At 36.6% G+C, this 144,179-nt stretch overlaps 2 protein-coding genes and 1 pseudogene across 3 annotated transcripts; 1 reads left to right on the top strand and 2 right to left on the bottom strand.

The window, feature by feature from the left end:
* Positions 1-38,495: 38,495 nt before the first annotated feature.
* Positions 38,496-45,126, top strand: EMB1138 (DEAD box RNA helicase (RH3)). Its single transcript, XM_039023208.2, has 10 exons — positions 38,496-39,303; positions 39,890-40,026; positions 40,106-40,517; positions 41,161-41,259; positions 41,944-42,168; positions 42,756-43,133; positions 43,225-43,368; positions 43,475-43,570; positions 43,747-44,018; positions 44,698-45,126. The coding sequence occupies exons 1-10, from the start codon at positions 38,872-38,874 to the stop codon at positions 44,762-44,764; spliced, it is 2,262 nt and encodes a 753-aa protein (XP_038879136.1). The 5' UTR covers positions 38,496-38,871; the 3' UTR covers positions 44,765-45,126.
* A 20,942-nt stretch (positions 45,127-66,068) lies between these two features.
* Positions 66,069-68,651, bottom strand: LOC120072189 (oligopeptide transporter 6-like; annotated as a pseudogene).
* Positions 68,652-69,845: 1,194 nt separating this feature from the next.
* Positions 69,846-127,627, bottom strand: LOC120070744 (Enhancer of polycomb-like transcription factor protein). 2 transcript variants are annotated; one of them, XM_039022616.2, is made up of 12 exons: positions 127,088-127,627; positions 126,872-127,001; positions 126,666-126,768; positions 122,400-122,523; positions 113,205-113,270; positions 108,129-108,167; positions 95,390-95,470; positions 95,219-95,266; positions 70,968-71,018; positions 70,795-70,863; positions 70,449-70,685; positions 69,846-70,258 (listed from the first exon to the last, which is right to left on the bottom strand). In XM_039022616.2, the coding sequence occupies exons 1-12, from the start codon at positions 127,235-127,237 to the stop codon at positions 70,007-70,009; spliced, it is 1,350 nt and encodes a 449-aa protein (XP_038878544.1). In that variant the 5' UTR covers positions 127,238-127,627; the 3' UTR covers positions 69,846-70,006. The 2 variants fall into 2 exon arrangements, with proteins under 2 accessions (XP_038878544.1, XP_038878545.1); XM_039022617.2 differs by having other exon boundaries at positions 127,100-127,627.
* Positions 127,628-144,179: the final 16,552 nt, after the last annotated feature.

Below are 144,179 nucleotides of genomic sequence, written 5' to 3'. Positions count from 1 at the left end.
TTGGTGTTAATTTTAAATGTTTAAATTGACAAAAGGTATTTTGATTATATATGATATAATCAGTATGATTTATGAGATACATCTAGTGGAGGATTGATGTAAATGAGATTTACATTAAGTACCATGAAATAGAAAAAGAACTATGTTTTATATATTTCATGAGATGAAATATTAAAACTATAGGTTATAAATATAGTATGATAAATTGATTATCATTTATATGTATAATAATATTAATTATTGGATAATTATTTCTTTTTCTTTAATAACCAAATGAGTGGGTGGTTATTGGATTCATGGTAACTGTGAGTTTAAAAGAAAAATAGTTTTTCTAATTTTAGAATGATTGACAAACTGTTGAAGTTTTCATAAAAAGTTTTGGAGATTTCTCTCTTGCGCAAAAAGGGATCTCGCAGTAGTCGTCAAGTAAATACAGATTTACTAAATGATGGCTAGGGCTAGCTAAACGATCGTGCAATGACGAGCTAAACGATCATGCAGTATTTACTAAAGATTGCATTATTTTGCTAGACGATCGCTTGCCCAAAGTAAACGATCGTGTAGTGTCTGTAGGTGACAGACCGAGCTAAACAATGAGCTAAACGATCGCTTAGCTTTAGCTAAACGATTGGGATCGACCTATATGATAGGTCTCCGTCATCTTCTACTTGCCCAGTCAGGTACACGATCGTGTAGTAACATCTAAACGATCGTTTGGATTTTTCTATACGATCGTATAGTAAATGCTAAACGATCATTTAGCTCTTGGAGCGTTGGTAAGTGATAGAGCAAAGAGTTTTTTTTTATCATGTAGACGATCGCGGGGTGCTTAGAATACGATGGTTAAAGAAGCGATGCTTTGCCCGAGCTATTCAAGACCCGGTTCGCCTGTTTTAATCAAAGACTTCTTGTCTTTGTAATAGTTGGCTATATTTTTGTGTTAACAATTTTACTCGGTTCATCAACATTGGTTGTTTATACATGTGATGTATGGTACTTATATGCCAAAGTGTTGGTCATATAGTTAAAACCCACCTTAGGTTGTGCAATTACTTATATATCGTGTATTAAAAATGTGAAAATCGAGCATGAAGAAATTACTTGAAAGCATGCGCATGCATCGGGAGATATAAGAGTTATATTCTGCATGCAGTGAGCATTATCCTACATCATCCTTTTATTATAAGTGTTATAGTCTAAGGGTGAATGGAAGCATGTTTTGCTTGTTTCATTGTTGTTTTGTATCAGTGTTATATAAAAGAAGTAACAATGAATGGACAATGCATTGAGCATGACACTTAGGTTGTTTATAAGCGTTATGAATGCCTTGATGTGTTAGCTTCGCATTGTGGTGGTTGTTTTCATTTATAAGTGTTATAGAAGAAATTAGACCTAAAATCAATAATTCGGAGTTGCATGCGGACTTAGGGTGAACTTAAGTTTTTAAAAGGGTTTTAAAATTGGATTGAGATAGACCTAAGTTCAAATGATTCTAAAGAGTTAAGTAACCTATATTAATTTTTTAAAAATCGGTTAAATAGGATTAAATTGGTTGAATAAAAGATTAAATTTGTTGTAAACCTATCTATAAGGGACCTTTTGTCTAAGGCAGGTTCTGGCTAGGCTGGGGTTCTTAAGTTTACGGAAACGTAACACCCCTACCTGGGAACCTACCTGGAAAGGTTGAATTAGATAGATTTTCAACAAGCATGCGACGTTTTGGTCAAAGATTCCATTAAAGAGTTTAATGGATGATGCTCAAAAGTTGTTCCACTATCCAAGGTAAATGTTACTCTTGGGAAAACCTAAAAGTCACTTAGTTAAAATCCTTAGCCGTGTTTTTTCAAAGTAAGCTAAACCCTAGGTCATAAAATACTCAATGGGAGGAAGAGGCATATCAGATATGTCTATGATTCCACTCACATTTCTCCCTGTATGTTCATGCCGTGAGATTCATGATTGGCCTCGTGGTGCCCAAGATGCATTCCCTTTCGGATGGTGTTTGCATGAGTCAATATCAAGGTGGACGGAGAGAGTATTTATAGTAAGTGAGTAAATAGTGTATGTCAACACATCCTATGGTCTCTGTCATTAGTTAACACTGTGAGATCATTTTGTACTCCCTCATGCCGCCTTCGGAGCGTCCTCCTTCAGATGGGTTTTGTGCAGTTGGTCAATATCAAGGTGAACTCCAGAAATGGATAGGGTCGCTTTAGGTTTTGCCCCAATTGGATTTTTTCCCTTCGGATTGACCTTTTGGGATGGACCTCTAGGGGTTAAAATGGCAGGTCACACTTATGGGAGATTGTTAAGTAAGTTAATGATCTCTTGGTCAAATCAATAATGGCTAGTCATTATAGGAGCAAGAGTTATTCTGGTATTAATGACTGGTTGAGAATTTCTCAATTCAGGGGAGGGATAATTGACCTTCCTTCGGCGACTTTTGTCCTAAACCTTTGAAGCGTCATTGCGAAACTAGATGTCACACGGGTTCATGTTAGTTTTGCTAAAACCTTATTGGATGTTGTTTTGTTTTACAATGGGTATTTGCTTAAAACCTAATGTAGGTCAATGTGTTTTTCTTTTCAGCAACTCGTTAGTATTTACATTTAAATCTTTTAAAAATGACCGATTACTTACAGTGGAAAGAATCGTGTGAAACAAATTTCGTGCCAAATGACCTTGATCCCACTACTCTCCAAAAGAGGAGACAAGACAATAAATACAATTTATTGATCTTGAAGACATGTCTGGTAAAGAATGATGATTTTGCTTGGATCCTTGATTCAGGTTCTACCAATCATGTCAGTTCCTCTTACCAAGGATTCAGTTCTTGGCAAACGTTGCCATAGGGAGAGATGACTCTTCGACTCGGTACTGGTGAGGTTGTTTCAGTTGTTGCTGTAGGCAGACTGAAGTTATTTGTTGACAAGAAACGTTATCTGTTACTGGATAATGTTTTTGTAGTTCCTCATATTAAGAGGAACTTAATCTCGGTTTCTTGTCTCATTGAACAAGGCTATACCATCTCTTTTTCTGAGAATAAAGTGTTTATTTTCAAGAATAGAATGAATATTGGTTATGGTTCAATGGAAAATAACTTATATGTACTAAGGTCGTTAGTCATAAAAGCCTTGTTTAACACTGAAATGTTAAGTACGATAACAACAGCTAAAAAACCAAAGGTTTCTCCAAAGGAAAACGCCCATCTTTGGCATCTAAGGTTAAGTCACATCAACCTCAATAGGATTGAGAAGTTGGTGAAAAGTGGACTTCTAAAGAGTTTAGAAGAAAAATTCTTGCCGATATGTGAATCATGCCTCAAAGGCAAGATGACAAAATGACCTTTTACTGGAAAAGGTTACAGAGCCAAGGAAGCCTTGGAGCTTGTACATTCAGACCCCTGTGGTCCGATGAATGTTAGAGCTTGAGGTGGGTATGAATATTTCATCTCTTTCATAGATGATTATTTAAGGTTTGGGTATCTCTTCCTAATGCAACGCAAGTCTAAAGTCCTTGACAAGTTCAAGGAGTATAAGGCTGAAGTTGAAAACTTATTAGGTAAGAAGATAAAAACACTACGATCTGAGTGTGGTGGAGAGTATATGGACCTCCAATTCCAGAACTATATGATAGAACATGGGATTGTGTCCCAACTCTCGGCACCTGGTACACCTCAGCAGAATGGTGTATCAGAAAGGAGAAACAGAACCTTGTTGGACATGGTTTGGTCTATGATGAGTTATGCTCATCTTCCAGACTCATTTTGGGGTTATGCAGTGCAGACTGCATGATATATTCTGAACAATGTTCCCTCGAAAAGTGTTTCTGAAACACCTTTTGAGTTATGGAGAGGCCGTAAAGGTAGTTTACGCCACTTTAGGATTTGGGGCTGTCTGGCACATGTGCTAGTGACTAACCCAAAGAAGTTGGAACCGCGTTTGAAGGGTTGCCTCTTTGTAGGCTACCCCAAGGAAACAAGAGGATGATACTTCTATGATCCAAGTGAGAACAAAGTGTTTGTTTTCGCTAATGCTATCTTCTTGGAAGAATACCATATGAGGGGTCATAAGCCATGAAGTAAGCTCGTTTTACATGAGATCTTTAGTAAGACTGAGATTGCTGAGGGTTCAACAAGAGTTGTCGAACAGGCCACAGATCAACAAGAGTTGTTGAGGTCAGAACGTCTAGTTAACCAGCTCAAGAGTTGAACCTGCCTCGACGTAGTGGGAGGATTATGAACCCACCAGATCGCTACATGGGTTTGACTGAAGCCCAAAACATCATTACGAATGATGGGGTCGAGGATCTGTTGTCTTTTAAGAAAGCAATGGAGGATGTTGACAAAGATGAATGGGTTAAAGCCATGAACCAGAAAATGGAGTCTATGTACTTCAATAATGTCTGGGATCTTGTTGATCCACCTGATGGGGTAAGACCTAGTGGGTGTAAGTGAATCTTTAAGCAAAAGAGAGGTGTAGATGGAAAGGTGCAAACTTTTAAGGCTAGACTCGTGGCAAAGGGTTATACCCAGGTTGAGGGAGTTGACTATGAGGAAACTTTCTCATCTGTTGTCATGCAGAAATCTATCAGGATTCTCCTGTCCATAGCCACATTTTATGATTATGAAATATGGCAAATGGACGTCAAGATCGCCTTTCTTAATGGTAATCTTGAGAAGACCATCTATATGACTCAACCAGAAGGGTTCATAGTTCTAGATCAAGAGCAAAGAGTTTGCAAGCTTAATAGGTCCATTTATGGGCTGAAACAAGCATCTAGATCTTGGAATATCAGATTTGACACTGCTGTCAAGTTGTTTGGATTTGATCAGAACGTTGATGAGCCTTGTGTTTACAAGAAGATCATCAACAGCTCAGTAGCTTTCTTGGTACTGTATGTGGATGATATCCTACTCATTGGGAATGATGTAGAATATCTGACTGACATTAAGAGTTGGCTAGCTGCCCAGTTCTAAATGAAAGATTTGGGTGAGGCACAGTATGTTCTCGAGATCCAGATAATTCAGGATCGCAAGAACAAACGGTTAGCCCTGTCTCAGGCATCGTACATTGATTAAATGTTGATCAGGTACAAGATGTAGGATTCCAATAAGGGTTTGTTACCCTTCAGGCATGGAGTCGTTTTGTTTAAGGATCAATGTCCTAAGACACCTCAAGAAGTTAAGAAGATGAGACAGATTCCCTATGCTTCTGCTATAGGAAGCTTGATGTATGCAATGTTGTGTACTAGACCCGACATTTGCTATGCAGTAGGGATTATCAATCGGTATCAGTCCAATCCAGGATTTGATCACTGGACGGCGGTCAAGACGATCCTCAAGTATCTTTGGAGAACGAGGGACTACATGCTTGTGTATGGAGATAAGGATCTGATCCTTATAGGATACACGGACTCTGACTTTCAGATCGATAGAGATTCTCACAAATCGACATCTGGGCCAGTGTTTACTCTGAATGAAGGATTATAGTCTGGCAAAGCATCAAGCAAGGATACATCGCGAACTCCACTATGGAAGCCGAATATGTAGCGGCTTGTGAAGCAGCTAAGAAGGCTGTTTTGCTGAGGAAATTCCTTTCAGATTTGGAAGTTGTTCCAAATATGGATTTTCCTATCACACTGTATTGTGATAACAACGGGGCTGTGGCAAATTCGAAGAAGCCTCGGAATCATCGTTGGGGTAAGCACATAGAACAAAAATATCACCTGATCAGGGAGATTATGCATCGAGGTGATGTGATAGTCACAAAGATCGCATCAGAGTATAATGTTGCTGATCCCTTTACAAAGGCCCTCACGGCTAAAGTGTTCGAGGGTCACCTGAAGAGTCTGGGTCTACGGGACATGCGGCATCTTGTCTAGGGCAAGTGGAAGATGATACTGGAGTATGCCTTAGTTTATTGTATATTGTACATTTTTATATTGTATTGTACATTAGTCTCTCGAGTCATTAGGACAAGTGGGAGATTGTTGGGATTAGTGTCCTAATTCATCCTAATTCTCTCGGAGTCTCGTTGTTTTGTAAAGATACACATTGTCTAATGAATAAAATAAATGTTATTTAATTCTGGCATTTACTCATATCCAATAAACAAAGCTCTTTGGTTATCTTATGTGAACTTAAGCATGTATATGTGTTATACAAGTAGATCATGCCTTAAGTGATAACCTAAATAGGTCTGTAGTATAAGGATTAAGGTGGGATACCTGATCCTGGAGACACTATGGATACGGCTCGTTTTGTAGAGGTTTGCAAGTGTTGTAAACTACTACATATGGTAGATCCTAACCTTTCATGTGGAGACGTACGAGCGGGTGTGTCCTATACAAAGAGTTTGTATAAGACTTGGACCACGAGATGACTAGACTATGTATATAGCACTGTTGATACTAGAGACTTGCATCTCACTTAAATGACCATAAGTGACACGACTTCAATCCTGAGTGTTTTGGAACTAATATGGGTGAGAGTGGGCAGATTGTCAACTCAACATGCCTACCTTTTTGAGGACTTATCTGATCTGGGAGCTGGGAACTTAATCCACAAGATGTAATTCACTCATTTCCTGAAGTAGGGATAAGTAGAGAGATTGCTCCCTTCAGGGCCGATTCCGGGGCTTGAACATAGTGGCGACAACTTCTCTTTGAAAGAGAAGAATCAGTCATAGTAGGATTATGACTTATGTTCATTAGAGGAATCAGTGGTACTTAAGGAGACAGATGTAACTACAAGGGCATAACGATTATTGGCCTAGTTGTACTTATGAGCGATCTGTGAAAGGTTGTCGCACTGCTGATTGGTTAAGATGGACACATAATATATCTGTGGTAGGAAGAGTTCAGTTGTCGGTATTTAGTGGAGTGCCTGGTAGTTAACGGATGGTGGATCCTGTGACTAAAGAGTTTAGTCAGTTATTCATGTATCATTGGAGCTTCGAGCTATAGGTCCATAAGGTCCCCTTGGTAGCTCAATGGATTCAGTTGAGGATCAATTCTTGGTGTTGATTTTAAATGTTTAAATTGACAAAAAGTATTTTGATTATATATGATATAATCGGTATGATTTATGAGATACATCTAGTAGAGGATTGATGTAAATAAGATTTACATTAAGTACCATGGAATAGAAAAAGAACTATGTTTTATATGTTTCATGAGATGAAATATTAAAACTATAGGTTATAAATATAGTATGATAAGTTGGTTATCATTTATATTTATAATAATATTAATTATTGGATAATTAATTCTTTTTCTTTAATAAACAAATGAGTGGGTGGTTATTAGATTCATGGTAACCGTGAGTTTAAAAGGAAAATGGTTTTTCTAATTTTAGAATGATTGACAAACTATTGAAGTTTTCATAAAAAGTTTTGGAGATTTCTCTCTCGCGCAAAAAGGGATCTCACAGTAGATGTCAAGTAAATACGAATTTAATAAATGACGGCTAGGGCTAGCTAAATGATCGTGTAGTGGCGAGTTAAACGATTGTGTAGTATTTACTAAAGATCGCATAGTTTTGCTAGACGATCGCTTGCTCAAAGTAAACGATCGTGTAGTGTCTGAAGACGATAGACCGAGCTAAACAATAAGCTAAACGACCGCATAGCTTTTGCTATATGATCGCTTTGCTTTAGCTAAATGATTGGGATCGAACTATACGATAGGTCTCCGCCATCTTCCATTTGCCTAGTCGTGTACACGATCGGTGTTTCCTCTTTCGTCTGCCTCAATCCAAGTCTGAACAGAGCCCACCCTCTGGATTCTCACACCGAGAATACCAAGGTAGCCTTGTTGGTGGTGTCATACTTACCTCGACACCGTCAAGGTTTTGTGGAGGTCGTTCGTGTTGTTGTGGAGTTCGTGACTGAGGCGATTGTTGAGGACGAGTGCGAAGAGTTTATGCTGTGTTGCGGTCGTGTAGATCGAGCATTCGAGGTTGCTATTATTCGAGCATTCGTGAGCAAGGAGCGTGGAGACGAGGTGAGAAATGTTCGTAGAGTTCTTCCTTGGTCATTTGTTGTTCATGCTGTAATTTCTCTATTATTTGCATAACCGCTTGTTTGAAGTCGACTGTAAATATATTATTCATGATTGTGATTTGGAATAATCTTATTTCCATTGCTCATGGAAATCTCAGAATCTGATTTCCTTCACAAAGCTAGTAGAGCACTGAGCTTGAAATCGATAGAACGCTCAAGTCAAGGACTCAAGCCAAAATCTGATGGAATTCTTAGATTATGCACTAAGATCGAAGCCAATGAAATGCTGAGATAAAAAACAATAGAGCACTAAGCTTGAAACCGATGGAACACTTAAGTCAAGAACTTAAGCCAAATCCAACAAAATCCTCAGGTCATGCATTAAGATTGAAGCCAACGGAACATTGAGATCAAAACTGGTAGAGCATTGAGCTTGAAACCAATGGAACGCTCAAATCAAGGACTCAAGCCAAAATCCGATTGAATTCTCAAGTCATGCACTAAGATTGAAGCCAACAGAATGCTAAGATCAAAGCCAGTAGAGCACTGAGCTTGAAATCGATGGAACACTCAAGTCAAGGACTCAAACCAAATGCAACGGAATCCTTCTGTTACTGAGATCATAGCCGGTAGAACACTAAGCTTGAAGCTAACAGATTGCTTATGTCAAGGGCTTAAGCCAAAACCAATAAAATCCTCAGGTCGCAGACTGAGATCATGCTTGTAAAAAGAACATGAAAATCGAAGCCCCAAACTACCTCCCATTCTATTCATAGCTGTAAAAGAAAGAAGGAAAAAAAGGGCAAAAAACATAGGAAATGAAAATAAGAAAGAACAAGAAAAGAGAAAGAAAAGAAAGAAGAAAGACAAAAAGAATAAAAAAGAGGGGGGAAATGAGAAGAAGAAAAGAAAGAGGAGAATAGAGTAGGAGTGGAAGATGAGAGTGAGAAAGATGTATGTGGTGAGCCTTATTTATAGAGGTCAAGATGGATTCAAATTCCTAATTTAATTTGGATTTCTTACTAAAATCTTATCTCTTCAAAAGATTTGATAAACTTGAATCAAAATATCTTTTTTTAAAAAAAAAAATTGAATTTAAGATTCTTGGTGAGTTTGAAATGTCAGTCTTAAATCAAATGATAAAAAAAATCCAATTACATCAATTTTAAGTTTGGGCATATTCCAAATTTTATCTCAAATTTATCTCGAATTAAAATTTGGTCATATTCTAAATTTTATGTCAAATTCAAATCAAGTTTAGCTTTAACCCTCAATCTAAATCAATTGAGTGTAAAGTCTCAAATTTATCTCAAATTAAAATTTTGTTATATTCCAAATTTTATGCAAATTCTTGTCAAACTTATTTACTAAATTCATAGTTTGACTAACACATCAAAAAGTGTCAAACTCAAGAGCAAATAACTTGTATTTTGATTCCAACTTTATCTTTTTTTAGATTCATCCACCTATACATATGCATAAATCTCGAAAATGGGACATTTGTTGAATGAGAAATTTTGGACCAATCACAAATTTGCTTCATCATATCCCAATTTAATGATGAAGTTACAAATCATCAAATCCGGGACTAATTAAAAGTTGACATGTATCTCAAATTGAAACTAAAGACATAAATTGACAAATTTCGATGATGCCACTTGTTTTTATCATGACCACTGGATTGAATAAAATTAAAGTGATCCAGTTTGATATTATAATTTGGGCTAAAGTCTAATTGAACCCAAAATTAAGCTTAATTTGCCCCAAATACTAAATTAGGCTTAAATCTAATTAATTGGGCCCAAGAGTCAAGTCCATGGATCAGCCAAGCCCAAGCCCACCAAGCCCATTAGAGAACTCTATAAATAGAGGAGTTTTCTTCATTAGTAGGAGTAAAAAAATTTTAGGCTCCAGAGTGCCCAAAGAGAATTCTCTATAATTAGAAATCTCCTTGACTTCTAAAGCTGAACCACATCTGAAGACTGAAGTCCTTGGAGGTACAAGCATTCTTCCAAAACTCCAACTTCAAGAACATCCACATGCTCCACTTCCATACATCAAGCGTACGCGTTCAACCGAGAAAGAATAAGAGGATCAAGTACTAGAGATCGAACTACATCCGCATCAAATCTACATCAACACAAGTTTAACTCCACGAAATACGTTTCTTCAAAAGCCTTGTACGAACACTGATCCAAGATCATCAAGCCCAAAGGCCGATCATATAAGAAGATCAACAAGTCTAAAGGCAGATCATCCAAGAAGATCGATTAACTTAAATATTATAGTTTATTTTGAAAGCATCAAAGGATTATGTATTAGAGATTCTACTCGCTTTATTGAAATTAATACAATAACTAAGTTCAACTCCACGAAAAAAGTTTCTCTGAAAACCTTGTGCGCATAGCCTCGTAGTTAATGAATGTTGATTAATTAAATTAAAGAGTTTAATTAATTAATCTCGGATCATTGAATGTTGATTAATACAATTAATATAATATATTTAGATACATTATAATATAAAGTTTAATTTGAATGAGATTCAATTTTAAGCTATATAATATAAGAGTATTAATATGTTTGAATGAGATTCAAATGATAATAAATATGAATTAGATTCATATTAAAACTATAAGTTAAGAGAGAGAAGTGTATTTGAATATGATTCAAATAGATTTTTAATTAAATATAAGATAATTAATTAATTAATTAATCAATCAATTAGTTGATTTTAATTTAATTAATTTAGAGTTTAGGGTTTAGGATTTAGGGTTGATTGGTTTTTCTCTGGATTATGCATGAAAAAAAAAAAAAAATCTACTTTCTCTCAAACTCTAAGTTCTCTCTAAACTCATAGAGAAAATTCTCTACAACATAAACTCTCATATTCTCTTTCAACAAGGCTCCCATAAATTAATCCTTGCTAGAAAATATCAGGGAAGATCAAATAGAGGTGTCCAACATATAGAAAAGAAAACCTGGAGAAGACTGAAGAACAATTCTTAAAAGATAATGTGATGTTCTATATTTAATTCTATAAATTTTTTCTTCCAATTCAAATACAAAAACAGTAAACACTTCCACTACGGGACTCAATGCCTTTAGAAAGGTAATCTAATCAAAGAATCCTTTATTCTGAAGAGGAAAAAGCAGGAAAAGGAAACTAAGGGAAAACAACCTGAAGCTTCGATGGTAGAAGGTTCCTATGTGTATTTTGATGCTCTAGCCTCAACATAAGACAAGACCAATCATATCAATTCTATTGAGAAGTATGATTGGATTTTGGACTTCAGATGCACCTACCATATGACTTCTATTAGACCTTGATTGAACACTTACAAGGAGATTGATGGAAAAATGGTTTACATAGAAAATAACCAAGCTTGTAAAATTATTGGGACTCGTTCAGTCTCATTAAAGCTAAAGGATGGTACTATGAAGCTCCTAAGAAATGTTAGATATATACCACTTCTCAAAAGAAACCTAATTTCTATGGGAATGTTAGGTTTAGTTGGATGTGAATATAGAGACAAAAGAGAATCTTTTTAAGTGCTTAAAAACCTCTAAAGTTGTCTTGGTGGGTGAAAATGTCACTGATTCTTTTGTAGGTAGAGGAGTAGAGAGAATGAATGAAGCCTATACTGAAGGAATTGAATTCCTCGGAAACGCGTGAACACATGTGCCAATGATTTTTTTTGGAAAACTAAAAAACCGAGAAAATACATAGAACATGTATAAGATAAACAATAATTCTATAGTATGCTATTAGGGAAAGAGAAGAACTTACCCTTGAAGGTTTTCCTTTTGGAAAACCTCTCTACGTCATGAACCCTTCATACTATGAAATTCTCCCTCGAACTTGAAACTCCTTCCACAAACACGAACAAAGAACTTCTCTAGACACCACCATGAGGAGACCTCGCTATACTCTGGACAAGAATCTGGGATTGTGGGATCTTTTTGGAAGAGATGAGATTTATGAGAGTTTTTCAGAGAGAACCTTTCTATTCTATAACACGTTGAATCAAAATCATCATCACTTCCTCCATTTCCCCCTATATGGGAGATATCAATGAATGGGGAGTTATAACTCCCTTTCCTCCAAAATGTAGAATAATTCCCAAGGGAGTTATTCTAATTTTCTTTTATTTAAATTATATATTAAATTCAATTTAATATATAATTAAATAATAATTAAATATCATATATTAATTTAATTTGATTTGAATATGCTCTCACATAATAAAATTTTAATATGAATCTCATTCATATTAATTATAACCTATGGTTATAATATGAAACTCATTTATATTAATTATAATCTATAGTTTTATATGAATCTCATTCATATAATTAATATTTGAATCTTGTTCAAATATGTATATTTCTCATGGATAAGATTGGGTGTCTATACAATGATGCCTATACAATGTACACCTTAAATAGGTGTCCTCACACTTTCCTAAACTACCTAACTCCTGAAAAAAAATTGACCAAACATCCACATAACCTAGAAAACCTAAAGATATTTGAATGTGTTGGATATATACATCAAAACCAAGGGAAGCTTAAGTCTAGTGCTGTAAAATATATGTTTGTTGGTTGATGCACACAAGTGAACTTTGTCAAGTTATAGTAAGTTAAAATGATATAAGACGTCGATTATCATCCTTAGAGATCAAATTAACCATTAGTACTTATCTATTTAGAACCGTATCAATTTCATCTAAGAATAAAAATCAAGTTTAAGTGATTGGAATTGTAAAAGCAAAATAAATTTGACAAACAAAATGTAAATTTTAGAGTAAAAACGTTCTAGGGTGTTGTTTCATCACAAACTTCAATAGATAATACTTTGATTAATCATGGAATTTTGCATGAACAATATAATTAACTCTCGAAACTAAGATTCAAATTATTTTCTTTCAAAAACAATATTTTCTCATGCAATCTTAAATGATAACTAACATCTTGAAATCAAATTAAGATTCATGGCATTAAGTTTTTTCATGAACAATTTTTACTATTCCTCTAACTATTTGCATAAAGGTTTAATAGTAATCCAATGTTATACATCCGATTAAACATGCAACCTATCGAGTTGAACATTTAACTCAATAATCATTGAATGATAATCAATAGAATTTAAGAGTAATAACATTGAAAAGCATAAAATTCTACAATATCCATGAATTCACCTAGATAAATCCATAAATAAATCTATCAACGCCCTAAAACAAGAAAGTTTAACCACTCATAGTTCTCAAATACATATTAGCATACAAATTTGATAACATTAAGGTAAAGAGTAATAGCACCTCGAGATTTCAAACAATCTCAAAAAAATTCTCCACTCTCTCTAACTTTTTTAGGGTAAGAACTCACTTTTTTAAATCTAAAATTAGGTCTCAATATCGTCCCTTGAGTGTTGAAAATCATCCAAATATATAGAGGAGGCAAACTTGGAGCCTAAGATATTTCCAAAAATGCTGAATTTTACTTTAAAAAAAGTCCAGCATTAAGCAGTGTCATGCTATGCTCTAAGGCAACGTTGCAATGCTGGCCTAGCGTAGCGACGCCTAACTGAAGCATTGCAACACTCTCAAAACCTTTCTCTCGAGTCTTCAACGTAAAGGGAAGCGTAGCTACGCTATGCATTACGCTCCCATGCCTTTTGAATTTTGGCTTTTTTCATCTCTTCACTTCTCTCTCTTTCATCCATTACTCGATTTTGGCCTTTTTAAGCATATTTTGGTCCTTTTGTGTGCATTTCATTGGCTTTTCAGAAGGTGTGAAAGGTTCTAAAATGTGGCATTCTATTGAGAAAAGGTTTTTAATTAGTAGGGATGTTACTTTCATGGAGAAGGAAATGTTTACGCAAAAGGAATAAGTACAAGGTGAAACCTCAAAGAACCCTACCACTAGAATTGACGTGAAGAATCCTAAAAACGCACCTATAAATGAAAATCCTCAAAGTGATTCAGAAGAGGAAGAGCTAACAACAGGGGAACAAGTTGAAAACATAAATGCTTAACCTGATTTGAGTAGGGATAGACAAAGAAGAATGACTATTTTTCCAGCTAGGTATACAGAGACTAACTGTATGAACTTAGTATTCGATGCTATTGTGGTCCCAAATGGCCAAGAACCAACTACTTTTGAAGAAGCAGTAAGTTGCCTAAGACAAGGTGTTTGATTGAAGCTATGAGTGAGGAAATGGAATCATTAAACGTGAATAACACATGTGTTGGGATTGGTGTCCTAATTCTCCTGGAGTCTCGTAGTTTGTAAACTTTACACATTATTTGAATAAAATAAGAGTTATTTTATTTGGCATTTACTCATATCCAATAAACAATGCTCCATGGTTATTGTATATAAACTTAAACATGTATATGAGATATATAAGTGGTATCATGCCTTAAGTGATAACCTAAAAAGGTCAGTAGTATAAGGATTAAGGAGGGATACCTAATCCTGGTGACACTACGGATACGACCCACATTGTAAAGGTTTACAAGTATTGTGAACTACTACAGATAGTAGATCCTGACCATTCATGTGGAGACATGCGAGCGGGGTGTCCTATACAAAGAGTTTGTATAAGACCAGACCACGAGATGAATAGTCTCTTTATATCACGCCATTAATACTTGAGACTTACATCTAACCTAAACGACCATAGGTAACATGGCCTTAATCTTGAGTGTTTTGGGAACTTCTGCGTTTGAGAGCGGTTCTTTGATTAGTATGGGTGAGAGTGGCCAGATTACCAACTCAACAAGTTTATGTTTTTAAGGATTTGTCTAATTTGGGAGTTGGGAACTCAATTACACAAGATGGAATTTACTCTTTCTCCGAAGCAGGGGTAAGTAGATAGATTACTCCCTTAAGGGTTGATTCAGGGTCTTAAACATAGTGGCCACAACTTCTCTTTGGAAGAGATGACTCAGTCATAGTAAGACTATGACTTATATTCATTAGAGGGATCAGTGGTACTTAAGGAATTAGATGTAACTACAGGGCATAATTATAAATTGGCCCAGCTGTACTTACAAGCAATCTGTGAAGGGTTATCACACCGTTGATTGGTTGATATAGACACGAAATATATATTTTGTAAGGAGAGTGCAGCTGTCGGTCTTTAGTGGACTGCTCGACAGTTAACAGATGGTGGATCCCGTGACTAAAGAGTTTAGTCAATTATTCACATACTGTTGAAGCTTCAAGCTACAGGTCCATAAGGTCCCCTTGGTAGCTCAATGGATTCAAGTTGAGAATCAGTTATTGGGGTTGATTTGAAATGTTCAAATTGACAAGAGGAAATTCGATTATATAAGATATGATCGGTTTGATTTATGAGATACATCAAGTGGAGGATTAATGTAAATGAGATTTACATTTTAGTACCATAAAATAGAAAAAGAATTATTGTTTATATGTTTCATGAGATGAAATATTAAAACTATAAGTTATAAATATAATATGGTAAGTTGATTATATATATTTATAATAATATTAATTATCTGATAATTATATCTTTTTCTCTAATAACCAATTGAGTGGAAGGTTATTGGTGGTTTTATGGTAACCGTGGGATAAAAAGAAAAATATTTTTCTAAATTTAAGAGAGTTTCTTAATTCGAAAAAGAAATCACGGATTGCTCAAGTATAATTGTTTCAAAAAATGATAGCTGATAGAGAGACTAAACAATCGTGTAGTGTTACTATATGATAGTTCACTCAGCTAGTCGTAGCTAAACGATCGTAGGGCATTATCTAAGCGATAGGTTGCCTTCTTCTACATGATTGAGCATTCATCTATACGATAGACACTTCTCATCTCCCACTTGCTCAATCGTCTACACGACTGTTGTTCTTCCGGTCTCTTCCTCTAATCAAGTCCACACAGAGGGCACACTTTTGGATTCTTACACCGAGAATACCAAGGTAATCATTGTGGTGGTGTCCTCACTCAACGCGAATGAGTTCGAGGTTTTGGAGGCCGCTCGTTGGGTTCGTGATCTTGGAAATCGTTGAGTTCATGTTTGCTATTGTTCGTACTGTGTTGCGGTCATTGTGTTCGAGCGTTCATGTATTGTTGTCTTGGACACTTGGAGTTCGTGATCGAAGGAGTTTGAAGAATGAGTCTTCAAAGGTATGTATACTTTATCCCTTGATCTCATTGTAAAGTATATTGTAATTTTGTATTGTGCATGACTTGTTAGTTTCCGTTTCTTGGACTGTAAGTATTAGTGTTCAATTTCGAATAGAATTTAGAACGATCATTCCGCTGTTCATGGAAATCCTCATGTATGATTTCCTTCAACATGGACCATAGCTCCTCTACCTAAAGAATGCAAGCCAATAGCATCCAAATGGATCTACAAGCTAAAAGAGGGTGTAACTAATGAATAGATGCCTAGATAGAAGGCTAGACTAGTAGCTAAGGGCTTTACACAGAGCGAGGGCATTGATGATACAGAGATATTTTCCAATAGTTAAACATACTTTAATCAGATTATTACTATCAGTGGTTTCCCAAAACAACCTTGAATTGGGTCAATTAGATATCTAGATTGCCTTCCTTAATGGACATCTAGATGAGACAATCTATATGGTGCAACCTAAGGGCTTTAAGGCTAAAAGAAAAGAATATCTCTATTATCTCCTAAACAAGTCTATCTATGGAAATAAGCAGTCACTTAGGTGTTGGTACAGAAGATTCAATGACTACATTGAGAGAGAATTAGGTTTCAAAGGAGTTCCAATGATATATGTGCCTATGTGAGTCCAACCACCTATAAGAGCAAGGTATATCTACTTCTTTATGTTGATGATATGCTGCAAGTAGGGAATTTTAAAGCTAATTTAACACATGTCAAAGATCTCCTAAATAGAGAATTTGACATAAAGGATATAGGTCAGTCAAGAACGATCCTTGGGATTGAAATCACAAGAGATATAGAGACATTACTCTAAACATCAATCAAACAAACTACTGTCCTCAACTAATTCACCTTCAAAAACTAACTTGGAACACCTAAATCAGATGTCAACAATCCCTTACAGTCAAGTTATTGGCAACCTTATTTACCTAATGATATCAACTGAACCAAACCTCTCATACAGTACATGCTTTGTAAGTATATATTTGTCTAAACCAGGCAAAAGACACTGAGAGGCAATGAAATAGATTCTAAGGTATATATTTTTTTTTATTAAACTCCAATCATACGAGATTAATTGATTAAACTTTTTAATTAAGTTAGTCAACATTCATTAACTATAGGTCACTCCATTAAAGGCCCATAGCTATAATCTTCGCACTATAGGTATATTTTTGTGTCCACGGATATAACCAATCAACAGTAAGTCAACCCTTCATGAATCAGTCATAATTACAGGTGGATCAAATTACCATTTTACCCATGTAATTACATTTAACTCCTTGAGTCCCACCGATACTCTAATGAACAACCAGTTTATGGTCTTACTATAAACAAAACCCTCTCGGGCCAGTGAGAGAGAAGGGTCCATGTTCAAGACCTAGAGTCAGCACTTAAGGGAACAATTCATCTACTTACCGTAAAGACGGGAATGAATGAATTCCATCTTGTGTAGCTATGTTCCTAACTCTCTACTCAAACAAATCCCCAAAATGGTAAGCATATTGATTCGGTGAATCTGACCACTCTCATCCATACAGATCAAAAGACTACAGGACATAAAATAAACAACAATTATTTCAAATAACATATTAACTAAGAGACTTTATAACATACATCCCAACATATACAATGACAAAAACAGACCTAACAAATATTGGCCTTTCGCATAAAAAATTTATCCCACATTAGTGTTAAAAGTTTTCAAGCTTTATCTAAACAGAGCATACTTCCACAGGGCATAAGTGAAAATCTTAGCTTCTATGAGCATTATATGATGGGTAAAGCAACAAAGCACAACTTGGGCATAACACACCACTAAAGGAATTTTAGCTCAGACCTACGGGAGCCAGCCTCAACTCCAAGCCTAAGTGGCTCAAGGTATATCCTATCTCTAACTGATGATTTTTTAAGAAAGAGATGGATACACTTCTTTAAAACTAAAGATTGAGTATTTGAAAAATTCAAAGAATGGAAGCTAATAATAGAAAAGCAACCCTTTAACAAAATAAAATACCTAAGGATAGATGATGGGCTGAAATTTTGTGGTAAAGAATTTAACCAATATTGTAGAGAGAATGAGATAACTAGACATAGGAAAATAAGGTTCACACCTCAATAAAATCGGGTTGCTAAAAGGCTAAATAGAACAATCATGGAAAGGATAAGATGTCTACTCTCTGGTGTCATTCTCAATAAGAAATATTAAAATGAAGTTGCTGCCTATACAATGTACACCCTAAAAGTGGTCCAAACATCCACATAACCTAGAAAACCTAAAGGTATTTGAATATGTTGGATATATACATCAAAACCAAGGGAATTTTAAGTCTAGGGATGTCAAATGTATGTTTGTTGGTTGATGCACGCAAGTGAACATTGTCAAGTTATCTATTTAGAACCGTATCAGTTAACCATTAGTACTTATCTATTTAGAACCGTAATTCCAGCTAAGAATCAAAATCAAATTGAAGTGATTGGAATTGTGAAAGAAAAATAAATTTGACAAACAAATGTAAATTTCAGAGTAATAGGGTGTTGTTTCATCACATACTTCATTAGATAATACTTTGATTAATCATGGAATTTTGCATAAACAATATGCTTAACTCTCGAAACTAAGATTCAAATTATTTTCTTTCAAAACAATATTTTCTCATGCAATCTTAAATGATAACTAATATCTTGAAATCAAATTAAGATTTATGGCATTAAGTTTTGTCATGAACAACTTTTACTATTCCCCTAACTATTTGCATGAAAGGTTAATAACAATCCAATGTTATACATCCGATTAAACATGTAATCTATCAAATTGAACATTTAATCTAACAATCATTAAAGGGCAATCTATAGAATTTAAGAGTAATAACATTGAAAAGCATAAAATTCTACAATATCCCTGAACTCACCTAGATAAATCCATAAATAAATCTACCAACACCCTAAAACAAGAAAGTTTAGCCACTCATAGTTCTCAAATACATATTAGCATACAAATTTGATAGCATTAAGGTAAAGAGTAATAAAGAACCAGAAGAACGCTATTGTGATGCTTCTTCTTTGATGGAACTTGCCAATCTCATCTCGATTAGCACCTCGAGATTTCAAACGATCTCCAAAATAATTCTTTACTCTCTCTAACTTTTCTAGGGTAATAACTCACTCTTTTAGGTCTACAATTAGGTCTCAATATCGTCCCTTGAATGTAGAGAATCATCCAAATATATAGAGGAGGCAAACTTGGTGCCCAAGATCTTTCCAAAAATGCTGAATTTTTACTTTAGGAAAGTCTGGCATTAAGCAGCGTTATGCTATGCTCTAAGGCAACCCTGCAACGTCGGCCTAGCGTAGCGACGCCCATCTGAAGCACTGCAACGTTCTTCAAAACCTTTCTCTTGAGTCTTCAGCGTAAAGGGGCAGCGTAGCTATGCTATGCATTACACTCCCATTCCTTTTGAATTTTGGCCTTTTTCATCTCTTCGCTTCACTCTCTTTGATTCATTATCGGTTTTGACCTTTTTAAGCATATTTTGATCCTTTTTGGCTCATTTTGGATATAAATTCAATTCTTGATTATAACTTCTGAAAATCACTAGCAAACACATCAAATCTCATAAAATCACATTAAAAACCATCCTAAATCTAAGGAAAACAATGCACATTTTATGTGCATTTAATTGGCTTTTTAGAAGATGTGAAAGGTTCTAAAAGAAAGAAGTACAAGGTGAAACCTTCACAAGGATGTTACCTTTACAGAGAAGGAGATGTTTACGCAAAAGGAAGAAGTACAAAGTGAAACCTCAAAGAACCCTACCACTAGAATTGAGGTGAAGAACCCAAAAACACACCTATAAATGACAATCCTCGAAGTGTTTCAAAAGAGGAAGAGCTAACAACAGGGGAGTAAGTTGAAAATGTAAATACTCAACCTGATTTGAGCAGGTTGAGCAGGGATAGATAAAGAAGAGTGACTGTTTTTCCAACTAGGTATACAAAGACTAACTGCATGAACTTAGTATTAAATGCTATTGTGGTCCCAAATGACCAAGAACCAACAACTAACAACTTTTGAAGAGGTAATAAGTTGCCTAAGACAAGGTGTTGGATTGAAGATATGAGTGAGAAAATGGGATCATTAAATGTGAATGATACATGGACTCTAGCTCTTCTACCTAAAGAATGCAAGTTAATAGCTTCCAAATGGATCTACAAGCTAAAGAAGGGTGTAACTAATGAACAAATGCCTAGATATAAGGCTAGACTAATAGCTAAGGGCTTTACACACAGCGATGACATTGGTTATACAGAGATATTTTCTCCAATAATTAAACAGACTTTAATCAGATTAATACTATCAGTGGTTGCCCAAAACAATCTTGAATTGGGTCAACTAGATATCAAGATCATCTTCCTTTATAGACATCTAGATGAAACAATCTATATGGTGCAACCTAAGGGCTTTAAAGCTAAAGGAAAAGAAGATCTCTATGATCTCCTAAACAAGTCTATCTATGGAATTAAGCAGCCATTTAGGTGCTGGTACAGAAGATTCAATGACTACATTGAGAGAGAATTAGGTTTCAAAGGAGTTCCTATTATATATGTGCCTATGTGAGTACAACTACCTATAAGAACAAGGTATATCTACTTCTTTATGTTGATGATATGCTGCAAGCAGGAAATTCTAAAGCTGATTTAACATATGTCAAAGATCTCCTAAATAGAGAATTTAACATAAAGGATATGGATCAGTCAAGAACGATCCTTGGGATTGAAATCACAAAAGAGAGAGAGACATCTACTCTAAACATCAATCAAACAAGCTATTGTCGTCAACTAATTCACCTACAGAACTAACTTGGAACACCTAAATCAGATGTCAACAGTCCATTACAGTCAAGCTATTGGCGCCTTATGTACCAAATGATATCAACTAGACCAAATCTCTAATCCAGTACGAGCTTTGTAAGTATATTATATAAACCACGCAAAAGACACTGAGAGGCAATGAAATAGATTCTAAGGTATCTAATCTTGTCCAAAATACAAATATAACTTATCAGAGACACAAGAAACAAAATTAGAACTATATGATATGTTGACTTTGACTTTGCAGGGGACATAGGCAAAAGAAGGTCCCTATCTGGTTATGTATTCCTATATGGACCTAATCTACTCAGCTGGAAAGCAAATTTATAGTCAATAGTTGCATTATCTATGACAAAAGAAGAATACATCACATTATCAGAAGCTATCAAAGACGGATTGTGGCTCAAAGGCTTGATCAAGGACTTTGGCATAAATCAAATTGTAGTTAAAATCTATTGTGTCAATCAAAGTGTTATTCATCTTTCTAAGAACCCACAATACCACAGCAGAACAAAGCATATCAATGTAAAGTTTCATTTTGTCAGGGATAAAATTGAAAATGGAGAGGTGGAGGTACTCAAAGTTCATACCTCTAAAAATGCAGCTGACATGCTTACGAAACCTATTCCAAAGTTCAAGCTCCTTAGATTTTTTGAGCTAATCTGTTGAGGTTGATGTCCTAAATCTTGTGGATCATATAGTTTGTAATTATATTATATAAACAATTTATTTATTTAATAAAATCTGAGGTATTTTATTCAATATTTAGTAGCATTAACCCACAAAACCAATAAACAAACTTCCAAGGTTAACTTATATAGCTTAATCATGCATCTAGAGGCATATAGGTGGATTGTGTTTAAGTGATAACCTAAACGGTCTGTAGTAGATGGATAAAGTTGGGTATCTTATCTTGGTGACACTACGAATATGACCCGCTTTATAGATATTACAATTGTTGTAAAATTCTACAAATGATCTGATCTTGATCATTCATGTAGAGACATGTAAGCAAGTGTGTTCTATAGAAAAATGTTTGTATAAGATCGAACCATGAAATGAATAGTTTCATTATATAACACTGTTAATAGTAGAGACTTACATTTCACCAAGATGACCATAGGTGACATAACCTAAATCCTGAGTGAGTTGTGAACTCTTGCCTATGAAGGCGATTCTTTGATTTGCATGGGTGCGAGTGGCCAATTCGCTGACTCAATATACCTACCATTTTGGGGATTCGTTCGATCGGGGAGTTGAGAATACAATTACATAAGACAAAATTCACTCATTTCTTAATGTTGGGATAAGTAGATAAATTGCTCCCTTGAGGGCTGATTCTAAGCTTGAACAATGTAGCGCCACACTCTCTCTTAGCCCGAGAGAGGTTTGGTCATAGTTGGACTATGACTTATTGTTCATTAAAGAGTTAGATGTAACTATACAGGCAAAATGGTAATTTTGGCCCAGATATACTTACGAGCAATTTTTTTAGGGTCATCATATTGTTGACTAATTATATCCAATTGATACAAAAATATATCTGTAATGCAAAGAGTGCAGCTATCGGTCTTTAATGGAGCGACCGACAGTTAATGGAAGTTGGGTAATTTGATTGAAGAAGTTTAATTAATTATCCAAGTACCATTGGAGCTTCAATCTAGAAGTCCATCTGGTCCCCTTTGTAACTCAACTAGAATTATTAAAAACTAATTTTTGATTAATTTGAATGGTTCAAATTAATTGAGGGATTTATTATATATGATATAATTAATTTAAATTAGTTATATGTGATATAATTAATTTAAATTAGTTATATGTGATATAATTAATATAATTTATTTGATACATTATAATATAAAGTTTATTTGAGATGATATAAATATTTGAATATGATTCAAATATCAATTATATGAAGTTGATTCATATATTTAATATAAATTTGATTTATATTAAATTTCATATATTATTGAGAGAATTCTAATTATAAGTTATATTGTATTTGATATAATATAAAAATTATAGATTGTGTTATATTCGATATAACATATAATTTAACGTATAATATATGATAAGTTAGTTATCATATATGTTTATTAAATTTTATTTTATTTAATTTTAATTTTAAATTAAATGAGGGAATTATGGCCTATTTTCTCACAAAATTATGAGTGGGAAGTTGAATGGTCTGCATTCTCATGAAAGAATTCTCAACCCCTAAGGAGAGAATATAGAAGGTTCGTTTGTGGTGACGACCACATTGGGTGTTGTTATTTCTGTTTGTGTTTTAATGTGGGTTTGTGACCGATTGGAGAGGAATATCATGAAGAGTTGGTTCTTCAAGAAATTAGTCAACCAAACCCCTATTTCTCCTCTTCTCCTTTGTTAAGGATGCTCTAAATTTTGTTAGAATGTATAATTATTTCTCTAGTAATTTTAGTTCATTGTGAAAATTGGAAATTGGGACACGATCCTGCTTCCACTTCGGGCTTCACTGTCCCTTCATAATCAACTTCATTTTACCTGAAAAAGATGAAGACTGCATGCATTGAAATTCAAGGTGGAGATTTGAAGAAAATGACTCCTAACGACTACTTTTCTCTAACTAATTTTATTCTATAATAGATCTTCAATATATAAATAGTGATCTAAAATTAAAAAGAGAGGTGAGTGAAAATCTGTAAAAGAGAGAAACACTTAATTTCTTTCCGTCTTCAAAGAAAAAGAAATTCCTTCTCGTGAATGTAGGCCCTCTTTTGCCGAACCATGTATATCATCGTCGTCTTCATCTTCTTCTTCTCCTTCATCTACCTTTCATGCATGTATTGATCATTCTTTACCTTGCAAAATCGTTCTAAGAATTACACAGAGAGTTAGAGAGAGAGAAACCAGAGTTTAGAAAGAGAATGCTTTTTCATTACTGATTTCCAAAGCAAAAGAATTGAATTGAATTTGGAAAAGAAAAGTACCTTCCCACGTGTTTTCACTTATCTGCAATGTGCCTACTTCTCACCACATCTGCCACCTTACTCCTCTTTAAATTTGGATCAAGAATTTGGGCTCAAAGCTGCGATCTGCAAAATAGGCCCAACAATTACTTCTCTCTCTTGCTCGTCTACTATTGTTATCTTCTCATTTTATTTTTGGGCAAATTGGTTCAAGAGTGTTCATTTCTGGCCTTGGAAAATTCATTAAGTACATTCAGTTGTTTTGTCTATGCTTTTAGTTGAAATGCTTATGTTAAATATCTAATAATTAGCTCAAAAAAACACTGGCAGGGAAAACCTCCAAGGGTGACAAGATGAAAAAAAGGATGATCATTAGTTGTAGGTCAGCTAATAACTTTTTCTTTTATTAGCGGTAAGACTTTAAACCTATAATTGTTAAATAAAAAAGTTGTAGCACCAAAAAAAAAAAAAAAAAAAAAAAAAAACTTGGAAACCACAGAAAAGCTAATTGGAAGCACGATGTGAAAAAAAAAATCTAAATTAAAGTTTGGTGAAAATAAACCCGTATTTTCAATAAAAACATATTTAAAAAGTTTTCTCCATGCGTACAGTTTGGTCATTTTTTAAAGGGGATAGCATTGACTCCCTTTCCTATTTTTTAGGTAAATTGAAAATGAGATTATTCTATACCTCTAATCCCTAAATAAAGAAAATTATAGCATCAAAAAATAAACTAGAAACAACAAAATGGTTAATCGAAAGCACCATGTGAAGAAAAAAAGTTTAGTTACTGCCTACGTTTTTCGATTACATATTAAATTTTCGCACAAGCCATATGGTTTGGTCATTTTTGAAAGGGGATAGGAATAGCATTAACCCTTTTTCTTCGATTTTGACCAGGTTCCAATGACAATTTCTAATTAAAGAGTCATCTTCTCATTTTATTTATTTGACTAAATAGGCTCGAGATTGTTTTAGTGTCAAGGCTTCAAATATTTTAAACCCATAATCCTAGCACCCAAAAATAAACCAAAACCCTTAAACGTCTAATTTAAAGCTCAATGTGAAGGTCTACGTTTTTCGATTTTTCTAAGGTGGATTTTCAATTTTGATGACATGAACCCATGTTTTTAGTAAAAGCCACATTTTAAAGTTTTTCTCCCTGCCCATGGGTTTGGTCATTTTTTAAAATGGATAACGATGACTTTTTGGTTTAAGGTTTTATATATGTTCAGGAATTAAGGATGCCTAAAAATAATAAGCCTGAGAATAAGATTAATGGAAATGAATGATAGTTGTTTGGTTGTGCATGAAAATGTTATCAAAATTTTATGAAAATAATTTTTTTGGTATTTAATTTATAAAATTAATCATGAAAACTCTCTAAAATTTTAATTGATTTATTGATAAACAATAAATTCAATTCAAAGTTTTGAAAAAATTAATTATTTAACAATCAAATAATAATATTAATTAAATTTTAATTACAAGTATTTGTAAAATGAAAAATTTACAATTAGAGCTACTTGATTACATAATTTGATGGGATCGATTTGATGAATTTATATAATTATGATGTATTAATTAACAAAACAACCATTGAATTCTAATTAATCAATGATATACTAATTATAATTATAAAAAAAAATAATTCATATTATATTAATCATAATGATGAACTATAAATATAATTAATTAATAGATTAATTGAAAAATAAGAATAGGTATATATGTGTATATATAAACTAGTTTATTAAACTAAAATAAAATATATATATATATTAAATTGTTTTAATATATATATTTAAATTAATTATTTTATTAAATAGTAATAGTTAAATTCATACATAATAATTTTAAATTTAATATAATTTTATAAAATATAAATTTAATTTTCATATAATAAATAATTTAAATTAATTAATTTTAATAATATATAAGAATAAAAGAATAAATAAATGCATCAAAAGAGGAGAGAGTAAGAATGAAGAAAACCCACATTTTTGGATGAGTATCATTCATGGGTATCAATGCTGCATGGAAAAAGCATATTCCCATGCCTAAAGCTTTAAAACTTGTACCAAATAAGGAGGTAGGTATCCCTTGCCCATTTCCACTCTTATTCCCATTTTAATTCCCTCAATCCAAATACCCCTCAGAGTTTTCTTGTAATTCTATTTTTCTTGGATAAATTGGTTCGGAAATTTTCTAACCAGGCTTCCAAGGTTCAAATCCATATCCTAAAGCACCTAAAAATACATAAGAATCCCTAAAACGGCTAATTGAAAGTTGTAGAAAAGAACTAAGTTATGATCTTCATTTTTCAATTTAACTGTGGGGATTTAAAAGTTTTTTGTCAGTTTTGAAAGAGGATAACAATGACCATTTTTCTTCGATTTTAAAAGGGTGCCAATGACAATTTCTAAAGAGTTTCTCCTCAATATATTTTTATTTTTTTTGACAAATTGACCCAAAGATTTTTCTAGCGATTAGACTTCAAATGTTTACACTTGTAATCCCTAAATTTAAAAAAATGTAGCACCCCAAAATACAGAAGAACTCCAAAACGGCTAATTGAAAGCACAATGTGAAAACACACAAAAGTAAGTTACGATCTTCGTTTTTCAATGACTGAGGTGGTTTTTTTTTTTTTTTTTTTTTTTTTTTAATTTTGATGAAAACAAACCCTTTTGTTTTTTTAGTAGAACACACATTTACAAAGTTTTTCGGCTAGGCCACGGTTGTCATTTTTGAAATGGGATTGCACTAGCCCTTTTTCTTCTGTTTTGAACGGGTTCCAATGGCAATTTCTAAAGATTTTCGGTCTGATCATTTTATTTTTTGGGTAAAATGGTTTGAGATTGTTATTGTGACGAAACTTCAAATGTTTAAATGATCGGACATTCACCGAAGGTCAATAGATATTACTATTTAACACTCGTTTGCGATTATTCCCAGGAAAGTTGAAATCTCGCTGGTCTGGGCAGTTCAAAATCAAGACTATCTTTACTCACGGAGCAGTGGAACTAACAACTTTAGACGGGAACAACACGTTTAAAGTCAATGGTCAATGGATTAAGCCGTACTATGGAGGTGACTTCGAGCGACGATGTTTTCGGTAGCATTTGATGTTTTCGGTAATTCTCTTCAATTTAATTTTTCATGTCATGCTTAATCCTCTTAGTTTGTATACATTTGTAGTGTTGTTCTTTAATTTTTTTGAATGATTGGATGAAACATTAGACACCGCAAAGTATTTTTTATTTTCATTTTCGATGACATAAAAAGAAGAGAAATTAGTATGTAATGCGATGATGGGTACATTGTGAGTTAACAAGAGACACCTTGCGCCCATTGCACCCAAATACATTGCGTTGAGGGGTGTGTTGCACGCATATGTGTCCTTTGCCCGTTCTTAGCTAAATATACTATGTTGAGGTATCCTCCATAAATGTATTTAGTTAAGGGGTGTGTTGCGGGGGTGCATGCGTTGTTGCCCGTCCTCAGCAAAAATGTATTTGCGTTATTAGAAGCGGGGTGTCAAATTTTAGCATGCACCCATCTAAATCAAATTTAAAAAGTTAACGAAATTCTTTGATTCTTTGTATAGGCAGAAATTTTTGTATTGCGTTAATTTTTAATTCTTTGTATACTTTGTTAATATTCAATACAATTGAGTACATATTCACTCCTTTCTGCCTGTGCCTTTTTCTTTATCATCCTTTGTCAATATTTGCGATGCCATGATGTAATATATGTTTATACTTAGAAAAATTTCCCATACTTTGTAAATTCTAACCAACACTTAGTTAATTTTTAGTTTAGCAGTACTTTACTTTTTATCTTTCAAAGTTCTGCTCAAACCTTATTTTTGAAATTTTTATTCTAAGTGTTTGTCTAGTCTATCCAAACAACGCAATGAGAACCTTGTTTTTCTTTAAATTTGGGGGTGGGGAAGGTCTAAGCAGATAAGATCAAGAATATGAGATGATTAAGAAAATGCGTTCATTTTCCATCTCATAAATAAAAAAAATTAAATTAAAAAAAAAATTATGCCAAACTCCAATGTCAGCGCAAGGGAAAACCTAAAAAATGTTCCCAACCTGATAAAAGTTTAGTTGTGAAAGGAGCCTGCTCGTAGTTGGATGTTCGTATGACACCCGTAGGAGCAAGCCAAAACAAAGATGGGTTTCCAAGAACAACGAAATAAAAGAGGATAAGAGACAACTCCTCTAAATATCATGAATTAAAGTTGAAATTGGCACAACCGTAGTTGGATGTTCGCATGAAACCCGTGGGAGCAAACCAAAATGAAGAGTGTAACCATGACCAACAGTCTCTATTAAATAACGTAAAGTTTGACTACTGCATCTAGACATATCAAGTTGTTTTGACAAAGAAGAGATAAACATTCTATTTTCAAACTAGAAAAGCACCTTTGAGCAGAATTTTGTTATATAGAAGAATAAAGTAGGGCTTTGTTCAGAATTAGCAAGGATAGAAGGAAATTGCATTGTTAAGAAATGTGCCTGAGTGTAACATTCGGAGCAGCCGATCGACGCAAAAATATAAGAGAGGAATTTAGCATTATTGGATTAGTAGAAGATATGCTCGAGGACAAGCATATATCTAAATTTAGGGGTATGATAACTTGTAGAAATACAAGTTATTTATGCTGCCTTATCTAGATATTGCGGCCAAAAGAGAAGGAATATGCGTTGATTGTATGAAAATTAGCTCAAAAATACAATAATTATGAATTAACGCAATTACACCCACTAACATCGTCAAGATGGTAGAAAAGGATATTTTTACTCTGTTTTGTAGGAAACCAAGTCACCGCTTGCGATCAAGGCTCAATAAGAAACTGAACAACGCATCTCTGTTACATTGCGACCGTCAATCAACAATGAAGAGACGATTAACGCAATGACGAGATAATGGACAGTCGATCCTAAGCTGAATTTCAACCGCATGCGGTAATAAAAACAACATCGCATGCGAGCAACCGCTCGAAAGATGCAGATGAGCAATGCAAAGGCGGAGGATTGCAGCACGTGTACAACTAACCGTTGTGCAGATTTGACGGTCTAATTGCATAACAGAAGGAATATTTATTCCTCTATCTTCGGAATTTCCATAACAAGAAGTGGGGTCAGCCAAGAGTCAAAGCTTTTCACCTATAAATACCCCTATAGAATTCAGAGAACATATACTTGATACGGGTATAATTGATACGAGGGATAATTGCTGCTAAATTACTGATAGAGAGGCTGAGCTGAGTACTGATCGAAAGAAATCCGGGAAGAAAAGAGACAAGGCTGAGAGGTGAGTCTCAGGGCAATTCTGCCAGATCCCTGCCGCGAAGCTCTGTCCTTAGATCCTTACCACCGGTTGAGCAAGCCTGAGAGGGAAGCTCATCCTTCCCACGATCCATCCACACCGGCAAGCAAATCTTCATCCAGATCGGCGCTAAGATGTTGGTGCTCATTTGTATTTGTTTCTAACTCTATTTTCATCAAGTGTATTTCACCTTCTTAATCTCTTCATTCACAAATCATGTATCAGATGCTGAATAGAAGTATTGAATGTCTCGATCGATTTCATATCCCCTTTTCTGTCTATTTCCGTTCCCCCGTTTATCACTTTCTTCATAAAGTCTTCTTAATACCTTGGTAATTAATATGAATTAAACGAGTGACTTAATCTGTGATAAAGAGATAAATACGTTGAGCTAAAGCATGCTAGACGACATCTTCACCTGCGAGAGTAGAAGTGAAGATGTCATTCTGATATGTCGAGAGAAGGTTAGAAGAATGCGTTAACTAAAGCGAGAAGTACTTCCAGAGATGGAAGCAACCTTGCGTTCATTACGTTTGTCTCTGTTTCACCACAGATCTGTGGGAGCGCGACTGATCACCGAGAGGTGTATGCCAAGGGAAAAGCGGAACCGTACTTATCCCTTTAGCGTAATTAGGAAACTTGCGATGTTTGTATTAATTATCTTTTTTGTTTCTGCTTCATCTATAAGACTTGTCACCGCATTACAAGATCTTTGCATAATCTTCATAGCCAGCCTTGACCTCAGTATATTGTATCATGAAAACTGTATTTTGTATCATCTTAGCTTAGATTTACTTTAATGCAATTTATTTTATTATCACATCTTTACCGCTTTACTTTACTTTTCGCATGTTTATATTCTTGTACACAACAACTTTTATTAATTGAAAACCCCTGGTCGCATGTATCACAAGCATAACGTAATAACCTCAAACAGTCCCTGTGTTCGACCTCGAATCACACCGAGAAACTTGCAGTGAAATTATACTTGTTTTCAACGCAAGGAAACTTATGACAACGCACAACATACTACAAGAACATTGTTAATTAACGCATATCTGGAAGTAGTATCACATGGATTTGTACCTTGTATGCATCATTGTATAGTTAGTTTTTTTTTTCGTTACAAGTTTATGGTGCCGTTGTCGGGGAGCTAGTAATGGGGACATGGACTTGTAGCTTAGATCAATTTTTCCATTACACAAACGCTACATTCTTAGAGGAAGACCAAATAAGAAATCATCAACCTGGCAGTAAATTAATATTAAATGAGATGTCCAAAGAATCTACAGATACATCTGTTGGATTTTATGTCCTAAAACTCGTAGTTTGTAAATTAATAAATATATTCTATTTTATTTTTCGATAAAGTTGTTATTGAAATTGTAATCTTGAATCCAATAAACTAAGATCCTGAGGCTATTTAATGTAGTTTGAACTTTATGTAGTGACATAAAGGTGGATCAAATTCAAATATATAGTCAAAATGGTCTATAGTATATGAATAATGTTGGACGCCTTGTTTTGGGGTCACTATGGATGCGGCCCACTTTGTAGTTAGTACAAACGATGTGATCCTGAATCGTTCATATAGAGTTATGTGAGTGGGGGCATCCTATGTAAAGAGTTTACATAAGACTGAACCATGAAATAATCACTTTTTACGTTCTAAATGCCGTTTTATGTATAAAATTGACTATTTCGTTAATTGATGACTTAGGTAACTTAATCGTAATCTTGAGCTAACTATGAACTCCTGTTCACTTGGAATTATCCTTAGATCTGCATAGGTGAAGGCAGCTCATTATCGCTGGCTCAATAAGCCTCCCATTTTAGGGGTAAGATCAGGTGGATAGCTGGGAACATAGGGTGTAAGACGAAATTCACTCCTACCCATTATAGGGATAGTAGATAGATTGTTCCCTTTAGTACTGAATCCAGGTCTTGAACAAGGGGCCTCACCCTCTCCTTGGCCCGAAAGGGGTTCGGTTTATAGGTTAGACCTTAAACCAATTGTTCATTAGAGGATCAGTGGAACTTAAGGAACAAGATGTAGTCTTGGGGGTAAAACGGTTTTTATGACCCAGCCGAGATTACGAATAACCTGTGAAGGATTAGCTTACTAATCATGGTTATATCAAATGGACACAAATATATCTATAGTGAGGGGAGTGCAACTACGAGACTATAGTGGAATGACCCGTTAGTTAACGAATATTGATTAGCTCCATCTAAAGAGTTTAACCAGCTAATCTCGGATCGTTGGAGCCCATGATCTATAGGTCCATTAGGTTCTCCTACTAGCTCATATGGAATAAACTTAGAACGGTATGATAGAATAATTCGAATTGTTCGAATTAGGTGAAGAGAGAGAAACTGATAAGTATATGTGATATAGTGGTCGGTTTTTCAGTTTAGAGATACAACTTTAATATTTAAATGTTATTTAAATATCAATAATATGAATACATTCATATTCAGAAGCTCGGAAATAATGGAAATGGTCAAATATGTAAAAAGTCAAAGAATTGACTTTTGACTTTGAAAAGTTAAACTTTGACCGACCTTATATTCAAATGTGATTTGAATTTCGAGAAAATGAATGCAGATTTATGCTCGGAAGGTCAAAATTAGTCAACATGAAAAAAAAAATCATAAAAAGTCATAATGTTGACTTTTTGGTCAAAGTTTGACTTTAACAAAATGATTATTTTGCACTTTGACTAAAGTTAGTGGGAAAATCCAAACTTTTGTTGGATAATTCCACTAACAAAATAGTGGGCTAGGTGTTGGCTTATAATGGAGACATTAAGCCCACTTAGATAGTGAATTCTAGGTGTTGGTTTTTATAAAGTTGTTTTATGCAATTTTTTATGGTCATTTTCTATAAATATGAGCTTTTGAATTTGGATTAAAAACTTTTGACATTTTTTTTTGCCAATTTTAGTTTTCAAAATTGGGCTGGAAAAATAAAAACCCAAGCCCCAATTCATTCTTATTTTCCATCTCTTTTCTCTCTTTAGGTTTCTTCATCCACTGGGTCCCACAATCCGGTTCTGAGTCCAGAGGATAGTAGGTCAACTCTAATGGTGGTCTGGAAGAATTTGTGTCGAGATTCAGCAAGGAAAAGTGATTTTTAGGAGCTTTAAAGGTAATTTTCTAATTTACTATTTTTTCCTTCAATTGGATGTTTTTTTTCTTTAAATTAAAAGCAATTAAAGTGTAATTAAATCCTTATTCCACTGCGCATGTCTCGTATTCCGTCAACATCAAGAAAAGTTGTTGATCATGCTGGTTCTTCAACAAAAGTTATTGATGAAACTGGTCCATCATATCCTTTTCATGAATTGAGAATACCTCAATATAGTGGGAGGGTTGTTCAATAGTCTGATTAATACATGGGTTTAACAGAAACTTGGATCGTCATACCTGATGATGGTTTAGAGGATCCATGACCTTTAAATAGGCAATAGAAAATGTAGATAAAGTCCAATGGATAAAAGCCATGGACCTTGAAATGGAGTTTTTGTACTTCAATTCTATATGGGAACTTGTAGATCAACCAGATAGGGTAAAACCTATTGGTTGTAAGTGGATCTACAAGAGAAAATGAAACCAAGCTGGTAAGGTATAGACCTACAAAGCTAGATTAGTAGCAAAAAGTTTTACCCAAAGAGAGGGTGTAGACTATGGAGAAACATTTTCTCCTGTTTTCGTGATTAAGTCTATTAGAATATTTTTATCCATTGCCGCCTTTTATGATTATGAAATATGGTAATTGGATGTCAAGAAATCCTTTTTTAATGGTTATCTTGAAGAAAGTATTTATATGTCTCAACCAGAAGGGTTCATTGAACAGGGTTAAGAGCAAAAAGTTTGCAAGCTTAAAAGATCCATTTATGGGTTAAAAAAAGCATCGCGATCCTGGAATATAAGGTTTAACACTTTGATCAAATCTTATGACTTTGAACAGAATGTTGACAAACCTTGTGTTTACAAGAAAATAGTCAATAAAACTGTAGCTTTTCTGGAACTATATATTGATGATATCTTGCTCATTAGGAATGAAGTAGGATTCCTTGCTGATGTAAAGAGATGACTAGCATCACAATTTCAAATTAAAGATTTAGGAGATGCACAATATGTTCTTGGAATCCAAATAGTTCAGGATTGCAAGAACAAAATGCTAGCACTATCTTAAGCACCTTATATTGACAAGATGTTATCAAGATATAAAATGCAAAATTCCAAAATAGGTTTATTATCTTTTCGACATGGAGTTCATTTTTCTAAGGAACAGTATCTTAAGTGTTGGAACGTACCATCATGTAGCGGAAGTGACCAGGATCCATAAGCACTAATTCATTAATTTTGGCAGAAAGGAAAGTATGTTTCAACAGAAATAAATGGGTTTCGTGACATACCTTTGTAGAACTTCCTCAAAGCTTGAATTCCAGCTGCAAATCTCCTCAGAATCTTTTTGTAAACCACCCCAAGATCTTCCCTACTATTCTCTTGGTGCTCTAGATTGAGTTGTGGGACTCACAATAAGCCTGAATTAAGGGAATAGGAGACAAACTCACAGCAGCAACCCAGTAGAAGAATTCCTTTCTTCTCATGAATTTTTCAGAAAAATTTGATCGCCTGCATTGCCTCAAAATTACTCCAATCTCTTCAATATATTGCAGACAGTCATGTAAAGAGATTAGCTGCATGAGATGCAACTCATGCTTGGAGTAAATGAAGCTTGAAGATGGGGAATTGTTAATGAGCTACTTGAAGCAGTAATGGAAAATGCCAATTTTGTGATTTTTCCTTCTTTTTCAATTTTTCAAATATTGATTTCATAAATAAATTCTTTTAATAAAATTGAAAACATTATTAATTTTATAAAATTAATTTCATAAATTAATTTTATTAATAAAATTAATAAATACTTATTTAAACAATTTAAATAATTTTAATTAATTTAATATCAAATATTAAATTATTTTTTATACAATTCCATCTTCAAATATTTAAATCATATTTAAATATTATTTCTCTAATTTCATTTAATTCTAATTTAAACATTTCAAATTAACTTATCATGCTACTCTAGTGCTAATCCATTTACAAGCTAGTAGGGGGATCTCGCGGACCTACAGATCATGAGCTCCAACGATTCAAGATTAATCGGCTAAACTCATTAGACCGAACTAACCCCCATTCGTTAACTAATGAGCGATTCCACTAAAGCCCATAACTAAACTCCCCTCACTGTAGATATATTATGTCCACTCGATATAACCATGATTAGTAAGTTAACCCTTCACAGGTTCTTCGTAATAACGGCTGGGTCGAATCTCTGTTTTACCCCTAAAATTACCTTTTGTTCCTTAAGTTCCACTGATCCTCTAATGAACAATTGATTTGTGATCCAATCAACAAATTGAATCCCTTTCGGTTCAATAAGAGGGTGAGGCCTCTTGTTCAATACCCAAAATCAACACTTGAAAGGAACAACCTCTCTACTAACCTTAATCGGGTAGGAGTGAATTCTGTCTTGCACCCTATATCCCCAGCTATTCATCCGAACTTATCTCCAAAATGTGAGGCTTATTGAGTAGAGACATTTGGTCTACTCTCATCGTTTGTAGATCAAAGGATAATCCCGAACAAACAGGAGTCATAGTTAGATCAGGATTAAGGTCAAGTTACCTAGGTCATCGCTTTGAAATAGTCAGTATTAAATAGTAAATAACGTTATAAAGTAAGAGTAACTGGTTTCGTGGTCCGATCTTGTACAAAACTTGTTTGCACAGGACGTCCCCACTCCTCATGTCATAACATGCACAGATTATGATCACTTCGTATGTAGCACTTTACAACTCTTTGTAACAACTACAGAGTAGGCCGCATCCAATAGTATTACCAGAATAAGGCACCTAACCTTATTCATATACTATAGATCATTTCGACTATTTACTCGAACCTGATCCACTTGTATGTCTCCACATAAAGTTCAAGTACTCATGTAATAGTCAAGGGACTTTGGTTTATTGGATTTCTAAAAACAATATATTCAATAACAACTTATTGATTTTTCAGAATGAGTTATACTGTTTACAAACCACGAATTTTAGGTCATAAAACCCAACACTAAGATACCTCAAGAAGTTGATGATATAAAAAGAATTCCTTATGCATCAGCAGTCGAGAGCTTGATGTACATTATGTTATGCACATGCCCAGACATATGCTTTGTAGTCAGAATAGTTAGTAGGTTCCAGTCCAACCTTGGATATAGTCATTGGATGGCCATTAAGAACATCCTCAAGTATCTTGGGAGAACGAGAGACTATATGCTCGTGTATGGCTCCAAGGATTTGATCCTTACTAGATACATTAATTCTGATTTTCAGACCGATGTAGATTCTAGGAAATCTGCTTTGGGATCGGTATTCACTCTAAACAGAGGAACTGTAGTATGGAGAAGCATCAAACAAAGTTATATTGCTGACTCCACCATGGAAGTTGAATACATAGTTGCATGTGAAGCAACCAAAGAAGCAGTATAACTAAAAGTTCTTGACAGATTTGGAAGTGGTTCCAGATATGCATCTACTAATCACCCTATATTTTGATAATAGTAGAGCAGTTGTCAACTCAAAAGAACCAAGAAGCCATAAATGAGGAAAACACATCGAATGTAAGTACCATCTCGTTAGGGAGATAGTACATAGAGGAGACGTGATCGTCACGCAGATAGCCTCAGAACACAATTTAGCTTATCCATTTACTAAAGCCATCACGACTAAAGTGTTTGAGGGTCATCTAGTGAGACTAGGACTACGAGCTTCATAAAACTAAGACAAGTGGGAGAATTCATGGGTATATAGATGAGTATATAGGTGCTCTAGTTTATTGTATTTATTCTTTCATACTCAACATTGTATATTTGTATATATTTAAACACACTGGAGTTTAGTCCAAGTGGGAGTTTGTTGGAAGTGTCCTAAAACTCGCAGTTTGTAAATATTAAACATATTCTATTTACAATAAAGATATTATTGAGATTTCTTTTCAATAAAAGTGTTATTGAATTGCATTTATTCCTAAATCCAATAAACTAACCCATGACTATAACATGAATACTTAAACTTTATGTAGAGACATAAGAGAGAATCAAATTTTAGTATATAACCAAAAAGGTCTATAAGTATATGGATAGGGTTGGGTACCTTATCCTAGGAATACTATGGATGCGGCCCACTTTGTATATTGATATAACAATGTGATCCCAAAGTCATTCATGTGGAGACATGTGAGTGGGTGCATCTTATGCAAAAGATGTTTGCATAAGACCGGACCACGAAATAGTCACTTTTTCTTTATAATGTTTGTTTACTGTTAAAATTGACTATTTTAATTCGATGACCTAAGGTAACCCGATCTTAATCCTGAGCTAACTATGAACTCCTGTTTATTTGGGATTATTCTTTAATCTGCATAGGTGAGAGTGGTTCAACATCGTTACTTAATAATCCTCCCATTTTAGGGATAAGACCAGATAGATAACTGAAAACATAGTTTTATAAGATGAAATTCGCTCCTACCCGTCTCAGAGTCAATAGACATGTTGTTCCCTTAACTATTGGATTATGGTCTTGAACAAAGGGGCCTCACCCTCTCGTGGTTGAGAGGGATTTGGTTTATTAGTAGGAACATAAACCAATTGTTCATTGGAGGATCATTGGAGACTTAAGCAGCAAGATGTATAACAGGATAAAACGATAATTTTGACCTAGCTGTAAATACAAACGATTTGTGAAGGATCAACTTACTAATTATGGTTAAATCAAATGGATAGAAATATATCTACAGTGATGAGAGTACTATTGAGCTATAGTGGTATGTCTCGGTAGTTAACAAATAATGATTAATTCGGTTTAAAGAGTTTAGCCAATTAATCTCAAATCGTTGGAGCTCATGGTCTGTAGGTCCATTAGGTCCCTCTACTAGCTTATAAAAGGATTAAACATTAGAATAGTGTGTTGAGAGAATTTTGAATATTCAAACTCGGGTAGGGTTTGGATTATTATATTTGATATAATTGATGTGTAATTGCCGAATTAAACGTATTTTTTTAGAGTTGACAATATTTAAATATGATTTAAATATTTAATGAGGTATTATATTAATTTAATATTTGATACTAAAATAAATTAATTAAATTAGCTTAATTAAATTAATTTATTTTGAATTTATGAAATTCGAAATTATGAAATTGGTTAATTAAATTTTATAAAATTTATTTAATTAAAATTGAAATTGAAATTCAAGTTTTAAAATAAATTTTATATTTAAATTAACTCAAATTTTATGAATTAATAAATGAGATTTAATGGAAAGTGGGATAATCCTATATTTTCCATTAAATCCACCTCATGCCACTCAATTTATAATAGAAAATTGAGTGGCTTCATGTCTTTCAATCCTATTTGCATGAATTAGAGATGTATATTGAGGTTTTAGTTCAAATTTGGAGGGCATGCAACCTGAAATCTGAGATTAAGAAAACAAAAAAAATCTGATTTTTCTTCCCTTCTTCAAACTCTCAAATTTCATATTAAATTCCTCTCAATTTGGAGACCACACTTTTCTAAGGCTTGAGATTAGTAGAGAAGACCTTTGTAGTGGTCTAATGTAGAAATAGAAGACGAATTTTGTGGTGTTTTCAAGTAAGTCGAAGAAGTCGTCAAAGGTATAATTCTAAAATCCTAATATGTTGAGAACTAAGAATATGCATTGATATAGTTAGAGAGTTTAGATCCTTAATTGCTTCCACATGTCAGTTCTTAGATGAATGTCGGACAACCTTCCAAAGGAGAGACTCAAATATGCACATACTATTTGGTTTGATAATGACACCTTTTATGTCATTGCAATGTTTACTCAAATTATAGTATGATGAACTGGATTCAAGACCTATTCAATCTTATATGAAGTATATTTAAAGGTCTAAACCATTAAACCCATATGTTTATGGTTAATGAAGGCTCGGATAAATGCCACAATTCAATGTCCTAAGGAATTTACCCTATACCTAGAGTAAAAAGACAAGGTTGTTAGATATTTTATTTTATAGATATAAAGCTAATAAAGTCATGAAATCTGATGAACTAAAAAAGTCTAGGGTTTATGGAAAGGAAAACCATCCCTACTTGAAGCCCCAAAGGATTTTAGAAACGGAGGGGACGTGTAAAAAACCTTCCCATATAATCGAAATATCTAAACCTTCACGGCTTCACTATATATATATTCTTTAACAGAGGAGTTGGGGGTAACGTGGTTAAGGCAAACGCAAAACCATATAGTCCATACGTTCTATCCTTATCGCTGGCTGTGTAGTATTTGATAAAGCCCCTATAAACCCATCCTCTACTCCTCCAGTTCCTGATTCTTCTTCTTCCATTGGGACTTTGAGCTAGTGCAAGCTGGCCAAGAAAAGCCTCGCAACTTAGTTAGCCACTGAAGAGAAGCTGAAAACAAGAAATGGCTTCCCTTCTCGGAGTTACTGCAATTCATCATGCACCAAATCTTGATATGTACAGAAGGATGGGAACAACGGCGACGGCATCACCGACGCCCTCTCTTTCTTTTGCTGAAAAGTCCCATTTAATTGCCCTGAAAGCTCAAACTTGTTTCAGTGGTAGTAGCCGTCGCAACTTGTCCGGATTCACCTCTTCTTCTGCAATTGCAACTCCCAATTCCATCCTCAGCGAAGAGGCTTTTAGAAGTCTCGATGGCTTCTCTAAAGACTCCTTGGATGGTAATCTCGTTGACTCTGAATCTAATTCATCTCTTGCATTCTCTACTGCTCCTCCTGCTGACGATGATGAGCTCGCCATTTCCAAATTAAACTTGCCCCAACGTCTCACGGATGCTCTTCAGAAGCGTGGGATTACCCACCTCTTCCCCATTCAAGTACTATCCCACTCTCTGACTCCGCTTATTTATGGATTCGCCATACAGCTTTATTCCTCATTCCTGTGTCATTTTACAGTTAATTTGGTTATTCGATTTTTTTTTTCAATTACTTGGTAAATGCTATCTGCGAAAGGTGGGACACGGTTTCTTTCGTTAATCAGGCGCACTGCTTTAAGTTTGAAGTTGTGATTTTCTCCGTTCTCTTCCAATATTTTTGTTCGGTTTGTTGAGGCTATTACTTTAAATCCAATTATTGTCTGTTCGCTTAAGTTTAAATTTCAAAATGTTACAGATGTGGGAAATGCTAACATGTAAAATCCATTGTGTAGAAGTTTTGAGCATGATGCATACCCTTGCTTGTTTAAGAATTTTCCACAATTAAATGTAGTTTTCTTTTAGGATATAGATTCATTTTATTCTTGAGTTAATCTTCCAGGTTATTTTAATTATACAAGGAGAAGTAATTTGTTTTGAACCTCAACTATGTTTCGTTACAAGATATTTGTTGTTGACCAATTTGATTAGTCAAGTGGTGCGATTGTATCTCCAATTATTTATTTATTTTTTCATTTAAATAATGCAGAGAGCTGTTCTTGTCCCTGCATTAGAAGGTCGAGACCTCATTGCCCGTGCAAAGACTGGTACAGGGAAGACATTAGCCTTTGGGATACCAATTCTCAAAAAACTAACTGAAGATGATGAATTAAGAAGCTCGCGAAGGTACGGTTTTGTGATTTCCTTAAAACCTGGTACCAAGAGATTTGTCTCAAAACTACTAACTTTTCAGTATTCGTTACAGGCGGTCGCGTCTTCCTAGAGTTTTGGTATTAACTCCCACCAGGGAACTAGCCAAACAAGTGGAAAAAGAGATTAAAGAATCTGCACCTTATCTGAACACTGTTTGTGTTTATGGAGGAGTTTCATATATTACACAGCAAAATGCTCTTTCTCGTGGAGTTGATGTGGTAGTTGGAACACCTGGTCGAATAATAGACCTAATAAATGGTAACAGCCTCAATTTGGGGGAAGTGGAATATTTAGTATTAGATGAAGCAGATCAGATGCTTGCTGTTGGGTTTGAGGAGGATGTGGAAGTAATTTTAGAAAAGCTTCCATCTCAGCGACAAAGCATGCTTTTCTCTGCTACTATGCCAACGTGGGTTAAGAAACTTGCACGCAAATATTTGGAAAATCCATTGACCATTGATTTGGTAATATTTTACATTTTTGTAACATCTTAATTAATTACTTAGGATTGGTTTAACTTTTCAAGTGTTTAATTTTGAAAATAAGTCATTTTGGAAAAATGGAAGTATTTGGCAACTACTGCAAAGCTTTTGAAACAATTAAAACTTTATTTTAAACAGTTTTTATCCAAAAAAAAAAAAAAAAGTTTAAATGAAAATAACTTTTTTGAAAAATATTTTTTTCTCTAATCAATCCAAACATGTCCAGTCTTCTCATTTTTGACATTTGCATATTTTATTGTAATAAACCATTAAATTGTGGTGGAAAGATGCTTGCTCTTTGGATTATAGTGTACTGAAGAGATGAGCTAGATTATTTTGTATGTTCTCTTTTCCTTCCTTTTTTTTTCCACTTTCCAGTCTTCTCATTTTTGACATTTGGTTTGCATCTCCCGTGTGACAATGTTGTCATGACAAGCTAGTGTATGTGAAAAGGAAAAAAAAAAATACCAATTGTAATCTGGTTGCCTAATGCAAGTTTTAAGAAATGAGACTAATGCAAGTTTTAAGAAATGAGACTCACTTTGGCGTTAGAAATTGATTTAATTCTCCATATAAAGATCAATTCCTATTAAGTAAAGATAATCATCCTGTATCAAATGTGTAGGTTGGCGACCAAGATGAAAAGCTTGCTGAGGGGATCAAACTTCATGCCATATTAACTACCGCAACTTCAAAGCAAACCATTCTCAGAGATCTTGTAACGGTAAGGATTGAAGCATATCCCCCTTTCTTCGAACATTACAGACCAGTAATCTTGGGACTTATTCTTTTGTATGCTGTAACTGCAAAGCTTTTATTTGATGTCTTGTTATGTGGTTGGTTTGAACATATTAGATTATCACTAATTCTTAAAGTTAAAAATTTTGGTAAAAAATTAAGTTTGTTTATTGAAAAACTTGCTGTCATTGAGAAACGAAGGAAAAACTAATTTCTTTTAACTATAAATTCTTAATATTCACCTCGAACATGAATTTTAGCTTAAAATCAATTAATTCCCTTGTCATGGTTCGTTTTGATAAGGAACATTTATGCTTGTTCATGTATGTTTGTCTGTATATTCCTTTAATATTTAAAAAGTTGCATCTCACTTCATTCTAATGATACATTCGTGCTTTTTTTTTTTTTTTTTTAAACCTCTGGACTACCTGTTGAGTTTAAGCCTTGTGCCCTTAAAACACTGCTATTGGCACGTGAAAACATTCTTATTGATTTTAACCCTATTTCCTAACACAAATTGGACTTTACGATATAAAATTGAGCCCTTGAGAAATATCTTCCATGAAAAACTCTTTCATCCGTAATAGCATCCTTTCATTTTCATGTGAACCATAGTTATTTTAATGACTGATCCCCATAAAGAATGAGTCTGATAACATCATGATTTCAGGTTTACGCTAAAGGGGGCAAGACCATTGTTTTTACTCAGACAAAACGTGATGCTGATGAAGTCTCTTTGGCATTAGCTAATAGCATAACATCAGAAGCATTGCATGGAGATATATCACAGCATCAACGTGAAAGAACATTAAATGGCTTTCGGCAGGGGAAATTCACTGTGCTTGTTGCAACTGATGTAGCTTCACGAGGACTGGATATCCCAAATGTTGATTTGGTACTTTCATTTGGACTGTATTCTGATCAATGCCAATTTCTTTTGCTCTTGTTCAATGTGAAACTTATACACCAACCCCCATATGTTTTGCGTTTCTTTTGTAATCATCCGAGATTTCATTTGACCAAAAGTAGGGATAAGTTTCAGTTTCTACTCTTTCTTCTATGAAGCGCCTTTGGACTTCCGTCTCTTGAATTAAAGCTGATTTCTCAATAAATAAATAAATAAAAAAAAACAAAACAAAACTAGCCATTTTGAGGAACGCCAGCAGCAATTTTTCCAGGTGACCATGTCCGTTGGATGGATTTTTTTTTTTTTCCCTAAATGATGGTACAAACTTTTAGTTTCAATGCTTTTGTACCCTGTCCAAATTTTCAATCTGAGGCGTGCACTAATGATTTTGCCAATTAGAGAGTATTTGAGCATTCTTCAAACAATAGAGTCGGGCATTGGCATGTGAAGTATCTTATTTTTTAAAGTTTCATTCTCATACTCATTTTTCTTTCGCTTGTAAATTATACCTCTTTCCAAAATTTTCATTCTCTGTTTCAATTATTTAACTTGACTTCTCTCTATCTTCACGACAGGTTATCCACTATGAACTTCCTAATGATCCCGAGACTTTTGTACATCGCTCTGGCCGTACTGGACGTGCAGGAAAGGAGGGTACTGCCATTTTAATGTTTACAAATAGTCAAAGGAGAACAGTTAGATCACTTGAGCGTGATGTGGGGTGCAAATTTGAGTTTGCAAATCCACCTGCCATTGAGGAGGTTCTAGAATCATCAGCTGAGCAAGTGGTTGTTACTCTTCGTGGAGTTCATCCTGAATCTATTGAGTTTTTCACTCCAACTGCACGGAAATTAATTGATGAACAAGGACCAGGTGCTCTGGCGGCTGCTCTTGCACAATTAAGTGGGTTCTCCCATCCTCCTTCATCACGGTCACTTATTAACCACGAACAGGTATTAAGAGTTTTGTTTGTGAATTCTGTATAGTTAAAAGAATTCTCTCTTCCAAATGGTTGTCAATAAAGGTAAAACATATTTGTTGCAGGGATGGGTGACATTGCAGCTGACCAGGGATCCATCTTATTCACGTGGGTTTTTATCTGCTAGGTCTGTCACTGGATTTCTGTCTGACATTTATTCCCCAGCTGCAGACGAAGTTGGAAAAATACATCTAATTGCAGATGAAAGGGTGAAAATTTTTAGCATGCTGTACCTATTTCATGTCTTTTATTTTAAAATTTCGTTGGCATACAATTTTGTTTTATGAACTTAAATATTGATGTTGGTAATGCCAGATAAATGGAGCAGTATTTGATCTTCCAGAGGAAATAGCAAAAGAGTTGCTGAATAAGGAACTTCCAGAAGGAAATACTATTTTGAAGGTAACGAAGGTAAGTTTGTTCTTTCCTCTCACCATCTCAATTAAGTTTGTTCTTTTCTCTCATCATCACAAATGGGGCTTAGTTAATAATATTCTTATGGTTCCTCAAAAATAGTTTTCTTATCTTTTTGATGGATGGCCACTAACAGAAATGTTGGAACACGTTCTATACTTCACTTTTTGCAGTTACCTCCTCTGCAAGACGATGGCCCACCAAGTGACAACTATGGAAGATTTTCTGGCAGAGAAAGAAATAGCCGAAATAGCTCTAGGGATCGCAGAGGTTTTAGAACATCAAGGGGCTGGGGAAGCAGTCGAGACTCTGATGATGATGGTGATTTATTCAGTAGAAATCGCAGTTTTAGAACTAACAGCAGCAGGGGTCGGAATTTTAAAAGCTCAGGAGATGATTGGCTGATTGGAGGCAGACGATCAAGCAGGTCATCATCCGTGGATAGGTAATTTGTTGCTTAATATGATAGTGGCTATTGTGTATTTCCTTGCAACAGTGTTTTGGAAGTAAAACGATGGGTTTATAGCAAGACATTGAAGAGCATTAATCTTTAAAAATTCAGTACTTCCACAAGGAAAGAAGAATAATTTTTTGGGATGGGTGAGTTGACTAGGCAGTTGATTTCGTTTCCATTTTCTTTTTATCATTGCGGGTACTTAGGTTCTGGTTTCTTATTCTCTCCTCTCTTTTCTAGGGGGAGGGGAGGGGAGGGGATGTGTTTCCGGGAAAGAATTGTCAGTATTAAATTTGGGAAAAATATTCATATTCTTATGGTGTCGAATATTTTCCCGAAGGTGATTTGAAATTCTTTGGTGTTCATTGATGATAAGCGTCAACAATATCTGTAGAAATTAGAAATTTTGTTTTCAAGTTTTGAACTTGGAGGTGACCCTGTTCTTGCATATAATTTTGTCCTTCCACCTTTTCTTGCATTTCCACTTTAACTAATTCATTTAGGAGACTACAGCCTGTTTTGCTCACTAATTCATCTGTGAAGTTACTCTGTTTTCTTCTTCTTTGTCTTTTTTCTTCTTTCGAAATTTGTTCTCAAGGAAGAATATATTGGCATGCATATGCTCAATTCTATTCTAGATAACAGTGATGTAACTGAATATATATTGCAGATTTGGAGGCTCCTGTTTTAATTGCGGAAGGATGGGGCACAGGGCATCAGAATGCCCTGACAAGTGATAAGCAAGAAGACTAAATATACTTGATCAGCTTCTAGTTATTGTGGCGACTTACTTACCGGTAGGTTTTTGGGTTCAGCTATGTCGCATTATCTTACATTCAGTGGCTGGTATTTAGGTTTCGAAGATGCTGCTTGAAAGAGTTAAAGGAATGGCGCTCAGTCTCATGTTGCGTTACAAGATCACTTTTACAATGTTTGCAACATTCTCAGTCTGTTCTAATTTAAGTTTTGCGCAGTGAAGCATTCAAAATTGATTTGTCATGTTTTGAGTTATATGGATACCCTTTTTCGACCCCACATGTAGAATGTATATGTTCCAGAAGAATGAAGAAATGAAAACAGCATAGCATTCCGTTGGTAACTTGATTTTTACTATTTCGTTGGAACGGCCCAGGTTCTCTATGACATGGAATCTCTTTTGCTAATTTGAGGATCACTGATCTTCCCTTTACTGTGTAAGCGAAATTATATCTCATCTACGAAAAGGGTGAAGATTATCTTGTTAATTGTCAGCCCAACAACACCAACAAGAAGTAGATTTTCCCTTTAGCCTCATGTGGAGAACCTTGAATCTTTGTTAGAGTAGGGATCCTTTGAGTGAATTTAGTTATGAAAAAAGGGGTCAATACTTGAAATTTAAAAGGCAAATGAGGTTTTAATTTTTTTTTTTTTTGAAACTGCTATTATTTAACCAGAAAAAAAAATGGTCAAAGAAAATTGAATGTAAACCAAATAAATAAAGAATAATTTGTTAGGCTATTGGTAGGGGTGAGCAACAGAACTTTGAAAAGCGATCTGATTGATTAAGCGATCTGATTGATTGGAGAACAATCAATTGGTTTATGTTCTTGTGGATTCCTGTTCCGATCGAGGTGGAAAATCTATGCTTTAATAAGGGATGGAGGTCAAACTGAAGATTATAATTGGATCCCTATTTCGATCTCGGCTTCGAATAGTTTTCTCAACCCTAATCCTAAATAGTATATATATATATATATATTACATGTAGTTATTTATTTTTCAGAAATTAAATAGTTTTATATTTTTAAATAAGAAGCCAAAGTCCAAGCATAAGCCCAACAACACTTACCAAGAATCCAAGTCCAAATCCAAACCTTAATCTCATCCCTTTACCTTTTTTTTTTCCACCATTCATTTTTTGATTTTCACGTTCACCATCTCTAATCTCCCCTTCCAAACATGTCGTCATCACTGTTAGTCATAGATCTGTCGTCGAAGTTGTTGTCGCTGTCAAAATCCTCGTCACTTGACACTGAGTTACAGTGGCTGATTTTATATCTATTATTTTTTAGTTTTTCAACGAAGATGGGTCTTTGCAAGGACCCGTTTTCTCTTATGGGAAATCCCCACCCCCATTCCCACCAATTGCAGAAATAGGGTGAATACCCCCGTGGATACAAGGATAAGGAATCCTCGTTGCCAACCCTAGAAAAAACTAACCACCGACTAACTTTAGTAAATAATTGTATTATTAGTTAAAAGATAAAATGTGTCATTGTGTTTTCACTCTTCAGCACAATAAATTCGACTTAACATGCCATAAAAATGTGTGCCAATACCATGGACTCACATGGTTTTGAAAAAACCACCATTTATTTTAAATATGAAAAAGTATATTCATCTCTCTCCACACTTATTCCCAAGAATCTTAATTATTTTTTGGAAAATTGTCGGTTTTGACCCAAAAAGGTTTTTTTTTTTCTATTCAGAAGTAACCTCATTTTTAAAGTCTAAATTTTTTTTACCTCTTTTTAAACATTTTAGATTTTAAGTGGAGGGACCCACAATGTAAAGTTACAATTTTGCCCCTCAAATGAATTAAAAAAGACAAATCTTACTACAAAGACTTCATCTTCCCGGGGAAGGTAGAGTTTTCTACTACTTCTTCTCGTTGAGTTTTCAACCATTGTTGGACTCTCTTGTCGTAAAAATTCCACTACCTTTATAAAAAAGACCCATCTTTCGTGTGTTAGACGTCTTTCGTTTTCCCTTCTTCCAATTCGGATTTTGACAAAAGGTACACAATACCTTTTCCATTTTCTTTCTTTCTAAATGATTGATCAATTCTATTGTTTATAGGGGGAGTTTGTGCGATTTCTGGTAGGAATATAGTGAAAAACCCAAAACCATTTTTTTTATCAACGACATATTTGTCATTTCATTCTTTGAACTTTAACGAATTTAAAAGAACCTGTAAAATATGAGGGGTTAGGGGGCAAATGTTTTTCTGGGTTTGATTTCGCATTTTTTTAGGTTATTGAATTTCACAAGACAAATATCTCGTGAAGTTGTTGCAAATATTTGTTTCGTGAAGTATTCGCAATAGTGAGAACTTTGAAAAATGTTGTAAGTTCTCTGCCGTTTGTCTTGTAATGTTGTAAGTTTGTCTTGTAAAGTTACTTCAAGAGACAAAAAACTTAATTATGAACTCAACTTTACGAGACAAATGACAATTTATAGTCTCATAAAGTTGAGTTGATTTCTGTCTTTTGTCCCATGAAATAACTTCACAAGACATTTAGAACATTACAAGGCAAACAACAGAGAGCACAACTCAAGCTATTTTACGAACTTCATGAGATGTTGCGAATACACCCAAATAACTTTGGTGATGACTCTCCGATTTCTTTCTCGTGAAGTTTGTCCTTTTTAAGGATCTTTTCTTTCACTAGAGATTTTAACATTGTACCATTTGTAGTTCATCAGACTCATTAGACTCATCATTCAATTCGTCTAGTAATTCACATTCATAGTTTGAATTGTCTTCAACTATGTTCTCCTCTTGGTTCACGTTCTCCTTTCCTATACCATGCTAAAAAAACAACCCTTTTAATAGGTACAATTTCATCTTCTATCTCATTTTCCCCCCCATCATCTGCACAAACATTATCCTCCTTACCATACGTTGAGGATGGTGGATCATTATCCTCGAGATTGTATGGATAAACAAAGAAAATGTCATCAGATATGTTATATGGGGCAACATTATTATCTAAGGGGGTTAGTGATGTAGCATACCTGATGGATAATTTTGTTCGAAGGAAGGTTGTGTAGGATAATAAAGGGGTGGATGTTCTTGAGTTAAATTTTATGGAAAGCTTGGTTGGTATGAGCAACTGATGTTCTTTAAGTCACTGTTGCCATACATAGGTTTGGACTTTGTTGATAAATAGATAAATTCTTGATTATATGGGGCCTACATACATCCTCTCCATTTAAAAAGAACCTAAGTTCTTGATCATTTCGTATCAAATACATAGGAATCCTGGATTCAAAATTATATAGACATCTTATGGTGAGATCGTGGTTGCTTGGGTCAATCCTACTTAGATTATACAACTCCAACAAGATATCCTGAAAGCAAATGTTCCCTTTTACATCCAAACTAGAAGTCAAAACATGGTGTCGAAGCAAGGAAAAGTGAAATCCAAAAACAGAGACAGGCTCACTCACTTGCTTACATCAACATCAAAAGCTCAAACAGCCCAGCTGGAAATATCCTTTTTGGGGTAGAAAAGAGCTCACGCTGCTTCATCTCAAGGGCTGCAAGGGGATAGGACTGATAGGGCGTCCTTGGACTTCCAGGCGGTTTTTCTTTTGGGCAGCTGTTCACCGTTGCATCTATAGTATTTTTGCCCTGGTGGATCTCTCTTTCATTTAATAAAAGCCTAGAATCTTGGGTTACTAATTGGTGGAATACTGGCCGTTTGCATATTCTCGTTCATCCTCATTCCACATACCACTATATCAAACAAATATGCTAGGTATTATGCAAGTAAAGATAAAAATTACTAGCTGAAAGAACATGTATAAATAAACATTTTAAAAAAAATTTAGGAGAATGTTGACTTAAGTTGACCAAGTCAACTTTACGAGAGAGTTGTCCTGGTCCACTTTAGTTGACTTAGTCAACTTTATGAGAAAGTTGCCTTGGTCAAGTTTACGAGAAAGTTGCCTTGGCCAACTTTACGAGAAAGTTGACTTGGCCAACTTTACAAGACAACTCGATTAATTTAACTTCACGAGACAAAAGTTAAACAAAGGAGTTGTTGTTGTGAAGTTGAATCAACTCAACTTTCGCGTAAAATTGGACAAAGTCATCTTCACGAGAAAGACGACTTCACGAGACATCTGCTTTGAACTTTACGAGAAAAATCACAAAACATCAGCAATAACATTCCTATACGTTCAATCATGTTTCAGTACTTTACATTTTCCAATTTTCTCTCAACTTTTTCTCCTAAATGTAAGAATTCTCCTTTATAACGTAAATAAGTAAAAAATAAGTAAGAATTTCGTTGGTTACTAAAAATTTTCTTTAAAACGTAATTTTTTGGCTCCATTTTGTCAACTTTGTGAAAAAAAATTAAAAAACTACTTTTCAACATACTTGTCTTCTTTGGAACTCTAAAAAAAGAAAGAAATTGTTCCTTTGAACTTGGAACTCTCTAAAAAGATTGTTCCTATAAAGTTGGAACCCTTATGTAAAACATTTTTATATGGAAAATAAAATGTGAAACAGAAGATTGAAGTGTTATGTGAGTTAGACAAGTTCGATGATTTCATATTCAAAGTAATTGAATGGTCATTTATTGAGGAGAAAAATTATATTTTTACGTGATGAATCTCTCCACTTAAAATCTGAAAAATTGAAAAATAGGTTAAAAGAAAGTAGATTTTAAAAATTAGCTTAAAAACTTTTTAGGTTAAAACCCACCATTTCCCTTATTTTTTCTGATTTCACTCTCTTCATTTTATCTCTCATATGGTTCTTGTTCATCCACTCTTCTTCCCCTCCTTCATCGGCCACTGTCCATCACCGGCGTTGGCCACGGCTGTGTGTTCTTTTTTTTTTTTTTTCTTTCCTTCTTATCAATTTCTTTTCCTTTTCTATTATTTCTCTTTTCTCTTCTATCTTCTCCATTACGTTATGTTCTCCTTGATTTTTATTTCTTTTCTATTTTTAGTTTACCGGAGACAGAATAAAAAAAATCAATCAACCAACCGCATGAACGGTCGGCCGGCCTCACAAGCCTCCGAGAACAATTTGTCACCAATTGACCAAAAACAATATGTCGGTGATCAACGTTGGTTTAGGCTCAAAACTGACTCTGTCCAAACAATGATTACCACTAGATACATGCCAAAGGGGAAATCGTCGGTCAGACGGTGTTAGTTTTTGACTCAAATCAGCACCGAAAATCGATGTTCCGGTGTCATCAATTTTGGACAAAGATTGTGACACCGATCGGGCCGGTCGATTTTTTCGATTTGCATCTCCGATGAGTAGCTATAAAAAGGAAAATGGAGAAGCGATGGAAAGCTAAGAACAACAACAAAAAGTACAAAGAAAAATAGAAAACAAGAGGGTGGAAGAAAACTAGAAGAGATTGAAGGAAAAAAAAAAAAAAAGGAAAAGTGAGAAAAAAAGATGAAGGACAAGTACCGCAAATAAAAAAAGAGAAAAGTTTTATTACAGAAATGAGAGAATCTAAAAAAGGATAAATACAAAGAGAGAGAAAAATTTAAATATATAATGATTACTTATATATAGGTAATCATTACCTATAAAGTGAAACTATGGTGGTTTTAGAAAACCAACCCAAGGTTTCACATGTTCACATGCAAATACCTATGGGTGACATTTGAAAGTTTTTTTTTTTAAAAAAATATTGATCTTATGTAAATAAAGGGTATTTAGGCGATTTAAGCCTTTTTGGGCTTGCCATCCGACCGACTGGTCGATTTTACTAAGTGCAGAACCGACCTCCACTGAAAATATACATTAAACTGACTGACCGCCATCTGTTCAGCTGGTTTTGGTCAGTCAATTCAGTTTTTTTGTCTTTCTTGCTTACCCCTAGGTATTGTGTTGGTCTGACCACTCTTCACAAGTTCCAAATACTCAAGATTAACGTTGGAGAGATAAAGAAATGACTTAGAAATATTTTGCCAAATCCTCGATACTCGAAATTCGATTGCTTCCTACTCGATCTTCAATGAGAATTCCCTTTTTCGTCAGACGAGTCTTTGTTAAATCCTCGATGCAACTTGATGACAACAAAACTAATACTTGATCGTACTCGACGGTTCTTGAACAAAATTGAACGATACTTGGTGCGACTCGAAGGTGAAAACGATGTACTCAAAGCTACTCGATAGCGAAAAATTGATGTACGATTGACTCGATAATCTAATTACTCAATGAAATTTGAAAGTTAAATGAATGGCGCACGATTTGCAGTAAAGAAAAACTCGAATGAACAAGAAAGATAAGGGAAGAAGAAGGAGACACAGTGTTTACGTGGTTTGGCAAGATTGCCTACATCCATGGGAAGATCTGAATTCTTTTTACTGATGAAGATTGCTATAGATTTTTGTTGTTTACAGAAAACTAAGAAATCGATGATAACTCTGTGATTTGAAATTGAAATCAGTGGTATTTATAGAATATACCAGCTGATTGTTATACAAAGTTAGTTATAAACAAACAAAATCTGAAGTATTTGAGTCAAAGCTTCTTCAAATTCTCCACCTTGACTCCAATGCTTAGCAATCTTTTGATCTTTTTGATTCTGACATGTTTGTCTACCCTGTATCTGGAAACTCAAAACCAACCTGTTCTAAACATTTAAACAATTTAAGTTTTGAAATAGGTTTTGTTAACATATCAGCTGCATTGTCAAAAGTATCAACTTTTAAAATTTCTATCTCCCTTGTCTCAATTTTATCTCTAATCAAATGATATTTGATATCAATGTGCTTTGTTCTAGTGTGGAATTGTGGATTTTGGGAAAAATGGATAGCACTTTGGTTATCACAGTAGAGTTTCACTACTATTTGATCTAATCCAAAGTCTTTCAACAGTCCCTTGAGCCACAAAGCCTCTTTGATTGCTTCAGTTAAAGTCATATATTCAGCTTCTGTTGTAGGTAAGGCTACTATAGGTTGTAGTGATGCTTTCCAACTGATTAGATTAGGACAAAAAGGAAAAGGTAACCTATTAAGGACCTCTTTTTGTCCAAATCACCGGCATAGTCAGCATCCACATATCCATAAAGCTCTAGGTTAGTTCAGTCGACCTTTAATAGACTAACTTTAAGTTTTATGACGAAACTAGATACTTTAGGATCCATTTAGTAGTCTTCCAGTGTCTCTTATCAAGATTACACATATATCTACTAACTAAGCTAGCTGAATATGAAAGATCAGGTCTAGTAGAAATCATTAAATACATTAGGCTTCCAACTGCTTGACTATAAGGTATGACAACCATCTGTTTCTGATGTTCTTGGTCAGAATCCTGAGGAGAGTTTGTTGAGGAAAGCTTAAAGTGCTGAGCAATAGGTAAACTCACAGGTTTGGCATCATTCATGTTGAAAATTTTAAGGATCTTCTCACAATAAGAGGACTGATTGATGCTTAGAATAGACTCCTCTTTGTTCCTATGGAACTCTATTCCTAGAACATTACTTACCTCTCCTAAGTCCTTCATATCAAACTCTCTTCTTAAGAGGTTTTTTTAACATGGGTTAGATCTTCTTTGGACCTACCTACCAGCAATATGTCATCTACATATATGAGTAGGTAAACTTTGTCCTTGTAAGAACCTGTGTTTACATAAGAACCTGTGTTTACATATGTCAAATGAACTTCTTTTGAACCCAATGCTAGAAATATAGTCATTGAATCTCTTATACCATCATCTAAGTGATTGTTTTAACCCATATATAGACTTATTGAGTAAGCACAAAAAATTTGCTTTTCCTTTAACTTCAAATCCTTTAGGTTGCGTCATATAGATTGTCTCCTCTAGACGTCTATGAAGAAAGGCAGTTTTGACATCTAGTTGATACAATTCTAGATTATTTTGAGCAACTAAGGATAGAAGAAATCTTATGCAAGTCTGTTTTATAATAGGGGAGAAAATATCAAAATAGTCTATTCCTTCTCTTTGAGTGAACCCCTTTGCAACTGATCTAGCTTTATACCTAGGCTTTTGATCACAGGATACTCCTTTTTTAAGTTTGAAAATCCATTTAGATGCAATAGGTTTATAACCTTTTGGTAGAGGAACCAAGGACCAAGTGTCATTCACTTTTAGTGAATGCATATCCTTATTCATTGCTTCAATCCAATCCCTTGCATTAGTATAACTTGTTGCTTCCTCAAAGGTAGTTAGTTCTGTTGGATTTTATGTCCTAAAACTCGTAGTTTGTAAATTAATAAACATGTTATGTTTTATTGTTCGATAAAGTTGTTGTTGAAATTGTAATCTTGAATCCAATAAACTAAGGTCCTGGGGCTAATTAATGTAGTTTGAACTTTATGTAGTGACATAAAGATAGATCAAGTTCAAATATATAGCCAAAATGGTCTATAGTATATGAATAAGGTTGGACGCCTTATTCTGGGGACACTATGGATGTGGCCCACTTTGTAGTTAGTACAAACGATGTGATCTTGAATCGTTCATATAGAGATATGTGAGTGGGGGCATCCTATGTAAAGAGTTTACATAAGACTGAACCATGAAATAGTCGCTTTTTTTGTTCTAAATGCCGTTTTATGTATAAAATTGACTATTTCGTTAATTGATGACCTAGGTAACTTAATCTTAATCCTGAGCTAACTATGAACTCCTGTTCATTCGGAATTATCATTAGATCTGCATAGGTGAGGGCAACTCAATATCGCTGGCCCAATAAGCCTCCCATTTCAGGGGTAAGATTGGGTGGATAGTTGGGAACATAGGGTGTAAGACAGAATTCACTCCTACCTATTATAGGGATAGTAGATAGGTTGTTCCCTTTAATACTGAATCCAGGTCTTGAACAAAGGGCCCCATCCTCTCCTTGGCCCGAGAGAGATTCGGTTTATAGGTTGGACCTTAAACCAATTGTTCATTAGAGGATCAGTGGAACTTAAGGAATAAGATGTAGTCTTAGGGGTAAAACGGTTTTTATGACCCAGCCGAGATTACGAACAACCTATGAAGGATTAACTTACTAATAATGGTTATATCAAATGAGCACAAATATATCTATAGTGAGGGGAGTGCAACTACGGGACTTTAGTGGAATGACCCATTAGTTAACTAATGTTGATTAGCTCCGTCTAAAGAGTTTAGCTAGCTAATCTCGGATCGTTGGAGCCCATGATCTATAGGTCCATTAGGTTCCCCTACTAGTTCATATGGAATAAACTTAGAACAGTATGATAGAATAATTCGAATTGTTCGAATTATGTAGAGAGAGAGAAACCGACAAGTATATGTGATATAGTGGTCGGGTTTTTTAGCTTAGAGATACAGCTTTAATATTTAAATGTGATTTAAATATCAAGAATATGAAAATGTTCATATTCGGAAGCTCGGAAATGATGGAAATGGTCAAAGATGTAAAAAGTCAAAGAGTTGACTTTTGACTTTGAAAAATCAAACTTTGACCGACCTTATATTCAAATTTGATTTGAATTTCGAGAAAATGAATGCGGATTCATGCTCGGGAGGTCAAAATTAGTCAACACGGGAAAAATCATAAAAAGTCAAAATGTTGACTTTTTGGTCAAAGTTTGACTTTGACCAAATGACTATTTTGCCCTTTGACTATAGTTAGTGGGAAAATCCAAACTTTTGTTGGATAATTCCACTAACAAAATAGTGGGCTAGGTGTTGGCTTATAGTGGAGACATTAAGCCCACTAAGATAGTGGAATATAGGTGTTGGGTTTTTTATGCATTTAGTTCATGCAATTGTTGCATGGATTTTTCTATAAATTGGGCTTTCATTTTGAATGAAAAGAGTTTTTTCAATTTTAGAAATTGGTTTTCATATTTGGGCTGGAAAAATCAAAACTTTGAAAAAAAAGAGAAAAACCCAAACCCACCCAAATTCCATCTTATTTTCCATCTCTTTTGTCTCTCTCGGTTTTCTTCATCCACCGGGTCCCACAACTTGGTTCTGAGTCCAGAGGATAGTAGGTCAACTCTAGTGGTGGTCCGAAAGAGTTCGGGTCGAGATTCAACGAGGAAAAGCGATTTTCGGGAGCTTCAAAGGTAGTATCCTACACTTTTAATTCACTGTTTTTCCCTTCATGATGCATGCTTATTTCCTTTAACTTAAGAGCAATTAGAGTGTAATTAGATCCTAATTCTACTGCGTATATCTCGTGTTCTATCATGTGGTATCAGAGCATGCTAGAATTACTCTCAATTGCTTTTGATGGGTGTTTTTTTCCCTATCTATTCAAGTGTTGAATGAAATGGGGACTAAAGTGGATTTATTATGATTTTGGCATTTTTTCTCTTTAAATTTCTTATGGAAATTTGTCATTACTCATTTTTTTATGAGCATTAATGTGTGAAAAAGGGTCTGTAAATTTTTTGGAGTCATTAAAGTTGAATTTAAGCTGTAAATTCTTGATTCCGGGAAAAAGAACAGCAACAAATTGGAGAAAAATTGCATCACAGACCCGAATTCAGCCTCCAGACCCGAGAGAAGCTTCCAGACCCGACTCTCCAATCCAGATCCGACCCAGTTCGGGAAGCTCGCACGCCCCTGGCTTTGCACGCCTGCCCCACCCAGATCCGATCTGTTCGCCCGCTCCGCTTCGTACAGCCTCGCGCGCTCGTTCACCCGCCTGCCCGAGACCTGCTCCGCGACCCACGCACCCACACCTCCGTTGACCGTGCCAGCAGGAGTTGACCAGCCGGTCCAGACGGTCTGGACCGGTCCATTTGACCTGGTTGAGCCGGTTTGACCGGTTTAGCTTGGTTTTTGGTGTTTTCGGGACGATTCGAGTGTTTTCTGAGCGGTTCCTGATGGTTCAAAGTGTTTGAAGTCGGTTAAGAGAAGCTGGTTTCTGTTTTTTTGTAATAAATTAGTTATTTGTTTGTTTTAAATGTCAAAATCGGTCTACTTTAGTGTTGTTTACTTATTATGCATGTGATGTATAATGTTGTTTGATTATGTGTGCATATAGTATGCCACATAGTTTTAAAACCCCACCATAGGAAAAGCATGTGACATGCATTTGTTATATCTTATAAGTGTTATAAAATATATACTATGCATGCTTAGTTTTAATGTAAGTGTTATATTAAAGCATGTTTGATTGAAGGAAGCATGTTATAGATGAATCCTCTAGGGTTATAATTGTTATAAAATAACCTAGACTTCTTCAATTTATAACAAAGATAAGATGCATGCTCATTTAGGGTTAACCATCGAGCAATCCCAATTTTCATAGAAAATAGGTCGATTTCTTGTAAAACCGAAGTTACAAGAAAACTCACCCAACAAGATCTTGGCAAAAAGTCAGATAAGATGACTAAGGTTGAAGGTTTTTAAGTTGACGGTTCACGGAACACCTACTACCTAGAGATCGAGCCGACGTCTGAGTTAGGTTAAACCGGTTTTATAAGCATGCGTGAGCGGTGTGAGGTAATAAAATTTTTTTATCACCTAGACATCGTAGGTTAAAAATCCAGTATAAAAGATATACTTGGATAAATCATCTAGACTTAGGATATATTTCTTTACCTCCATGTGAGTCTTGTCTTGAGGGAAAAATGACTAAGAGATCTTTTACTGGAAAAGGTCTCAGAGCCACAATACCCTTAGAGCTCGTATATTCGGACCTCAGTGGACCAATGAATGTCAAAGCTCGAGGTGGGTATGAATATTTCATCAGTTTTATTGATGATTATTCAAGGTATGGTCATATTTACCTAATGCATCACAACTCTTTGCATCTAATATGCCTCAGCAGAACGGTGTATCTGAAAGAAGAAACAGAACCTTGTTGGACATGGTTCGCTCAATGATGAGCTTTGCTGAGTTACTGATTCCTTTTGAAGACATGCATTAGAGACTACTGTCTATATTTTGAATAACGTTCCCTCTAAAAGTGTTTCATAAACACCTTATGAGCTATGGAAAGGGCGTAAAGGCAGTTTACGTCACTTTAGGATTTGGAGATGCCCGACACACGTGTTGGTGCAAAATCCTAAAAAATGGGAATGCCATTCAAAACTATGCCTATTTGTAGGTTATCCAAAAGAAACAAAAGGTGGTCTATTTTATGATCCTCAAGAGAATAAGGTATTTGTATCGACAAATGCCACATTCTTAGAGGAAGACTACATAAGAAGTCATTAACTTCGCAGTAGACTAGTATTGAATGAAATTTCCAAAGACGCTACAGATAGAGCTAGTTCATCTACTAAAGTAGTAGATAAAACTAGTACATCTGGTCAGTCACATCCTTCTCAAGAGTTGAAAATGCCTCGACGTAGTGGGAGGGTTGTTCATCAGCCTAACCGTTACTTAGGTTTTATAGAAACACAAATCGTCATACCTGAGGACGACATAGAGGATCCATCGTCCTATGAACAAGCGATAAAAGATGTGGACTGTGATCAGTGGGTCAAAGCCATGGACCTCGAAATGGAGTCTATGTACTTCAATTCTATCTGAAAATTTGTAGATCAACCAAATGATGTAAAACCAATTGGTTGCAAGTGGATCTACAAGAGAAAACGAGACCAAGCCGGTAAAGTACAGACTTTTAAGGCTCGACTTATGGCAAAGGGTTAATACCCAGAGAGAGGGAGTGGACTATGAAGAAACTTTCTCTCCCGTTGCCATGCTTAACTCGATTAGAATACTCTTATCCATTGCCACCTTTTATGACTATGAAATTTGGCAGATGGATGTCAAGATAGCCTTTCTAAATGGCGATCTTGAGGAGAGTATCTATATGGCTCAACCAGAGGGGTTTATTGCACAAGGTCAAGAACAAAAGGTTTGTAAGCTTCAAAAATTCATTTATAGTTTGAAACAAGTTTCTAGATCTTGGAATATAAGATTTGATATTGCGATCAAATCTTATGGCTTTGAACAGAATATTCACGAGCCTTGTGTTTACAAGAAGATTGTCAATTCTATTATAACGTTCTTAGTTTTATATGTTGACGATATTCTACTCATTGAGAATGAAGTAGGTTACCTAACTGACATCAAGAAATGGCTAGCAACGCAGTTCCAAATGAAAGATTTAGGAAATGCGCAGTATGTTCTCGAGATTCAGATTATTCGGAATCGCAAGAACATAACACTAGCCATGTCTCAAGCAACTTATATAGTAAAATGTTGTCTAGGTATAAGATGCAGAATTCCAAAAGAGGTCTGTTACCTTACAGATATGGAATTCATTTGTCGAAGGATCTATGTCCTAAGACACCTCAAGAGGTTGAGGATATGAGATGCATTCCCTATGCTTCCGCAGTAGGGAGCCTGATGTATGCAATGTTATGTACTAGACCTGACATATGCTACGCAGTAGGGATAGTCAGTAGGTATCAGTCCAATCCTGGATATGATCATTGGACTGCCGTTAAAAATATCCTCAAGTATCTTAGGAGAACGAGGAACTACATGCTCGTGTATGGTACTAAGGATTTGATCCTTACTGGATACACTGATTTTCAAACCGATAAAGATGCTAGAAAGTCTACATCTAGATCAGTGTTCACACTTAACGGAGGAGCAGTAGTGTGGAGAAGTGTGAAGCAAAACTATATTGCGGACTCCACAATGGAAGCTGAATACGTAGCTGCTTGTGAAGCAGCAAAAGAAGCAGTATGGTTGAGGAAATTCTTGACAGATTTGGAAGTCGTTCCAAATATGCATCTACCTATCACCCTATATTGTGATAATAGTGGTGCAGTTGCAAATTCAAGAGAATCAAGAAGCCACAAGTGCGACAAGCATATTGAGTGCAAATACCATCTGATCCGAGAGATTGTACATCGTGGAGACGTTGTAGTGACCCAGATATCTTCTGAGCAAAACATTACTGATCCTTCTACAAAGGCCCTTACGGCTAAAGTGTTTGAAGGTCACCTACAGAGTCTACGTCTACGAATTTTGTAAACTAGGACAAGTGGGAGAACTTTTGGTTATATGCCCTAGTTTATCGTATTCATCTGTTTATTGTACTCAAATGTTTCTCACTTAAATTCAACATTGTGATACTCCACTAGGAGTTTTAGTCCAAGTGGGAGTTTGTTGGATTTTATGTCCTAAACTCGTAGTTTGTAAATTAATAAACATGTTCTGTTTTGTTTTTCGATAAAGTTGTTATTGAAATTGTAATCTTGAATCCAATAAACTAAGGTCCTGAGGCTATTTAATGTAGTTTGAACTTTATGTAGTGACAAAAAGATGGATCAAGTTCAAATATATAGCCAAAATGGTCTATAATATATGAATAAGATTGGGCACCTTATTCTAGGGACACTATGGATGCGACTCACTTTGTAGTTAGTACAAACGATGTGATCCTGAATCGTTCATATAGAGATATGTGAGTGGGGGCATCCTATGTAAAGAGTTTACATAAGACTGAACCATGAAATAGTCGCTTTTTATGTTCTAAATGCCGTTTTATGTATAAAATTGACTATTTCGTTAATTGATGACCTAGATAACTTAATCTTAATCCTGAGCTAACTATGAACTTCTGTTCACTTGGAATTATCCTTAGATCTGCATAGGTGAGGGCAGCTCAATATCGCTGGCCCAATAAGCCTCTCATTTCAGGGGTAAGATTGGGTGGATAGTTGGGGACATAGGGTGCAAGACGGAATTCACTCCTACCCATTATAGGGATAGTAGATAGGTTGTTTCCTTTAATACTGAATCCAGGTCTTGAACAAGGGGCCCCATCCTCTCCTTGGCTCGAGAGGAATTCGGTTTATAGGTTGGACCTTAAACCAATTGTTCATTAGAGGATCAGTGGAACTTAAGGAACAAGATGTAGTCTTGGGGGTAAAACGGTTTTTATGACCCAGCCGAGATTACGAACAACCTGTGAAGGATTAACTTACTAATCATGGTTATATCAAATGAACACAAATATATCTATAGTGAGGGGAGTGCAACTACGGAACTTTAGTGGAATAACCCATTAGTTAACTAATGTTGATTAGCTCCGTCTAAAGAGTTTAGCTAGCTAATCTCGGATCGTTGAATCCCATGATCTATAGGTTCATTAGGTTCCCCTACTAGCTCATATGGAATAAACTTAGAACAGTATGATAGAATAATTCGAATTATTCGAATTATGTAGAGAGAGAGAAACCGACAAGTATATGTGATATAGTGGTCGGGTTTTTCAGCTTAGAGATACAGCTTTAATATTTAAATGTGATTTAAATATCAAGAATATGAAAATGTTCATATTCGAAAGCTCGAAAATGATGGAAATGGTCAAAGATGTAAAAAGTCAAAGAGTTGACTTTTGACTTTGAAAAATCAAACTTTGACCGACCTTATATTCAAATTTGATTTGAATTTCGAGAAAATGAATGCGGATTCATGCTCGGGAGGTCAAAATTAGTCAACACGGGAAAAATCATAAAAAGTCAAAATGTTCACTTTTTGGTCAAAGTTTGACTTCGACCAAATGACTATTTTGCCCTTTGACTATAGTTAGTGGGAAAATCCAAACTTTTGTTGGATAATTCCACTAATAAAATAGTGGGCTAGGTGTTGGCTTATAGTGGAGGCATTAAGCTCACTAAGATAGTGGAATATAGGTGTTGGGTTTTTTATGCATTTAGTTCATGCAATTGTTGCATGGATTTTTCTATAAATTGGGCTTTCATTTTGAATGAAAAGAGTTTTTTCAATTTTAGAAATTGGTTTTCATATTTGGGCTGGAAAAATCAAAACTTTGAAAAAAAAGAGAAAAACCCAAACCCACCCAAATTCCATCTTATTTTCCATCTCTTTTGTCTCTCTCGGTTTTCTTCATCCACCGGGTCCCACAACTTGGTTCTGAGTCCAGAGGATATTAGGTCAACTCTAGTGGTGGTCCGAAAGAGTTCGGATCGAGATTCAACGAGGAAAAGCGGTTTTCGGGAGCTTTAAAGGTAGTATCCCTACACTTTTAATTCACTGTTTTTCCCTTCATGATGCATGTTTATTTCCTTTAACTTAAGAGCATTTAGAGTGTAATTAGATCCTAATTCCGCTGCGTATGTCTCGTGTTCTATCAAGTTCTTGGTTAGTAGGAGCTACCACAATATTTAAAACTGAAGGATCTCTTAACGAAGAATTCCATGAGCGCCGTCGGCTCTCTCCAATTTCACCGTGACCGAAATATACCAAATACATTCGAACACACAGTTATGCAAACAAATAGTAATTAACGGCATACTTTGAACAAAAAAAATAACAAGGGAGAGACTTCTTATACCAATTGAAGATGCTCTTCAAACTATGGAACTCAACACAGTGGAAAACCTCTACCCAATCAACCAATGCCCAGCAAATGCGTCGACTACAGCAGCACGAACAACCGCGAACACATGAACGCAGCGGGGATGACACCACAAGAAAGGAGCCTTAGGTATTCTCGGAGTGAGAACCCAAAGCGTAGTCTTTGGTGAGTTTAGTAGAGGTAGGAGGAAGAACTGATTGTGTAGGCGATAAGCAAGTGGGAGAAAATATGAAGCTATCACATAGCAAGATGCTTATCGCTTAGAAGAAACTACACAATCGTGTAGATTTTACTGAACGATCGTTTAGAAAAAAGTAGGCAATCGTTTAACTAACACGATACATTATAAAATTGTTTAGGAATTAGTGTGCGATCGTTTAGGCGCTAGATAGACGATCATTTAGGCGCGAGGTATGCGATCGTTTAAGTGCTGAGCAACTATCGCATAGGCTCTCAACTTTAAGCGATCGTTTAGGTTTCACAACAATGCAAATCTTCCAATATTTTTCTGAACTCTTCAAAATGAAACAAATTTCATTTTTATTCACCAGTTACAATAACCGACACTGTTTTCCCACTAACGCATGTTCGAGAGAGATTTTAGGTTAATTATCATATAATTAACCAATTAAATTTTTAATAAATATAATCATATTATATTTTTACCCTATAGTTTGATATCATATATCTACTATAGAAATTTCTCCTCTACTTGATATAAATCATATTTATATATAATTTCCTCCAAAATAATGTATCTCATACTTTAGCCAATTATATCATATATAATTAACCAGTCCAATTATATCATATATAATCGAACTTCCTTTTGTCAATTTGAACATTTCAAATTAACCCAAACACTGATTCTCGACTTTATCCAAGTTACCCAGGGGACCTAATGGACTTGTGGCTCGAAGCTCCAACGGTCTGTGAATAGTTGACTAATCTCTTTAGCCACGAGATCCACCATCCGTTAACTGTCAGTATTCCACTAAAGACCAACAACTAAACTTTTTTTACCACAGAAATATTTTTGTGCCCATCGGATATAACCAATCATGAGTATGATGACCTTTCACAGATGCTCGTAAGTACAGCTGGGCCAAAATACCGTTTTGCCCCTTGTAGTTACATCTCACTCTTTAAGTACCACTGATTCCTCTAATGAACAATACAACATAGTCCACTATGTGTGAACACCTCTCGGGCCAAGAGAAGATGTGTGGTGTCACATCATTCAAGCCCCGGAATCAACTCTTAAGGGAGCTATCTATCTACTTACCCCTGCCTCAGGGAAGGAGTGAATTCCATCTTGTGTAGCTGAGTTCCCAGCTCCTAAATCAGACGAATCCCCAAAATGGTAGGTTTGAATCGGCGACCTGGCCACTTGCACCCATACAAATCAAAGATCCGCCCTCAATGGCAAGAGTTCCCAACTCACTCAGGATTAAGGTCATGTTACCTATGGTCATCCTAGTGAAGTGAAGTCTCTGTCATGAACGGTATTATATAACGAGACGTTAACACTTCGTGGTCAGGTCTTATACAAACTCTTTGTATAGGACGCCTCTGCTCGCATGTCCCCAACACGAATGATTAGGATCAGACCATTTGTGACAAGTCACAACACTTGTGACCATTCCACAAAGCGGGTCGCATCCGTAGCATTACCAAGATAAGGTTTCCCTCCTATATCCATATACTACAGACTATTTTGGTTATCACTCAAGACATGATCCACTTGTATTTCACCACAGGGATTTTAAGTTTATTGGTTTGTGGTAAAGCAAATAAAATATGCAACTAAGAAAAATACAAGATGTGAAGAAAATATCATATATTATACAACACAAGAGTTCGTACAAACTGTTTACAAACTACAAGACACGAGACTTTAGGGCATCAACCTCAACAAAAACTCGATTCATATAATTCATTTCAGTATATCTAGCTGGAGGTATGATAGTTCTCCTTTATCTATCCCTAGTTAAGACATACTGGCTTAAATTAGGTTGCTCACATGTTGTCTCCTCATGTTCCCCTACATCTTCCTCAGTTTCTCCTATGTCATTAGGTTGGCTAGACTCATTTGGCTGCTCAGATAGTAACTCCACCTCAAATTCGATGTTACATGACTTTCCTTCATCCTCAACCTTTTTCTCCTTTTGCATAAACATCTTCTCTTCCCTAAAGGTGATGTCTTTGCTCACTATGAACTTTCTCTCAATCGGATGCCACATTTTAAACCCCGCGTCACCTTTTGTAAAGCCTAAAAACATACACTTGACTGATCTAGCCTTTAACTTTCCCTTATTTTGGTGCACAAACCCTACACATCCAAAGACCTTGAGGTTATCTAGATTAGAAGGATGATTAGTCCACTTTTCCTCAGGGGTAAGCAACTCTAAAGATGTGTGACGGCACCTATTCAAGGTATACACGATATAGGATGTAGCTTTTACCCAATAACTTTCCCCTAAGATAGCATCAGGGAGCAAATACCTAATCCTTTCCATTATGGTTCTATTTAACCTCTCAACAACCCCATTTTGTTGAGGTGTTACCTCGTTGTTTTATGCCTAGTTATACCATTCTCACTACAAAATTTATCAAAGTGTTCATTGCAAAACTCAAGCCCATTACCGGTTCAAAGTATTTTAACCTTTTAGATGTTTGATTTTCTATCATGGCTTTCCATTCTTTAAACTTCCCAAAAAAACTTGGTCCTTAGTTTTAAGAAAGTATATCCAGCTCTTCCTAGAAAAATCATCTATAAAGGCTAGAAAATACCTTGAGCCACTAAGGCTTAGTGTAGGAGATGGTCCCCATAGGTCAGAATGGACATAGTCCAATGCTCCTTTAGTGGCGTACTAAGATTTTGTGAAACTTTGTTTGGTTGCTTTGCCTAAAATACAGTGTTCACAAAAGGAAAGGTGCTCACTAATACCTTTGAACAGGATTCCTTGCTAGTCTTTTGTGCCACAAGTCATCCTTTGTTAAGTTTGCTGTTGAAGTTGTGTAGGCACTTGTCATCATCTCTACTCCTCTCACAATGTAAAGGTCATTGACTTTCTCACCAACCAAAACAACTTTGGAATCCTTGATCACCTCAAGAACTCCACCTTTTCCTCTGCATTCATACCCAATGGAGTCCAACATGCCTAGAGATATCAAGTTTCTCTTAAGCAAATGTACATGTCTAACATTTCTTATAAGCTTGATTGATCCATCCTTTAGCTTCAAGGATACTGAACCAACCCCTTTTATCTTGCAGGCTTTATTGTTTCCCATGTACACTGATTCTCCATCTATTTCCTTGTAAGTATTAAACCATGGTCTGAAAGATGTCACGTGATAGGTACATCTGGAGTCAAGTACCCAATCATGCTTCCCAAGAGGACTAATTTGGTTGGTGTGATTTTTGGTGGAGGCTAAGGCATCAGAGTATAAGTAGGAACCTTCAACCATTGATGCTTCTGGTTGTTTCCCTTTCTGATCCTTCTCTTTTTGGTTTTTCCTTTTCAGGCTATAGCAATCTCTCATCAGGTGACTTTCTTCTTGCAGTAATTGCATCTCAGCTTGGTCTTAGGTTTGTGCTCTTCACCTAACTGGTTTTTATTCCCCTTAGACTGGTTCTACTTGTTCTTCCTCTTGGAAAACAACCCCTCTACACTAGGCTACTCCTTCTTGAATGACTGAAGCTCTAAGTCTAGTTCTTAATGCTGAGATGATGGCATCAGTGGTAACTGATTCTCTGCCATATTTCAGAGCATTCTTCACCTCCTTATAGGCTTTAGGTAGAGATTTTAATAGTACAAAAACCTCATTCTCATCGCCAATTTTCTCACCAAGACTCTTGAACTCTGAGACTATCCTCTTGAACTCATCCAAATTATCTGAAAGAGGCTTGGAAGAATCCATCTTGAACATGAAGAATTTTTCCCTCAGATACATCTTGTTAGGGAGATCCTTGGTTGCAAAAAGACCTTCCAGCTTGACCCATATCTTGTAGGTTGTGTCTTGATTAATTACTTGTCTCAAAATACTATCACTGAGATCCAGAACCAGAGTCCCATATGTTGTAAACTCCATGTCTTCTCTTTCTTATGCTGATATGGTGGTTGGCAGTGTTGATGGGTCCAAAAGGGCCTTGTGTGCTCTCTGTTGTCCAAGAATGACTTTGATTTTGGTCTTTTGTAGACCAAAATCGCCCTTCCCATCAAACTTCTCAATCTCATACCTTGCAACAACAATTTCTGATCCGATCGAGTATTGAGTCTTGATTTCTTGAAAATATTGAAGCTCCAAGAAAGTTGATCTTGATGATCTTTAAACGCTCTGACACCACAAATTTTTGGGCTGACCATTCTTCACAAGTCCTAAATACTTAAGATCAACGTTGGAGAGATGAAGAAGTGGCTCAAAATTATTCTGCCAAATCCTCGATACCCGAAACTCGGTGCTCGACCGCTTCCTACTCGATCATCGATGAGAATTCCCTTCTTCGTCTGACGAGTCTCTGTTAAATCCTTGATGAACCTCGATGACAACAGAACTAATACTCGATCGTACTCGATGGTTCTTGAACGATACTCTATGTGACTGAAGGTGAAAACGATGTACTCGAAGCTACTCGATAGCGAAGAATCAATGCACGATTGACTCGATAATTTGATTACTCGATGCAATTTGAAAGTTAAATGAATGACGCACGATTTTCAGTAAAGAAATACTCAAATGAACAAGAAAGATAAGGGAAGAAGAAGGTGACACAGTGTTTACATGGTTTGGTAAGATTGCCTACGTTGACGGGAAGATCTGAATTCTTTTTACTGATGAAGATTGCGTACAGATTTTTGTTGTTTACAGAAAACTAAGAAAGTGATGATAACTCTGTGATTTGAATTTGAAATCAGTGGTATTTATAGAATATACCAGTTGACTGTTATACAAAGTTAATTATAAACAAACAAAATCTGAGGTATTTGAGTCAAAGCTTCTTCATATTGTTTTCCCACCATTCAATGCCCTTTGATCCCAATATTAGAAAGATGAGAATTGTGATGAAGGCAGCATCTAGGCCACCAGACAAGATGTAATTGTTGTACTTTCACCACCATGTCTTATATTTTGAAAAGGGGAAAAATCAAACCACGAAACTAGAGATGAGTTGACTGGTGAAGTTCACAGCATTGGTTGATGGCACCATCAATGTAGCACTTTATAGGACCGACATGTGGATGAGGCGAATCCAAGTTTGCTCAAAGAATATCTCATTTGCAATCCATATAAGCAAAGAGGCAATGGCTCCCCCAATAAAGAACTAAATCACAACTCCATATTCTTCAAGGTCTTCAAAGATTCTACGAGGCCCAACAAGCCCCCATATAGAAGCATCGAAGAAAACTCCATCCATCAGGCAAGTCCAAGGGCTATTTTTTGGCAAGAGGTTTGAATTGCACAAATCTTGAATCCATCTCATTAGCCACCAAGCAATTCCAATGTACACAAACACAACTAAGATTGTTCCTACAACCTGCAATAAAGTTTATTCGTTTTGAGCAACTTTACATTATATTTAATGTTGAGTATATCATTCTAAACCAAGGTTATAAAAAAATTCACTTGTGCCATGAACATTGTCTTGAGTGAAATCTTCACGTAGTGACCAAGTTTAAAGTCAGACACATGTTAGAGCCTGTGTCATGTTGATATATCCATAAACCTTGAAACACGTATTGGTGACTGAGCATTAAGGATATGCACAAACCAATATTGTATTTCGTAATAATGTTCAAATCAGGTGGCTGCAAGTAGAGATACATGAGATTTAATATGATGAGTAAAATTTCTAGGAAGTTTTGAAACCAAAGAGATGTTTGGATCGGTGTTCCATGGTTCACCTGGTTTGTGGTAGCAGCAATGATACTAATGGGAACTGTGAGAAAGTAGCTAATGAAACAAGCTAACAAGACACTCCACCTAGGCAATTGAAGCGAGACATTGTAATATTGACAAGAAAAAATGGAGAGACCAATGTTTAGCACAAGAATGATGATGAACCACTATGTTAGTACCTGTCAATAAGCCTGTATAAACTTTGTATGTATGTCAATTTTTCTCTTCCCACCAAAGGCACTCTGTTTTGGTTCCATAGTTTCCTACATATAAACATTAATCAATTAGACAAGATTCCACAATTCACTGCACTTTCTAGTTTGAAGTTTTGTCGAGAATTTTACTTGTCATTGAAGAGAAGGATATGCACAACTATATAAAGAAGTGTAGCAAATTTAATCCAAGACCATAGGTCAATGCAAAGAAGGTACTGAGATCTACAAAGCCATGGTAAGGAAATAATTAACAACGATAGGAGGTGGAACATCAAATGTTGACTTCTAAGCTAAGTTTTCAAATAGAGTTGAAGAGATGCAACCTTTGAAGTTTTAAGGTTATTCATTTATGTATATATTCAATACTAGATGTATCAATTTATTTCAATGCATTTACATTTATGAAGGTTCAATGTATGAACTTGAAGAGTTGTTGAACTTAGCAATTAGATGAAAGGTTGTGACCTTTCATAAGTGACCTTTCAATTCGCATAAATATTGTTGTACTTTTATAATTTAGAAGAGAGAATTAGATTTGGAATGAATATTCATTATAGAGTTTCAGTCTTAAGCTTTTATATTTTCTTTGTATTTTATGTTAGAAAGCATGTTGTAGAACTTTCAATCTAGTCTGATTAATTAGATTGTAGAGAATTCGGAATCTTGAAGTTAGGAACAAGTTCTTCTTTCTTTTTGATCTTTGATCAATCTTTCAAGCCAAACTATTTAGCCTTCTTCTGGTAGCTTATCAATTAGTTTATTGGGGTTAAACTTATTATTGCTGCAAAAAAATAGGGGAGTGAGTTCTCAAACATGATTGAGGTAATTCCATTTATCAGTAGTGCTATAAACACCTTGATCAAGATGAAAATTAGAATTAACTATGCTTGAAAATTTACTTCTAGCTAATCACCATAAAAAGGTTGCTCGGATATACGGGATGAAAACCTTTAGAGTGAGAGACGTCTAGAGAGGTAAATTGTGGAGATTCATTAAGATCTCTCTATATTACAATGAGAGGAAAGCAAACCTAAATTCAAGGATTAAAATGAGTCCAACGGGTTTTTACATATAAAATAAAAATATTATTAGAGGTTCAATCCCTTTTGAAAACTTATTTTCATCAATGTCAAAATAATTGAATATTTTCAAAGGGATTTAATATCAATTGGGACTATAATATCTCTAGAGGTAGTCAACTAATTTTTTTGCGCCTATTTGTTATGATTCTCTTTCCGTATTTACGAAGTTTCCTTAATGTTAGAAAAAGAATATACATTTATTAAATTACATTAACTAATTTAAATTTTCTTCCTAATATATATATATATATATATATTTAACGTCTCTATCATTTTTCTTGCGTGTGAAGAACGTTGCCAAGTATATATGATGGTCTTTCTTATTTGATTTGTCTATTATGTTTCATAGTTTATTTAGAGTATGTATGTGTCACCCATTGTTATCATGCATATACTATAATATATATTTTATTTAATATGTAGCACAAAGGTTGTAGTATGTATGTGATTCTAATGCCATGTTTATATGATGATTAGTCTTAATATGCAATTTTGGAAATGTACTATCTAATATTTGATATATTGTTTGCAGGGTTACCCAATAAATGCTATGCAATATCAAGTGATTGATGGATACCTTCTTAGTTCTTCTGGCAAATTCATAGTTATTTTTAAATATATCTTAGAATATTGTGTTAGGTGTTTGAAAATATTCTAACTAATTTATGAAATATCCTTGTTTAGGGTTGTCATTAAGTTACCTTTTAAAGTGAACTTGACATGTATCATATCAATTAATATCATACTAAACAAACATAATCAATATTACATAATTCACATTACATATAATGTCCCCGAATGTATAAGAGTATATATAATAAAATAGGAAGTTTAATTTAATCAAACATAATCAATATTGGACCTTGTTTTGTTTTTCTAGTTGACTAAATAATGAAAAAGTTAAATATAACATATACTCTAAACATCTAACATTCCTGCACGCGAACAAACGTAACAGTGACCTTGAACATGTTGATAAACTATGAAGATGAAGATGTGCTGTGGTTTGAGGGAACGAGAGAGAAATTAGAGTAATGTGAAGATAAAAGGAGAAAAATTGTGGGAAAAGAAACTGAATTAATGAAGTGAGAGAGTAAGTGATTTTTTTTTTAAAAAAAATCGAAATTTAGGGGAGAAAAAGATGTTGGGATGAGAGAAGAATTAGAAAGAGGGAGAAAAATGCATCATTAATAAGGAGAGAGAAAATGATATTGGAAAAATGGGAGAAAATAAAGGGGAAAGAGATTGATATTTGATATATATTGTTTGAGAAAGGAATTGTGAAGAGTTGAAAGGAGAGAGAGAGGAGATGATTAATTGAGAGTGAGAATTAAAGGTGAAGAGATTTGAAATTGAGAAAGGGATTAGGGAAACGTGAAGGAGAGAAGAGGGCTGATGGGAACCCACTCATATTGAGTTTTTTTTTTCCAACGAAGTATTGCCAACGTATAAATAAGAAATTGCATACCCAATTTTAGAGCATCAATTGTATCTTAAAAGTTGATGGTTCGATCTCTCACCTCTACACATTTGAGCTTATAATGAGAGGAAGAAGAAGAAATTGGGCAGCAGTTTTAGACACCTGCTACATGCAGACTGAGCTTGCTTTTACATTAATTCTCAAGTCAGGAAAAACAAGTCTCGTTTTGACGCCGTTATAACATACAATTTCTAGCGTTTGTACATCAAAAGAATCTGGGGGCAGTTATACAGATGATCTCAAATCAGACTTATCAATTATATGCTATATGCGCTTGTTTTGGTGGTGAATAGTACGAGTTACTGCAGTCAATAGCAGTCTGCAATAATGGATTCCATCTGTCAAATATTATTCTGCCACCCCGGCCAATTCTTCCCCGGAATTTATGAGAACCCATTGACACACTACTCCTTGTCGAAGAATCTGATGGTGGTACTATCGCTGCAGCTGTCAACTTCTCTGCAATCAGAGGTTTTGCAAACAACAAAACTGGCTCCAGTGGATCCTGCACAAATCCCCCAATCCTCTTTTAACGGTTAAAATAATATGGTTAAATGTTCTAAGAAAAATTATGATTTTAGAGGCAAGTCAATTCTCAATATATTAACCGGTAACAGGATTGCCAGAACAGTTATAGCACTTGGTGATATAGTACTAAAATGGATAGGGTAGGTTATAAGTCATCATAAAGGTACCATTTTGTGAAGCCATCCATGTGGCAACTGTTGTTGCCTGTACTCTTGCTTCACGCTTTCAGTTGGGAACATAATTGTGTTTGCCTCCACGAAAGATCCAGAAGTTCGTATTCGTGGGGGGCGACTGATTGCAATATCATCCAACTCCATAAATTCGTCCTCGCTTGAACCAAACTTACAAGAGAAGGGTAAGAACCTGGGAAGTGCTAAGCTCTCTTCCAGAAGTTCGGTTTCATGCTGATATCCAATAAGAAAACAAGCCCAATGTTGTAAGAAAATTTGAAGATATAGATAACTAGAGTGAGATCAAACAATTATCCCGGATATAAAAGACATACACACATACCTTATACTTCAAATGAACCCTCTGAAGGCCAACATCACTTTCCATCAGATCTCTCTTTTTCTCTTCCCTCTGCACAAAGATGCACGTCTTAAGCCAATGCAGTGTTTCAATGTCATGTAGCTTCAAAATAAATGCAAACGCACCTACGCTAATACATGAATACAATTAATCACCTTAATTAAAGCCTCCAATAAGGTTTTAGCTTGTTCCAGGTTGCGCCTAACCTGAAATTTGACAATCCCAAACATAGTAATGAAATTTAGACAATGTTAATCTATGTTAAAAGAAAATAGACATTTAAGATCAATATGATATATAGACAAATATATTTTACAACATATCTTACAAAGCTAAAGAGACCTATAGGACTTTATAATTGTTCACCAAAAGAGAGATATAATGAGAGAGTAATATTAAAAAACAAATACAATTTGAGCCCACATACTACTCATCTACCAAACCATAAGAACCCCAACAACTCCTGCAAGAATAATATCCTTACAAAAGTTGTGATAGAACATCCAAAATATCAATATAATTATATTTAACTCATCCACTTCAGCTTTTGGATTGGTCGGTGATTTAACAAATTCACACATAAATTAATAAATCAACATGATTTCTTTATGTTGATTTGTACTCTTAAATATTTGTTTAGTTGTAATTAACATTTGCTTATTATAGTAGGTTTTTTCCCTACTATGTTTAGGTCTTTCTTCTATTTAGGATAGACCTTTGTATTCTTGTAAAGAGTGAAAAATATGAATAAATTAAGAATATTCCAATATTACCAACAAGGTATCAGAGTAAACAAAATAAAACCCTAAAAAAAACCCTAACCCTAGTTGCAATTTCTACTGCCTACTTTCACCGCCATAGTGTGTGTCGACCACTGATTGTCAATTCCAAACTTGTTCAAAATCGTTCTTATTGAAAGATAAGAAGAAAATAGATAAGACAATGTTTACATGGAAAACCCTAATACAGGGAGAAAAAACCACGATAGAAAAGTTTTATTATTTAATGTCATACATACAAGAGATCCCAACCTCAGATATAAATAGAATGAGGGGAAACCCTAATTTAGTAGGCATAAAGTAAAAAACAAATATGCCCTTAGGGCTACAACACCATATTTGAACACTCCCCCTCAAGTTGGGGCGTAGATATCAGCAAGACCCAACTTGCTAACACAAGCTTCAAACGTCTATCTCGGTAATCCTTTGGTAAGAACATCTGCTTGTTGGACTGAAGGAACATAGGGAATACAAATAACCCCGTGGACTAACTTCTCTTTAATAAAGTGTCTGTCAATTTCAACGTGCTTGGTTCTATCATGTTGTACTAGATTGTTGGCAATACTGATGACAGCCTTATTATCATAATACAGTTTCATGGGACTCGGACTGTACTAGTGAAGAACTTTCAGTAACCATATTTCTTCACACACTCTCAGGCTCATAGCTCTATAGTCTGCCTCGACAAAACTTTTGGCAACTACACCCTGTTTATTACTCTGTCAGGTCACCAAATTTCCCCATACAAAGGTACAATATCCCGAGGTTGACTTTCTATCGGTCACTAATCCTGTCCAATCTGAGTCAGTATATGCTTCGATGCTCCATGTGTCATATTTTATGAAAACTAAGCCCTTGCCTAGGGTGGATTTCAGATATCTCAGAATTCGAGTCACTGCTTCCATGTGCTCCTCATACGAACTCTGCATGAACTGACTTACCACACTCACAGCATAGGAGATGTCAGGCCTAGTATGAGGCAGATAAATTAGTTTTCCTACAAGGCGTTAATAAGACCTCTCTTTATTTACAGGAACTCCTTCTGTAGTGTTTTTCAGTTTGCCATTGACCTCAATAGGAATGTCAACGGGTTTGCATCCAATCATTCTTGTTTCCTTTAACAAGTCTAGAGTATATTTCCGTTGAGACACAGATATTCTTGCTTTCGATCTTGCCACTTCCATCCCAAGAAAATACCTTAGACTACCAAGATCTTTGATCTCAAATTCGCCTGCCATCCTTTGTTTTAGCTTAACAATTTCTGTCGTATCATCTCTTGACAAAATGATATTAACGACATAAACCACCAAAACAGCAATCTTCCCTAAAAGTGATTTTTTGGTGAACAAGGTATGATCAGAATGCCCTTGAACAAACCCTTGAGATTTAACAAATATCGTGAACCTATCGAACCATGCTCTAGGAGACTGTTTCAACCCATATAAGGGCTTTCTGAGTTTGCAAACATGGTTCCCAAATTTAGCTTCGAAACCTCGAGGAGGACTCATGTAAACCTCTTCTTCTAATCATCATTCAGGTAGGTATTTTTACATCTAGCTGATGCAGGGGCCAATCCTTATTCACGGCAACAGACAGAAGAACTCGGATCGTGTTGAGCTTAGCCATTGGGGAAAAAGTTTCTGAATGGTCAATCCCATACGTCTGAGTGAACCCTTTAGCAACTAACCTGGCCTTATATCTCTCGACCGTTCCGTCAGACCTATACTTCACTGTGAACACCCATTTGCAACCAACTATCTTGTGACCTCTAGGGAGGGACACTAAATCCCAAATGTTGTTCGACTCAAGAGCTCTCATTTCTTCCAACACTGCCGCTCTCCACTCGGGAACCTCCATGGCTGCATGTATACTGGTAAGTATTGCTAGAGCATCCAGTTGGGTAGTGAAAGCCTTAAAAACAGGAGACAAGTTACTATCGATCAGAAAACTGTGCATAGGATACTTTGTACATGACCTAGTTCCTTTCCTCAGAGCAATTGACATATCAAGAGTGGTATCATAATTGCCAGTTTTCTTCAGCCTCTCTCCAGTATCAGGATACCAACTCTGCTCAGACTTCTAAGACAATTCTTCATCTTCCTGTGGATCTTCCAGCACCTCATTACCTTATGTAATTTCAACTTTCTCTGAGCTTGTCTCACCATCTTCTACGTGCCCAAACTTCTCTTCAAGGATCTTCCCTGAAACAACAAGATCTTGAACCTGAGCTGGTTCCGATGCTTGGACAATTTCCAATGGAATAGCAGGAGTTTCCTAGGTTTCCTTTCTGAGATTCTTCCTAAAGTATGTTATCCAGGGCACTTGTCTAGTAGGGAGGATAGACACTGGAATAGCAGAACCTCAAACTTATCAACAAGGAGATATACCCATGTAAGCTGGGTATGATCATCAATAAACGTGACAAACCATCGTTTACTGGACAAGGTAGAGATGTTTGAAGGGCCCCAAACATCACTGTGGATCAGGTGGAAAGGCTGACTAGGTTTATAAGGCTGAGAAACAAAAGAAACACGAGGTTGTTTAGCACGTATATAGACATCACAAGACAAAGAAGAAATATTCACATTATGGAATAAATGGGGAAACAAATACCTCATATATTGAAAACTTGGATGTCCAAGACGAAAATGCCACAATAAATAATCTTTTTCAGACATAGTAAATGAAGATAAAAGACTAGTCCTAAACAAATTCCTGGAGGAAGCATCTTCAGAAAGGAAATAGAGGCTCCTGTCATATCGGACAGTGCCAATCGTCTTCCCCGAACTCAAGTCCTAAAACAAAGCAGCATCTGGTGAGAAGACAACTCTACAGTTCAAATCTTTTGTTATTTTACTTATTGACAACAGGTTGTAAGAAATTTTTGGCACGTATAGGAAGTAGAATTAATCCCTGAAATGCTAACAAATGGCCTTTTCCAGCAACAGGAGCGAAGGACCCATCTGCAATTCGAATCCTCTCATTTCCAACACTCGAATAATACGAGAGGAATTGACCAAATGAGCCAGCCAAGTGATCGGTCACTCCTGAATCTAGAATCTGTAACTCATTCCCTTCAACAAAGAAACTAAAAGGCTGAGGAGTACCTGACTGAGCAACTGTTTTGATCCCTACGATATCTGAATCACCTGGGTTGGTCACCGGAGGTTATGTCTGAGGTTGTGTGGCCCCCTCAATAGATTCGCTCACAAGAGCACGACTAGACTTTGACTTGTCATTTGGAAGGCGACGTTTTCCATTAGGAGGTTGACCATGCAGTTTTCAGCACTAATCCTTTGTGTGCCACGGCTTCTTGCAATGCTCACATATTGGGGGTGTTTTGCCATTTTGCTTGTCACCATCCAATCTAGAGGATTTCACCCCAAAGGCAGCTGACTCTACAGTGGTAACAACAGACCCATTCATCGCACTCGATCTATCCTCTTTCAATCGAACCTCTTAACAGACCTCCATGAGAGACGGTATTAGTTTCTGCCCTAGTATTCGACTCCAAACCGTATCAAATTTGGGGTGCAATCCCGCAAAAAAATCATACACACGATCAACCTCTTCGATCTTCGAGTACTGAATTCCATCATGTGGGCAATTCCAAATGATCTTCCAACACAAATCCATTTCTTGCCATAATAAAGACTTCTTGTTGAAGTATGACGTTACATCCATGTTCTCTTGTTTGCACTCATGGACCTGTTTACATAGAGTATACAGGCGAGATGCATTCTGTCATCTCGAATATAACCGTTGGGCCGTATCCCAAATATCCAGTGCGATGGCTGAATAGAGCAGGGGTTTCCCAATTTGTGGTTCTATGTTACTGCTCAACATCGAGCGGAGCAATGAATCCTCTTCCTTCTAGACACGCTCTTGAGGATCCCCAGGGCTTGGTCGTGGTATCTCTCTGATCAAGTACCTAAATTTATGGCGCCCCTCAAGGACCATTTTAATTGTTTGGGACCAGAAGAAGTAATTCTAATCATTCAGCTTCTCAACTGTGATCATCCCTGCAGAGTTTCCTATAGCTCCAGATAAAAGATTAGCAATAGGAAGAGTAGGAAACATTATTATCGGATTTCCTGAGTAGATTGGAACACTGGAAGAATCATGACCATTCAGAGTTTGGCCCTAAGAGCGGCCATCTGTTGTTGGAGACTAGCCAATTGCTGTTGGAGTTCCCCATGGGATTCAGATCCGAAATGTTTCTGTCCATAGGGAATGGAATTTTCTCTAATGGAATCACCCATTCGAAACTAAGGTTGAACCGGGTATACGTGAGGGAGAGGCTGTCCACCATGTTGCTAAGGAAAGGAGGCTGCTGTCAGAACTCCAACAATGGCAAATGGAGACTGCTCGTGATCGGTACTGCTACTAGACGGCTGTGAAGATGAGTAGCGAGAAGATGGCTCGGCGGTTGGCTGCGAACTGGATGCAAGGGCGCCGATCTGACCCGACCTAGTGGCTAGAAAAAACCCGTCGATCGTTTGTTGCTGGAGCTGGGAGGCGTGTGGCGCGGCGGCTAGGGCAAACCTGTCGATCGACTGCTGTCACTGGAGCTGGGAGGTGTGCGGCACATAGGTTGGAATGAACCCACCAGGCGTCTGGACGATTCGCAATCTAGCTGGGTTGAGAACGCTCGACGGTGCGATTCCAGGGGCTGAGTTGAAGAAATATGGTGGCACGGCTCTAGGAGCTGGGTTGAAGAAATCCGACGACATAGCTCCAATCGCCGGTCATGGTTGCGCCGAGTTCAAGATGGTCTGGAGATATCGATCCACAGTTGCTTGAATCATAGCCATATTAGTCGTGTCTGCCATTGTTCCCTCACCTACCAAGTTTGATGACTGAATTTCTTCTATCAGGGCTAGGGTTTCACCACCTTACTCTTATACCATATTGAAAGATAAGAAGAAAATAGACAAGACAAGGTTTACGTGGAAAACCCTCATACAGGGAGAAAAAACCACGATAGAAAAGTTTTATTATTTAATGTCATACATATAAGAGACCCCAACCTCAGATATGAATAGAATGAGGGGAAAACCTAATTTAGTAGGCATAAAATAAAAGACAAATATGCCCTTAGGGCTACAACACCATATTTCAACAATGTTGATTGTTTGACCTGTAACTACAACCGCTAATCAATTTGCCTAGTGACAATCTTACCATCTCCCGCCGTCAGTTTGCGTCAGTTAGAGGAATCCTTAATATTTTTTTTGTGGATTTTTCAATTGACATTCTTGTGGGTGGTTTTTTTTTTAAGAAAATGTAACTTTTCATTGAAATGATGAAAAGAAATTACTGCTCATGATACAAAAACATAAAAATAAGATGGCCAATCCTTTTACAACAAAGCATAAGATCTAAGCAGAAAACTGAAACAATCCAAATAAAACAAGAGAAGACTAAACTCTAATTAATCTCAAACTAAAAACCAAGAAAGTGACTAATCTTGAAAGGCTCAAAGAATTCTTCCAAAACAAAACTGGTTTAAATCAGAGAGGAATTTTATTCAAATAATCAAATTACCCCTGAAAATGAAGAGAAGCCAAGAACATAAAGGCTACACAATCCAACCTACAACAAACTGGACGAGTTAATAGAACATTAAAGCCACCTTCAGACACATGTCCTACACTGATGGCTTCATCGATATCAGATTCGGAATTGAGTGATGATCTACCCATTGCCCTTCGGAAAGGTAAGCGCACTTGTACTTACCCTATTTCTTCGTTTGTTTCGTATAACTGGTTGTCTTCACCCACTTATTCCTTTATTACATCTCTTGATTCCATCTCTATTCCTCACTCAGTTCATGAAGCTTTATCTCATGTTGGGTGGCGTAGTGCAATGATTGAGGAGATGACTGCATTGGATGAGAATGGTACTTGGGATTTAGCCTCGCGTCCGGCAAGAAAGAAGACTATTGGATGTAAATGGGTGTTTGCTATAAAAGTCAATCCTGACGGAACAATGGCTCGCTTGAAAGCTCGTCTTGTTGTCAAAGGTTATGCCAAAATCTATGAGACTGATTATTCTGATACATTTTCTCCTATTGCTAAATTAACTTTCGTTCGACTATTTTTATCCATGGTTGCTACTCATAATTGGCCTTTGCATCAACTTGACATTAAGAATGCTTTTCTGCATGGTGATCTTCAGGAGGAAGTTTACATGGAGCAACCACCTGGGTTTGTTGCTCAGGGGAGAGCGATAAGATGTGTCGTCTTCGAAAATCTTTGTATGGACTGAAACAAAGTCCTCGTGCATGGTTTGGTAAGTTTAGTCAAGCACTCGAATGTTTTGGTATGAAGAAAAGTGCTTCTGATCATTCTGTATTTTTATCGACGATCTGATAATGGTATTACTTTGCTTGTTGTGTATGTTGACGATATCGTTATCACTGAAAATGATATATCAGGTATATCTTCTCTCAAGACTTTTCTTCAGGGTCAATTTCATACTAAAAATTTAGGACAATTAAAGTATTTATTGGATATTGAAGTAATGAGAATAAGAAAGGTTTTTATCTGTCACAATGGAAATATGTACTTGATTTGTTGTCTGAGACAGGAAATTAGGAGTCAAACCATGTAATAATCCGATGATACCAAATTTGCAACTTACTAGAGAAGAAGAATTGTTTAAAGACCCTGAGAGATATGGAAGATTAGTTGGAAAGTTGAACTTTTAACAATGATACAACCAGATATTGCTTACTCTGTGAGTATAGTGAGTCAGTTTATGTCTTCTCCTATAGTAGATCATTGGGCTACAGTAGAACAAATTCTATGTTATCTAAAAGTTACACCTGGGACGTGGGATATTATATAAAGATCATGGTCATAGAAGGGTTGAATATTTTTCAGATGTTGATTGGGCTGGATCTCAAGAAGATAGGAGATCAACCTCTGAATATTGTGTTTTTGTAGAAGGAAACCTAGTGTCATGGAAAAGTAAGAAACAGAATGTAGTTTCTCGTTCGAGTGTCGAGTCAGAATATAGAGCTATGCACAATCCGTGTGTGGAATAGTGTGGATACACCAACTTTTATCTACCGTGCCAGTTAAATTATGGTGTGATAATCAAGCTACACTTCACATTGCATCCAAACGAACTAAACATATTAAAGTGGATTGTCACTTTGTTCGCGAGAAAATACAAGGGTTAATATCTATAGGATATGTGAAGATTGGAAAATAGTTGGGAGATATATTTACCAAAGTTGTTAATGGAGCAAGAATAAACTATTTATGCAACAAGTTGGGCACGACTGACATATTTGCTTTAGCTTAAGGGGGAGTGTTATAATATATATTTAAATTAATATGTACAGTTATCCTTTATTGTAATTTTGTATATCCTAGAGTACGATTTCTCATTCTTCTATATATATGTACCTTTTATCTAATTAAATGATAAGAAATTCAAGTACACCCTTATTAGATGTGCATTGTTCAACAACGAGCACAACTCATGAAGCTCCTTACAGTTGCAATTGACGTCACCAAGAGTTTCCTAGTTCTCCATTGGACGACAATCAATGTTGACCCAAACGGCCGCTCTGATACCAAATTGATGTAGCCTAAAAGATTAAAGGAGAATTTTCTCCAAGAATCAAGTCAAAGTCTTTATTATTAATTAAAAGTTAGCAATATTAGAAGACAATTTGTCTGTTTAAAGAGAATTGGAAAGCAAACTAATCTTAATCCTAATTAATCAAAGAAACTAATCCTAATCCTAATAAACCAAGGAAACTAATCCCAATCCTAATCAAGCAAGGATTTGACCAAGATACCCTAGTTTACTTTAATCCTATAACATTAGTACTGCACCAATTTGACATAAAAAAATGTATTTCTCAATGGAGAATTAAAAGAAGTCTGTGGATTACCTACTAATATGGAATCAACAAAATCACTAATTTTTATATGTCAAAATCAACAATTTGACATAAAAAAATGTCTTTCTCAATTGAGAATTACATGAAGAAGTCTGTGGATTACCTACTAGTATGGAATCAACAAAATCACTAATGAAGTGTACAAACTCAAAAAACTTCTTATGTTCTAAAACAATCCCCTCGAGCCTAGTTTAACCAGTTTTCAAGAGTCATGAAAACCTAAGGACACTTGTAATGTCAATCTAATCACATGCTCTTTATCAAGCATTCCTACAAAGGAAATATTATAATTTTTATTTTAAAAGTCATTCTCACAAGAGATCATGAAGAAGAAATAAGAGATCTAAAGTTACTCTTAGCTAAAGAGTTTGAAGTAAAAGATTTGGGCTATCTCAAATACTTCCTACAAATGAAAGTGACCCGCTCAAAAAAAAAAAAAAAAAGTTGTGTACCTCTCAACAAAAATATGCCATTGATCTTCTAAAGGAGACAAGTATACTTGGATGTAAGCCCACTAATACTCCTATTGATCCTAACTACACCATAGGAAAAGAAAACATAAGCAAATGAGGAACAATATCAAAGACTTGTTGAAAGTTGATTTACTTAACCACACTAGACCTCCTATTTGTTTTATGGTAAACTTTGTGAGTCATTCTTTATGAACAATTCTAGGGAAGAAACTATGCAAGTTTAGGATCCTCAAATACTTAAAAGGAACTCTTGGAGAATAATTGTACTTCAAGAAATCAAGAAAAGAAAACGTTCAAGTCTTCACAAATGCCGATTAGGCAAGCTTACAAGTTGACCAAAGGTTAGTTATTAAATACTTAATTTTTGTGTGGGAAAATTTGGTCATTTAGAAGTAAAAAGAAATTAAATTGGTTGTCTAGTAGTGGTAAAGCAAAATTGATGGCTCTAGATCAAGGAATATGTGAAGGAATATGGCTTAAAGCATCTTATCAAAATTGAGAATCACTTCTGAAAAACCAATGAAGGTCCATTATGACAACCAAGTCTATAAGTAGTTACCTAAGAAGCATGGAAATGGATACCGACACTAGACATGCAACACGACACGACATGACACGATGACATGCCAATTTCTAAAAATGTAAGACACAACACGTTGGGGACGCGTTATTTTTTAATTATTTTTTAAATTATATATAGTTATTAAAATAATGTTTTTTATTAATTATTTAAATTACTGTTTTTTATGTACTAAAAATAATTAATACTAGCTTTTTATTAGTTACTAAAAATAACATCTTTTCAAAAGTTAATAAAGGAAAAAAAAGGTCATTTAAAAGAGGGAAAAAAAACCAAGAGCCCATTTAAAGAGAGAAAAAAAAAAAAACCAAAAAAACCTATGGCCACGAACGGATGTAATAAGGCCCAAAGCCCAAAGCCCAAAGCAAAAGCCCTAACCCTAAATAATGTTTCCTTTTCCTTCTTGCACTATTCTCTTCTTCCCATACACGCACAGCTGCCCTCCTTCCCCCTCCTCAATTCTGCTCTCCCTTCCCCCATTGTCAAAGTTGCACGCGGGACCACCCCTTTCCAATGCTGCCAGTTGGTTTGAAAGGATTGGTTCTTTTTTTCTATGCTTGTCCGATGGTGTGTCACCACGAGTCCTCACGTGTCCAAAACTAAAAAACAATAAATAAAAAGGGACACTGATTTTTGCGTGTTCGTGCTTCATAGGTAGTTACCAAGTCTTTATTCAAGAATGTTTTCTATATATTAAATACAAGTTGGATTCAATCGACATATATAATCCAGTTTAAGGAGTGTCAAAATAGGAAAGTTCATCCTAGATTTTTTTCCTTCCCAGTAATTTCCTTTCCTTGTATTTGTTTCCTTTCTTCCCCTCCTCATTGTTACCATTGGTATATTTCCATATTTAGCTTTTCCTCTCTCTTCCAATTTAGGTTTGTACAGATATCGATAAGAAAAGTACTAGTCTAGCAAATCTTCAATTACTGTATTGTTCCCTCCACCTCCCTCGACCATCTTTAGCTTTTGCTTAGAGGAGAGACAATATTGTTCCCTTCTCCCTCTCGACGACTTTCATTCACCTCTGCTACCAAGTACTTCAAAAACTTTTCATCTCCAATAGCTCTTTCCACATTCTCTTCAATTCTCTTTGCCAACTTCTGTGGAGCCATTTTCCCAACTTCTCCAGGATTCTCAACTTTGATACAAATTTGTTTGGTATCCCTTCCTAATAGGTACTTGCAAAATCAACCAAAATACTCAAACACACAACAGAGCAACGATATAGAGTTGGATAGCTAACTTCATGGTGTATGCTAAAGAATGATTGTATCTCCTTAAATGAAGAACCCAGCTTCTTAATTTATAGGTAAGGGTAGTTACACAGCTAGTACCGGTTAACAAGGTAGCCGGTCAAATAACAGAAATAACAGAAAATTAAAAAAAGGAAAAAAAAAAAAGGTAAAAACAAACTAAGTGTGCTAAACATAGATACATCATATTCCTTCCTAAAAAAAAACAAACTCGTCCTTGAGTTTGAGAATCAAATATAATGAAAGTACAAAAAAAAAAAAAAACTACTTAAAGGATCAGTAGGTGCACCTGGGTATCTCAACTAGGTTGACACCCCCTTAACACCATCATCATATCCAAAATACTAGTCAAGTTGCTAACTGAAAACCATCTATAGCTTGATATGGGTGTAAGTCTGCAACATTGAAAATAGGGTTGATGTGTAGGTCAAAAGGCAAGTCCAATGTATAGGCATTACATCCAAACACTTTGATGACTTTGAAAGGGCCAAGCTTTCTTTTTTTAAGCTTGTTGTAAGTACCAGCTGGAAATCTACTTCTGCGAAGATGAACCATCACCAAGTCACCTTCTTGGAATTGTTGGATACATCTATGTGCATCTGCTGCTTTTTTATATGAAGCTGTAAGACCCTTGCAATAAAAAGAATAGTAGTAGAATATTAGGAGGGTAGTTAGAAGGGGCATATGAGTAATTAGATAGTATGCTTGTTAGGAATTTCAGTTATAAATAGGGAGTGGGGTAGGAGAAAAGGGTGTGAAGAATTTGGTGAGAATTTCCATCGGGGAATTTGGGGAGAGACTAGCCCTCTCAAAAGGCTAGGGTTTATTTTGTTAGTTTGTGAGTTTATAGCATATTTTCAATACATTTTCCTATATTTCTATAATTGAATTGTCCTTTAGTTTTTCCATATCTTTGAGTACTGTTCTCGTTAGGAGGGTTCCTAACAAATTAGTATCAGAGCCGTTCTTGGGAAAATTATTTTTGCTATGGATCGTGGTCTGAGGCTAGAATCAAGGCTATTGGAGATACAAGAGGAAATAAAGGCAATACAACAGAGGATCAAGGAGTCTCTGCAAAGAGATAGAGAAAGAGAAGAGAGAAGGCTGGCAATCACACAAATAGAGACGGGAAACCTTATCCAGAAACTATTAAGACGAGTTCGAAGAGTGGCTGGAAGGCGACGATTGTACCTGAGAACACCTCCGAAAAAGCAAGGAAGAGTCGATCGACAAACCAAGAGGGAAGGAACGAAAGAGATACCACCAAGAAAGACAAAACCAGAACAAAAGCTTAGGTTCAGCCTTGTTGGAGGGGAACGATCTCAAAACAATAAAAGAGGAGGTAAGAATGAGGGAGTTCGAGAGAACAAATTTGATAGCAAGCGAAAGGCGAAGATAAATAGAGGAAGGAGAAACATACCGGCCAAAAGAAAGAAGGGCAAGTGGAAGAAGAAACATCACAAATCAGCAAAGTCAGAGATGAAGTTTCTTAAAAAGTACCGATATAAGCTCCAAGAAAAGAGAGAGCATGGCTCAGAAAGGTATAGCCATGAAGAGAAATTGCAAGATAAGTCGAGAAATCCAAGAGTAGAACAAAATCGGGGTGAGTTTTTCAAGTTTGATGGGGAAATGAAGACCGAGAGTGGTTGGAAGAGGGATGATGGCCTGATTCAAAAGAAGGGGTCGACGCAAGGTAGGGGTCCAATCGGAGGAAAGAAGGATGAAGAATCGAGGGAAACTGCAACATGGATGACCGAAAGAGACGAATCTGAAAAAAATGCTAAACAAGGTTGAAGCAAACTTACGAAGGTGGAACCGGAGGAGAAGGCTCAGGAAGAAGATGGAAAGAAGAAACGAATCTTGATCACGCATACCCATGGCCCGGCAAAAGATGAGAGGGCTGGAGATGAGAACTTGGTGGAATTGGAAGTGTCAATTGAAGGAGACAGCAGTAACACCTAAAGGAGAAAGAACAACACCCTCAAAAGGAATGGGCAGTCGCACGAAAAAACATTGGAGGGATAACTTTCCGGTTATCAAATGGTTGGAAAAACAACTTGGTGGTCAAAGGATGGAAAAGAAGTCTTCAGCAGTTCAGCGGCTGAGGTGGCTAAAAGATAAAAAAAAGGTTGGTTCGGAAGTCGCAAGGTGCGAAAGAAGAGTAATGAGGATCGGAGGCGATGGCATGGAGGGCCGGAGTTGATGAAGAAGCAACAGAGAGAGGCAGAGCTACGTACCAAGATCGAAAGAAGACGACGTGAGCAGATTCAAAGGCCGATCAGTAGCCAAGACGACGATGGATCTAAAAACAAAGAGGACAACATCCAGATCCAACGACGAAAGGGAAGATGGCTGGCGATGCGGGTATTCGGATCGTTCATGGTGGATGGAGTCGTGACAAAGAGGAAGGCAGAGGAAAGGGAACAACCACGTGATAGATGGGGACCACTAAAACAGTTGGGAAGACGAAACGAGCAGAGGCAAAAAGAGGAGAAAAACAAAAAATTTAACCCTAATGCCATCCACATGGCAATCGGTGGGAGGCTAGAGAAATGGAATCAAGTTAATTATGGGATAATGGACCTAAAAATGAATATGAGAGTTGTCCACTTGCGGCCCAAAGAGGAAAGCGAGGTGTTATTAATTGGGCTATACAAACGGGGGTTGAAATTCCATAATGGGCCGATTAAGAGTAAATGGGTAGAAGCCCTAATTTTTGGTTATCAAGGAGTTGCAGAATTAAAACTGAATGGGCTGTATCTGAATATGGGAAAAGATATAAACTCACATGATCATCGGAGGAAGATGGGTGGGTTAGCAAAAACAGAGACCAAGTTTCTTGAAGAGACAGAAGAAGATGTACAGAAGACAGCAACAACGGTGGAAGGTTGGGATGGGGTTAATGTTCAAAGGGAGCCAATGACGTGCCAAAAGCTAGTAGGTTGGAGTGAATCAAGGACAGCAAAAACTAACCCTAAGGACATGGGATATATACCTACGATGGGCTGGTGGATATACACCTATGATGGGCTGAGTTTTGGAGCCCAAATTAATGGACTATGTCAGCTAAGGAAGTTGGGGGTATTTGAGAAATTAGTTGAGGGAAACACGGGGTGAGGCCGGGGAATGGGCAAAGGTAACAGCATACTTTTGGGCTTGATAATGGGCTGGAGTAAGGAAGTTTTCAAACCAGAGATGCCAACGATGGGTGAGAAAAGGGAGATTCAAGAATTTTTGGGCTGCTTGATGAGCCATTTTCGTGTGTGTTTTTTTAGGACACCTTGAGGACAAGGTGTCTCCAAAAGAGGGAGTATTGTAAGACCCTTGCAATAAAAAGAATACTAGTAGAATATTAGGAGGGTAGTTAGAAGGGGCATATGAGTAATTAGATAGTATGTTTGTTAGGAATTTCAGTTATAAATAGGGAGAGTGGAGTAGGAGAAAAGGGTGTGAAGAATTTGGTGAGAATTTCCATTGGGGAATTTGGGGAGAGACTAGCCCTCTCAGAAGGTCAGGGTTTATTTTGTTAGTTTGTGAGTTTATAGCATATTTTCAATACATTTTTCTATATTTCTATAATTGAATTGTCCTTTAGTTTTTCCATATCTTTTAGTACCGTTCTTGTTAGGAGGGTTCCTAACAGAAGCATTTGCTTTTTCAATGTTTGTTTGGACATCTTGATGAAGTCAAACAATCCTTTCAGTCATTTCTTCAACATCATTGTTAAAATCAACAAAAGAAGGAAATTAAACAAGATCAACATTTAAAGCTAGGAGTTTTGTATAAACAATATCAAATGGACAGTTCCCTGTTGATCTATTCTTCATGAAGTTAAATGCAAACTCGGCTTGAGCGAGGACTAAGTCCCACTGCTTAGGGTATTCTCCATATAAACATTGGATCAAATTGCCTAAGGATCTGTTAGTGACCTTGGTTTGGCCATCAGTCTATAGGTGGCTGGTGGTGCTATAATTAAGAGAAGTATGGAATTTTTGCCAGAGAGTCTTCCAAAAACGGCTAAGGAACTTGACGTCCCTGTCTAAAACAATTGTTTTAGGGATACCATGTAAGCAGACTATTTCCTTGAAAAAAAAAGATTAGCTACGTGTATAGCATCATGAGATTTTTTACAGGCGATAAAATGGCTCATTTTGCTAAACCTATCTACCACGACCATTACCGAATCATATCCTCGTTGAGTTTTAGGAAGACCAAGGACAAAGTCCATGGACAAATCTTCTCAAATAGAAGTTGGAATTGGTAGAGGTGTGTGAAGTACCGCATTAGTGGAAGTTCCTTTTGCTGTTTAGCAAATGAAACATCGTTTGACAAAATTCTATACATCTCTTTTCCATTGAGGCCAGAAAAAACGAGCAGAGATCAACTCAAATGTTTTTGAAATACCAAAGTGACCGGCCAAACCTCCAGAGTGAAGGTCTTTTATCAAGGACTCCCGAAGAGAAGTATGTGGTATACATAAGCAATCTCCCTTGAATAAGAAATTATCAAATATATGGAAGTCTGACAGTGGATGTTATTAGAACACTTGTACCAGGGTCCTTCAAAATTTGGATCAATAGGATAAAGTTTTGGGATATGCTGGAAGGGTTAGTAATTCATTTTTTCAACTCAAAGCATCAGCGACTTAATTGTCCTTTTCAGCTTGGTGTTGAATAACAAAATCAAATCGTTGGAGAAATAATAGCCAACGAGCATGCATCCTACTAATTTGTTTTTGAGATTGCAAATACTACAAAGAAAAATGGTCAATGAGCAAAATAAATTTCTTATAAAGTACGTAGTGCTCTCATTGCTTAAGTGCTCTAACAAGTGAATAGGATTCTTGCTCATAGGTGCTCCAATTTTGCTTAGGTGGACTGAGATACTCACTAAAATATTTAATAGGGTGATTGTTTTGAGATAAAACTGCTCCAATACCTACCCCACATGCATCAACAACTACTTGAAAAGGGATAGTAAAGTCAGGTAATCTTAGTACAGGGCTATGACACAGATAATGTTTGTTGTTTTAAAACTTTTCCCTAGTTCTTTTCCCCATATGAAATTATTTTTTCGAAGACAATCAGTTAGAGGAGCCGTTATTGTACTGAAATTTTTAATGAATTTCCTATAAAAGGAAGCTAAACCTAGGAAGGATTGGATTTGTTTGATTGATGTTGGTATAGGCCAATTAGAAATGACTTCTACTTTCTGAGGATCAACCTTAATACCCTCCCAACCAATTATAAAACCTAGAAAAGATATTTCATTGACAAGAAAGACACATTTTGCGATTTATAACTAATTGATTTTTTGCTAGTGTAGGGGATAGGGCAGGACATCTGTCATAAAGGGGACCCTCAGGAAGATCTCTGTTTTAATCTAGGCAAGGAAAATCCAAGCTGCTATCCAATTAAATCCCTTGCCTCCTCAGCCTCTCGACTGAAACAATTAAATGCTCAGAAGCATTTTTCTAAATACTTTGTCAGAAAAAGAACCTCTTTCATCAACAGATGGACAGAAACTAATGATGATGTGTCAAGGGAGAAAGGAACCCTCAACTCAGTTGAGCAGCCATTGGAGAGTTCGGGAAGTTCCTTACCAACATTAATAGACAACAATCCGGACTTGTTAGAGGTTAGTTGCACGAAAATTCAAATTCCTTTTCCTCCCTCAAGCAAGTTTATCCCCCATTTATTACCTAAGCAGTTTAAGCACAATAACTTCATCATCCCAAATTCAAGTAACATCTTTGTAAAGGGCTCACCTTGCTGCCCCCTAATTTAAAAAGAAAGAAGAGTTGGAGTTGGAATAACCTTTCAGTGCAAGTAGTGCAGAATTGGAAGCCCGGAATCTAGCCTCAGTTCAAGAAGATAGTGTCCAAGACTTAGCTTTCGGTCTGGATCTGCAGACCCTATTCTCCTATGAAGATAAGGTAAATTATTTGGAGCATTATTCCACTCGCTCCTTGTCCTTACCCTCACCAGTGATTCCAGACCACTTAACATCCATTGTTAAGGATTGTGGTTTTGTGTTGGCCTGAATTCTCCCCATTCCCGGCGATCTGCAGCCTCCTCCAACCTATTGAATAATGAAGATATTTTCTTGGAATACAAGGGACCTTAAAGACCCAAATAAAAGAATTGCGCTCAAAAGACTCCTCAAGAGCCTGAATCCGGACCTAGTACTAATACAAGAATCAAAAAAGGAGGATTTCGATGCTGCCTTCATTAAATCCATTTGGAGTTCTAAGGAAATTGGTTGGGAGTCAGTGGAATCCTTTGGCAAGTCTGGTGGTCTTTTGACAATGTGGGACAGAAGCAAAATAGAAGTAACAGAATCACTTAAAGGGGGCTACTCCCTGGCAGTTAAATGTCGTACTTTGTGCAAAAAAATCTGTTGGGTCACGGACGTTTATGGACCAAATGATTACAAGGAAAGGAGATTTGTATGGCCCGAACTTCTCGCACTTTTAGCCTATTGTTCAGAAGCTTGGTGCTGAGGAGGGGATTTCAATATAACAAGATGGAGTCATGAACGATCACCAATTGGAAGAAATACTAAAGGAATGAGGCTTTTTAACAAGTTTATTGATACAACCACCTTACTGGAAATTCCCTTATCTAATGGAAAGTTCACATGGTCCAAGGGAGAAAATTCCTCTTCCAGATCTCTATTATAGACAGATTCTTTATCAATAAGGAGTGGGATGAACTTTTCACCAATTCAAGGGTGATTCGCCAGGTACGTCTACTTTCTGACCACTTTCCATTGCTTTTAAGTGCAGGCACAATTAGTTGGGGCCCCTCTCCCTTTAGATTTTGTAACAGCTGGTTATCAAACAAAGATTGTGTCATTTCCATTGAAAATTCTTGGAAAAACAGCAACATAAAAGGGTGGCCAGGTTTTGTTATTAATGCAAACTTAAGATTGGTCAAAGGTGCACTGAAAGTTTGGTCAGCAGACTACCAAAAATCTCAAACCCGAAAGGAAATGGCTTTGTTAAAAGAAATAGCTGAAAAAGAAGCCCTGATTGAATCTTTGGGATGGGAGTTCGAGGTGGCAGGCTGCATTTCCAATTTAAAAGCAGAATTGATGTGCATTTATAGGCTGACAGAAAGGGATCTAATTCAGAAATGCAAGTTGAATTGGATGAAGTTGGGGGATGAAAACTCTAGCTTTTTTCATCGTTTCTTGGCAGCAAGGAAAAGGAAGAATTTAATCAATGAGCTCCTAAATGAACAAGGGGTGCCTACTAGCTCTTCTAAGGAAGTGGAAGGTATTATTCTAAGTTTCTATGACACCCTCTACACAAGATCCCCCAGAATCAAGTACTTGTCGGCCTTCCTAAATTGGCCCCGAGTCACACAACCACAGAATGCTTCACTCGTTGCAAAGTTTACTAAAGCTGAAATAGTAATGGCTCTTAAATCCCTAGGAAAAATAAAGCACCTGGGCCAGATGGTTGACAGTGGAGTTTCTTTTGAGATTTTGGCCATTGGTTAAAGATAATTTCATTAAGTTATTCGAAGATTTTCACAATAGTGGAAGATTGAACGCATGTGTGAGAGAAAATTTCATTTGCCTCATTCAAAAGAAAGAAGATGCAGCATCCATCAAGGACTTCAGGCCAATCAGCCTTACCACTCTAACTTACAAGGTAGTTGCAAAAGTCCTTGCCGAAAGACTAAAGAAAGCGATGCACTCTATCATTGGGCCATCCCAGAATGCCTTTATCGAAGGAAGACAAATACTTGATGCTGTCTTGATAGCTAACGAAGTGGTGGAGGAGTACCGAGCAAAAAAGTTAAAGGGGTGGATCCTTAAACTCGATATGGAAAAAGTTTTTGACCGGGTGGATTGGTCCTTTTTAGAAAAGGTCTTAATTGCAAAAAACTTCGACTCTCGTTGGATATCTTGGATCTTGGGTTGCATTCAAGACCCAAAATTCTCTATCATTATCAATGGAAGACCTCGAGGCCGCATTCTCGCATCTAGAGGCATTGACAAGGCGATCCCTTGTCCCCTTTCCTTTTCTTGTTAGTGAGTGAAGTGTTAGGCTCCATCATTGACAAGCTGTACGATAATGGTCTGTTTGAGGGCTTTGTGGTTGGGAAGGAGAAGATTCACATTCCACTGCTTCAATTTGCTGATGACACCCTATTTTTTGCAACTATGATAACAAAATGTTATTAAAATTGAAAGAAGCAATTAGTCTCTTCGAATGGTGCTTGGGTCAGAAGGTGAATTGGGAAAAATCAGCTCTTAGTGGAGTCAACATAGAAGAAGGGGATTTGTTACATATGGCTGATCTTCTCAACGGTAAAGCCGAATCACTACCTCTCATGTACCTTGGATTGCCACTAGGAGGATATCCTAAACAATCCTCCTTTTGGCCGTCAATGCTAGAAAAGGTACATCGAAAATTGGATAAATGGAAAAGGTTTAATCTCTCAAGAGGAGGAAGGGAAACTCTTTGCAACTCAGTTCTCTCCAATCTCCCAACATACTATATGTCAATTTTTACAATGTCGGAATCTGTGGTAAAAGCTTTAGAAAGACTAATCTACAATTTCTTTTGGGAAGGCCATAAAGGAAGCAAAGTCAATCAACTGGTAAAGTGGAGTATTGCATCTCAGTCTCCAATTAATGGAGGTCTCAGAGTGGGAGGGCTTAAATTTAAAAATTCAGCCATGCTTGCTAAGTGGGGCTGGCATTACATGAAGGAGAAAAACTCTCTTTGGCGGAAAGTAATCACCAGCATCCATGGCAAAGGTCCTTTTGATTGGAACTCATCCGAAAAATATGGGAATAGTCTGAGAAGCCCGTGGATTAACATCTCAAAATGCTGGTCCAAAGTGGAGTTTTTGGCCTCTTTTATTCTTGGTGACAGCTCCCGAATCAGTTTCTGGACAGATCCTTGGATAGACTCATCCCCACTGTCCACACTCTATCCAAGATTGTTTAGGATTACCTTATTGCCAAGGGGCTCAATAGTTTCTCATTGGGACCATTCCCTAAATTCATGGTCCATCATTTTTCGCCGTTTGCTAAAAGATGAGGAGATCACACACTTTCAAGCCTTGATAGTGTGTGATCCCCACTGTCCTTGGATAGACTCATCCCCACTGTCCACACTCTATCCAAGTTTGTTTAGGATTACCTTATTGCCAAGGGGCTCAATAGCTTCTCATTAGGACCATTCCCTAAACTCATGGTCCATCATTTTTCGCCGTTTGCTAAAAGATGAGGAGATCACACACTTTCAAGCCTTGATAGTGTGTGGTCCCCACTGTCCTTGGATAGACTCATCCCCACTGTCCACACTCTATCCAAGTTTGTTTAGGATTACCTTATTGCCAAGGGGCTCAATAGCTTCTCATTAGGACCATTCCCTAAACTCATGGTCCATCATTTTTCGCCGTTTGCTAAAAGATGAGGAGATCACACACTTTCAAGCCTTGATGCTTGTCATCTCAGAAAAATCAGTTTCAGCAAGCTCGGACAGACGTTCATGGTCTTTGGAAGCTTCAGGTACCTTCACAATTAAATCCCTCACAGCACACCTCTCCCCTTCGTACCCAATGGACAAAAATCTTTTCAAGGCCCAATGGAAGACTAAGAGCCCTAGGAGAGTCAATATTCAGATCTGGATTATGCTCTTCGGTCTCCTAAACTGCTCCTCGGTCTTGCAAAGAAAATTACACAAGGCTAGCTTATCACCATCCTTTTGCCCTTTATGCAAGAAGGCAGGAGAAGATTTACAACACCTTTTCTTCAGCTGTCCTTATTCAAAAAATTGCTGGTGGTCCTTTTTCCACTTATTCAATTTCGTTGGGGTGTTTGGAGATAGTTTTAGAGGCAATATACTTCATCTTCTCTCGGGTCCCTCCCTCACAAAGAGGCCACGATTGCTTTGGATCAATATGGTCAAGGTCATTCTAGCAGACCTTTGGTTCGAAAGGAATCAGAGAATTTTCCATGATATTGAAACTTGTTGGAGGACTCGTTTTGACTCAGCTCAAAGAAATGCTTCAGCTTGGTGCTCTTTAAACAGTGAATTTGAAGACTTCTCTATACAAGACTTAAATTTGAATTGGCAGACCTTCATTTTCCCTGCTTTTTAGGATTGTTGTCTAGTTTTAATTCCGGTTTATTGCATTATCATTTTCCTATTTTTACTTGGAAGTTGTACTGTTGTATGGACATGATGAGGGCGCTAAGGGGGTGTCAACCTAGTTGAGATGCCTGGGTGCACTTCTTGATCCTTTCTCTCAGTTGTTCCTTGTAGTTCTCTTTCGGTTTTGCTTCATGCTCCTTGTATGACTCTCTCGTACTTTGAGCATTAGTCTATTTTTTATTTTATTATAATAAAGAGGCTCGTTTTCGTTTTAAAAAAAAAAAAAGGAAAAACTATACATAAGTGTCATATGTTCCTCTTTGGATTTACTAAAAACAAGTATATCATCAAAATAAAGAACAACAAATTTATTAAGATAGGGAAGAAAGACCTGGTTCATAAGGTGCATAAATGTGCTTGGGGCATTGGAAAGGCCAAATGGCATGACAAGTCATTCAAATAACCTCTCATTTGTCTTGAAAGCTGTCTTCCACTCATCACCTGGTTTAATACGGACTTAATGATATCCAAGGTCTAACTTAGAAAAGATGGTGGCACTGTCAAGTTGATCGTGTAAATCTTGAATCCGAGGAATTGGGAACCTATACTTGATAGTTATTTTGTTAATGGCTCTACTATCAATGCACATTCACCAACTCCCATCCTTTTTTGGGGTGAGGAGAGCAAGCACAGCAGATGGGCTGATGCTAGGTTGGATAAACCCCTTATTTAGTAGGTCTTGTACGTGTTCATGTAAGATTTTATATTCAGCTGGGCTTATCTTATTATAAGGAAGGTGTGGAAAGGAAGCTCTCATAATGAAATCTAGAATATCACATAGGGGAGGCAATGTAGTTGGCAGTTGAAGATATTTGGGAATTCTGAGAATAGTTTTTGTACTTGCTCAGGGAGTTCTTTTGTGTTAATATTGTTTTCGCATCCAGTTGCTATTAATCCCCACATTATCTCCTCTTTCTGTTTTAGGAATTGCTTCCCATTGAGGATGCAAAATAGTAGTCCTTTAGGATTCAGTTGATGTAATTGATGTCAAGAGTGGAAGGAGTACAATTTCCCTCCCATGCCAAGAGAACTCATATTTCACAACCTTTGTGGATGGCTTGTATGTCATATTGCCATGGCCTACCGAGAAGAATGTGGACATCCATGTCCAAAACATCGCACACAATTTGATCCTTATAACTATTGCCAATTGAGAATTGGACTGTATAGGTATGAGATACCTAAACCTCGCCTCCCTTCTTGATCCAACTGACCTTATATGGGTTTTGATGTGATTCCATTTTTAGGTTCAGTGCTTAAGCTTCTTAGATACCACATTTTCAGAATTTCCACTGTCTATGATGACATTGCATATTTTTCTCTTCACCGTACATCTAGTCTTGAATAAGAGGAATGTCGTTGGTTGTGTGTTTCTGATTTTGTTGAGTAGAATGCATTGAATAACACAACTTACTCTATCCCCTTCATCCGGCTCCAAAATATTTGTTTCCTCATCTTCTTCAATTTCGGACATCTGTTCATGACAGTCTTCGTCATCTAAAATGGCATTATTCTACGTTCGGGACAATTGTTAGATAGGTGACCAATCTTCCTACATCTAAAACACTTTCCAAGCGTGGGTCTACCAAATTGATTAGGCTGTTTTTTGGCTGCTTCATTAGCTGTCCATTCCTTATTGGCTACTGTCGCGTCCTCTTTTGGCCTTGGTATGTGTTCTTGCATATAATTGAACTGAGTTTTAGCCACTGGTGTACCTCCTTTTCTAGCATTACTTGTTGAAGATTCCCATTGATTTCTTCTATTGGTCGTTCTTGATTCAAAGTTATTCAATTCCTCAATTGTTTCAGCTAAAGAGATCACGTCTGTGAGAAAGCTTAAATGTTGAATCTTTACCTTTTCCTTGATGTCCGAGCATAGATCACCCACAAATCTAGCTATCAAATGTTGTTCACTTTCCAGTAGGTTTGTTCTAACCCCTAATTGGTGGAAGATTTCTGTGTATTCAGCCATGGTTCTTGAACCTTGCCACAAATTTTGATATTGATTGTATAGAGTTTGTTCATAATTGGCTGGCAAGAAACGATCTTTCATAAGGTGCTTCAATCTTTCCCAACTGGAGATGGGGTTCTTTCCATTTCAGAATTGATTAACTTCTAATTGCTCCCACCATGCCAAAGCACTCCCCCCCACCCCCGAAATTTCAGTGCTACAAGTTGTACCTTCTTGTGTTCGGGAGTGTTAGCATATTTAAAGAATCCTTCCACGTTCTTGATCCATTCAAAGAACTCTTCAATATCTCTTTTACCATTAAAATTGGGGATGTCCAATTTTGCCCTATATTCATTTGTCTCATTGTACTGCCGCACCCCCATTCGCCAACGTCCAAGCTGATCTTCATTCTCCCTCTCTTCCTCACTCGAGAAATCACTATCTTGTTGCTGTCTCCTTTGATAAACTTGCATTCTTGGGCGATCTTGATTGATAGCAAGTAAAACTTGGTAGTTTCTTGGTTGATTATACTGTCGGGCGTTGATATTTTGTCTTTCTTGTGGTGGATTGTTGAGTCTTGGAAGGTCTTTTTGAATTTGCGACAGCTGCCTTAAGGTTTGGACTTCGCCAGCGATCTATTCCATCTTCAAGGTTATTCTCTCCAACAATCGGTGGATACCACCAATGGATTCCTCGACGGACAGCATGCGTCTCGTTGAAGACCTAGGTGATAGAGCGGTGGATGTACCCACCTTGTTTGTGGGCTCAGGATTATTGCCATTGGTAGGCTAAACATAGATACATCACTTTAACATAAAAGGTTCACAATATGATTTTCAAGGGGAAAAAAAAGATACATAATATGAAAGATAAATAATCAAACACAACAAGAACGAGATGAACAAGAAAATAACAATTCCCCGCTACTAGGAGAGAGCTGGCACCTCCCTTGCACACAACCAATTCTTGCACAAAAAGTTGCTCAACGCTCTGACCCCTATCCAATTAACTAACTGTCAGCAGGTACCCTTTGGCATCCATCCCCTTGTTCTCAACCTCCATCCCATTCACCAACTGTCAGCACCCTCAAATTCCCTTAGTACACCTCCTACAATATGTTTCCACAACTTGGGACCTTACATATCAATTGCAATCTCATCGAAGGAGGTATGGGAAGAGACCTAATCGAACTTGAAGGAAAGAGACAGCTGGAAGAACCAATTGGAAGTAATATAACATCTAAATTTAATAAAGTACTACCGACCTGGCGAAGCTTCTCAAAAGATTGCACATTGTTTTCCCTCCGTTGCATCTGTTTATAATATCAAGAATGAGGATGATAATAATAATAATATAAAGTGCATAGTGGAAACTTCAAATACAAACATCCTTCAGTAAATGAAAATGAGAGTAAGCAAGCAAAGATCTCACGTACCCTTCTTGTGTGAAGTCTATGGGCTTTCTCCCTTGGCCTAAAGACATTGTACGGATTTGTATCATTGACAGGTGGAGGCGGCTACATAAGAAATGGGAGCAATTAACTCAAAAATATCATTTAGACTGGAATGCATCACACAAAAATTACAATTGAAGAAGACTAAAACACAAAAGCCTGTGCGATGACAAAATCATGTTCTATACTCCAAAGAATCCTGAGATGAAAAATCATAAAAGGCGAAACCTTTCCTGAAAAATGTTCTTAAGATCTAGGACTACAGGATCAATAATGAACCAGATAACCAACTGTGATTCTTTTTTCTTTTGAATGAGAAAAAAGATAAACCGAAATTAACACAAGGACCTAGAGTTACATTCCGCTGAATTTTCGTTCTATGGCGTAGCTCTTTACATTGAAACATGGTACTACCATTATTGTTCCCCAGTGCATCAGCCTCTTTAGTATTCGAGTTTTGGTATCATGGCACCCGTGCCTGCACTGAACCTATCTTTTGGACTTCCAATCACGCTTTAATTAGGCTTCGACTAAGACTGTTGAAAATATTTCTAGCCTGCAAAACCTTAAAAATCTCCTACTAGGAGACTAATAAACAATCTTCTACTCCTGCTAGCTCTTTATCTACATGGTATCATTCAAGTCTATTAGAACGAGGAATTTCCACTTGCCATCCTTCTTTTAACCAATTGCCACTCTTAGGAAAACATACAACAATCTCATCCCAAGTGCTACTTAATCTAATCTACCACTTCATAGAATAAGCCTAAAAATATCAAAATTTTGCACGATCAAGACCATGAATGAGGGTATTAATTTCGGTCCTTAGAAACAACATAGTTTCTCTCAAAGTATTCATTATACCTTCATTTTTTTTGAGAAAAATGATTCTTTTTTGGAAGTTCGGGAACTTTTTTGCCATTTCTCTGTTTTATTTGCATTCCTTTTGATGTTGTGTGATTTTATCTTCAAAGGCTCTCTTTAAGATTTATTTCAACATATCTAGTGTGAATTTATAGACTTGGATAGCTCATCTCGATGAGGAATTGGATAGAATTTGAAAGGAAAAGCTTCTTTGTCAAATAAAGTTCCTAAAGTTTCTCTGCATCTCTTTATTCTCACTTTCTTCAGGAGGGGATGTTCATACTTGGTCACTTGGGTTCCTTCTCAGCTAAGTATCTCTCAGATCATTTGGCATCCTCTCCTTTGATTCCCAATGATCTGTTTAAAGCTTTGTGGAAGTTGAAAAGCCCCAAGAAAATTGATACTTTTTACCACATATAGCTTAATGGGAGTCTTAACTCTTCAGAAGTACTACAAAGGAAGAACCCGACTAGGTGCCTTAGACCCTCAGTTTGCTTTCTCTGTTTTAAAAATGAGGGATCTCTCAACCATATCTTTTTTAGTGTTCTTATACTCTGCATTGTTGGAGGCTCGTTTTTTTTAAATAGAAACAAGCCTTTTTATTAAGATAATGAAATGAGACTAATGCTCAAAGTACAAATATAGATATATACAAAAGTATATAGAGCTAAGGATTAGTAGGTACACCCGAGCATCTCAACTAGGTAGACACCCCCTTAGCACCCTCATCATATTCTGCTCATATTTGATCTCTTCAACAATAGTTCCACTTTTGCAAAGACTTTGAAGGAAAACATCCTTATGGAGCCAAGTTTGTATGGGTGGCACACAAATGGAAAAGTAAGTTGCAGCATTTGTAGTCCTTGGATTAGCATATCAAGGACTTGGTTAAAAGTTGAATCATTGGCTGTTTACAAAATCGGCAACGGAAGAAGAATTGTGTTTTGGCTTGACCCTTGGGTGGACAGTATACCATTAAAAGACATCATTTCAAGACTATAAAGAATCTCCTTCAATCCAAATGGTGCAGTTTCAGATTATTAGGACTCCTCACTCTCCTCTCGGACCATCAACTTTCGAAGGTTACTAAAGGAGGAAGAGATTGCTGATTTTCAAATCCTCCTTGGTCTTGTTATAGCCAAAACAATCTCGGTGAATCCTGAAAAACGAGTTTGGGATCTAGAAGCTAATGGAACTTTCTCGGTGAAATCTCTTGTTACACAACTATCTACGGCTTCCCCCATAGGGAAACATTTGGAAACTTCTTTGCGGAAAACTAAAAGTCCTCAGCGGGTTAATATCACGATTTGGATAATGCTTAAGAGGCTTTTAAATTGTGCATCAGTTATGCAAACGAAACTTCCTTCTCACAGCCTATCCCCACATGTTTGTCCTCTATGTATGGCAAATTCAGAAGACCTACAGCATTTATTCTTTAACTCTGGATATGCTGAAAATTGCTGGTATTGTTTGTTCGATTGCTTCAGCCTTAGTTGGGCTTTCGGTAATGTGTTCAAGGATAATGTTTTGCAACTGCTGATCAGCCCTAATAAACTTAAATCAAATCTAAGGCTGATTTGGTCTAATGTAGTTAAAGTCGTGTTAGCAGAAATCTGGTTTGAAAGAAATATTTCATGACAAAGCTTCCCCTCGGATGGTCCCATTTGAGACAGCTCGGCTCAATGCATCCTCATGGTGTTCTTTTTCCAAGCCTTTTGAAGATTTTTCCATCCAGATATCAGCCTAAATTGGAAAGCCTTCATTTTCCCTCCCTTCTTTAGTCTCTGTTAATGTTGGTTGTACTTAGTTTGGTTTTGATCTTGTAATAGCTTCAAGGTTTTGTACTGTTCTGGCTTATGTTTTTGTATTTTGGTTCCAATTTGTTCTCGGAACCTTGTCTTTGGTGACGTATGTTTTTGGTCTTTGCTAGTTTTTTTCGTTTATTGGACATGATGAGAGTGCTAAGGGGGTATCAACTTAGTTAAGATGTCTGAATGCACTCATTGATCCACCTCTTCTTTGTATTATTATATACTCTGTACTGTCCCATTTCATTATCTTAGAGAAGAGACCCGTTTCCTTTTCCAAAAGAAAAAAAAAACGGAATCAGGGCCTTGCTTTCAGAACTATGGTTTGAAAGAATTCAACATATCTTCCAAAATTCTTCCCAATGTCGAGTCGTTCAGATTGATTCAATCCATTTATAGGCTACCTTCGTGTTGCTTCCTCCCCAAATTTTTTTGTTGGGTTTCCTTTTAAGCACATTCTTAATTTTGTATTTTTGTCTGACATTTTGTTCTATGCTCCTATATTGTTTCCTTGTTCTGTTTCTTTTTGTTCTTTTTGTATCTTTGAGCATTAGTTTCTTTTCATTTTCGGAAGATTGAGATTCTTCTCCTATACACGATGGAGCTTTCGAAAGTCTATTCCAACTTCAATGGGCATTTCAATGTTAACTCTCTTAGTTCAATTTCATGTATTAGTTCATTCTTAAGTATTTAAGTTCTTCATTTGTCAGGCGTAGAAAAATAATAACAATAATTAAATTAAAAATTTTAAAATAAAATAAAATAAAACGATGAGCATGAAGTACTAGATAAAGAGGTCATATGCAATATGCTTGCATTCAGCCTAAGCTTAAATTTTTGGATTTGGTGGTAGCAAAATCTTTAGATAAAGTAGCTTTCACCTCGTCAAATGATAGTGAGAACCAAAATCTAGATAAATATCTATATCTACAACAGATATATGGATAGAGATTGCAACAATTTGCTTTTCCATGAAGAGGAGGTACAAGATTCAGCCGTCTTAATCCCTCCATCCCACATTGAACTACCTCAAGAGCTCAATTCTTTCTTAAATATTTGTGATATTACCCTGACATAATCAGCAAATGAAGATTATCTCATGGAATATTAGGGGACTTGGAGATAAATCTAAAAGATTAGTTATAAAAAAGCTTCTGAGGAAAATAAATCCGGATGTTGTTCTACTTCAAGAATCAAAAAATGACAGCTTTGATCTCCCTTTCATAAAAAGCATTTGGAGTTCTAAAGAGGTGGGCTGGGCTTTTGTAGAAGCACAAGGCAGATCGGGGCTATTCTCTCTCTTTGGGATGAAAGCAAAATTGTAGTTTTGGAGGTCTTCAAGGCAGATTTCTCATTAACATTAAAGTGCAGTACCATTTGTAAGAAATTATGCTGGATTTCCAATGCATACGGACCAAACAGCCCTAGTGAAATAAGAAATTTGTGGATTGAATTAACCTCATTAGCAGAAAGATGTGATAGTGCTTGGTGTATCGGTGGGGACTTTAACTGTATTCAAAGAAGACAAGAAAGATTTCCAATAGGAAGAGCAACTAGAGAAATTAGAAAATTTAATAATTTCATTAGAAATATGAATCTACTTGAAATCCCCATGTCAGATGGAAGATTCTCTTGGTCACAAGAAGGAGAAACAATATTGAGATCACTGATTGACAGATTCTTCATCACATGTAGTTGGGATGATTTGTTCGAAAACTCAAGAGTCTCAAGACAAACTAGATCAATTTTTGATCACTTCCCTCTCTTGTTTGAAGCTGGAGCTGTTGAATGGGGCCCCCTTTTAGATTTAGCAATAGTTGGCTACTTGATAAGGAGTGTTGTAGAATTATTGAACATTCTCTAAGTCTGGAAATTTAGCAAGGGTGGGCTGGTTTTAATTTCTCAATCAGACTAAGAAAGTTGAAACAAGTCCTCAAAAGATGGTAGGCTGAAAAAACCAAGCAGCTGAAAGCTAGTGAAGAGACACTACTAGAAGAAATTCGAAGAAGAGATTTAATTATGGAGTCTCAAGAGGAACCCTCTCTTGAGGAAGATTTAAGAATCTCTCTAAAAGCAGAATTAGTTTCCATCTACCAAACAGAGGAAAGAAACCTTATTCAAAAAAGAAAACTGAATTGGTTACAATTGGGTGATGAAAATACAGCCTTCTTCCACCGTTTTCTTGCTGCCAAGAAAAGGAAAAACCTAATAACGGAGTTAATCAATGACCAAGGGGAAGCTACAAAGAATTTCAGAGAAGTGGAATCCCTAATTATTGATTTTTACAGCAATCTATACTCAAAGAGTCAAGGATTGAGATATATACCTCAGAATCTGAGCTGGCCAAGGGTCTCTTTAGATCAGAATTTGGGGCTGATTTCCAGATTTAATTTGACAGAAATTAAAGAAGCAGTAAAGATGTTGGGAAGAAACAAAACTCCAGGACCGGATGGCTTCACAATTGAATTCATACTAAAATTTTGTGAGCTTCTAAAGGACAATATAAAGAGTATTTTTGATGATTTCTACCGAAATGGGAAGCTCAATTCTTGCATCAAAGAAAAATTTATTTGCTTAATTCAGAACAAATCAGAGGCAGTTTTAGTGAAAGATTTCAGACCCATTAGCTTATCTACTATAATCTATAAGATTATAGCTAAAGTACTTGCAAAAAGGCTCAAGAAAGTAATGCCTAGCCTTATAAGTCAAACTCAAAGTGCTTTCATTGAAGGGAGACAAATCCTTGATCCGGTCTTAATAGCTATTGAGGTCGTAGAACACTACAGAATTAAGAAGAAGAAGGGTTGGATTTTAAAGCTTGATCTTGAAAAGGCTTTTGATAGAGTGGATTGGGATTTTCTTGAAAAAACCCTTAAGGAAAGGAACTTCCACCCCAAATGGATAGCTTGGATTTTGGGCTGCATCACTAACCCAATGTTCTCCATCTTCATTAATGGAAGACCAAGGGGAAGGATCAAAGCTACAAGGGGAATTAGGCAAGGGGACCCCCTATCCCCCTTCCTCTTCCTCTTGGTAAGTGACTTGCTTAGTGTTTTGGTTGACAGAATTCATGAAAATGGTTGTTTGAAGGCTTTGTGGTTGAAAAAAACAAGGTACATCTCTCTATTCTCCAGTTTGCTGATGACACTTTACCCTTTTGCAAGTATGATGATGACATGCTAGACAATCTCAAAAAATCTATTACTTTGAGTGGTGTTCGGGGCAGAAAGTTAATTGGGAAAAATCTGCCATCTGTGGGATAAATATTGAAGATTCTAATTTAAGGGCAGTGGCTTCAAGACTGTGTTGCCAATTAACACACCTACCTTTCATATATTTAGGCCTTCCTATTGGGGGCACCCAAAGAAATTATTGTTTTGGCAACCGATCATTGATAAAGTTCACAAAAAACTTGACAAGTGGAGAAGATACAACTTATCAAGAGGGGGAAGAGCTACCTTATGCAACTCAGTCCTTGCCAACCTCCTAACTTACTATATGTCCTTCTTGATGCCTAAAAAAGTGATTTCAGCCATTGAAAAAATTATCAGAAACTTCTTTTGGGAAGGTTTTAAAGGGGAAAAGATAAATCATCTAGCAAAATGGGAGCTAGTTTCTAAGAATGAAGCTGATGGGGGACTCTGAATTGGAGGTTTAAAAGCTAAAAATATGGCCTTATTAGCCAAATGGGGTTGGAGATTCCTAAAAGAGCAACCTTCCCTTTGGAGCCAAGTTATTTTGAGTATACATGGTAGCAGTCTTTTTGGTTGGCATACTTCCGGCAAGGTTCATTGTAGTCGTCGAAGCCCTTGGATAAGTATTTCAAGATCTTGGTTGATTATTGAGAAGTTGGCAGTCTTTAAAGTAGGGAATGGAACCAGAATTGCATTTTGGCATGACCCTTGGCTGGACTCTCTTCAGTTAAAAGACAGATTTCCTTCCCTTTTCAGACTAACATTGCTTCCAAATGGTTCATTATCACAGTATTGGGACTATCACACCTCTTCTTGGACTCTAAACTTCAGAAGAGACCTAAAAGATGATGAGATTTTAGAGTTCCAAGCCTTACTAGCATTATTGGCTGAGCAAAGATTATCCAATAAGGAAGACATTTGTATTTGGTCCCTTGAAAAACAGGGCTCTTTCTCAGTAAAATCCCTGTTTAACCAGTCTTTCCGAGACCACCCCATTATCAACCAGCCTTCACAAGAGTCTATGGAAGTCTAACAGCCCTCGAAGGGTTAATATAACTATTTGGATAATGCTGTTTGGAACCCTAAATTGTTCATCGGTGCTGCAAACAAAGCTGCCTTGCTTTTCTATTTCCCCCAATTGGTGTGTCCTTTGTAAATCAGCCGAAGAAGACCTCCAACATTTATTTTTTGACTGTTGTTTTGCCTTCAACTGCTGGAAGAAATTCCTTAAGTGCTTCAACACTTCTTGGGTCTTTGATTTTTCCTTTAGATGCAATGTTCATCAGCTACTTTCAGGTCCTATTCTGAAGAAATACTCCAATTTACTATGGATTAATGGAGTAAAAGCAATGCTGGTTGAAATCTGGTTTGAAAGAAATCAAAGAATATTCAATGGGATTGAAACTCCTTGGTATAATCGCTTTGAGGCAGCAAAGCTCAATGCCTCGATTTGGTGCTCCATTTCTAATTGCTTTGAAGCCTACTCCTTGTAAGACATAATTTTAAATTGGTAATCTTTTTGTCAACTGGAAGATTAATCGAAGCATCAGAAGTAGAGACAGCAGCTTCGCTTTCTTTAGTACTCTTATTTGTCTTAGCTTCTTGATGTAATTTAGATTTCTATAGCCTAGTTCTATATTTTGTTCGGTTGCAACATTCAGATTGTATTGCTTCATTAGACTACTCTTCTCAATTTGTTGGATATGATGAGGGTGCTATGGGGGTGTCAACCTAATTGAGATGCCCTGGTGCACCTACTGATCCTTTAGTTTCCTGATTGATTTCCTTGTATTTGCCTTTATTATCAAAGTACTCATCTCTTGTACTAATTATATTGATTAATAAAGGTTGTTTCCTTTAAAAAAAAAAAAAAAAAAAAAAAAAACAAACAAACGATCTCGCGATCCTGAATAAAAAAAATGAATTTAGTTTTTGTTATTGATGGTTGTAACTTGTACCTAGTTTGGTTTTGTTCTTGTAATAGCTTCTGCTTCTGCTTTTGTTTTTATTTCTGGTTCCAAGTTATTTTTGGAACCTTGTACTTGGTAATATTTGTTTTTGGTCTTGGCTAGTTCTTTCGTATATTGGACATGATGAGAGTGTTAAGGGGATGTCAACCTAGTTGAGATGTCCAGGTGCACTCACTGATCCATTGGCTTTAGCTTTCTTGTCTCTTCATTGTATTACTATGGTGTACCGAGAATCAATGTAAGGGAGTAAACAGTTAGTTACTTGTTAGTTAACTATTATTCAGTCTACTTGTAATCAATTTTCCTATAAATAAAACACCTCCCTTCCTCATTTGAGAAAGAATTGATATTGATTCAAAAATTAGAGTTTTGGTTTACACCAAAAGTGATATCAGAGCAACAGCATCCTCGGACGAATGGTGAGAGGAAGACACGTGCATCCGAGAGGAGGAGATGATGCTCCGACGCTAGTTCAAGAGGTGGAAGACACCCCACCCTCTGTCCAAAATCCACCACACGATGATTGTTGTTCGTTGGAGGTTTGCATATGGACATCAAAGAGAAGGTGAAACTTCAGTAATTTAATGTGTTGGCTGATGTGATTGCGTTTTCCGAGACTGTGGAGGAACTTAATGAAATGTGATCTAAGAAATTTTCAAGAAAGAACTCTTAGGAGACATCTTTAAGCAAGAAAGTAAATTCCTCATCCAAAATCACTAATCAACCATCTTCCATGTCCTCACCTAAAGAAAAAGAGAAAGATAGCTCGGAGGGAATGACAAAGAAGTCCACAGAAACAACAACCAAGAAAATCCAAAACCCATATAATCAGCCCTCTTTGGGTAAGTGCTTCCGATGTGGCCAAGCTAGTCACTTATCCAATAAGTACCCACAAAGAAAGACGGTAGCTTACATGGAAGAAGGAGATGAAGAAGCCCTAACTGAACACCGTGAAGAAAAAGAAGAAACCAAGCTCATTGAACCAGATGATGGAGATACGGTATCTTGTTTTCTCCAAAGGATGCTAATCACTCCCAAAGGAGACTTAAACCCTCAAAGACATTGCCTCTTCAAAACACGATGCACAATTAACGACAGTGGAAGTAGGAAAATTTTATCTCCAAGAAGTTAGTGGCAGCCTTGAATCTTAAGGTGAAAGCTCATCCAAACCTCTATAAGATTGGTTGGGTGAAAAAAAGAGGCAAAGCACAAGTAAGTGAAGTCTGTACCATCTCTCTTTCAATTGGCAATAGTTATAAAGACAAAATAGTGTGTGACGTCCTCGAAATGGATGTTTGTCACATACTCTTGAGAAGACCATGGCAATATGATACTCGAGCCTTGCACAAGGGGAGAGAAAATACTTACGAATTCCTTTGGATGGGCAAGAAAGTAGTTCTACTTCCATTGAGTAAGAAGAATAATGAGGGAGTTAAACAGAAAAAAGAGGACAACAGCTACCTTTTTACCACAATCGGTGGCAGAAGCTTGATGCAAGAAAGAGAGGCCGATGTCTTAGAACTTGTAGTGGCTGAAAAGTCCAAAGACACTCAAAATGGTGAAGTACCCCTAGAAATACAGAAACTTTTTGATGAATTTCCTCATTCGAAAGATGAACCCAAGGGACTACCACCCCTGAGGAACATCCAACACCATATTGATCTAATTCTAGGAGCAATGTTACCACACCTTCCTCATTATCGAATGAACCCAAAGGAGTACAAAATTTTGCATCAACATATTGAAGAGCTCCTAAAGAAAGGCCACATCAAACCAAGCTTGAGCCCATGTGTAGTGCCCACTCTACTTACTCCAAAGAAAGATGGAAGTTGGAGAATGTGTATAGCCGAGCAATCAACCGAATCACAGCGAAATATCGTTTTCCAATTCCAAGAATCAATGATTTACTTGATCAACTTAAAGTAGTGATTTTTTCAAAAGTTGATTTGAAGAGTGGCTACCAACAAATAAGAATAAGACCGAGCGATAAGTGGAAGACCATATTCAAGACCAATAAGGGATTTTTTGAGTGGCTTGTTATACCATTTGGTCTTTCAAATGCTCCTAGCACATTTACGAGACTCATGAACCAAGTATTTTCGAATGCTCCAAGCACATTTATGAGCACTTACAACATCTTCACAAATTGTTTCAAGTTTTGTCAACAAAAAAATTATATATCAATCACAAGAAGTGTCTCTTTCTTGTGAAAGAAATTTCTTTCCTCGGCTTCCTAATAGGCCACGGTCAAATCAGAGTCGATCCAAAGAAAATTGAAGTTGTCACTCAATCGCCCACCCCCAGATCTGTGAAAGATGTCCAAGCATTCCTTGGCTTGGCCTCCTTTTATAGGAAATTTATCAAGAACTTCAGCTCTATGACAGCACCCTTGGCTGTTTGTCTAAAAAAAGGGAGCTTCACTTGGGGCCCAAAACAACAAAACAGCTTTGAAAACACCAAGAACAAACTGAGCAGCAGCCTTGTTTTGAAACTACCAGACTTCTCCATATTGGAGCTGTCCTATCTCAACAAGGCCACCCGCTTGAGTATTTTAGTGAAAAACTCAGTCCGTCAAGGCAAAAATAGAGTACATATGAGCAGGAATTATATGCTCTTGTTCGTGCTCTCAAACAATGGGAGCATTATCTTCTATCCAAGGAGTTTCTCCTAATCACAAACCACTTTTCACTCAAATACTTACAATCTCAAAAGAATATTAGTCGTATGCATGCACGGTGGATTTCATTTACAAAGATTTAAATTCATGATCAAACATCAATCAGGCAAGGAGAATAAGGTGGTTGATGCTCTTAGTAGAAAATGATTGATTCTAACTACATTAGCTATAGAAGTAAATGCATTTTCTCACCTAATAGAATTATATGAAAATGATCGAGACTTTGCTGATATTTGTTACTAATGTACTAATTTCTTGAATGCTGAAGACTTCCATATTATGGACGGTTTCTTATTCAAAGGAGAGCAGTTGTGTATTCCTTATACATCTCTTCGAGAAGCCTTCCTAAAAGAAGCTCACTCCGAAGGTTTGGCAGGGTACTTTGGCCAAGGCAAACGTTTGAATTAGTATCCAATCGATTCTATTGGCAACAACTTCGAAAAGATGTTAGGTAAAGGCCCCAACCCAGATTGGGCCGCCTAGGGAGAACCGGCTCGGTTATCCTTCCATCCGCCAGATGCGGGAGGCTAAAAGCTGTGCTCTGTCAAGTCAGCCTCAGGCCGTTCCTCGGGCTTTCGATCAACTGTCGTAAGCTCAATTTCTAACCCTCTGGGCCGAGCCCACTTTCAACCACTTTATTGCCCTCATTTGAGTAATAAGCCCACATTACCAGGCTCGGCAACAACTTTGAAAAAATGATAATAATTTTGTAAGAAGGTGTGTTGTTTGTCAAAAAGCCAAATGAACTTCTACAAATGTCGGATTATATGCTCCATTACCGATCCCCACGACCATTTGGGAAGACCTATCTGTTGATTTTGTTCTTGATCTACCCAAAACACAAAGGAGATATGATGCAGTCATGGTGGTTGTGGATTGTTTCAGCAAAATGGCCCATTTTCTAGCATGCAAGAAAATGAGTGATGCAGTCTATATTGCTAACCTCTTCTTTAAAGAGGTAGTTCGACTTCATGGAGTACCTAAATCAATCGTCTCAGATGGGGACGTGAAATTCTTAAGTCATTTTTGGCATATTTTATGGAAGAAGTTTGACACTAGTTTGAAGTTCAGCATCACTACACATCCACAAACCGACAGCCAAACTGAAGTAACCAATAAAACATTGGGAAATCTTATACGATGTTTAAGTGGTTCACGACCAAAACAATGGGATTTGTCCCTTGCTCAAGTGGAGTTTTCTTTCAATAATATAAAGAATAGATCAACGGGAAGATGCTCTTTCGAAGTAGTATACACTCAACCTCCTAGACTCACATTTGATCTTGCCAATTTACCTTCTTCTATGGATATTAGTCTTGAAGCTGAAAGTATAATTAAAGAATAGAAGAATTGCACCGAGAAGTTCATGACCATTTAGAGAAGACCATGCAGTCTTACAAGGAAACTAAAGACAAATCAAGAAGAGAAGTCAATTTCAAAGAAGGAAACCTTGTAATGATCCACCTATGTAAGACAAGATTCCCAACTGGAACTTACAACAAGCTGAAAGACAAACAATTGGGGCCTTTTAAAATCCTACAAAGATATGGTTCGAATGCTTATCGCATTGAGCTACCGGTTGACCTTCACATCAATTCAGTATTCAATGTAGGAGTTTTGAAACCCTACTTTGCCCCTGATGAATTCCAATTAGCTTCTTGATAGCCTCAAGGTCAAGTCTAAATTTTAGGGGGGTGGAATATGGTGTACCGAGAATCAATGTAAGGGAGTTAGAATAAGAGTTAGTTAGTAAACAGTTAGTTACTTGTTAGTTAGTTGTTATTTAGCCTACTTGTAATCAATTTTTCTATAAATAAAACACCTCTCCCTCATTTGAGAGAGAATTGATATTGATTCAAAAAGTAGAGTTTTGGTTTACACCATATTATACACCATGTACTGTCTCATTTCATTATCTCAATGAAGAGGTTCGTTTCCTTTATTAAAAAAACGTTAAAAAGCTTGTATTGAAAGAGGTAATGAGTTCGAATGCCAATAATATTATTCTTCCCAATTAATTATTGATTTCCACTAGTTAGGCCTTCTACAAATTTTCAACCTCATAAGTGAGGCAGAATATTAAAAGTTGTGATACAATTAAATTTACTGTAACCCATCAGCATACACTTTTGGTTCCGTTGGTGATTTAACATGTATAAACATAAAGCAATTAATATATGTAACATGAAAAAAATACAACATATTAACCTGCAAACGCCGCAATATAGGCTTTTGCCACCGTTCACGCTGTTAACAAGAGGGAAAGAAACAAAATATGTATAAATATGCATACCATTAATTACAAATATACATATATATATATATAGTAGTACGAATATTAGAAGAGCTCAATATACTTGCAAGAACAAAAAGGAAAAGCATTCTAACATACATTTTTAGGTAATAATACTGTAATGAACTTGAGCAAACCATCTTGGAAAGATATATGATATACCAATCATTTTCTTTCATCAGCAAGATATAACGCTTTTCATTCAAAGAATGAAAAAAGACTAATGCTCAAAAATACAAAACTCTAAAAGATGATGAAGAAATCAAACAAAGTAGAAAGTAAAAGGCAAACCATAAGAGTAGCAAGACTTAGAAACAAAGGATCCTCGCATTAATGTGGAAGACCTTCAGCACTTAGGCTATGATTAATGTTCTCACTTGGGCTATGATTTTTGGATCCCACAACATCGGAGAGGTCACTAGCCAAGGCAAAAGCAAAGTCGGACTGCCTCCAGCGTTTAATTCTTTGATAGAGGCAGACCAACCAAAGCACTTGTTAAGTTTGGAAGAACGCTTTGAGGGGAATTGATAGAAGAATTTCAATTTACAGGGTGATCAAAGATCGAATCCTATGCATATCTTGGTGGCTGAAAGACATCTAACATACAAAAAAAAAACGTTTAGATCAAGATCGAGCCTTGCTATTAATAGAGTTGTCTTCCCCGACCCTAATAAATACGAGGGCAAATTTAGAATCTCAATTCTAAAGGGATCCCATATCCAACAGGAAGAATAGTGATGTAGGGCTACTTTGGGAATTTTGTTTGGCTGTATTTCATTTGATTGTTTTAATCATTTTTTAAATTAATATTTTAGTTTAGGTTTAACAAGACCCTTCTCCTTCGGGTCTATTCAAAGGAGGTTAGAATTAGTTAGTTAGTTAGTTTAGGTGTGAAACCACCCTTTCTCTTTGGGTCTATTTAAAGGGAACTTGTTAGCATTTAATTCATTATTTAATATCAATAAAATTCCTTCTCCAAGATTTCTTCAAGAAACTCTTAATTTTCTTGCAACTATTGCATCACCAACTGCTTCCAACATACCAACTAAAAGCACCAGAATAACCATCAGTTCTGATTTTTCTCCTTTAGGAGGACAAAGGCAGTAATAAAATAAAAAAGCCTGGCAGCCTACTTAAAAATGGCTCTGAACCCTCTTGAATTCCTTGAGAAAGATTAACATCAGCTGGGCTTTATAATCAAACGGTTGGAAGGTAAGAAGGGACTTAACCGAGTTGAATGCTGCAAATATCAATAATTGATTTCAGGTTAGATGGAATTTGTGAGGGAGACAAAGGGGTGAAACTTGCTCTGAGTTCAACCCTCTCTTCTTGGCTTAACCTTGAAAAAGACCATTCAAGACAAAGGGGAGAAATTTTATTTCTCCAAAGCTGGGAGAGTTACGCTAATCAGATCGGCATTGAGCAAAATCCTTATTTATTACTTTTCCCTTTTCAGAGCACCTATTTTGGTTTGCAAGAGTATTGAGAAGCTTATGAGAGACTTTCTCTGGGAAGGGGTGGAGGAAGGGAAAAGATCTCATCCAGTTAGTTGGGATATTGTGAGAAACCTGTGAATCAAGGGGGGGTTAGAGATTGGTAATTGCTGTTTTGGTTTGCAAGAGCATTGAGAAGCTTATGAGAGACTCTCTCTAATAGTTGGTTACTTCAAGAGGGCTGTTGTGATCAGATCAAAGATGCAGTTGCTGATTTCCATGTTCAAGGATGGACTGGTTTTGTTATAGATGCTAAACTTAGAAAGATAAAACATGTGGTGAAAGCTTGGTATGCTAATTTTGAGTCTGAAAGAAAAAAGGAGAAAAGTGTACTATCAGAACTTTTTTTATGCTAAAGCTGAAGCTGATGATATTTCTGCTTTGGAAATGGATATTAGAGCTGCTGTTAAAGGGGAATTGCTGGACATATACCAAATTGAGGAAAGAAATTCAATTCAAAAAAGTAAACTAAATTGGCTTGTATTGAGGGATGAGAACTCTAGTTTCTTCCATCGATTCTTGGCTGCAAAAAAAAAAAGGAAGAACCTTATTACAGAGTTGATTTCCAGCAATGGTTCTCCAATCTTCACTTTTCAGGAAATAGAACAAGAAATTTTGGGTTTCTTCAACAATTTATATCTAAAGTGCCCTGACTATCGGTCTGTCCCCTTAAATCTTCAATGGACTCAAGTTTGTTCAGCCCAAAATCAAATTCTCATCTCTCCTTTCTCTTTAGCTAAAATTAAAAGAGCCGTTGGCTCCATTGGAAAAAACAAAGCTCCTGGTCCAAATGGGTTCACAGTGGAGTTTTTCTTGAAGAATTGGGATATTTTTAAAAGTGATTTTCAGAAAATGTTTAAAGAATTCTTCAAAAACGGCATTTTAAATGCTTGTCTTAAGGAGAACTTCATTTGCTTGATACAGAGAAAGGAGACAGCAGTTTTTGTGAAAGATTTTAGGCCTATTAGCCTAACTAACTCAGTTTACAAGACTGTGGCAAAGGTCTTAGCAGAAAGGTTGAAAAGAGTTTACAAGATTGTGGCAAAGGTCATGGCAGAACGGTAGAAAAGAGTGATGCCAAGTATCATTTCTCCCACTCAAAGTGACTTCATCAATGGAAGACCGATTATAGACCCAGTGCTTATTGCAAATGAAGTGGTGGAAGAATATAGAATTAAAAAGAAGAAGGGCTGGATGTTAAAACTTGATCTAGAGAAAGCTTTTGATCGAGTAGATTGGGATTTTTTAGAAAAAGTGCTAAATTTAAAAGGCTTCACTGCCAAATGGATTCAATGGATCATGGGATGTGTAAAAAGTCCAAAGTTTTCAGTCTTTATTAATGGAAGGCCACGTGGAAGAATTTTTGCTTCTAGAGGCATTAGACTAGGAGATCCTCTCTCTCCTTTCCTTTTCCATTTGGTTAGCAAACTGTTGAATGTCCTTGTTGATGTAATACATGAGAAAGGGGATAATGAAGGCTTTTTAGTTGGCAAGGAAAAAGTTCATGTTTCAATCCTCCAATATGCTGATGATACATTACTATTTTGCAAAGATGATGACAAAAGTTTGAAGGCATTAATTAATGCCATTGATTTATTTCAATGGTGTTCGGGAGAAAATGTTAATTGGGAAAAATCTGCTTCATGTGGAATTAATATTGATGAAAAAAGGGTGTTGGCCGCTGCTTCTAGTTTGAATTGCAAAACAGAAACATTACCTTTTCTTTATCTTGGTCTCCCTCTTGGAGGGTATCCAAAAAATGTATCTTTTTGGCAGCCAATAATTGATAAAATTCAGAAAAAGTTGGTCAGCTGGAGGCGTTTTAATTTGTCAAGGGGAGGTAAACTCACTTTGATCAAGGCAATTCTCTCAAGTATTCCAATTTATTACTTGTCTTCTTTTGCAATGCCTTCAAAAGTGATCTCAGAACTAGAGAAGATTATGAGAAAGTTCTTTTGGGAAGATTCAGATGGATGCAAGATTAATCACCTTGTCAGATGGGAGTTAGTTTCCAAACAACAAAAACACGGGAGTTAGTTTCCGAACAACAAAAACACGGAGGCCTTGGTTTTGGTGATCTAAAAAACCAAAATGTGCCTCTGTTGGCAAAATGCGTAAAAAGTATTCATGGTAGTGATTCATTTGAGTGACACACGGCTGGAAAAGAAACTAGAAGTCCTTGGATTACTAACTCCCGAGTTTGACAAAAAGTTGCATCATTTTCATCCTTTAAACTTGGTAATGTCATTAAAATTTCCTTTTGGCATCACAGCTGGTTTTGTTCCTCTCCACTGAGTTCTTTGTTCCCAAAATTATATAGAAATACCTTGTCTTCTGAATGTTCAATTTTTCAACATTGGGATTCAACTACTTTATCATGGTCAATTACTTTCGGAAGATTACTAAAAGATGATGAAATTCAAGATTTTCAAAATCTTTTACTGTTGTTAGAAGGTAAAGGATAGCCAATGGGCAAGATTGTAGATCTTGGTCTTTAGATGCTTCATGTGCTTTTTTGATGAAATCATTATTCAAACATTTGAACTCATCTTCACCAATAGACAGTCTGTTGTACAAAAACTTATGGAAATCAAGCTGTCCAAGGAGAATAAATATTATAATTTGGGTAATGATTTTTGGTTCTCTTAATTGCTCACAAACTCTTCAAAGGAAGCTACCAAATCATTATCTTTTGCCCTCAATCTGCCCCCTGCGTGTGCAGAATTCTAAAGACAGCCAGCATATCTTCTTTGAATGTCATTATTCTTTGGAATTATGGAGGAAATTATTTCAACTTTCAATCTTCACTGGGTTTTCAGCAATGTTTTCAAGGAGAATGTGGCTCAGCTTATCATCAATCCTTTTTTAAAAGTTCACTCGCTTCAGTTATGGATTAATGCAATTAAAGCAGTTTTGACAGAAATTTGGTATATATATGACAACCAAAGATGCACAGAGCATAATCACCCGACCGAAGGCGCTGAAGGAGGATATTGCAAGTGGTCCACTCTCTCATCTACAACAGCGTATTTTTCAAGAAAAGTCTCTTCAATGGTTTGACCGTTATGAGATTGCAAGAGTTAAAGCCTCTCCTTGGTGTTCACTTTCCAAGAATTTTTCGGATTATTTTATTCAAGATATTTGTCTTAATTGGAATGTTTTCGTTCATTCTATGTAATAGTATTTTTAGACACATGGTTATCTATTGTATTCGAAATGTTAATTTTGGGGTATGATGAGGATGCAATGGGTGTGTCAACCTAGTTGAGATAGCCAGGTGCATCTGTTGATCCCTAGTTCTTATTTTTAGTAGTTTTTTATAATTCGAGCATTAATCTCTTTTCATTTCATCAATGAAAAGTGGTGTTTCCTTTTCAAAAAAAATGAAAAGAGACTAATGCTCAATGATACAAGCTCCCAAAAATTTCTACAAATCGACAAAAGCAAAACATCAAAATACTACTCAAAACCTCTATAAAACTAGGGGTTGATTCATACCTTTTCCTTCCAATAAGTGTAAACAGATTCAATAACTGAATGTCTGATTGCTTGAGTTTGCAGAGCCTGGCATTGAAATCAAAGAAACAGTGTCATTAAAAAAAATAAATGAAACAATAAATTTTCCAATATGAGATATCTATCTAAAACTAATCGACAAAGTCGTGCATTGAAACTATCCAAGAGCTAGAGCGTCAGAAATATTCCATGTTCTGTGTAAGTTTTTCTGTATATGCATCCAAGGTCCTTGGAAGGTGTAAAATCACATAATCAGAGGAACTAGCTGAAGCAGATAAAAATGAATTTAGTATATTGGAACATGAATTTTTTTATAAAAAAACTTAGAACATGAAAATATTTTACCTCCAAATGACTAAAAACCAATTGAGATAATACATAAACCATGTGCAAATGCTCATCAACCAACATGAATAAGCATATCAGGCAAACAAGTTATAATTACTCTTGGTATTGATTGTACAAAATTTGTTCGTAATTCACTGAAATGAATCGCTTCTTCATTAATCAGAGCATCTTAGGCCAGCCTTTAATTGGTTGTTTACCATAAAATGACGATTGTTTTGTAGTTGGTCCCACCAAGCTGAAGCCCCACTTCAAGGTTCAGAAGATACCAATCTCACCTTGTTGTTGAGGGTATTGGCATAATCAAAGAAATTTTCAACATTCTTTATCCAACTCCAAGAAGTTCTCCACATCCATCCTGCCACTGAAACTTGGTAAATCAACCTTCATTCGTACTTTGACTTTCTTGATATGCATATTGATGTCTTCTTGGAGCTCTTTCCTCAAACTCTTGCTGCCGATTGTCATGAACTCCTTCATCAGAAGACTCAGAATCTTGAATCATAAATTCAAGCATTTGAGCTTCTGGTGGTTGTTCAAAAGGAATGTCACCTCTCCTTCTTGCTTGCAAAGACCTCTTCTTGATTTCTTTGAATTCCTCTCCTATCTCCAACTTGTCTTGCATCATTAAAGGCTGGAGGGTTAACCGAAGCTGATTCAATTGGCATGTCAATTGTCCTATAGCAGCATAGCTGGCTGCATTTATATTATCATCGCATTATTGTTCGTCACTTGTTTCTCATTCTCAATCCATGCTTCAACCAACTGCAAGCATTGGTCAACTGTTTGATTAATCTTAGAAGAAGCTTCTGCTTCGTTCTTGATGATCCAACTTTGAAAAAAATTATGGCCTTGGATCGGGCACGCTCTAATACCAACTTAGCCGAGAAAAATTGTCAAAAAAAATTAATAACTTCTCATTAACCTCAAACAGAAAGACCAAGACGTAATTGATTTGGACCGTACATCATAAGGCCTTTGATAAAAAATGCTCTCCCCTCTCTCCTCTCCCCCCTCCTAACCTCCTCCCTCACCAATCCTAACCTTCTCCTCCTGCTGAAACATCTCCAGCCAGTCGGATTTGTCCTCTCCTCCCACACTCCTCCATTTCTCCGGTGCCATTCTAACCACTACCAGTCTCATAACTCATGGAGGTGAAGAGTTGCAAAATTGGAGACCACTTCTTCTGTATGTGGAGAGCGTGCAATGGATTTTACATAGAAGATATGGAAAAAGGGCAAAAGATTATATTCTCATCGTCAATGGTACATTGGTTAGATACCATTGACTAGATGGAAACCTGAAAAAGTTACTAAACGGTCCAACGTTTGAATTTTTCCTTCTCAAGGAAAGAGTAGATCAATGTGTCCTCCGCCTCTCAAAATTCCGTGATAACAAAGGTTGGTTTGTGGAATGTGCAGTCTAGCCCTCGAAGGGAGGGAGAAAAAATATCCATATCCCTTATGGTGATGGTACATCCGGCTGGCAAGAATTCAATGATATGGTCAGCGGTTGCCTCAAGGATTCCCTATCCTCCGTACCTTCTTCTGAAGCTCCCCAGCCTGCATCAAAAAATGGCAGGCCATTCTTGGGCAAATTTCCTTCAGACAACCCCTCCCTAAAACAGTCAAGGAGAATCTCAGTGGATTCGAGAGCCCCTGCTTCAATTGTCAAAAAAACAGAGTATGCAACACCAATGGGTTATCAAGAATTCCACTGTGCTCCAACCAGACTTTAACAACTTATGGGTTGTCTCACGTCTCTTTGAGTTTGACAATTGGCTAGATATAAAGTCCACTTTCAATCTAATGTTATTATCAACCCTTTATTTGCAGAAAATGCACTAGTGGCTTTGGACCGAGACTCAATGGATGAGTTGATTGAAAGCCCAGGCAAATGGTAGAAGTTTAGCCCCTTCCGCCTGAAATTCGAAAAATGGAACAAATTCATCCACGGCAGGCCCTTGTATGCAAAAGGTTATGGAGGTTGGCTCTCAATAAAGAATTTACCCCAGGACTATTGGTGCAAGCAAACTTTTGAAGCAATCGGGAAATACTTCGAAGGTTTAGTGAACATTTTAATGGATACCTTAAATTTGATTAATGTTTCAGAAGCCAAAATCCAAGTCAAGGAAAATCTTTGTGGATTCTTCCCAGCAACTCTTGAAATCTCAGATGAAAGAAGGGGCACCATTTTTTTGAATTTTGGTGATATCTTGTCAATCAGCCCTCCAAACAAGGTCAGAGGAGAGCTTTTTGTGTCCGATTTTACAAATCCTATTGATATTATTCATCTAAGTGAAGTTATGAAAGATGAAGACATTTTATGTGACCCATTAAACCCTAAGTTCGATTTCCTCCTCCCCTCAAACTGCAAAGTAAAATACTCTAGAAGTCCAGCCGTTTCTGTTGAAGGTAAGGAGGCTAAGAAGAAAGAGATTCAGATTAGGGCCAAAAAGTCAAAGGGCCGCTCGTATTCTGAACCGCCCCCTCGAACTATACACACTTCTCAACCGATTGAGATTCCCCTGGATCCTTTCTCAGAAGTGCTTTTATTGAAGAAAGATTATAATAATGAAAGGAAGCTCAAGGGTCACGACCTTTCAACTTCTCCTCAAAAAGGCGCCAAAGATTTTTTACAAAAGATTTGGAAAGTCGGTCCGGTATATTCTCTCCAGGAAGTCGAATCGACCCCAAGCATTAATGAGCCGACTGGCTCCGATATTCAAGGCGACTTTTCCAAACTAAATCCTCCTTCGCTTTTGGAATCCTCCTTCCAACCCTTAAGGGAAGACTCTTCTCCAGACCATCTCACTAAAGAAAGCGCGGATTTGGGTTCTAATAAAAGACCCCTACTCACCACTAATCAGAGTTCTCTTCCACAGCAGTAGATTTATACTCCCCTCCGACACCAAAAGTTGAAAGGAAGTAAGTCTATCAAGACCCTCAAGTCAGATAAAAGAAAGCCTTTTGGGTTCAGGCCCTTCCCCAGGCACTTTGTCAGAAAGCAAACTTCTTTTCAAAACCCTTGGTCTGCCATCTCTAATCCTAATCTTCTAGAAGTTAGCTGTGCAAATCTCCAAGCAAATCTTCAAGTCTCGGGCCTAGGTAAAGAGAGTTCTATGCTCCTACCTTCCCCCACCTGCTTAATTTCTCATCAGCTATGCGTTCCAAGTGAGAGTTTCTCCTCGGATGAACAAGGATCCAACTGCAATTCTTTTATATCGCCAACTCAGAACTCTCAAGACTCAGAAGATAATTTGTTGGCTAGTGTAAGCAGTGAGGAGCTAGACTAAATAGAAGTTGATGAGAACAAAGATTTTGAAGACAGCCAAGAGGGCTTGGACCATTCCCTAAGTCAACTTTTCCTTCATCCAGAAGATCCCCACAAGTTAGGAAAAAAGATCTCCCTTGCCCCCCTCTAAAATTGTCAGTTATCCCCCAATCCTTGCATTCCATCCTAAAAGAGTGTGATATCGTCCTGGCCTGATTAAAGGGGCAAGAAGGCTCTGAATTCTCGGTGTGTCTTAATGAAGATAGTTACTTGGAACACAAGAGGATTAGGGGATTCTTCAAAAAGATTGATTCTGAAAAGATTTCTAAAAAAAATCAATCCGGATCTTGTCCTCATTCAAGAAACAAAAAAGTCAATTTCGATGTCTCATTTATCAAAAGCCTATGGAGCTCAAAAGATATAGGGTGATCCTTTGTTGAAGCTAAAGGAAAATCAGGAGGATTACTCACAATGTGGGACGAAAGCAAACTTTTAGTATCCACCACATCTAAAGATGAATTCTCTCTATCAGTCAAGTGTCAGACAATAAACAAAAAACTTTGCTGGATTACAAATGTCAATGGCCCTTCTGATTACCGAGAAAGGAGAAAACTGTGGGCTGAATTATCCTCCCTTGCTGAGAAATTTGAGGAGCCCTGGTGCATTGGGGGAGATTTCAACAGCATTCGAAGAAGATGTGAGAGATTCCCTTTAGGAGGAGCAACAAGAGATATGAAAAACTTCAACAAATTCATCAGATCAAACAGCCTGCTGGAAATTCCCCTCTCGAACGGTCGATTCACTTGGTCTAGGGAAGGAGAAGTTGCCTCCAAATCTCTCATAGACAGATTTCTAGTATCACATAATTGGGAAGATGTTTTTGATAATTCTAGGGTTGAAAGACAAGCAAGAACCATGTCAAATCATTTTCTCCTCATCTTAGAAGCAGGAGCTTTTGAGTGGGGTCCTTCTCCTTTCCATTTTTGTAATAGCTGGTTGAACAAGGAGTGTTGTAGGTTGATTGAAAAAACTCTGAGCAGGGAGGAAAAGCACCTTTGGGCAGGCTATACTCTCTCCACAAAATTGAGACAGACTAAATCAGCTTTAAAAAAATGGCTTCATGATCATGGAAAAGAGCTGAAGAAGAAGGAGGAAAGCCTCTTAAAAGAAATACAAAGAAGGGATTTATTGGCAGATGAAGAAACCCCTCAAAACAGGGATGAAGAAGCAAATTTAGCATTGAAAGCAGACCTATTGGCCTTATACCAGCAGGAAGAAAAAAACCTCATCCAAAAATGTAATTAAAATGGCTAAAAGAGGGGGATGAAAACACCTCATTCTTCCATAGATTCCTATCCGCAAGAAAAAGGAAAAATCTAATTGCAGAATTGCTCAACGATCGAGGCTTACCAACCAGATCCACCCGTGACATTGAAGAACTCATCTTAGGCTTTTACTCCTCTTTGTACTCAAAAAGTGATAATCCTTGTGCAATTCCACTTAATCTTGACTGGTCTAGAGTCTCAAGAAGCCAAAATGAGCAGCTTGTGGCAAGATTTTCTGCCCTAGAAATCAAAATGGCAGTGGAAGGATTGGGAAGAAACAAGGCACCAAGCCCAAATGGTTTCACACCAGAATTCTTCATCAAATTTTGGATTCAACTAAAAGATAACCTTACAAGAATGTTTGATGATTTCTATAGAAATGGTAAACTCAACTCTTGTATTAAAGAGAACTTTATTTGCCTAATTCAAAAAAAGGCCGATGTTGTGAAAGTTAAAGACTTCATGCCAATCAGTCTCACAACCCTTTTGTATAAAATAATTGCAAAAGTATTAGCTGAAAGACTAAAATGAATCATGCCAAGTATAATAGCTCCTACTCAAAGTGCTTTCATTGAGGGGAGACAGATCCTAGACCACATCCTTATAGCTAATGAAGCCGTTGAAGATTATAGATCGAAAAAGAAGAAAGATTGGATCCTTAAGCTAGATTTGGAAAAAGCCTTTGATACAGTGGACTGGTCCTTCCTAGAAAAGGTGCTTTATGGCAAGAATTTTGACACAGTGGATCTCATGGATAATGGGCTGCATTGTCAACCCAAAGTTCTCCATCTTCATTAATGGAAGGCCACATGGGAGAATCAATGCAACAAGAGGAATTAGGCAAGGAGATCCCCTCTCTCCTTTCCTTTTCATCCAAGTGGGTGAAGTGTTAAATGCCCTAATCAGTTTGCATGAAAAAGGAAGTTATCAAGGTTTCTTGGTGGGTAAGGACAAAGTCCATGTCTCAATTCTTCAATTTGTTGACGACAATCTTATTTTTTTGCAAATATGAAAATGCTAGGCTAGATTCTCTTCGGGCTACCCTTGATCTTTTTTAATGGTGCTCTGGTCAGAAAATTAATTGAGAGAAATCAGCTCCTTGTGGCATAAATGTAGACTCAGACAAGTTGAAAACGATGGCAGCTAATTTCAATTGTAAAGCTGAGCAACTCCCTCTCGTTTATCTCAGTCTCCCATTGGGTGGTTACCCAAAAAAGTGGAATTCTGGCAGCCAGTTATTGACAAACTTCATGGTAATCTGGATAAATGGAGAAGATACAACCTATCAAGAGGAGGACGGGCGACTCTTCGTAAGTCAGTTCTTTCAAATCTTCCCACCTACTATATGTCTTCTTTCTTAATACCAAGGAAGGTGTTATCCAATTTAGAAAAAATCTTGAGGAATTTCTTTTGGGAAGGCCATAAAGTGGGGGAAATTAAACCATTTAGTTAAATGGGAGCAGGTGTCTAAAGCTCAAAAGGAAGGAGGCCTTGGGCTGGGAGGTTTGAAAGAAAAGAATCTGGCTCTTTTAGCAAAATGGGGCTGGAGATTTATGCATGAGAGCTCCTCCCTTTGGTGTAAAGTGGTCAAAAGAATTCATGGCAGCAACGAGTTTGGGTGGCACACTTCCAGTAAGGCAAGCTGTAGTCTTAGAAGCCCTTGGATCAACATATTAAGGGCTTGGCAGAAAGTGGACAATCTGGCCGTTTTTGTTTTAGGCAATGGCCTTAAAATTGCTTTTTGGTTGGATGCTTGGATAGGCAACCCTCCTTTTATGACCAGATTCCCCAGTTTATTCCGCTAATCTACCCAACCAAATGGCTCAGTGTCGGATCATTGGAATCAAAGCATCACCTCTTGGAGCATTTCTTTTAGAAGATTATTGAAAGAAGATGAGATTACTGAATTTCAAGAGTTGTTAAGCCTAATAGCATAAATAAAAGTGAAGGATGGTCCCGACTCACGGTCATGGTCACTGGAACCCAATGGACTGGTGAAATCTTTAGCCACTCACCTTCGAAAAACCCCTCCAATCGATAAACTCTTAAATCAAGCTCTTTGGAAGTATAAAAGTCCGAGGAGAATAAATATAGTCCTTTGGATAATGATTTTTGGAACTCTAAACTGTTCAAGTGTGCTGCAAAAGAAGCTTGCCTCCCATTACATTTCTCCCAATAGATGTGCTTTGTGTAAAAGAAATTGGGAGGTTCTCCAACATCTTCTTTTCGATAGCGTTTATGCACAAAACTGCTGGGTATCCCTCTTCAAGATCTTTAATTTAAGTTGGGCTTTTGGGTCAGCATTTAGAGATAATGTTCAGCAACTGTTAATAGGTCCAAGCCTCAAGAAATCTCATCAAATTTTGTGGGTCAATACTGTAAAGGCAGTGTTTTCTGAGCTATGGTTTGAACGGAACCGAGTCTTCCAAGACAAGGAAACTCCATGGTTTACAAGGTTTGAAGCAGCAAAGCTTAAAGCCTCACTTTGGTGCTCTCTCACAAGCTCCTTCGCGGACCACTCTAGTCAGGAAATCAGCTTGAATTGGCATGCCTTTCTTTCTTCGGCATTTTGAAGCCTCCCTTCCAAAGGACTTTTAGCTTCCTTTGCTTTATCTTATTCTCAGTTTGTCTAGCTCTTATTTTGTCCCCGTTTAAAGTTTTGTCTCTCAATGTTATGCTTTGAAACCGTGTATTTTCATTTGCTACTAGTATTCGGAAGTGATGAGGGTGCTAAGGGGGTGTCAACCTAGTTGAGATGTCCTGGTGCACCTCCTGATCCTTTTGGTATCCATGTATTTTGAGCATTAGTCTCATTTCATTTTCTTAATGAATAAAAAGGCTAGTTTCCTTTTCAAAAAAAAAAAAAAATTAACCTCAAACAGAAAGTAATCAGCCTTACTTACAGGCTAAAAACTGAAAATGCAACCTAACTTTACCGTAATAACCGAGAGGTAAAGAATATAACCGAAGCTAAAGAAAAGATACAACACTAAAACATTACCGAGAGGTAAAAGGCTACCAAACAGTAAAAATAACTAAGAGAGTCTTTTAAAGAACTCAAGAACTCCCAAAGAATACAAAAAGAAAGGAAATCTAACAAACTTTCCTAAAATACACTACATCAGATAATACCATAAGATTGAACATAAGGTCCAAGGGTAGAGAGTTGAATAAATCACGAGGATTATCAATTTTATGTACTATGATGTTGACTTGAAATTGATTTAGGTTTATTTTATGTAAAACTTGAAATATCTAGTTAGTCTCAGATTTATCTTTCATAAGAAATGTCCAGCTTAAACGAGTGTGATCTAATAGAAGGAACCATCATGCTCCAAAGACATTCTGTTGGATTTTCTATTATTTATGGATGATTGTGTAAATATTATTTGTGAACCTCATTAGCCTCCTTGTCATTTCCACAAAGACCTACGACTAAGTTCATGCAAAAAGGCTTCTAGACAAACCCAAGTTCGAACTCCAGAATACATTCTTTGACTTCATACCACGCAACCCCACAACTACCTCTCAATGATTACCGTTGCATCATACACAAAAACAAAGTAAAATTTCATGTTCAATTCTGAATCATAATCCCTTTTGGAAACTGTACCATGCAGCTCCAACTCTCTCAGCCCAAATACAACATCTACAAAGGTTCTCTTCTTCCCTCCATAACATTCTCATTCACTTGCTTAGAGGTTGAAGCAGAAATAGGGGCTTGGAAATACATCCTGAGAAAGCGTTAGCAAGAGGCAGCCAATCCCACGCCCGCACTTGGGAAAAAAAATATCAATGTCACATTCAACCTTCGTCTTGTCCAAAAACTTGTTGGATTCCCCTAACGACAATCCCTAACTCAAGCTAATGAACCCAACTCCAAATCCAACGTCTCTACCCAATTACCTCTACAATCCTCTACTTAGACTTCCCTTACACTTCCTATTCTCCATACCAGATACCTATTCTCCATACCAGAAATCCCTTCCTATCGGCATTCACCTTCTATGTCTCGTAGCTTGTTTGATCACATTCTGTGTCTCATAGTTTGTTTGATCACACATGTGAGATGTATAGCATAGCATTGAACAAAAAAGAAAATTCAAATGGAAGATACTTATCCTGTGATGAATATTGAATCGATTGAAAATAATAACAGCAACACTTCAGGGTTAAAATATGCATGAAATCTAATTTGAGTACAAATTTCCAACTATGATAAAAAATACATCACCTCAATAGCATTATCATGTTGTAGGAGTACAGGAACAGGTGAACCAAGAGTAGTTGTTATTATACCAGCTCTTTCTCGAGCCTTGTGATCCAATACCTCCAATTTGAAGAGGAAACTCTCAAATCTGCATTGACAAATACACCTCAATGACCATTAACAAACCCCAAGAAAAACGGAAAAGCGAATTGTACTTCTCAAATATAGGAGATAGTTGTTTAGGAGAAAGGGAGAAAATGTACAAGGTTGTAAAAAATAATACAATACAAAAAAAAAATGGTCCCACTCAATGAAGGATTTCAAAACCAAAACAAAAATCTTTTTAAAAAATTAAGTACAAGAAAACTCTATGATCAAATCATCAAAGAGAAACCAAAATCTCTTAGATAATTACATTAATGAAGAGACTTCTAAAATCTCGTAAACACCAACTCAATCTTTAAACTCGGTTGGTCAGTCCTCTATCACTGGCACACACCACAGCACCGTATACCTCGAAAAGAAGTAAAGATTCCTAAGATGCAAACAAACAAAGGAGATGACTCGCATAATGAAAGATGACAATGGTCAATCAGGAGGAAGCATGTCCTAGAATGCCTAATATTTCCCATATAGCTATAGAGGACTGAAGTTAACGAATTAGTTACATCGTACCATAAACAATGCAAGACAGATTCTTCATCAACTGATATTCTAAAACTATTTCTACTCAAAGATTTGAGATCTTTAAGTTCTAACCATTCCTGATTTCCAAGTCTGAATTCCTTGTCATTCTCTTTTGACCAACAGCATATTGTGTTTCTGATCAACATCAAAGTTAGAATGATTAATCACTCCACAAAATTTTTCTCCTCGGGAGCCACATTATTTTTCTATTATGATCTTGTTTTCCATGAATGACACAAATAGTACCCTCACCCAAGATCTCCAGTATTTGTAACATGGACAAAGTAAAAGGAATAAGTTTTCATTTTTCAACAAATCACTCATGGCAAGGTCCTTCCACGTCATTGCATTGACCAAAATGTTAAATGCCTTTTGACTTCTTTCTCTTCAAGATTCTGGAAAGAAATAAAAAGGAATTCTTTAATTCACTTGGCCACAATGCCTAAAATCCTTTAGCACACTGCGCCCACAAATCTCATATCAGAGATGAATAGACTAGATGATCCAAAGGTTATGGTTTGAAGTTTGAACGATTTGGGAAAGTAGTTATATGAGCTTTGAATTTTTTCAAAGTCAAGTTCATCATACCTTCTTTCAATAAGCATTTTGCTAATAACAAAACTACAGTTTTGATTGTTGATGTAGATGATACCATTTTCATGTGCATGACGATGTGCTTGCAAGTGAATTTCAGATCAATGACCTAGGAAAACTAAAATACCTAGTAATGGAGTTTGCAAGATCCAAAAAAGGTACATTTGTGAATCAACGAAAACATATCATCAGTTTACTTGGAGAAACAAAAATATATATATATTTCATTGATAAAATCAAAAAAAATGCTCAAAATACATGATACCAAAAAGCATAGAAGAGTAATAAGATAGTAGAGACAAAACAAAACTTAAACAGAAAAAATAAAAATGTTCGAGTCCAAGCAAATGTTTTGAATAGAATAATTAGCACAAGGCTTCCGTTAAGAACGGCACGAAGAGTCAAGAAGATGAGTAGAATCCAAAAGATCCAACCATCGAAATGGTATGCCTTGAAAAAACTTCAAAAAGCACTGTGAGCCAAACTCAAGGAGCAAATATAGGGACAAAAGCTAAGCATCTGAAGCTTGTGAGAGAATTTGCCCAATAGATCCAAATAACAATGCTTAGAAGCAAGGGAATGAAGCAAAAGTTATCCAAATTCCAAACAAACTCTGCAGATTCAAGAAATTCATCCTCATCAGGAAACTAAAGAATTAAGACCTCCAGCAATTTGGTTTTTACCTCTCCGATTTGCTTTACGCAACATATTGACAGCATAGAAAAATATTGTTTTCTTTTTTATTGATTTTATTAAAGTTTGATAATCCTGTCCTTCTTTCTGACATAATTGTTGAAGAACAGCCTTTGGAATCATTAGTGGACCCTCTTCTTCCATAAGCCATCCAACTTCACCAAATTCTTCCCACTGGAAAGTTCTTGGAGGATGAACAATCCCTCCCATCTACATCAACAGTTTACTCATTTTCTTGTGAAGACATAAGATCTACAGAGATCTCCTTGGAGGATGACCAATCCCTTCCATCTACATCAACAGATTCGTTTCTAGACACTGAAAAATCCAAACTACTTCCAACATTGTCTGCTTGATTGACCCCAAGATTTCCATCTTGCATAGAACTCAAAGGTTCATCCCTCAATGCATTGTCAACACTCTTCCATAGTCCAATTTAGAAGCCAACATATCAATGGATAATCCTTGAGCAAACAACTCCTGCTTAAGCTTGCGACTAATGTTGCCAGCTGACTCTTGCCTTTTCTTGACCCCTCCTTCCTTCGCTTTCGCAGCTTCCAACCATGCAGCATAATACTCTTCCACAATAATATTAAAGGACCTTGCTTGTGAAGCCTATCTCCCTATAAGAAACTTCATCAAGCTTGTCATCTTCCCAGGTTCCATAGTCATCCATCTCTTGACCAAGTGAAGATTCCATTATACAAGAATTTCCATTGGTCCAGAATCACTAAAAAAATTTCGCATTCCTTTGGTCATTCTCCCAATGGGGGATCTTTCATGAGCCCAACTTGTAATATTAAAGACTCCACCTTGCACTCATCCCATATAATAAGAACTCCACCTGATTTCCAAGAACTTCTACAAAAAACCTTTCAATTCCTTTTGAACTCCATAATGATTTAATAAAAAGGAGTCAAAATCCAGCTGCTTAGACTCTTGAATCAATACTAAATCCAAATGTTGCACCTTGAGAAAATTTTTCAAAGTTGATCGTTTAGACTTGTCTCCCAACCCTTGCGTGTTCCAAGATGAAAATCAAAAGAGGGGTATCCCTTGAGGCTCATCTTCGGGTGAGGCAGCTTCCTTATGCCTCAAGGCATGACCCAACCCTTTTGTATTACCTAAAAAGAAGCTTACGACCCAATCCATAGATGATGACTCTAACATCAATGTTTATGAGCTTGGAGAAGGAAGTAGTTCCCGACAGTGGAACAACCAAATCTTAAAAGTGAAGGTATGTGACTTGTTAAAATGGCTTTTGAATCTAAACAAGTTTCCTAAATTCACTTAGTTCTAACTTTTATTTACAATTTTTTTTATAAGAAACGGAGAACTACATCTTTTATTTATTTCGTAGAAAAATAAAGGGAAGAGGTCGATGATGACATTGGATGAAGAGAAATGGGTTGATATTGAGAGGAACAACAGAATGAGGATGAAACTATTAGATATGATGATGACTCTATGGAAGATCCTAGTAGTGATAATGTAACAATGTGGTGGATGAGATTCAGATGGACTATTGAGAGTTTTTTCTTTGTCATGATTAATTTTAAGGAACATTACAACGTTAAGAATATATGTTTTATGATTTAAATATATTTTCTTAATTTAAAATGAGGCTTATGCCCTACACCAACTCAAGGCTTAAGTCTCACCTCTCTATTAGAAAACACCTCGAGGCGCTTTAAACCTTTTAAGACATTGATCATAATCAATGAAGGATAAAGCTAATTTAGGAGAATGGGGGCTGGATGCCCCTCTCAAAAACAAAATTACACAGAGTTAATCGACCACCTTGAGATAAATTAAAAAACACTTCTATCTATCAAGTTTTTTTTCCTTAATTTTATCCTTCACGGACTGCCAAAAAGAATCACTTGGGGCTCCTACAAAGGGAAGACCAAGGTAAAGCAAGGGAAGAAATTCAACCTCATAGTTTAGGCTCTGAGAAAATGTTTGAGTTTCGAACTCATCCACATTAATTGCACATAATCCAAATTTCTCCCAATTAGTCCTCATACCCGAACACCACTCAAAAAAGCCAACAGCTTGAATGTAAGCATCCAAATAGAAAGTGCCAAAAATCCTTCAGAGTAAGGTCAATGGAAGAACAAATTATTTTGGTACTCACAGCCAATGAGCATAAAGAATAAAAACAAAGGAATAGAGACTAAACAGGTTTCTAGAATCCATATCTCAAACAAACAAACACACTGCAAGACCAAAAATAAAGTTGAACTAAGGAAATTTTCCAAACAAAAGGAAGGACACGTGAATATGCAAGAGCGTGTCCACAAGTTGAAAATTTGCCTCTCAGGAGTGAGCATCTTTCTTTCTCTGTTAAGGTCCTGAAGCCAATCCTCGTCTTCATTGTCCAAGTCATACTCAACAAACTCTCCAAGCTCTGTCCGAGCTGCAAATACAGAGTATGTGTACATATTTACGCGCAGGCATTGGTAATGGTAGAAAAGTTTATAAGCCTAAAAACATCTACAGAACTCCGATATATCACCAACCTCCTCTGCCACGTAAGTAAGAAGTTGGTTGGCTAAAAGTGCGGGAGTAGTCTATCTCATATGTATCAACAACAACAAACTGAGGAGTGGGTATATCAGGAGCCAATTTCTTGCAAGGCACTTGATGTACCTAAATTAAGGGGAAAGACTTCAGATTGATCCAGAAAAACATGGGATGAGGGGAAGCACTAGGTAAGATATGTACAGTTCCTGTACCTCGTTATCTACCTCGGCCGCAAGACGAAGCAGTTGGGAATTGCGGGTAGAAGTGGGGGTTTCGTCATCTTCCAATTCTTTCACAGACTTGACAATAGGGAGTTTCTTGTGAATGTCAAGCGGACGAGGCCTGAATGACAACCTACTCATTGTAGCTATTCTCTATCCTTTCCAATTTTCGGACGAGACCTGAATGACAACCTACTCATTGTAGCTATTCTCTATCCTTTCCAGCACCACCGCTCCAAGCAGATCTGCCTGTTCCAGCACACAGATCCGAAGACACAAGAATCGAGCTTCGTTTCCAGCGCCCGATCCAAGCAGTTTCCGGCTCACCTCCAGCGCCGAACTTCGTTCCAGTTTCCGGCTCCGTAAGGAGTTTCTGATTCCGTTCCAAGCAGTTCCCGACGTTTCCTCTCACCACCACAGCTCCTCCGTCAGATTTAGTCAAATTTTACCGTACAAGCCTGCCCTTTTTTCAACAAGTACCCATACGGATACGGTTGAGGTACTCCACGTGGAAAAAAAAAAGAAAAAAAAAAAAGACATTAGTTAGGATTGACAAAAACTCCAGCAGGTCGGGCCCTTGTGGATCATCTCGATCAGGATAGTGAATCTCCGATTTGACCGGGGACGGGGTCAAATCGAGGACCCAAAACAGGTCCTGAACTAAGGACGGGGCAGGGATGGGGAGCATATCCCCACCCCGTCCTCGACCCCAATTTCGATCCTGCCCCGAATATATATAATAAGCTACTGTTTTTATTTTTTTATTTTTTATTTTATTTCATAATATTGTTATATATATGTATATATATAACAATAGCTTTGAGCTACCGTTTTTATTTTTTAAAATTTTTTTCCTAATATAATTAACTTTAACTTTTTATTAAATTTTAAACTAAAGAAATGCTAAAATATTTTTTTATTATTAAATTAAATAAATAAAACAATAATAATACTAACGTATTACCTAAAAAGTATGTCATTTCAATAGAAATACAAAAATTATTGATTTTAAATAAAAAAAAATTAATGTGCGGGGAATTTTTTTCCCGCAAGGACCCGATCCCCGAATGAGGATTCCCCGACCCCAACTCCGACTTCTCAAAATGGGGAATGGGGCGGGAATGGGGACGGGGATCTAGTTTGAGGTTTGAAAAACAGATCTTGTTTGCATCTCTACTTCTCTCTCCTACCTAGTTATTATTTTGATAATGGAGAAAAGTGATATATTTAATCCTATTAGTACTATGTCTAATTATATTACTTAAGCTCATCAAATAAAAAGTTTTTTTTTATTGGTGGCAAGCTATGGTGAATTATTACGAGAGATATCATCAACCTGTCAAGTACACTAAAATGAATGATAACAATAGTGATACATCAAATCTTATGATATTATTGACGAATATATTAAGTTTATCGAGCAACTAAAGGGCTTGGATAGCAAAAAATCATCAAATCATAACTTGGTTGGGTAACACCTCTATTCCTACTATCCATAATCAATTTGATGCTTTTGATATTGCCAAAGAGCTTGGGAATTTTTATTTACATGCTTTTAAACTATTATTCTTGTTTCTTATTATCAATTGCACACTACTCTTAGATGCAACAATCCATGAAATTTTGTTTGAGGAGAAAAGACTTGGCACAAGCTCCTCCCTGTCATCTGATGTAGCTCTTGCAACAAGTCATCCATGACTTACTTTTGAGTCTCTCTTCTACAAGTATTGTAAGAATCATGGTCATAAGCTTGCTAACTATCCTACAATTTAGTGCAAATATTGTCACAAGCAAGGTCACATTTTGGACAATTGTTCTACCCGACCACCTCGCTTTCTAGGACATTCCACCAAACCAAGGAACTTTTCTAAACTTGGTTCCTCCTCCATCGTTGTTATTGCCACTTCCTTCGATGATGTCACCCATTCCAATCTTCATATCAATGATCTTCAAGATTTATTAAAATAGGTGATCTCCTCCAATTCTTCTACTCTTGTTGTCACACCAAATACTTCTTGGCTTCGTGATTCAACATATTGCAATCATATGACCTGTGATGGTTCTTTTTTGTCCTCCTCCACTCCTATCACATCTCTCCCTCCATTCATGCTACTGATGGAAATTACATGTTTGTGAAACCCTAAATTTCACCTAAGTGATTTAGGTTGGAACTTGATTAATAAGGAAGTTTGTAGAGGAATAAAAAAGGAGGAAAATGCCTTAAGTGTTGGAAATTGGACCTTAAAGGCTAAAACTTGAGTTGTAGTTAGGTGAAGATTTAGGTGACAAAAATTTGACTAAGTGTTGAATGCATGAAGGCATCATGCGTTGGTAAGAGTCACACGACCAAGCTAGGACACCAAGTGTTGGAGCATGGCACTCGACAAGGTAAGGATTGAGCATCGAGTAGACACCATGTGTGAATGAGGAGGCGCTGGTGGAAGGACATGCAGCCAGGCGTGGCGCTGGCGAAGGCTCACGAGCCGTTCAATGGACGCCAAGCGATGCGTGCGGTGAATGCTCGGTTACGTGCAAGGCGCCGAAAGCAGAAGCGTTGAGATGTGCGTTGAGGCATGCGGTTGTGAACTATGTGATGCCAAGGTTGTTAGGTGATGCGTTATTTTATGTGGTGATATAATGAAAGGAGTTGTGGTGATGGAAAATGCATTGTGCAATAAGTTTTCTCAGCCGAACCCAAGTATAAATCTTACTGAGTTTCCTGGAAAGTCCAGGGTCGAACTCAGGAACTAAGGAAAACAATATGCGGCAATAATTTTTAAGATAACTTTGTGGTAACAAATAAATCAAAGAGTTGTTGGGTTGTTGTTTGCGATATAAAATGTATGCGGCGGATTTGAGAAAAGATTGATTATGCGACAGATATACTGAGTATGCGGAGGAACGGGTTGAGAAGGTCTTTAGCTAGCGTTTCCCGAGAATGCGATCATGCTACACTCATGCAACAACAATCATTTTCCAATGCAATGTGGTAGCTCCTAATTCTAGGATGCATGAGATGAATGCGATAATGTCTATAGAGCTTATTCCTGAGTCTCTACTTTTTGCCTATGCGATGATGCTAGATGCACACAAGGACAAGGTAACCGCATATAATCATAACCTATCTCTAGGATGCATGCGATGCGTTAATAGCAAACAACGTTTATTCCTAAGCTCCTATCTCTTGATTATACGTTTCTAATCTGACTCTCCTAAGCCTAGATTCTAACCTGACTTTTCCAAGCCTAGATTCTATCTTTAGACTACCCTCCCGAGTATCTCTAATGGACGAATGACACATATATAATACAAGATAATCGTATAGAATGAAGAACCCCAGTTATACTAGCTAAGTGCTTCTCAACCCATTTGACAAGTTTAGCTACTCATGCGTAATATACAGAAAGTGAACAGATATAAAGATGTAAATTCCATTTCTATAAATCAGTTCAGAGTACAAAATGATAATGGAAGATAAGGGTAGAGAGCCTGGTAGCAATTTCTTGCTTCTCGAGGCTTTTACACTATTAATTCTATTCTGCTCAAAAGATGTTCCTACTTCCACAGGAGTTGGCCCTCTCTCTGATCTTGACGCTTCCAGCACTCTTCCAAGTTCACCGAAACAATCTCTCGGTACAATCTCACTTCCCTCGCTTCCGCCTTCTAAGTAAAAGAAAACTAAGAACAAGGCTACTTCTATCTAAGGGAAAATTATCTAACTGAGCGAACTCCTTCACTGAAGGTGGCCTCTGGTATTTATAGAGCTTCGAGGTGAAAGGCTTCTTCTATCTTATGATTGCACTGATGGGATGACATTAATTCTCTGTCTTATGTACCGAATATTTGTCACCAAAAAGTTGAGTGTACTTGCTACAGTAGTTCGTTAACGGCTTGTCAACTTAATTCGAAATCGACCGTTATCAACTTTCTATCCCATTGTGATTTATTACGCTTTTCACCCAGATGCGCCCACCAAGTTGCGCCGGCTCTATGCGGCAACCTTGAGCAGTACTTATGAGCGCAAATGACCGCATAGCCTTGCGTTAACGCAATCTTTTGATGCGTTCGACCGTTGATTTCTTTGGATCGTATTTTCTGCCTTGTGTCAACGCATATTCTGCACAAAAATACACAAGTTAACTATTTTAATGCGATTGATGCATGCGACCGCAATATTGTGAACTTAATACTTTTAAATGTACTCTTGTATATTTTTATCAACGCAAATCTGCATTGTTTTATAACTTAGCACTGTAATAACGTGCATTTCTGCCCGTTATCATTAGGCTAGGCGATGAAATGGCTATGTGTTGATGCAGGCATTAGTGTGAAGCTTGTGGCCAAGACACCACGCAAGAGCTATTGTGCTTGGCAAGACCATGGTGGACGCATGGTGTGGGTGGCCAAGAGAAGGGACAAGGCATTGGCCAAGGTAATTAAAATTTGATCGCATGAGAAGGGCAAGGAAATGCCTATACGTTAAAGCCATGCAATGGCTAGGTCATTGAGAGGTTAGGGAAGGCTCATGGATGCATGTGACAAGGTTGGCCTAGGCAAGGAAGTGTGCATGCATTGATGGTGTTGTATGAGTTGGAGAACCATGCGATGGCCTAAGTATGGTTGATGAGTGCATGGGGATGCGTTGGCCAAAGAAGGCATGCGCCAAGGGAAAGCCATGTGTGGGAAAAGAGAATACGGCCAAGGGAGGTCATGTGATGTTTAAAGTAGTGAGGCCTAAGGAAGAGACAAGCATTAGACAAGACCATGCGATCGAGGGAGCATGCGATCATTTGGTTAAAGTATGAGTTGACAAGTTATGTCTTGGAGAGCAAGGCTAAGTTAGCCACATATTCGGACATGTGGCTGAACAAGGGAGAGCTAGGATTGAGCCAAGGCTAGGTGGAGGCTTAAGAAGGCATGCAAAGTTGGGACTTTGCATTGGCTAAAGGAGAGGAAGCCACTTTAGGGCAAAGGTGGCAAAGGTAGGTGTTGGCAGCACAAGAGGAAGTCATATAGACATGTAAAGAAGCTGAAGATGTCAAGCAGATGGGAGTTTTGGACGCTTATAAATAGGGTAGGTTGGGAAGTTTAGTTCTCACAATTCACTCGTGCTTTTTGAGTGATTCTAGTGTGAGAGTGTCCAGAAGTTAAGTGAGAAGCCCCAGGCTACCATTTGAGTTGAAGTTGTGAGAAAAGAGGAATTGACTTTGGAAGGCAGGAGGCCTAGTCGGACGCACAACATAACACAGTGCCCATCGCCTGATGCCCGTGCTTACGCGCGCGCCCAGCAACCCATCGCTCAGCCCTGTTCGTGCGTTATCGCCAGTAGATGCTCCACGCCAGGCACGCGTGGACATCCCAATGCATGCTTGCACGCGATCGACTAGGCGCACGCCCAGCCCAGCGCTGCATTCCTGCTCACCTTGTGCGACACCTGATGCCCAGCTACACATGTCCATGCCCACTTTGCAGCCCCAACGCCCATGATCTGCTAAAATAACCTCCAAAAGGCTATTTATGGGAAGTTAGGCCTATTTTGGTATTTTCAAAGGGGATAAGCTGATTATTTTATTTTTAAAGTTATTTTTGGATTAAAATAGAATTATTGAAGGAATTTTTGGACTAATTTGGGATTTCTTGAAAAGAAGAGAAATTCATGGAAATCCGGGTCAAGAGTTATGCTAGGCAAAGTCTTGAAGGATAAACAGGAGGATTGTGAGTGGTTTTTATTATTTTGTTATGTTGAATTCCATATATATATGTTATTATATATTGTTTGGAAAATTAGCATGATCGGGAAATGTGTTTTCTTGGATTTTATTGGTTGACTTACATTTATGATATATTGTTGTTATGATTGGCATTGAAAAATGGGATTGTACCCTGGAAAATTGTTAGCGTGCCTACAGCACGTCTAATAGGATAATATTGACATGTGCACATTTAGCTGGTTATAAGGGTACTGGAATTGTTTCCACATCATTCATATCGGGAATTCACGGGAATACCCAGGGAGATACATGATCATGCCAGGGTTATCCAATTACCAGACTGGGAGGGTTGCATTGTTGTTGTGATGGTTATCTTGTGTGAAAATTGTTTTCCCACAAACGTGTTCCTTAAATCAAACTTGTTTTCGTTATTTTTTTTAAAGGTACCACTCATTGGGCTTTTTAGCTCATATTTTCCAATGTTTTACGTCCCCCCCCCCCCCCCAGGTAGCAGAATAACGAAACATTCTGAGGAAAGCCACCCAAGGTCTGGAACTGCTACTCTTTCCCAGTGCGAGACTCGGATTGGGGTTGTCTTTGAATATCATTAGGATTGTTAAAGCTAATATTGTATAATAGTACAAACCGTGTAACTATTCATAAAAATTAATTAAGTTATTATTTATTAGCTATTTGTGGAATGTTATGAAGTTGGGCAGTTGGTATCATAAGGGTGGTATCAGCTATCTTCACGTATCCTTCTAGGTTTGAAAGACAAGACTCAGAAGGGGGCGTGACAATGTTTATTTCTCGTATTGCCATTGTTGATACACCCACCATAAATCTTTCTAATACTTATCATGTCCCTAACCTAACATTTAATCTCACATTTGTCAGCTAACTATGTGACCTTGGTTTAATTGTCTTTTTCTCTTCCCATTGTTATCGAGTTCAGGATCCATAGACGAGATAGACGATTGGTACGGGTCGCAAAGTAAGAAGATTATTTAAGCTCACATCTCTTCGGTCATCTTCACTTCCATCCATTTTCGCTTATATCAATGACACCTTCTTCTTGGTCATGTTTCTTTTGACAAACTTCGCAATTTAGTCTTTGTTGGTACTTTGAATGTTGTTTCCAAATTTATTTCCTTTGATTGTATGCATTATTAGCTTGCAAAACAACCTGCTTTATCTTTTCCTACTTCAGCATCATTACATGATATACCTTTTGGTTTAATACATTTTAATATTTGGGATCCTGCTGTTTGGATCAAGAATCGATGTCGTTAATTCAACTCCAAATCAAAACAAAAGAAAATTTGTAAAAACCAAACTACTCCTATTACTACAAAGACGTAGCAATAGTGGTAAGTCCGAGTCGATCCGCAAGGAAGCGCGATTTGTTTCGTTAAGTTAATTTTCTAACCAGAGCGGTAAATGAATGGTTTTGGTGTGGAAGAGATAAATGCATGAAATTAAAATAAAAAGATAAATGTAATCTAGAATAGGAGTCTATCTAATTTCTAGAGCAAGAGAGAGTTTCCTATGCAATTTTTTTCATTAGGTATCAATTAATTACACTGAATCTGTCAACCTCTCAACCTATTAGAAAATCTAATAGCCCGAATAGCCAAATTTGATATTAAACCAAATTAGCCCTAATTCAATTTACAACTCTTCCTTCTTAGCGATATGCAACTTAGAATTGAATTGCATTATAAAAGGGTTCAATTGTTGAGACATACTACAAGTTGGAAAGCCATATCTTATAGCATGATTTATTTGGGAAAGATTATATTAGGGCATACATGCATTTGGCCAGAAAAAGTCTAGACCCTAAACATACGATCTTAATACATGCAACTAAATCAATCAATATATGCACAGGCTATGACGATTTTGCAAACAAGAATTTCAATAAACCTATTTGTCAGATCAATTTATAAAAATTCCATTAAGGTTCAACCAAATCATCCCAAAGAGTTCACAACAATTCAGTTAAATTAATTAGAAAACCTTCAAGAAAATAAACATAGGGCTCTTGCTCAAAAGAAATTAGATAGGAGTTACCTCTTAATTCATAGAAAAATCCAAGATACATGTCCAATTCATCGATTACAACCCAAAATAAAAAGGAAAACTAACCTAAGAATACTATCTAAAGGAAAAGGAAGAAGATTGAAGTCTAACTTCGGTCTCCATCCATTCTGCCCCCAAAATTCAACATATTTCGACCTAAAATCGAAGAGAGGTATTTATAGATTACGAGGCAGTGTCGCAACGCTTGAAATAGTGTTCCAACGTTGAAGCATTCGATCAGAAGCGTCAAGGAAGAAATCCAACATTGGCTCCAACGTTCACCTATGCGCGCTTCGTTTCTTCGTCCATCAAATATCGTAGCGTTGCAACATTGGTGGGCAACATTACAACACTACCCAATCTGTCCACAAGCTTTAAGGTTGGAACATTGTGTGGCGTTGTGACGGTGGCATTGCAAATATTCATAGTGTTGTGATGCTCGAAGCAGCGTTGCAACGCTGCCCTGCACTTCAAGCTACTGCTTCCAAGCGTTAGGTGAGTGTCAGACTTAGGCAAATCACGAGCGTTGTGACACTTCAGTAGGGGCATTTTAGTCTTTTTAACTTCTTTAAAGCTCGGATACTCAAATCAACTCCAAATTGCTTCAAATTAACCCCGTTCTTCACCAAATGTTAATTCTGCCTCTTGATTGCTCGGTACCTACAAAATAGGAAAATAAACACGTAAAATTCGATAATGAGCTTGAATTAAGCTAAGAATAATAACTCTTTTTGAAAGCTATCAAACACCCCCAACTTAATTCTTGCTCGTCCCGAGCAAGGTAGGAACACACAAAATAGAATATAAACCAATTAAAGATACTACCTTAATTCACAATGTTGTTACTCCAGTCTCAACAGTCAAATGGAATGAAATTTGAAATCATGAACGAAAATCAATTATGATGAATCAATGAAGCACAAGTTTAAGAATGATTTTTAATCTATTCGTGCATGAGTGAGCCTAGAGTTTTGCTAGTTATGTTTGCACAACCCGTAAAAGTTTTAAAAGGTCCTCATCTCGCTTTCCCCTCTCTGGTTCGGTTATCGACCTTGGACATACCATAGTTGCAAAAAAAAAAAAAAAAAAGAGGGCAACACTAAGACAAAGGTGCCTAAACTTACACACACAAAATATAAAGAGCATTTAGTTTACCTAGAGGGCTAGCTTTCACACTCCACCGTCAGGAACCTATCACTCTTTTTTCGCGAGCCCTAACTAGACACGATGGAGGTAGCTCTTTTCACCTCTATTCATGCACACACACACACTATTTTTTTGCAGGCATGCTAGCATATGTTTCATTTTTTTAATGCTTTTTTTTCTATATTTTTTTCCATAATTTCAACTAATTTGCTTTTCTTTATTTTTTTTTTTCTCTTTCTCTCTCTTTTTTTTTAATCACAACAGGCTCTATTTTATCCATTTTGTTTAGTTTTGCTCTAAAACAAGCATAGTTACTCCTATTCAAAGGTGGACCTTTCGGGGAGACAACAGAAATACAAACCAGATAACCTAATTCTAAGCATGCAAGACCTTAATTTCGCAAAACAATGACTTAAAGATGCATGAAAGATAAGATTTTTTTTTTTTAAAAAAAAATGGGCTAATCATGATCATGCGTCCTAACGTTCTTTCATGCAAATTTCATCACAAGAAGAGTATGTCATAAACAATCATGACAACAATGGAGCAAATGGCAAGCAAGGCAATCAAGCACACACCATACTACCTGACGAGTACCCCACCCTCAACTTAAAATGATACATTGTCCCCAATGTATCTCAAATAAAGCTCAATAAAAATAAGGAACAAGGAATGGAAAACCTCCCCTGATAACAATGTCGCGCACGGAATAGTGGTGGTTGGGCTCACCTCTAAAAAAGATGCTCTCCTCTTCTAGGTCGTCTCTATAAAACAAAAACAAAAAGAAACCTAATCTAGAAAAAAAAAAAAAATAAAGTAGTAAAATTTTCACCTAGCTCCCTCAGGAAGGGAAAATTTTTAACGTCGATTGCTCGACATGACCTGTCCCCTGTCAAGACACAAAGAAATTCTCATATTTCTGTGGTCCCTTCTTGGATGAGTCGATATAGCCCGGTAAGGCTATAAGGCTCTTCATTTTTTTTAAGAGAACCAGATAGGTCGAATTTGATATTTTTAATTTTGTTTGAAAAAAAGGAAAAAGAAAAAAGACTCAAGGACTTATTCAACTGAAAATAAAGACTCTAAATCAACCAACTCAACTGACTCCATCACCGAGGCAAGGTTTTTCAACCTCTAACTCCATCACCTGAAAATCGACAAGTTTAGGCTCATATTCTACATAGTCCTCATAAACTGGTTCTAAACATGGCATGCTATCCTCCAACTCATGCTCAATGTCGACATAGATTACCTCATCGTTGCACGCCTCGGTGATGTCATAAGATGTGTGTAATAGGGGTTCGCGTCCTCTCTCAACTGAATCAGAAAGGTTAAGTGACTGAGTCTCTCAAACCTTGAAGATCAGTTCCAACTGTAGTCTGAAGACTAAAGCTCTTTTGGAAGTTGTAGATTTCCTACTAAAAAACAATGTTGTTGATAGCAAGTTGTCTAAGCACATCTTCTAATGACATATCTGAGTCGGCGGTGTGCGCATGCATTTTCATGTCGGATATGGCAGGGCGTGGATCATAGTGGAACTAGTCCCATCCTAGGTTTCCATAGCCATAAGATTCCTTCCATCTAGGCCGATGAAAATCGTCATCCATGTAACTAGGATAACCTCCCATGGAGTAGTCTCGTGGCATAGGGCTCCATTCCAGACTTAGGCATGCTTACTCAAGGTGATCAGTCATACATGCTTGCACTTGCTGCGAGTTACCTGCAACCAACTAACTAACCAAAGAAGTTAACTCAGCAAGTTGACCTTGGAGGACACGAACCTCGTCACTAAGCTGAGATGCTCCACTTGATTGTCCCCATCCTTGTTGATGATATCTGTCCATGCTTAAAATATTGACACAAAAAGGAAAACAAATCAAAAGCAAAAGAATACTCTAACTAGAAATTTAACTAACGAAATGTCAATGGCTTCCCCAACAAGGACACCATTTTGTTCAAATCAAGAATCGATGTTGTTAATTTAACTCTAAATCGAAACAAAAGAAAATTTGTAAAAACCGAACTACTCCTATCACTACAAAGATGTAGCAACAGTGGCAAGTTCGAGTCGATCCGCAGGGAAGCGCGATTTATTTCGCTAAGTTAATTTTCTAACTAGAGCGGAAAATGGGGTTTTGGTGTGGAAGAGATAAATGTGTGAAATTGAAATAAAAAGGTAAATGTAATCTAGAATAGGAGTCTATCTAATTTCTAGAGCAAGAGAGAGTTTCCTATGCAATTTCTTTCATTAGGCATCAATTAATTACACTGAATTTGTTAAGCCCTCAACCTATTAAAAAATCTAATAGCCCAATTAGCCAAATTCGATATCAAACCAAATTAGCCCTAATTCAATTTACAACTCTTCATTCTTAGCGACATACAAGTTAGAATTAAATTGCATTACAAAGGGTTCAATTGTTGAGACATACTACAAGCCGGAAAGCCATATCTTATAGCATGGTTTATTTGGGAAAAATTATATTATGTATACATGCATTTGGCCAGAAAAAGTTTACACCTTAAGCATACGATCCTAATACGTGCAACTAAATCAATCAATATATGCATAGGCTATGATAATTTTGCAAACAAGAATTTCGATAAACCGATTTGTCAAATCAATTTATAAAAAATCCATTAAGATTCAATCAAATCATCCCAAAGAGTTCACAACAATTCAGTTAAATTAATTATAAAACCGTCAAGAAAATAAACATAGGGCTCTTGCTCAAAAGAAATTAGATAGGAGTTACCTCTTAATTCATAGACAAATCCGAGATACATGTTCGATCCATCGATTACAACCCAAAATAAAAAGGAAAAACTAACCTAAGGATACTAAAATCTGAAGGAAAAAAAAGAAGATTGAAGTCTAACTTTGGCCATCCATTCGCCCCCCAAAATTCAGCATATTTCGACCTAAAATCGAATAGAGGTATTTAAAGAAAACGAGGCAACGTCATAACGCTTGAAATAGCGTTGCAATGCTGGTGGGTAGTTGCAACGCTACCCATTCTATCCACAAGCGTTAGGGTTGGAGCATTATGTGGCATTGTGACGGTGGCGTTGTAAATATTCGCAGTGTTGTGACCCTCGAAGCAGCGTTGCAACGTTGCCTTGCACTTCAAGCTACTGCCTCCAAGCATCAGGTGAGCGTTAGACTTAGGTAAATCATGAGCATTGTGATGCTCTAGTAGGGGCATTTTGGTCTTTTCAACTTCTTTGAAGCCCAGATACTCAAATCAACTCCAAATTACTTCAAATTAACCCTGTTATTCACCAAATGATTCATTCTACTACTTGATTGCTCGGTACCTACAGAATAGGAAAATAAACACGTAAAATTTGATAACAAGCCCAAATTAAGCTAGGAATAATAACTCTTTTTGAGAACTATCACCTGCTACTATTGCTATGATTAACGATTATTGATATTTTGTTTTATTTATTGAAGATTAAAAGAGAAAATTTTACCGTCACTAGAAAACCTCAACTAATCAAATAATATTTGTAATCAGGAACTAACTACTTGTACTAACTAGTAACATAGGTGGTAGGTTCGGGTTGAGCCACAGGAAAGCATGGAAGATTAGCCCTTCAAAGCATATTTTTCAGTTAAAGTGGTAAATTGGGGGAGGGGGGAGGGGGGAGGGGGGAGGGAAGGGGCAAGGGTGGGAGAGGTTGGTGTAGATTGGATAATTGGAAATGCATAGAAAATGAAGTGCAAAAAATTAAAGAATAGAAATACAACAATAAAGACATTTTAGCTTAGAGAATTGGAATCGCTCAATGCAATCTTGTTCATCAAATTATTTAAATGAATTTTAGCTTTTTGACTATGCCTAACTCAATTGATTGGAAATCCAAACAATGGTCCTAGTTACCTAATTAGCTAAAAATGCATAGATGAATCCATACCAAACATATTTAACTGAGTACATTAAGCTCTAGGGATTACACTAGAATGAATATTTAATTTTTGCCGTCTAATTAAACATTCGATGTGGTGTTTTCTAGATTGATAGGGCAATATTCTTTGTTATAGATAATAAAAATGTAAGTCTAACTAACCTATTGCTTCTCATGGATGAACAAATAATTTCATGCCACACATTGAAAGTTAACTCTAAGCATTCAATCACAAATTCTCAATTAGTCTGTCAAACAATCATGAGAAGATGCAATTAGTAAAGAAATTTAGATTGAGAGAAACCCATAATGAAAATATAGAAATTACATTCAAATAAAACTCTCAAAATTTACATTGTTCCAAATCCCTTAAGTTAGAAAACTAGAAACCCATAAACCTTACCTTTTCTTGGAGATGGAGAATACAAGACCTGGTTTCATCTCTATCGATTACATGAAGGGAAAGGAAGAAAAATACAAGTGGAAGAGGGAAAAGGGGAAGAAATTCAGTTGGGAGCCAAATGAGAGGTAATAAACTGCCCTTCAAGGAAATCATTTATACCAGCCATATGACGCCCTTATTGAAGTGTAAGCCTCGCAGCGTCGTAAGGCTGCATGCGACACTCGAGGGTGCGAGCGCCTTTGTTTTTTTCGTCAAAGTACGTAGCGTTGTGATGCTCTCCAAAATAGCGCTCTCTACTTTGAGCATAGTTACGCTATGCAGAGCATCGTAATGCCCTCCTTAGAAGCATTTTGGTCATTTTACATCCTTTGAAGTCCGGATGCTCAATTATGCTTCTAATGGCTCCAAATTAACCTCGAACAACTTGTAATGGACGATTCTACCTCATATGTGCCCGAAACCTGGAAAAGCACCAAATGAACACGTTAGACATAGTAACGACCTTGAATTAAGTGGAGCGAGATAACACAATTTTAGTGTTATAACTGATTATTCTCACTTTACTTGGATTTTTTTTTTTAAAAAAAAAAAAAATTGTTCTGTCTCGCCTTGAATTTACATTGACTTTGCTACTATGGTTCAAATCCAATTTTCTTGTACCATCAAAATACTTCATACAAACAATGCAATGGTGTATAAGGATTCCAGTCTTATCTCTTTCTTTAAGCAACAAGGTACCCTTGTTCAATGCTCTTGTTCTCATACCTCTCAACAAAATGGATGAGCATAACGAAAACATTGTCATATTTTTAGATTCTATTCGTGCTCAATTTCTCTCTACTTCTCGTCCTAAAAAGTTTTGGGGGTAAGGATACTCTCACATTTGTCTATGTCATCAATTGCCTTCCTTCCTCCACTATTTAGAACATGTCTCATTTTAAACGATTATATGGCACTTCTTTCTTACTCTCACTTTAAAGTCTTTGGTTGTGCAACACACCAAACTCGAATCTCGTGCTCAATTATGTTGTTTTGTTGGCTATGGTACAAAACATAAAGGTTTTTGTTGTTGGGATCCTATCTCTAAACGATTATGTATCTCTCATCATGTCACTCTTTGGAAATATCATATGTTTTCTAGTCTTTCTTCTTTCTTCTTTCCACACTGTCTAACTAGCCCACACCAGTTCTTCACTAATCTAATTGTTGGTTGATGCGTTGTAAATGTGATGCGATTATGATGTAAAGTTGCGGTGATGTGTTATGCGTTGCATATGCAAGTTTTCCTAATAAGACCCAAGTATAAGCCTCACTAAGTTTCCTGGTAAGTCCAGGGTCGAACACAGGGACTACTTAGTTAATATGCGACAGCTAATTTTTTATTCTTTTGCAGTGGCGAAAACAAATAAGTTGGATGGTGTTTTGTTTAAGTATATTTCCTATGCGATGGAGTCCAAATAAAGAGTTGATGAAATCGAGAATTTCAATGAGTATGCGATGAACGGGTTGAGAAGGGGTTTAGCTAACACTTCCTAAGATTGCGTTCAAGTTATGTGATCATGCTACACACAAACAACAGCATGTCATCTCTCAATGCAAATGCCATAATTCCTATTTCTAGGACGCATGCGATGTATACGAAAAATGTCGATAGGCCTTATGTATAAGCCTCTATTCTTGTCTATGTGATGATGAATGATACACACATACACAAGGTGACCACATACTATCATATCCTATTTCTAGGGTGCATGCGATGCGTGATAACAAACAGAACTTATGTCTAAGTTTCTATCTCTTGCTTATGCGGTTCTAATCTGACTCTCTCAAGCCTAGATTCTAATCTGACTCTCTCAAGTCTAGATTCTTTCTTTAGACTACTCTCTCAAGTATCTCTAAAGGGTGAATGACGCATACATAAGACAAGATGATCGCATAAAGTGTAAATCTTAGGTCATGCTAGCTATATACTTCTCAACCCATTCGGAAATTTAGCTACTTATGCGAAGTATGGAAAGATTGAACGTAAGTTGAAATGAGATTTACATTGTCAGTAAATTAAATGCAGAATACAGAATAGTAATAGAATGTAGATATAAGAAGCTCGGTAGCAATGTCTTGCTTCCCGTGGCCTTTTACACTGTCTTTTCACTCCACTCTGCCCAGATGAATATCCTTGCTTTCGCAAGTGTTGGCCCTCTCTCCTTTTGTAGCGCTTCCTAGCAGTCTTTCGAGTTATCTGGGAATGATCACTCGGTGTCTTCTTCTCTTGGCTCATCTCCATCTAAGTGTAAGTATGACTATGAACAGACTAACGACTCTCTATTTTGTATATGATCTTTATTCTATATATGGCGATCTCCTGTTAACGATGGTGGCCTTCGATAGTTATAGAGCTCAAGGTGAAGAAGCTTTTCTCTCTAATGATTGCAATGATGGGTGGTCATTAAATCTCCTGCTCTGATGCGCCGATTAATGGTCACCAAAAGTTGAGTGTACTTGCTACAGTGTTTCTTTAATGGCTTGTCAACTAAATTCAGATTCGACCATCATCAGCTTTCCGTCTTATCATGATTTATTATGCTTTCACCTTGATGCGTCGTCTTTATGCGGCCACCTTCTTGAGCAACTTCTCGCGATTGCATACAATCGCATGACTTTGCGATCGCAATCTTTGAATGCGTGCGGACACCTAATTCCTAATTTTACTTGTGCCAACACATTTTTCATACACAAAATAAGTAAATTAGCTGCTTTTATGTGATGGGCTCATGCGATCGCAATTTTCTCAGTTTAACGCTTTTGGACATGATTTTATATATTTTTACCGTCGCATTCCCTCATTGTTTTACTTATTTGTACTGTAATAATGTGCATTTCTACCCGTTATCACACCCCCAAATTTAAAACAATGCTTGTACTCAAGCATAAACTAAAGATTTTCTTTAAAGAACCAACCGCCTTTTCCCTACCTAGATTTCTTGAGGTGCCTTATTCAAATTTTATGAACCAAAATCTTCTTGATTTCTATCCTGATCTCTTCCTAAAATATTTCTAATACTTAGGGACCGCAAGTTTAACCTTCAAAAATACTTTACTTGTTTCCAGAACATCGCATGATTTATTTCAAAACCTTTTTTTTCAACCGGGGTATTTCCAAATGATTTTTATCATTGCGTAGTTTGGATATTCTTTTTGTGACCTTACGCTGATCCAAGTGCCTAGCCTTCTTTTTGGCTTGCCCCCATGGGTGTCATGCGAGCATCCAACTACGAGCACGATGCTCTTTCTCAATCTAAACTCATGCCCATTTGGCAGCGGAGTTGCGATCACTTGATTTATGCGTTGATCACGATTCCTACCTTCGTTTTGGCTTGCCCCTACAGGTGTCATGCGAGCATCCAACTATGAGTAGGATCCGATCTCAGTGTTATGATTTTTTTTTAGTGGAATTTCTAAAAGTAGCAAGGTTGAAAATAAATACTAGCACACCCAAATTTATACACAACAATGTCCTCATTGCTGATAGACTGAAGCAATTCATGTGATGCTCTTAGGAAATTTTGTAAAAATTGTTTTGAAAGAAAGTTGGTGGACCACTAACTTTTAGAAATGTTTCATGAATTGACTTTCTTGAAATTAAGTTGATTCTAGTACATGCAATGAGAAATAAAGGCATGAGTTTCATCATTGAAATCATAATTGGTATGAGGAAGAATGCGGTGACTAAATAAAGTAATCAAAATCTAATGATTGTGCCAAACTTAAAGAGGATGCGATAATAAAATTAGCAATATTAAAATGTGGTATGAGAAGTGCAAAATTGGAA

This window comes from Benincasa hispida, chromosome 2 (assembly GCF_027475165.1).
Source record: "Benincasa hispida cultivar pf3 chromosome 2, pf3_genome.v1.1, whole genome shotgun sequence".
In the NCBI taxonomy this organism is placed as follows: domain Eukaryota; kingdom Viridiplantae; phylum Streptophyta; class Magnoliopsida; order Cucurbitales; family Cucurbitaceae; genus Benincasa; species Benincasa hispida.
This window is presented reverse-complemented; position numbering and strand designations above follow the sequence as displayed.

Bases quoted from the DNA above. Each gene is read 5' to 3' on its own strand.
- EMB1138 (XM_039023208.2), top strand. From the start codon at position 38,872: ATGGCTTCCCTTCTCGGAGTTACTGCAATTCATCATGCACCAAATCTT. The intron at 40,518-41,160 runs GTAATATTTTAC...TCAAATGTGTAG, and splicing joins ATCCATTGACCATTGATTTG to GTTGGCGACCAAGATGAAAA. The intron at 43,369-43,474 runs GTGAAAATTTTT...TGGTAATGCCAG, and splicing joins ATCTAATTGCAGATGAAAGG to ATAAATGGAGCAGTATTTGA.
- LOC120070744 (XM_039022616.2), bottom strand. From the start codon at position 127,237: ATGAGTAGGTTGTCATTCAGGCCTCGTCCGCTTGACATTCACAAGAAA. The intron at 95,471-108,128 runs GTTAATATGTTG...TTTCTTATGTAG, and splicing joins CTATATTGCGGCGTTTGCAG to CCGCCTCCACCTGTCAATGA. The intron at 70,864-70,967 runs GTGATTAATTGT...ATCTTTGTGCAG, and splicing joins TATTGGAGGCTTTAATTAAG to AGGGAAGAGAAAAAGAGAGA.